This window comes from Zootoca vivipara, chromosome 10 (assembly GCF_963506605.1).
Source record: "Zootoca vivipara chromosome 10, rZooViv1.1, whole genome shotgun sequence".
Classification (NCBI taxonomy): domain Eukaryota; kingdom Metazoa; phylum Chordata; class Lepidosauria; order Squamata; family Lacertidae; genus Zootoca; species Zootoca vivipara.
In genome coordinates this window covers 59,926,163-60,068,973 of record NC_083285.1, presented here as the reverse complement: position 1 = coordinate 60,068,973, position 142,811 = coordinate 59,926,163, and the positions used below count along the sequence as shown (strand labels likewise).

Genomic DNA, 142,811 nt, shown 5'->3' with positions numbered 1-142,811 from the left:
GTGTCTATTGCTTACACTAGCACCTCTACCAGAAGACAGGTTTCTACTCTAGAGCAAAAAATCACAGTAGAAAAATCAAAAACGGTTTGTGTTCACACTCCCTGTCACGTGGAAATAATCACCCTCCCAGCCCAGGGACAAAGTGATAAACACACAGACTACTCTACACGGAGCTACGGTAAAACTGGTCATCGCTCAGGTGGTACTTCAGCCTGCCTTGTGGTGTGGACCGAAGGTCTGGGCCTTCACCGCTCTTCTCCGCTCACGACACGACGACCGCCCACTCGCTGTCTTCCCTTCCGTACTGAAACAGAAGCAAGGAGAGTTATGAGGATCAGCACGGCCCACAAGGGTTAAGTAGAGAGGGTCTCCAAACAGCAGGAAAACCACAGCCAATGGGACATATCAATAGTGTTAACAGGCAACGAAGGTAATTAATACAACATGATGGAACAATGGCATGTAAGGACACGTGAAATAGACTCATGCTATTAAGCACGCAGAACAGACTCACAGTGTGGCCAAGCTCCTAACCACCACCACCACGACTAAATAGACTGAAAATGCAAAATAAAATAAAATTTGTGGAACTGAATAGAAGAATAACGTATGGTGGAGTTGTTGAGGAGATCTCTGGATTGTATCTCGTTTCGTTGCTTCACGGGATAAACAACAACGTGGAAATGATGGTTGGTTGTTGATCGTAACCCTCTGGGCTGCTTACGTGCTTCTTTTAAAAAACAACAACAACACACATACGTTGTGTGATGCGAATGGTCAAGAGGAACTTAACCAGCAGGACTTGTCCAAATGGAGTTTGTTCTTCCACAGAAGCTCTTGACATAGAAGTCAAAGTTAAGACGCAGAATGGGGATGCTGCTCGTATAGCCCGGTTCAAATGCCCACCAGTGCGTGGCTTGTATCCTGGAAACTGGCATTAGGGGCTCTTAAAACTCTAGGCACCGGTGGGTGTTGAAGGCGTATGGGGTGACAGCGATTGTAGAAGCTCTCTGCCAGCCAGCTTGTTGCCTGGTTGAGCTCAGGGACGAAAACACCACCCCTCCAAAGAAAAAAATTGTGTTGGCAAGCACCAGGCGCTTAGAACACTGTTTGGGTTTTTGCTTGCGTGTTCACTATCATGTTTAAATATGGCCCTAATCTTGAAGCAGAGACAAGGAACCTGTCGCCTCCCCAGAGGTTGTTAAGACTCCAGCTCTGAACAGCCCCAGCGAACATGGATAGTGATCGCAGCAGGAAGTGACCTCTCCAGAACACGGAGCGACTCTTCTTTTCTTATCTATTTTTCGGCTGTGATCTCCTGGGTGATGCAGATGCCATTAGGCAGTTGAATGTGCATGCGTACTCAGTCTGTTTCCCTCCCAGCGACCCACCCCTTCTGCACAGCCCCGGGCACTGACAACCCACGCTACATCACTGACCTCAAAAGACCATACTCTTTCAGAAAGGGTGTGTGTGTGTGTGTGTGTGGTGTGTGTGTGTGGAGGAGGGAGAGGAGAGAACGCTTTGTTTGAAGGAATATTTATATCAAAATCTTTCTGCACATGGAGAACTGTCACTCCCCGTGCAAGGAAAGCGATCACGTCAGGAAAGAGACCTCCTGCCATGCCATCTCTCTCACACGTTAGTTTTCCACGTGCAGATGATGAATGAGCCCTTAAAATGAAGAATCTTCCCAGATACACATTCTGAGATGGTGTATTTGTGCAAGAAGACAGCACCACGTTGCAAACAGCATAGCTGAATCTGCTCCATGGATATTGCCGCACCTAACGTCCGCATTTTGCGACTGGGATGTTAGACATGAAAGGAACTACTCAGCCATCCCCCCCTTGCATTGTTAACGTAGAAAATAAACAGGACTCTTACTTGGATATCACTCAGCTGGTTCAAGAAACGCGAAGCTAGTTGAGGTCCGTTTTCCATGGTTGGAATGTGCAAATTCTACGGGGGAAAGAGAGACTTGTGAGTAGACGCTGGCCGATGTATGCACGTGATCTGTCCTCTCCTGCTGATATAGGGGGGAGGGTGTAGCTAGGGGAGGCAGAGAGAGGCTCAACGTATGACTGACAGCAGTTGACTTTGAAGGCAGGAGGACTCAGCAGGAGTGTACCAAACACACAAACCATCCCTGAAGAGGGAACTGATTGCAAGGCACGTGGGGAATTTATTGGCAAGAGGCGGGAAGTTAATTCCATAAACAAGAGGAAGGTGACTTGAAGGTGCATTTCCTACCTTTGGACACCAGGTGGAACCACAGCCCACGCAAAGGGCCATACTCAAGGGAGAATTTTTCGGATAGCAAGAGACTTATTTATTTATACGTCTATCGCATTTATATGCCACCTTTCTCCCAAGGTGCCCAAGGAGGTTTGTGTTAGGAGTAGGACCTTGGCAAAGACACATGCCTGACTGGCATGTTCTCTCCCTCCTGGTCGATCATTCGGGAGCTTCAAAAGCTGTCTTCAGCTCAAACATCACAGCGACTGACGCCAAGAAACATCAGCACACTCAGGGATCTGCAGAGTTTTTGCAGTTGCATAACAGAACTCAGTAGCACAGCATTTTGGCTAATCTATGTTTATTTACATATAATATACTCGGAGCACTGCAACATGGCTCCCTCTCTCTCTAGCATCAGACAGCAAAAAGTCACAAGAACAAAGGACAATAGTCCCACTTCACGGAACACAGTCACTTCCCACTCTGTGGAATATAAACATATACAGTGGACACTCAGGTTGTGAACGTGATCCGTGCGGGAGGCACGTTCACAACTTGCAGTATTTGCAACCCACAGCGCTGCGTCTGCACACGCGCGGGTCGCAATTCAGCACTTCTGCGCATGCACAAAGCGTGATTTTAGTGATCCTGTGCATGCGCGAGCTGCTGAAACCCAGAAGTAACATGTTCCTTTACAGATCTCCTTGGGAAATCTCTGACGCATGGTTAACAATCCCGCTTTGCGAATTGGAAAAAGAGAACGCTCGCCCTCACCTCGCCAAGGTATAATATTGTAGAAATGGGGCACACCACGCAAGCCGTCCCAGCACCAAACATCTCCTTCACTCGATTTTCCTTCAAAGCAGCTATCAGATCGCTCATGGTGACGTATCGCTCTGACACCTTGAATTCTCCCTGTGGCAAGGTAGAAAGGGGAGGAGCCAAAGAAAGCATTATTAAATTATGAAGATCCATTTCCTTTGCTTAAAAAGCGAATAGCTTACGTTTAGAAACACAGCACAGTGCTTCCAAATGGAAGCTTAATAAGGGTTATTTATAGAGAAGGGCTCCAAGATGCACCTGTTGGAAATTCCACAGGTACCCCTAATTAATTCCTTATCAAGGTGAGAAAACGCCCATGAAATCTTACAGGCCAGCTTGATAGGGATTGTGCTGTTGTAGTGTTTGGTTGCTCACTGGAGGCAAGAGTGTGATGCAGTCTCCCTTCTGCTCACCAAACGGATCACAGCTTATAGCTTGAGCAGCAGCTCTGAAGATATTCCCTGAGTTTGCAGAATGGCTCATAAGAGAGGTCACCACATTTGCAAACTGGGAAAAAGTGTTGTAGGTACCATGGACACGCTGAAATTGCACACACATGCACACACACTGATTCCCCTCCTTCCCTCTGGCATCCAGACTTTGGAGGGGGGAGTCTTTTTTGCTCCCACCCACCCACCCGCCTAATGCAAGGGGTGATCTTCCTGGAAATCATAGCTGGGGAGGCAGGATTCCCAAGCGTGATTTCAGCTTGGGGGAATGGGGCCCTGGCTTAAGAGACTGAAAGCTACTACTAGATAGATGTCAAAACCTGGAAGCAAAAGACACAGCAGACACCTACCCACTTGCTCGCCAAGTCCAAAATGCTCTGTCTTGTCACGCCAGGAAGAATTATGCCGTCTAGGGGTGGGGTCGCCAGCTCCTCTTCTGCCAATACAAAACATGGTAGATCAGCACTGAAACAAAAAAAAAGACTGCCCAAACATGACTGGATAGCTGAGTTAGTCAGAGCGTGGTGCTAATAATGGCAAGGTTGCAGGTTTGATCCCTGTCTTCCTGCGTTGCAGAGGGCTGGACTAGATGATCCTCAGGGTCCCTTCCAACTCTATGCTGAGGGGTGTGTGTGGTGTTGTTTTAAAGACAATGGGAAAAGACATTGGGAAGGGGAAAACATTTTGACTTCTGGTATGGATGAGTGATACCATGAGATGACTCCAAACCAGTTCAGATCCATCGGCTGATTCCTTACAGCAAAACATAAATGACCATCTTACATACACTTGGCTCAGTCCCCTTTAAGCCCACCCCCCTTTGCCCAAGAGAGCATGTAGCAGCGGGGGAGAACCTCAGGCCCAGGGCCCAAATATGCCCCCCCCCCGCTTCTCTGTCCGGCCCTTGAGACTCTCTGTCCGGCCCTTGAGACTCTCCCCAGGCCTCGCCCCTCAGTGGCCTGGCTTCACTTAACTTCTTTGGCGTTTTCACCTGGCTGGAATTGTTCCCTGGACTGTGATGTTATCTGCTTGTCTGGATGGAGTACAGAGGGAGGTCATATGCATATGTGTAGAAACGAAGGACTCAGCTACATTAGTAAAGAAACAGAGATTTGAATGTGCTATAAACATGCAACACCAGACAGCGCCAGAGAGCAGGAAATTTGAAAATGTGATTTCCCAGAGATGTTTTTTCGTTTGTAATAACAATCTGATTTTTGACATATATAGCGTCCGTCCCCCCGTGTTTAGATCCACCCCAGAATGCTGTACAGAGATAGCATTCTCACCCATTGCTTAGCCCAATTCTGCCTAAGGCCCTGCTTGTTAGGATCTCTTACTCGCAAGTAGGACCCTGGCAGAGACACATGCCCGACTGGCATGTTCTCTCCCTCCTGGTCGATCGTTCGGGAGCTTCAAAAGCTTTCTCCAACTCGAACATCACAGCGACTGATGCCTTGGAGACATCAGCACACTTAGGGATCCGCAGTTTGCATGACAGACCTGAGCAACTCAGCATTTTGGCTAATCTACGTTTATTTACATATAATACACTCGGAGCACTGCAACATGGCTCCCTCTCCCTCTAGCATCAGACAGAAAAGAGAATGAACAAAGGACAATAGTCCCACTCCAGGAAACACAGTAACACAAACATCCTGTTTCCGTCACGTCCCACTCTGTGGAATGAAAAACATATACAGTCATGTGATAAACAACAATCCCATGAATGCAAACACGGGGAATGAATCTCCAACACTGCTGACCACTGCTACGTGGCCCCCAGAAGGCTGCCTCGAAGGCAATGCGGTCCTCTGTCTGAAAGAGGTGAACAAGTTGGAACCATGTGGTTGAGGGTGGTCACGAGGTCACTGAAATGAGTGAAGACACCGATTCCTTAGCTGCTGCGACGGACTAATACAAATGCCAGTTTCTGTCAGTGGTGCCTTCAAGTCACAAGCCCCTGAGTGCTCCCGCAGCCTGGAGGGGTGAGAAGCTTCTCACGTTGATGACTCTAGCAATTTTGCCAACCCCAAGAGAGGTTGGGAGATTGTTGTCGTTGGCATCCGTCTGTCTCGGGAGACAATGGAGGAGTGTGCCTTTGGGGGTGAAGTCAAACTGTTGGAAGGTTACAGCACCTGCTCTGGCTGTAGAGATCGATACGGGAGAGACATGTTTTGTTGCAGCTGGGGCAGCGGAAGGTGTCTGGGTGTGCTGCTGCAGATGCACCATGGCGTTACTTCTCTCTGCACTCCTCCCAGCGGCCATTCCTCCTCTGCTCACTGCTATGGATACAGGACCTGTCTGTCTGTCTCCAGGCACTGTGGTCATCTGAAAGGGATTCCTTGATGTTGCTGGCCTTCATGTCACTTTTCCAGACATCTTTGAAACGCAGAGTTGGTCTGCCAACGGGCCGGGTGCCTGAAGCCAGCTCCCCATAGAGCATGTCCTTGGGGATCTTGCCACCTTCCATTCTGTCGACATGACCAAGCCAGCGTAGATGCCGCTATTAAGTTAAGTTTGATAAGACTTGTTCCACCTCTTTTCTTGGCCAAGGAAGATTTGCTAGGTAGGGACCTTGTTTCCACCCTGTGATTCCCAGATCAAAAGCTTCCACGAACTTCCTTTATCATGCAATTTGTTCAGACAATCATGCGGAGAATCAAGACAACGAAGTGACTTGAAAGCCTTGGCTAAATAAGAAGCTCACTTATCTTTCATTAAAGGAGAGATCACTGGTGTCAGATTAAAGAGGAATAACATTAAAGTGCAGAGTCTTATTTTATCGCTTACGAAGTTGAAAACGTCTTTCTTTTTCCTTGTAAGCGAAGCTGTGGGCTGCGTTTTCACCTTGTCCTGATTAAAATTCATCATTGCGCAGATAAGCACTGCTCTGGAGGGGACAGTGCAGAAATCAGGTGGCCTAAAACAGCGGTGGAAAATATACATTTTCTGCAAGAGGGACGCATTCGCTTTATGAACAACTTGGGGGAGGGGGGCGCAAGCCAGCAGGTGGGGCCAGGTGTATAAATGGGCAGAGCAATGGATGTGACTCTTGCTTCTGTTGTTGTTTAGTCATTTTGTCGTGTCCGACTCTTCATGACCCCATGGACCAGAGCACGCCAGGCACTCCTGTCTTCCACTGCCTCCCGCAGTTTGGTCAAACTCATGTTCGTAGCTTCGAGAACACTGTCCAACCATCTCGTCCTCTGTCATTCCCTTCTCCTTGTGCCCTCCATCTTTCCCAGCATCAGGGTCTTTTCCAGGGAGTCTTCTCTTCTCATGAGGTGGCCAAAGTATTGGAGCCTCAACTTCAGGATCTGTCCTTCCAGTGAGCCCGCAGGGCTGATTTCCTTAAGAATTAGGTTTAGGTTAGGTTTGAACTTTTTGCAGTCCATGGGACTCTGAAGAGTCTTGCTACACCTGTGCAAAAGGCAGGTTTCTGCATAACAACATAATAAAAGCCTGCTGGATCAGGCAATGGAGTGTGAGCACAAGAGGCCTCTCTCCCAGAGGTGTCACAAGGTGGGTGCAGTCTCCCCTGGGTGCCACCTCCAAGGGGAGTGACAAAATGCTGTGATATATATGTGAGAGATATCACCTTGATTCTCAAACTTAATTCATTCCGGGAATCCGCTCGACTCCCGAAGCCGTTCGAAAACCAAGGGGCAGCTTCTGATTGACTGCAGGACCTTCCTGCACTCAGGCGGAAGCCATGGACGTTCGGCTTCTGAAAAATGTTTGCAAACCAGAACACTCACTTCCGGGTTTGCGGCATTCGGGAGCCGATTTGTTCAAGAGCCAAGCCGTTTGAGTACCAAGGTACTACTGTATATCATTTGAATCACCTCCACAATAGCTTTGTGGTTATAAATTATATTTTGTATTTCTTTTCCACACTTTTGATATCTTCCTTCTGTTTACTGCCATTGCTATCCTCGGGCTTGAAAACAATTTTTTTAAATGCACATGCATCTCTCCATACTCTATCCAAACAAGCAATCTTAAGATTTTTTTTTACTTGTCCATCACCAGCAAGTCCCAGGGAAGGTTACAGCAATTTAAAATTGAGAATAAAGGTAAAGGTACCCCTGACCGTTAGGTCCAGTCACGGACGACTTTGGGGTTGCGGCGCTCATCTCGCTCTATAGGCTGAGGGAGCCGTCGTTTGTCCGCAGACAGCTTCCGGATTATGTGGCCAGCATGACAAAGCTGCTTCTGGCGAACCAGAGCAGCGCACGGAAATTGAGAATAAAAATGGTTAAAAACACACTACAATCAAATGAATAGGGTGGGTCCTGAAAAGACAGACATCACACGTCAAAATCCAGGTTAAATTATCACCCTAAATCCTGACCTTAACCCTCAGGACATACTCCAGTTGAGGATGGAATGGAGCAGAGATATGGAGGGGTGTGTCCTGGGGAAATGAGTGTGGCCAGGGAAGGGGTGTGGCCTAGGAAGAATTCCAATAGCCAGGCAGAGAGGTCTGGAAAGCCCCATTGGGTCCTGGTCCTTCAGTTCCCAAACTGTTGCCTATGCGCTGTGAAAGTGATCTAGAAAGGGTGTGCGATGGAAATGGAAACACCTTGCAGAAAGTACTTAAAATCTCATAATAACATTTCTACAACAGATGCAGCCGCCGCCTGCGGAACACACACAGGGAGTCTCAAGCTCATTTGCTGCTTCCTTCCCCTCTCCTCCTCTGGTGTGGCTGCTTTCGCTTCCGATTTCCATTAACCGCTTTTAAGTGCTGCCCGAGCCTCAAACCAAATATCAACTATGGGTTGTTTGAAGAAGCACAAACCATAGTTAAGGTCAGGCGCTGCAATTAATGGAACTTAGGCACACGGAAAGTAATTCCTCACCGTGCTATGGTTTAGTGCTATGTCCAAACCGGGCCTTAGTGTACTCCAGGGGTAGGAAACTGTGGCCTTCCAGGTGATGCTGGACTCCCAGCTCCCATCAGCCCCAGCCAGCATGGCCAATGGTCATGAACGTTGGGAGTTGTAGTCCAAGAATACCTCAAAGACTATAGGTTTCCAATCTGTGGTGCATCCTCTCTCTTGAGAAAAAGAGGGCCTGGTTATCTTGCCTCCGTTGCTTGATGCCCACACCGAGATCCCCTGCTTTGCCATGCAGCCAAAGCTGCAAACGAGCTTTCAAGGGGCTTGTGCTATTTCGATGCCTCGCCAGGCCAGCTGCCAGAAAGCGGGGAGCCCGTGAACCGTTTAAAACCCCCTATGATAGGCAAATTCTCACTGACTGAGCAAACTATGCCCACCAGCCTAGCTCTGACTGGAGCAACATCTGCTTCCTTTGGTGCGTTGGCTGGTGAGCCAAATAGCACTCAGTTTCCCTGTGATCTGCAGCCAAGCCCTTCCCCATATGGCTTCGTTTGCTTGTTGCTGCTAAAATGTGGGCAGCAGCCCTTCACACCCCACATGTGCTTTGGGGAGCCAAAGGCGTTTGGTTCCACTTTTGCCAGTACAAACAACTCTGCACGGAAGCCCCCGGAAACCTATACAAAGAAAAGTGGCACAGGAGAGAATTCAGAATTTTTAACTTATTGTGCTTGCTGCGGCTGGTGAGCACTAATAGTTCAAAGTGTCAGGAGGCCAACAGGATAGGGAAGGCTGACCTATACTAAAACTGCTGCCCTCCTAAAACATTCGTGAAACTGCTCTGCTTTAGAGGAAACTTCATGGACCAAACAGGCAGATGACACGGCACTTGAGGCTCAAGCACCAGGCGGCCATTTTATTTGCCACAACTATGCCTGTCAGGGCTGAGGGAAAACATATGGTGTTGGTTAAACATGGCTGGCCACTGTACCTCCATCTTCATTTCGCCAGTACAGGAAGAGATTCATGGTCCCGACTTCCGTAATCTGATGGTCGTCTCCGTACAGCCAGAGAACCTGCTGGCAGCCTAATTCCATGGCTTCCCGCTGGGCATAGATAGAGGAGCCGTAGTTCCTTTTGGAAACAAGAGGGAAACGGGCAGGATAGGGTCAGGGTCTGAGGTGGGCACCAGTGCCATTATAAGAGAAAAGGAGAGGCCTTCATGCCTCAGCAGTTAAGATTAGGTTTGTTAAAGTTGCATATCGCTTCCCACTAAAAAGTTCCGAAGTGATTTGCAAGTAAAGAAATACAGAATTACAAAAACTGGTTTGACAATTTAATATACGGTAATCCTACAATTTACGAGGGGGTTACGGTCCGGGAATAGCAGCCAAAATAACGTATACTCAAAAGCCACTGGGTTCAACGACAGGTGTGACTGCTCAAGTCATTTTACCCAGGACCCCATCCCCTTTTAAATTTTAAACATTTTTTTTTGGCCATGTTCATAAAGCTGAATGTGCACAAGTTAAATGTGCTTACTGTACTATCATTGCTGCTGCCCCAAATCCCAACAAAATAAACATGTCTTTGCCAGTGCTGAAACAATGACTAGGTTGAGGTCCTTGGTCCCAGAGTAAAAAGGTAAAGGGTAAAGGGACCCCTGACCATTAGGTCCAGTCACGGATGACTCTGGGGTTTCACGCTCACCTCGCTCTATAGGCTGTGGGAGCCAGCGTTTGTCCGCAGACAGCTTCCGGGTCATGTGGCCAGCATGACTAAGCCGCTTCTGGCGAACCAGAGCAGCGCAGTTTACCTTCCCGCCGGAGTGGTACCTATTTATCTGCTTGCACTTTGACATGCTTTCGAACTGCTAGGAGCTGGGACCGAGCAACGGGGGCTCACTCCGTCGCAGGGAATCGAACTGCTGACCTTCTGATTGGCAAGCCCTAGGCTCTGTGGATTAACCCACAGCGCCACTCGTGTTCCAGAGTAGTTTAAGATTAAATCCGTCTTCCCATACTCAGCCCAGATATTGACAACCTTGTAACTGGAGAGGAACCTGGGACCTCTTGCATGCAATGATATGCTCTGCTATTGTCCCTCTTCTCCCACCCAAACTTAAGAAAATGGAATCTAGGACTTGCATGAATCACTTCCTCGTATCAGATTCACCGTCGCGAATTTCAGGAATGGCCAAGCCACCTTTCCCAGGACAAAAACTTCCTGTGTGCTCTAACAAGCAAGCTGTGCTGGCTAAATCAACAGCTGTGCCATCCTATAGCCCAGTTCTTCTGGCTGGAGCAACAGGCCGCTGTCAGGCATACTGCCAGCCGTGCCTCTGAAGCTATAAAACGCATTCCCGAAATGCCTGCATTTTGCTAGACGGCCACAGATGCCTTTGCCCTGAGCCAAGGAAGAGAGAGAGAGAGAGAGCATTTGCAGCCAGGCTTGTCCCCTCAACTTGGCAGCAGCTTGCCCATTCCGATGAAAGCAAAGTGTGTCGTTCCAGGGATGTCGCCAGCTTCCGGGGAACAATGCCGCCAAGCCATTACATGGCTGCTTCTCAGAGTCCCCGTACCCTGGGACGGGCCACACAAAGGACGCCTGCCAGAACCAGCTGCAAGATCAGCTTGTGATTAAATGTTAACTGAGAAAATAGGCGGCCCGCTTTGAGCCTAGGTCCTACCTGACAAGGACAGAGTTCCCAATTATGGCCCGGCACACAAACAGACCCTGAACAAACCAGTCCCATTGTGACATGACACAGATTTGGAGACTCTGTCCTGAATCCCCACCCAACTTTGACTCATAGGTTCAGGCTGGCTAGAACAGGTGTTGGGGGAGCCACACTAATGAGCTCATTGTGAAATTAATAATAAAAATGCACTTATGTTTTCATTTAGCGTGTGCAAAACACTTCACTTCCCAGTAATTCTTACAATGAAAGACGATGTTGTGGTCCTTTTGTTTATAGTTAGGAAATCTTTTATCTGCCAAAAGAAATGGCCAATATAGGGGATACTAGTGGGATCTTTGTTGTGGGGGTGTGTGGAAGATTAATACATAAGCCAAGGTGTGACTTGTCTCATAAGTAGGGAGAAGCCTGTGAACTGCTGTCAAATGCAATGTTTTCAGAGCAGTTAGGGAAGCCTGCAAGACACAATGACTATGGAAGAAGAAGCCATAGTTCACCGGTATAACCCATGTTTTGCATGCAAAAGGTGCTCGCTTATCTCTAGGGGATCAGATAGCAACTGATGCGGAGGAGCTCTTCCCAAGCCCTAGGAGAGCCACTGCCCATCAGAGCTAGCCACTGCCCATCAGACACTTCAGAGCTAGATGGATGGAACAATAATCTATTCCTTGGAAAATGCATGCAGCTTGGAGATCAAAAACTGGTTTTGGCCAACGGCAGTATACTGTGTCCCAGAGGATTCTGGGACATGTGTTTGATGCACTCTCAGATAAACAGCATGCTCATCACGTGATTTCCAGCCTAGTTCGCAATGTCCTCCTAGTCTAGCAATGTCCTCCTAGACTAGCAATGTCCTCCTAGTCCCAACGCTAACATCTCCTCCAACTGTCTGGTGACGACAGCTGGGAAATATCCCTGCCCAAGAAATGCAGAGAGCTGCAACCAGCCAGAATGGACAATGCAGGGCTAGGTGGACCAATGGCATGAACCCAAATGATCCACCCGCCATTTTGAAAATGAGAATCCAATGCTCTCATCCCTACAAGGAAGAAGTCAGGAATGCTAAGCATTAACGTCACATGAGTGTTACTACATCAGGATGATCTTACCCTCCCAGCTTGCAGTCCCCGGTTCCTCCTTTCCAGGCTCGGACATATTTTGGATCTGCCCATAAGGCTATGGGGTTGAAGCTGCCGCTCGAAAAGTACGGGCCTACAGGACTCAGTATGACATAGAGGAGGGCTTTCGACGGCTTCTTGACTCCAAGGGATGGCTGAATAGTGGAAAGAAAGGCAACGTTAAGAGCAGAAGATCAGACCAGAAGCCTTGTCTCTTCTCAGCAGTGAAACAGAGGATTATGGGAAACCCGCCAGCAAAGAGCAACAGGATTCTCCTGCATGGGATTCCTGAAACCGTTTTTCAGAGGCAAATACTGGAGGTAATACTGTACAACCGTCACGACTATAGCAGCCACTGATACCCTTTACTTTCATGAATGTCTCCAACTCCCTTTTTAAAATGACCCCCGTGCAAAATTTGGTTCTTTGGTGCCAACTTGGTTCAAAAGTGGGTTCATTTCTAGTTCATGCCATAATTTTTTTTAAAAAAAACAAAAGGTTCTGAGATAGCTCCGTTGGCAGAGCATGAGACTCTCAATTTCAGGGTAGGGGGTTTGAGCCCCACGTAGGGCAAAATATTCCTGCATTGCAGGGGGTTGGACTAGATGGCACTTGGGGTCCCTTCCAACTCTATGATTCTAGAGAGCCTGATAGGAATGAAAAGACTCGACGGGGCCAAAAACAAAGTAGGATGAGACCGAAACAATCCCAGATTGAATAATCTCAGGGGTCCTGGATGGCAGGCATGGCTCCCTTAGCTTAAGGTTCTGGACGGTGAAGGTTCCTTGCAGCCGACTTCCAAAGCCATCCATTTCCAATAGCAGTTTGATCTGCAGCAATGAGCAAATGACAATCTAAACTTAGCTCTTTGTCACTGAAGAGGAAGCCACTATTAAAGGAGGAAGAAGCAGGTCAGGCTTGGGGAAGGGGGAGCACCAGTTTATAATTGCCTCTGGTTTACATACTACTGTTACATGTTCCATATATTGATATAAAATCGGCTCACCTTCCATACTGATATAAAATCATATTGATCGTGGAAGGAGGGGATTTATTGGTTTGCTTTTGTTCTTATTTTTATTAAGCATTTTGCATTTTTTATAGTGAAATTGTATGTTGCAAACCACCCCGAGATCTGCAGATGCAAGGCGATATACGAATGTAGTAATATAAACAAACAAACAAACAAACAAATAAAAGAGCACTTCCTTTGCAACACAAGGGGGCATATATTCTCCGATGCCACACCTGAGCATGCACAACCAAACAGAAGGGAACCTGTGGCTCCTTCTGGAGAATATGCATGTTCAAATGAAAAAGAATGGACAAGTTGAAGCTATGCAATGAAATGAGAAAACACTTCCACTAGGTGGCACTATGGTTAAGGCTGCAACTTTACAAAAGAGAACATCACACTTGGTCTCTCCTCCTCTGAGCCGCACACAATGATTTTCCTACAAGAGTGCCATTTCGGCTACAGGAAAGAGTATGCATAGCTGCCAAGTTTTCGCTTTTCTCGCGAGGAAGCCTATTCAGCATAAGGGAAAATCCCTGTAAAAAAGGGATAACTTGGCAGCTATGAAGAGTATGTACGCTTCATTCTGTTTTTAGTGTTCTGTTGGGAGCCGCCCAGAGTGGCTAGGGGTTTTACTAGCGCCTCTTCCTTTTGGAGAGATCCATGAAAGCGCTTTTGCATGAAGTAGGACGTCTTCATTCACATAGTTAGGATTTCTCTGCCGGCAACTGAAAGTTGCAAGGTTAAAAGCAGAACCCTGCTCTTGCACAGAAATCCTCTGTGCTCAAGGAAAGTGCAGACATTACGCCTTCCCGGGACAAAAGAAAACACCAGCGCATGTCGGATGCTCTTTAGGCCATACAAAGGATCTGTGCATGTGAGCTTGGAGCTGTTAACTTCCGTTCGAACACACAACACCTAGGTGCATCAAGTGAGGACTGGGCTACAAATGCAACAGCAACGAGGAGGCAGAATTCTGGAGGTGACGAAATACACTGTCTCAGAATGCAGGAGGGGGTAGGAATAAATGAATCTTTGCAGGGTTTTCCTTTTTTTTTAATGACACAGCAAAAAATAGGCTGGATTGAATATTTCTCTTTGATGTGCTCCCCCCCTTTTTAAAAAAAACCCCCGCACAGAGTTATTTTCACAAGAGGGGAAATTCTGAAAACCACTCCCCAACCCTGCAGTTTTAATGTGGTACAACTCATTCTGCCGCCTCTAGATTATAATAATATAATAACAATAATTTATTATGTATACCCTGCCATGCTCAGATCAGGCCTCAGTTAGCATCCTGCCCAGTGCAAAAATGAAGAAAAACAAAGAACAAGGTTAGCTTTTCCCCATACCTCTGTCCCTATTAAAGTAGGGCGAATATACAAGCTAGCGGAGGTCGAGTACGGCACCCACTCCTTTTCGACTTCCACGAGTTTCCGGATGCACTCCAAAAGCTCTTCTTTGTCAAATCCCTGAAAGCAAAAGCAGAAGGCGGCAACACTTAAGAGTAACCTTAACTTGGTTGTGAGCACACTTCAGTGGTAATGTTTAATTAGCCTATTAAGCCAGAGGCCGTGACGTTCCAACTGCCGTTAGTGAATGAGATGCCAGGGGAAGTCATATGATTCTAAACACCCAACAAACAAAACAGTTTAATTGATTTCATAGCAATTGTGCAACACATTTCTAAAGCACGAGTTTAGGCTGGACATTTTAAATGCCTGCAGGGTTTTTTGGGAGGCGGGGGTATGGGGAAGGTTCTTTGATTCTCATATTTCTCCTTTTTCACGGATTTCCCCCTTCCCAACCAAGAGATGTATTAAAGCAGGCATCCCCAAACTCCAGCTGTTTTGGGACTACAACTCCTATCATCCCTAGCTAACAGGACAAGTGGTCCTGAAGTGTTGCCATTTTAGAGCCCCAGACTCTTAATCTCAGGTTTGTGGGTTTGAGCCCCGCACTGGGCAAAAGATTCCTGAATTGAATGGGGTTGGACTAGATCAGGCATGTCCAAAGTCCGTTTTGGGGGCCTAAATCCGGCCCCCCGGCTGGTCTAATCCGGTCCCTGTGGCAGTTTATTTCTTGGGATCAAATCCTAAAAAAAACCCTCAACAACTTGGGTCGGCCTTCACATATGTTCACTTCATCAAATCTGGCCCTCTTTGAAAAAAGTTTGGGCACCCCTCGACTAGATGATTCTCATAGTCCCTTCCAGCTCTACAATTATATGGTATTATAATGGTCACGTAGGAGCTCGTTCGACATTTTGTGAATACGGATAAACAGCTCCGTGTAACACAGGATCTTCCATCTCTGAGGAATCTCCTTGGCAGAAACGCTGCTTTTGATCTTGGAAAGGGTTTACCCATCGGCATGAAAACACTGTCCGAAGTCACAGCGGGGGAAAGAACAGGGGGAAGAAAAGTAAACGCTTGTATTACACACTGGCAAAGTCGCCCGCAGAGCTGACCGTAGCATCCTGTCCATGTTGAGTCCCGGACGGAACAAGCGGATTTTGCCATCCACCCCTCGGTACGCCTTCATGCCTTCGAAGAGCTAAAGGAACCAAGAAGGGAGGAATCGGAGAAGTTGAGCGGAAACGGCAGTCAGAGGTGACTATCGCACACACACGAACATGCACACACACAGGTAAAATAAAATACTGTAATAATAAACGCATGTACATTCAAAATGAGATTATTGATAGCTTTACACGTTCAGAATGTTAACATTAAATAATAACTGAGCAACTTCTGCATCATTCCACACATGAGGTTTGCTGCCTCTTATACCCACCTCTCACATTAGAAAAGAATTATCTAACGCATTATTAAAGGGCTGCAAAAATGTACCCAACTTTGGGGGGGGGCAGACTTTCCAGTACTGGCACCCTGATTGGTATTCTGTTCCCTCTAGGGCTGTGAGCTTCAACTGGTTGATCAGTTACGGCAGTCACATGGTTAACCTGCCAATTTTCAATCAGTGCCTGCCGATTTTTAAACAGCGGGGCTGCTAAGTTTTCTCTTTTTTTAAAAAAAAGCCTTGTCCTGCACCCTCCTCAAGTGCTTTTGCCTTGCTGGAATTTGCCTAGCTGAATTGTGACAGTACCTCCTGCCTTGCTGGAAGGAGAGAGGAGGGAATGTGTAAGAACCTCTGCTTTTTTGAGAAGCTGGAATGTAGTCCAAGGTAAAATTCACATCCACTGCTCCCCTCAGTTTTGCCTTTGTCCACCCCTACGTTTGCTCCTGCAACCTCTCTGGAGTGTCACCCTCAAGGGAATGTGTGCCCCCACCCCGCTGTTGAAAAGGTTTCCCTGCCTCATGCCACCTCAAAATTAAATCGGGATTTCAAACTATGGATAGTGCAAGCAGTTTTGCCATGGGAAAAGTAAGCCAGGAAAGAAAATGGGAGAATGCGAGGGCAGGAGAGGGGCTGCTGTTTGTACACACATTTATGTTATGACCGAACTAAATATTGTGGTTTTATCCTGTGAACCGCCCTGAGGCCTGCGGGTATAGGGTGGCATTCAAATTTTAATAATAATAATAATAATAATAATAATAATAATAATAATTCTAGTTTGGTTCTGGTATGTTTGTGATATGGGAATAAAACAGCAAATATAGACTCATTTTTAGCAGCGAATGGCAGGTTTTCAGAGCGATCCTAGGTGCGTTTACTGAGAAGTAAGTCCCCACTGTGTTACAGGGACTTAACGCCTAATGTATTATATGTTTAGAAGTGCAGCTTTTGCTTATTGGAGTAGCAAATTCTCGTAATCCTTTTCATATCTCAGCTTCAAAACGCCAACGTATCTTCGCCCTTTTTTAAAACCTCCAGAGTTTCATATCTATCCTCGCAATCTACAGGGAGATAAGCTAAACTTTCAAGTGGAGAGCAGTCTGTACTACCCTGTTTCTCCGAAAATAAGATGTAGCCATAAAATAAGACCATAGCTGCCAAGTTATCCCTTTTTTTTAAGGGATTTTCCCTTATGCTGAATAGGCTTCCTCGCAAGAAAAGGGAAAACTTGGCAGCTATGAATAAGACGTAGCAGGATTTTTAAGCATTCAAGGAATATAAGCCATACCCCCAAAATAAGACATAGTGATTGGCACAGCAGCAATGCCGGCCGCGGCAGGAGGAGGAGGAGGAAAAAATAAGACATCCCCTGAAAATAAGCCATAGTGTGTTTTTTGGAGGAAAAATAAATATAAGACGGTGTCTTATTTTCGGAGAAACATGGTAGGACTGCTTTGGTGTCCCTGGTCTGAAACACTGCCTGCCTAGATTCTCACACAGACCCATAGAGCAGAACAGCTATTTTATTTTATTTTTTACCCTAGATGCACTGTTATGGAAGATGCCCCAGACTGCCCATTATTATTCTTAGTAGTAGTAGCTTTTGCTAAAATATTTCGCAGAGTTTGGAGGCAAACCAAGAATGAAATCATTGCACAAGGACAAAAAGGCCTTGCCAATGCCTTTTTTTGTCTGATCCTGGAAGGGCGGCAAACATCTCGAAAATCCTGCAGCGCCAAAGTCAGCCTTTTCAGTAGCTAAGGGGGAAAACCAGTGGGGAGTTCCGGGCAGAATGACTAAACTGGAAACAGCTGAGAGGGTTTTTTTTCCACCGCAACAAAATCAGAGCTGGGCATGGGAGCTGGTGTAGTGTCCTGGCCAGGTCATAGAAGTCCCACAGACAAATCAGAGAGGAACAGCTTGAACCTTTCCCTAGATTACGAGTTGTACATGTGAAAAGGATCTAGGGGTCTTAGTGGACCACATGCTCAACATGAGTCCACAGTGCGATGCGGTAGCGGAAAACCCCAGCTAATGCTATTCTAAGCTGCATCAACGGAAGTATATTGCCCAGGTCAAGGGAAGTAATAGAACCACTCTGTTCTGCCTTGGTCAGAACACACCTGTAGTACTGTGTCCGGTTCCGGCCACCACAATTTAAGAAGGATGCTGACAAGCTGCAATGTGTGCAGATGAGGGCAACCGAGATGATTAAGGCTTTGGAAACCAAGCTTTTTGAGGAACAGTTGAGTGGGGTATGTTTAGCCTGGAAAAGAGGAGACTGAGAGGAGATATGATAACCATCTTCAGAGATCTAAAGGGCTGTCACATGGGGGGGGGGATGGAGCAAACTCCTTTTCTCCTGCTCCAGGGGCTAGGACTTCCATTTGAAGGCACCTTCTATTGAAGGGCTGCCTGGTCCACCTCCAGTTTAAGGCAAAGAACTATAAGATGGAACACCAGCATGGGCCCTTGAGGTTGTCCATCAACAAGTAATAATAATAATAATTACAATAAGAGTTATTGGCCAGCTGATTGAGGAGCCACACAGTCAGCTGAGCACAGCTTTCCACAACTATGGTAAAATGTACTGTGTTTCTGGTTTGGTTTTGTTTTTCTCTAGGAGACTGAGAGGAGATATAGCTGAAGGACTGTCACATGGAAGATGGAGAAAGCTTTCTTCCTGTTGCTGCAGAGCAGGCACCCCCAAACTGCGGCCCTCCAGATGTTTTGGCCTACAATTCCCATGATCCCTAGCTAACAGGACCAGTGGTCAGGGATGATGGGAATTGTAGTCCAAAACATCTGGAGGGCCGAAGTTTGGGGGTGCCTGCTCCAGAGCGTAGGACCCAAACCAATGGTTTCAAGTTACAAGAAAGGAGATTCCCACTAAACATCAGGAAGAACTTTCTGACAGTAAGAGCTGTTCGACAGTGGAACAGACTCCCTTGGAAGGTGGTGGACTCTACCTTCATTGGAGATTTTAAGGAGAGGTAGGATGACCACCTGCCAGGGATTCCTGTATTATTATTATTATTATTATTATTATTATTATTATTATTATTATTAACATTTTTATACAGCCCTTCTTCATCTGGGGATTACAGGGTGGTTTATAGTACACAAACACAACAATACATAACATAGTAATGAACAAAAACACCCCCCCAAAAAAAAATGTTTAGAAGGGCACAGATTGTTTAATTAGTCAAAGGCTTGGGAGAAATGTTTTTGTCTGGCACATAAGCAAGGAAGGCATCAGGTGAGTCTCCCGGGGGAAAGCATTCCACCAATGAGGAGCTGCTCTCATGTTGCCACCCTCTGGGCCTCTCATTTGGAGGAGGGACGTGAAGAAGGGCCTCAGGTGATGATTACAAGGCCCAGGTCAGTTCATATGGGTGGAGGCCTTGCAGGGGTTGGGCTAGATGACCCCCCGGGGCATCTTCTGACTCTACAATTCTATGCATCTATTTCAAGCAGAGTAACTATTTCTAAATTATCATCATTATTAGATTTCTTCACCACCACAAAAGTCCCAGGCTGGATTACAACTTGTATTGTGAAAATTCTTAACAAAATCTTTTCTTAAAAGGGAGGGGTTACAACAATTTAAAAAATACAATATAAGTTAAAATGGGTTAGCATCAAAATAATAAGATGCATCCTCAAAATCTCTCTCTCTCTCTCTCTCTCTCTCTCTGAGGTGTCAAAGGCCAGGTTACAGAAGGGCGTCCCTGATCTTGATACCTGAGAGGGTCCGCAAGTGCAGATTCTCTTTTCCTCCATTTTGGAAATCTGCAAGCACCCTGCCTACCTGCAAGCAACCCATTCCATCTTTTTTTGGGGGGAGATTACAAAAAGAAATCCCCAAGGAAAGCTGTAGTTTTGTTATCAGACAAACCAGTTTGTGCAGACCCTGCTCCTGTGTAAACTAAGCAAGTGACCTTCTTAGCATACCTGCCAAGTTCCGGCCTGAGAAATAAGGGACTGGACCGGAAGTAGCAGACCGGAAGTAGCGCTGCCGCCATTTTGGAACTGGGCGGAGCATGCTCAGAAGTGGCTTTTGATGCTGCTCTGCCCTGTTCCAAAATGGCCGCCACACCAGGAGTCGCGCTACAGCCATTTTGGAACTGGGCAAAGCAGCATCAAAAGTCGCTTCTGAGAATGCTCCGCCCAGTTCCAATATGGCCACCGTGCCAGAATAAACCGGGGGGAAACAAAACAAAAAACGTTTTTTCGGCTGGAAAAACGGGGGTTTCCCGGGGAATACGGGAGACTTGGCAGCTATGCCTTCTTAGCTATGAAACCTGAATCAGGCCAGCCCTGCTATTGGGCAGAGTGAGGGGCAGCCCCAAGCAACTGATTTGGGTATCATTAAAAGGGAGCAACTTGCTATTCAATATACAGTGGTACCTTGGTTTACAAACTTAATCCGTTCCGGAAGTCCATTCTTAAACCGAAACCGTTCTTAAACTGAGGTGCGCTTTCCCTAATGAGGCCTCCCGCCGCCAGTGCCCTTCCACCCTTTGGATTCTGTTCTTAGACCGAGGTAAAGTTCGCACACTGGGACACTACTTCCGGTTTTGCAGAGTTCGTAAACCGAAACGTTCTCAAACTGGACTGTTCTTAAACCGAGGTACCACTGTACAGTGATACCTCCGCAAACGTCCGCCTTGTCTAGCGTCCATTCTGGTGAAAGTCTGCGGCAAACCCGGAAGTAACAGAACGGGTTACTTCCTGGTTTGTCGCTCGCGCAGGCGCAGAAGCGCTATATCACGCTTCACGCATGTGCAGAAGCGCAAACCACTCTGTGCACGTGCGCAGACTCGGCGCTTTGCCCTGCGTCCTTTTCGGCTAGCGGCAGGGGCTCCGGAATGGATCCCAGCTGCAAAACGAGGTACGACTGTATAATGTTCCTACTGTCTGGGAAGGGCAGAGTCTCCTGTGGGATTTCTGCTTCTGCTTATTGGCAGGCCTCGGGTATTATGTACTGGTATCTTGATTTATTTGTGGGTGGGTTTTTTTTGGAGGTGGTACAATTTAGTGCTATGTCTCAGGTAGCAATATGTCTCGGGCCAGCACTGACCCCAGTTGTGGAATCATCTCTCTAGGAACACCCATCTTGCTCCTACGGTAGAGCAGTCCTCACGTTACACTGGACCTGGGGACAAGCTGCCCCCTACACATCTCGAGTGTAGCATTTGTGTGTACCCTGTTCGCACAGCTCAGCTATTGTTTTCACAGGTACACCGGATGCACAGCTACAAATACACATGATAGTATTTGTGTACAGCTCAACTATTTGTGTACACAGATACATCAGTAATGTGCGACCAACCCTACTGTTTGCTTTTAGGTTCCCAGTGAAGACCATCCTATTCTCCAGGTTTTTCATATTCTTTCGTACTGTTTATTCACTTTGTTTTTACTAGGCTAGAAACGCTTTTAAAATAAAAATACCATTAAGGAGGTAACCCTGGTGTATCTCTCAAAAGACCCCGATGGGGAGGTGTTAGTCTTTAAAGCGTTATGTTAGGCCAAAGCCTGTTACGATCCTAGCTTATAAACAGCTACTTGCATAGTTGCCTAGGCAACAGGCCAGAAAAGCTCGGAGTTATTACTTTGATTTTACACAGGGCATGCATGTTTACTGGGAAGTCCCCCACTCAGGTCCTATTCAGGCATTCGCTCCTAAGTCTGTGGACTAAAAGTGGGGAGGGGGTATGTCCCACCTCAGCATCCATGGGCATGCCATCCCCATGTTCTAAGCAAGGTTCTAATACAGTCATACCTCGGTTTAAGTACGCTTCGGTTTGAGTACTTTCAGTTTAAGTACTCCGCGGACCCGTCTGGAACGGATTAATCCACTTTCCATTACCGTACATTCCATGGGAAAGTTCGCTTCAGGTTAAGTACGGACATCCGGAAGCAATTACACTAATACTTCCGGTTAAGTACGCTTCAGGTTGAGTACTCTGCGGACCGTCTGAAACGGATTCATCCACTTTCCATTACTTTCAATGGGAAAGTTCGCTTCAGGTTAAGTATGGACATCCGGAAGCACTTACACTCATACTTCAGGTTAAGTACGCTTCAGGTTGAGTACTCTGCAGACCCGTCTGGAACGGATTAATCCACTTTCCATTACTTTCAATGGGAAAGTTCGCTTCAGGTTAAGTACGCTTCAGGTTAAGTACTCCACGGACCGTCTGGAACGGATTAATCCACTTTCCATTACTTTCAATGGGAAAGTTCGCTTCGGGTTAAGTTCGCTTCAGTTTAAGTACTCCGTGGACCGTCTGGAATGGATTCATCCACTTTCCATTACTTTCAATAGGAAAGTTCACTTCAGGTTAAGTACAGACTTCCGGAACCAATTGTGTACTTAAACCGAAGTACCACTGTACACAGAAACTGCCTTCAGACCTTTGCTTTCAATTTCTAGCCTCCCATCCCCCATTCCTTAATTTTTAGTTAGGGGGAAAAAGTGAATCAGTGGGGCATGATAAAGGTGCAATAAAAGTATGTTGTGAAGAAAGTGGATAGAGATAAGGTTTACCCCCCTCCCTCCCTCCCAATCCTTCTTGCATAATACTAGAGCCTGTGGCCACCCAATGAAGGAAAGACAGAATGAAGTATGTCTTCATGAAGTCTACAGTTAAAGCGCATGGAGTTTACACCCGCGAGGTGCAGAGACGCCCACCAACTTGGACGGCTTTAAAAAGGGATAGGACAAATTCATGGAGGCTACTAGCCATGGCCGGCTATGCTCTTGTCTCCACGGTCGGAGGCATAAATGCTTCTGAATTTCAGCCGCTGGAAGCCACAGGAGAGGAGATCTCAGATCCTGCTTGCAGGTTTGACGCTAGACCAGGCACCCCCAAACTACGGCCCTCCAGCTGTTTTGGGAGTACAACTCCCATCCTCCCAAACTAACAGGACCAGTGGTCAGGGATGATGGGAATTGTAGTCCCAAAACAACTGGAGGGCCGAGTTTGGGAATGCCTGCGCTAGACCTTTAGCCTCAGGCAGCAGGGGTCTTTTTATGGGGCACCAGCACTGTTGGGGGGGGTTGTGTCCATGCCCCAGCCCCACTTTGGGCTCATGTGCTTATAGGCAAATGCCTGAATAGGACTTTACTCATCGCATATGAGAAGCAGTCTAGTTGGGCCTGCTGGATGCTCCAAACACCTCATAAAAAATTAGCGCCTCAGCCCTTGCTTCCCCCCCCCCCAGGACTAATTGCAGTCATCAGCAGTCGTTAACAGCCATCTACAGGTTTACCACTCCCATCAGCCCATCACCCATTCCCACCCACCCCCACCAACCACCCTCTGTATATATATAAGGGTCTGACACTTCTGTTTCAAGTGCATCTGAAGAAGTGTGCATGCACACGAAAGCTCATACCAAAATAAAAACTTAGTTGGTCTTTAAGGTGCTACTGAAGGAATTTTTTTATTTTGCTAAAAAAATCAGTTGTTCACCAAGGTCTAAGTGGATGGTTGTGTGGCTTATCCTGTTCAGTTGCTGACTTTCCTTTAATACATGATGGGATTTTTTTTTACAGCATATTGATTTTGTTCTGATCTTTATTTCTATCATCTTATTGTACTGCATTGGTTTGAATAAAGGCCATCGCTAAAATGGACCCCTAAAATGCGATCTCTTAAATTATGGCTTCTTCCATCTAAAACAGCACCATTATAGGCTGCTCTCAGGTCGCCAGACGTAGGGATACAGAGTTTACTGGATTTTGGATTTTGATTTTAAATGCTTAAGTGTTTTTGCCTCCCCCCCACCCCCCAGTACCTCTTAAGCGGTACATCCATTTTTTAAATGAAGACAGTATTGGAAAGACTAGTTTAGGCTCATTCTTGATGGCCGCATCCATCCATACATTCATTCACACACACAAACAGTAATAATCTGACATCTGCTGTGCGTCTGCAACACATGAGCTAGACCACGTAGCCTGCAGAGCCAGGATTATCATGGGGGGGGGGGTTCACGGATCACAAGAAATGCAGAGACGTGGGGGGGGGTGAGATGGGGGGGAATGCTAAAAGCATCATTGTCATGTCGTGTTATACCCACTGTATATTCATTGAGCCATAGCATTTGGAGCAGTTTCGCCTCTGTCAGTCCTCTTGGCTAGAGGAAACGTGGAGCAAGAAAGGTAAAGGGGGGGGATAAATAAAAATAAAAATAAAAAATAGGGGGGGAAATATGTATATATTAAAAAGAGCATTTTGATTATTAGCAATGACTATTTAAGAGACAGCGTATTACAGCAATAACGCTACGGCGAGCCAGACAAACATCCAAGATCCCACCGTGGCTCCTTGCTCCTCATAAAAACAGGGGAGCCATTATCGACCTGGTGACCTCCAGAACTTTTGGGTTCCGACTTCCAACAGCTCCAACTGCATGGCCGACAATCAGAGGTGATGGGAGCTTTAATCCAAAACATTTCGAGGACATCAGGTTGGGGGGAAACTGCCTTACTGCATCCAGATCTCCTCAGCTTAAAAAAATTCTTCCCACCCCACTCCAAACCCCCCCCCCCCAAAATGACCCCCACAGAGTTCTTCTTAGGGAGGCAAGAGGTTAAAATTTTCAATTCAAAACAAAAATGGATTTTAAAAATAGAGAGAGCCCAGTACTGTCTTCCTGAGAGCTTAGAGGTTTTTCAGGGGGAAGGGTTTGGGGCCAGATTCTCTTCCCCACCTAAATCATGAAGAAATGTACATTTTTAAACGTGTCCAAGAGGGAGAGGACTTTACGGCCACATTTTCTCCACATGCTCCTTGGCAGCGGAAATGTGCACTTACTGAGGCTCTGACACCAATGGTGGTGGCATAACATGTTCAGTCTCGGCGGTCATAGAAATGGCAGCTTTTGGCGCCTCAACCGTTAACCACCCTGGCTTTTGGTAGTTAACAGTTCATTTTGCTGCGGGAAGCTTCAAGTTCTACAACTGTGCTACAACACTATAAGTTACTTAATTGTCCAGCAGAACGGCTGGCGTAGCTTGTCTTGCTTGCGAAGTCGAGGGGCTGATTAACAAATGCAATCAGCTGCCTTTTGCAGTATCGTATGATGAGTTGTGTGTGCAAATGAATCAGCATGGGCCAGACATCACAGCCAATACTTCCATAGTGTCTGTGTTTGAATATCACAAATAAACCACAGTTTATCATGATGCAAATGAGCCTATGCGAGCCTTCCATGCGGATGATACCCAGCTCTACCTCTCTTTCAAATAAGAACCAGTGAAGGAGGTGAAGGTCCCGTGTGAGTGTCTGGAGGCGGTTGGAGGATGGATGGTGGCTAACAGATTTGGTTGAATCCTGACAAGACAGAACTACTGTTTGTGGGAGACAGGAGGCGGGCAGGTGTGGAGGACTCCCTGGTCCTGAATGGGGTAACTGTGTCCCTGAAGAACCAGGTGCGCCGCCTGGGAGTCATTTTGGACTCACAGCTGTCCATGAAGGCGCAGGTCAATTCTGTGCCCAGGACAGCTGTTTACCAGCTCCATTTGGTACACAGGCTGAGACCCTACCTGCCTGCAGACTGTCTTGCCAGAGTAGTGCATGCTCTAGTTATCTCCCGCTTGGACTACTGCAATGCGCTCTATGTGGGGCTACCTTTGAAGGTGACCTGGAAACTACAACTAATCCAGAATGCAGCAGCTAGACTGGTGACTGGGAGCGGCTGCCAAGACCATATAACACCGGCCCTGAAAGACCTACATTGGCTCCCAGTACGTTTCCGAGCACAATTCAAAGTGTTGGTGCTGACTTATAAAGCCCTAAATGGCCTTGGTCCAGTATACCTGAAGGAGCGTCTCCACCCCCATTGTTCTGCCCGGACACTGAGGTCCAGCGCCGAGGGCCTTCTGGCAGTTCCCTTACTGTGAAAAGCCAAGTTACAAGGAACCAGGCTGAGGGCCTTCTTGGTAGTGGCACCCACCCTGTGGAATGCCCTCCCACCAGAGATCAAAGAGAACAACAATTACCAGACCTTTAGAAGGCATCTCAAGGCAGCCCTGTTCAGGGAAACTTTTAATGTTTGATGGATTTCTGTATTTTAAAATTTTGTTGGAAGCCACCCAGAGTGGCTGGGGGAACCCAGCCAGATGGGCGGGGTATAAATTATTATTATTATTATTATTATTATTATTATTATTATTATTACATGTTCCCCCTTCTCACCTGGTATGGCTCACGAGGAGACTGGAAACTTCGCTTCTGTTTCATTATTATTATTATTATTATTATTATTATTATTATTATTATTATTATTATTATTACCTAAACTGTGGATATAATCTTAATTCGGAGTAACTGAAGTTGGCCAACTTCACAAACTATGGCTTGAAGTTGGCTTGTTTCTAACAAACCATAGTTAAGCTAACCACAGATTGTTGAGTTCAGGCAACACAGCAAGCCACCGTTAATCAATCTTCTAAATTTATCATGCCCATGCTGGGGAGAAGTCTGGTGATTTGGCAATCTCATCCCTATCATAATAAACCATGGCTTATTGTGATATCAAAATGTGCAGTCATAATCTAAAGTGCACTACTTTTCGCGGCAGTCAGTTCATTCATTCAGCAGCAAGTCATTCATTTTTTAATAACTGAGTGTTGTACATACAGGTCTAGATCTCCCTTAATATGTTTGCTTATTTATTTCACAGCATGCATTCTTAAAACCCCAACGTGCAGCACGGCTAAGAATGTAACCTGGTGCATCATGTGTCTGGGAGGCACTCACCATTTTGAGTATATCTCCAGAATAAATCTTATTTTTTGCCTGCTTTATTAAAAAACAACAACAACTTAGCTCAACTGCAGGAACAGTGGGCAGGGATGATGGGAAACGCGGGCAAGGCATGGCATGGCATGGGGTGGCTATTGCTACCAAATTAGAGAAGACAAGAGCTAACCCTAGAAATGTGGGTTTGTTCCACTGCCTTACGGATGAGAAGTGTTCTCATCTGCCTGGCTATTCTTGACATGACGTCTTTTCAGCGGCAAAGAACTGGCGGCTCCCAATCCCACCAAGAAAAATGGAGGGTGGGGGGCTTGGTACTTCACAACAGCTGCTCTCCACCTGTCCCCCCCTCCCAACTTTCACTGTGGCACTACACAAATGTTTAAAAATGGCAGAGGTAAGCTGCTAAGGTCTTAAAGAGTCGTCACAAATAAATGAATGGTGCCAGTGACACATCCCCAGGCTTCTGACAGAGTAAACATGATTTTCTGAAATCCTACTGAGTCGGTGAGATCATTGGTCTTCAACGGGAGGGGTGGGACTCCCTGCAAGGTCATACCTCAATTGAGTCAGAACAGTAGAACTGCTACCATAAATATATGGAAAGATGAGGAAGTGGGTCCTCAAATGTATGTTTGGAACAAAAGGTGAGTCCCAGGTCAGTAAAGGTTGAAGGTTATTGAGCTAAAACTACATGCTCTGCGGAAGGGTACGGGTGCCTCCCCATAAGGGAATTCCTACTATTTACACTTTCTTCTTCATTATTTCATTTATGATTTTCAATTTTATAGATTTCAATAATTTTACGATCATTTCAACATTTCAAAACTTGACTTCCTTCCCTCTCTTTCTGCGGTTCCTTAACTTTATTTTTAATATTTTCTGCATATCCAAATTAACTTAATTTACTCATTTATTCATCTACTTTCAATATAGCCTCCTATAAAACTGCAGGTTATTACAATAATCCTGCCAGTGTTCTTATCCATTTGCAGTGTATTTGTAAATATTCAATAAACCATTTCCATTCTTTTATAAAAAAGTTTGTTGTCTTGATTCCACCCCACCCCACCCCACCCCACCCCACCCCGGTAAATTTTGCCATTTCTGCATATTTCATAAGTTTCTTCTTTCCATTTTTGGGCAAGTAACATACCACTGTAGTCACATACATGAATAAATTTCTATACAGTTTAGGTAGTTCTGTCCCTTAATTCCCCAAAGGAAGGCTTCTGGGTTTTTTTGGTTGTTTTTTACAAACGTTATTTTAAACAACTTTTTCAATTCATTATATATCATTTCCCATCAACACTTTCCTGAAACAGTCGAAGATATTTTTGTTCCAACAGTGGATATTTATCATGAGTGTCTACTTGTTAGGGTTTTAATCTTGTTTTAAATATATCTGTTTTGCATTTTTAACTGTTTCTAATTCTTTTACATGTAAATCACTTTGGGTGATAAATAAATCAATTGTAATAATAACAACAATAATAATATCAGTGGCCAATGTTAAAGCATTAGAAAACTAGCGAAATGATGTAATCCTGTGGACATGTCCCTGTCTTGACTAAAATGGCAGCCAATGAAATGGGCTATATGTTGCTGGAAAAATGGGGTCAGCAATGTTGCCATCTCTCCCTCTTTGCATTCCTCTCCCTCTATCCGATTATTCTAGAGCTACCCTCAGTAATAAGAAGAGGGTAGATTTTGGGCAGCTTGCGTTTTATCACTGAAAACATTTTATAAAGCACAAGAAGAAATATTTCGTTTCAAAACAAACCCACCCTCAAAACCAAAACCCATAGGGGGGGGGTGATACGTTTATTAGACCGAATATCACAAAATAGTGAGCAAAGAGTGGTTTTGTTTTTTTTAAGTTTTCCAAAAGTGTTCATCGAGCTGGATGTTAAGCAAAGCAGGGGATAGATATGAGGGAAGGAGAGAGAGAGAGAGAGAGAGAGAGGCAAGCTTGGTGTTAAAAAACCCCACCTGCATTATACATGTAAAGCAGTAGTCCTGCATGTAAACCGTCACGGCTTCCTGCAAATAATTTTAGTACACTAACACTTCCCGGGACTCTTTACGGGAAGCCATGATGGGTTAAAGTGGTATTATTCTGTTCCGCTGCTTCTCATACTGTCGCTGTACTCACTTCGACGGCATAGTGAAGAGCAGAGATGGCTGGGTGCAGCGAGAGGTTTTCCAGAGGTTTGATGTGAGGCTTCTCCCACCCGGAAGCCAGCGACCATTCGACAAAGAGCATGTTGTCGGTGAAGACAGTCCCAAACACCAGGCCATTTGGGTCTGGCTTCTCTTTGAAAGTTGCAGACGGGGTGATGATTAGATCAGCAGCCTGGGCAGACGAAAACAACAGCAGAACATGAAAACACATGTAAAGCTTTATTGAGGATGTCCAGCTGAAACTATCCCGAGACTAGATTTCAAAGATGGCGCCGCAAGAAACTAAATGCACTATGGTTTGGGGGCTCGCCCACACGGCCTGTTTATTTAGCATTTAGACAGATCTACTTGTACAAAAATTCCTCTTCTTCTTTGGCGATCACTCATAGCAATTTTAAAACAGGAGTTCACAGCCTCTCGCCATGTGAAGCCCTAAACGGCCTTGGTCCTGTATACCCTCATTGTTCAACCCGGACACTGAAGTCCAGCGCCAAGGGCCTTCTGGCGGTTCCCTCACTGCGAGAAGTGAAATTACAGGGAACCAGGCAGAGAGCCTTCTTGGTAGTGGCGCCTGCCCTGTAGAACGCCCTCCCATCAGATGTCAAGGAAATAAGCAGCTATCTTATTTTTAAAAGACATCTGAAGGCAGCCCTGTTTAGGGAAGTTTTTAATATTTAATGCTGTATTGTTTTTAACACTCAATTGGGAGCCGCCCAGAGTGGCTGGGGAAACTCAGTCAGATGGGCGGGGTATAAATAATATTATATTATTATTATTATTATTATTATTATTATTATTATCATCATCATCATCATCATCATCATTACCAGGGATTTTGATTTTTGGAAAACAAGATAACGGCACTGCAATCACATGGCACACACTGCCCTAAGTAAACGCAGGATTGCAAAGCTGAAAAAAAGAATTAACACTCATCCTGCACCAAGATACGTGCACCAAAAAAACCCCACAAGAGAACAGGATGAAAAACTGCAGGTTCATTTCCTCGATGCAAAACATCTGCATTGAGGAAACATTAACGCTGACTTGTCGGAATGTAAAATTGGCACCAAAGTCTTCTATGTAGGCAGGCGGGGAAAGCATTGCATGAAACGTTGTCCTTACAGAACTAGCAGTGGCTTCAAAAGGACAAAAGCAGCTGTGTGATTGTGCTGGCATTCAGAGCCACCCTGTGGGGACCCTGGTCTTTGTGGGGAGCCTCGGCAGGTGGCAACTTGGGAGGCTCAGAAAGCAAACACAATAAGTACATATGCAACAGTTATTTTAGTTTATCGGTGCCTGTATCTAATCTGTGGGGGGCGGGGCGGAGGGACTGGGGAAAGGCGGTAGCTCAGTGGGAGAGAATCTGCCTTGCATGCAGAGGGTTCCAGGTTCAATCCCCAGCATTTCTAGATTTGGCGGGGAGAAGCCGCTGTCTTAAATTGTGGAGAGCTACTTAAAAACATGGGGTGGTAGTCAGCGCTAAGCACAGGGATGCACTTTCCAGGTCTGTGCCCAAGTGCAATTTTTGTTGTTGTTGTTGTTGTCTACACTAGTAGACAAAATTGTGGAAACCTTTTGGAAAAAGTGTATTTTAGGTTTGATGGCTCATGACACCACATTTTTTTTAGTAATACCATAAAATTATATATCAACGGAAACATAATTTAATGAAGAATGTAATGCAACAAAGTTTGTTCAATTATCTGCATTCTATCAAAAGTTATAGCCAAATAACCAGAAAAAAAAGTACAACTTGCTTAGGTTGATATGCAATAGCTTTCCTTCATTTGAATATAGCCAGTGAGCATGATTGCTTAGAGAGCCAATCAGGTGCTATGAGCCATCAAACCTCGGAAATACACTTTCCCCAAAAGGTTTCCACAATTTTGGCTACTAGTGTATTTACCCGATCTTTACTGCTGAATCGGAGCAAACAGCAATTCAGATTTTCTACAGGAGGCTACGATTCAGTGGTGAAGAGTTTGTTTCCATGGGGAAAGCAGGGGGTGGAGGGAGAGAAAAACTGCTCGGACATAGACCTGGGAATCCCAGACCTGTGCCTAGAAATGTGGAAGAAAGGGAAGAATGGATGAGCCCTCAGACCCATTGAAAATAATGGGCATGACCAACTTGGGCCAATTAATTTCAGTGGGAGGTGTTCAATGCACTTTTTCTGCCCCTTTGCTCTCTCTTAAATCTACTCTGGGGGTTGTTCCCCTGGGGGCAGTTTTGGGAGGGCACTGGGTACGTACAGGGACAGGGGCAGGGAGTTCCATTGCACAAGCGGAAATCCTTGTGCAAACTAAACAAGTGCGTTGGCTAATGCCATCTGGGGTTTACATATCCTCGGTATGTCGAATTTCTGTGCCCAGCATAAAATTCTGCGGGTTGCATTCCACTAACATTTACTCAGAATAGTCCTACACTGAAACCAATGCACATGGCTAACTAAGACATGTTAATTTCAGTGGGTCTACCCTTGAGTAAAAGCTAAGCTGAATGTAGCCCCACCTGTACACAGTACTATCCCAGTAGCCCGCATGCACTAATAAAGAAAGTAAATGAATGGCGCGCGCACAAAACATTCTCCTGATGTTAGTCATTTGGTAACATGAGCAGGCACAGCAAAACTGAAGTACAAGGGAGCCCCTTGAGGATGACCACGAACACCTGCGGAGGCTATAATTTGTGGTTTTCCGTTTAATCCGGAACTGTAACCATTTTCTTATTCGGTACTGGCCGTCGGAAGCCGCTGCCACAATTCAGGCAATTTTCCTCTGACTGCCAGAGGAAAGAGAAGAAAGCATTGGAGGCCAGTCCGTTAGGGCATATGGAGAACAACCCCCCACCCCCGCCTTACTGTCTAAGTGATTTAAATCGTGATTTAAATCGATTTGATGTAAATCAAATCCACCCTGCCGTTCCTGCTTCTTCAAGCCCCTCCTGGTCCCTGGCCACAGGGGGGAGGGGATGCAGGGGAACAGACTCCCCCTCCTCTTGTGACGCATCCTGCACCTCCTGTCTCTGTCTGCTCCATTCCTGGCTCCTGCTTCGCAGGTGGCACAAAACCCCATAGATCGCTGACTGTTTCCCCTCTGCCCCCTTCCTGCCTCTGCTGCACACTCATCACAGCCCTGCCAGTCCCTGACAATCAGGATACGTTCCCCCCAAATGACCGTGCGCCTTAAGTAAAAAATATATATATTTTTTATAGGAAGCATGCAATCGTTGTTCTGTGTTTTTAACTGCAGATACGTTTTCAGAGCTTAGTAGGGCATTGGTGAGTGGCGGAGTGATTGGGGGAAGAGCAGCAGTCATTCCCAGACTTGGCTCTAAGCTGCGAGGAATCTTTATGCTACAACATCGCTTGGAACGACAAGCTCTCGAAGGCAGCCGCTGCACGATGAGCCAAAACGCGTCTGTAGCCGGAGTCTGCGCTCCGTCCAAGTTAAGTAACAGAACCATAAGGCATGGCACTGTTTACTGCTAAGACTTTAGTGTGACCTGCGTTTTTTTCTTTTCTTTTCTTTTTAGGGCTTGTTCCTGCAGGGCCATCTGCTCCATCTATTGGCATGCTTATCTCTCCCTCCGCCCCCCCCCCCACCCTCTAGCTCCCTTTCATTCAGGCAGATGGAAGACAGAGAGATGGGCCTTTTGAGGAACAGCTGAAGGAGTCGGATATGTTGAGCATGAAGAAGAGAGGACTGAGCAGCGGTCATATACTGGATATCTCCAAACATCTAAGGAGTCTGAAGATGGAGCAAGCTTGTTTTCTGCTGCTCCAGAGGGTAGGAACTGAAATATCCAATTCCAATTACAAGGAAGGAGATTCCATCTCGATAGAATCGTGGAATTGCAGAGTTGAAAGGGACTAAGACTTAGGAAGAATTTTTCTGCTGGTAAGAGCTGTTCCACAGTGGAAGGGACTACCTTGGAAGGTGGTTCACTCTCCTTCATTGGAGGAGGTTGGACGGGTTATCTGTCAGGGATTTTTTAGCTGTGGTTCCTGCATTGCAGGGGTCGGACTAGATTACCCTTGAAGATTACCCTTCCAACTCTACAATTCTATGATTCTATGTCCAGCAAAGAAACAGGGATTCTGGCTCCTGTAGACTACTGGCCTCGGTCCAGTATACCTGAAGGAGCGTCTCCACCTCCATCATTCTGCCCGGACACTGAGGTCCAGCACCGACGGCCTTCTGGCGGTTCCCTCGTTGCGAGAAGCCAAGTTGCAGGGAACTAGGCAGAGGGCCTTCTCGGTGGTGGCGCCTACCCTGTGGAACGCCCTCCCAACAGATGTCAAAAAGGAAAACAACTACCAGACTTTTAGAAGACATCTGAAGGCAGCCCTGTTCAGGGAGGCTTTTAATGTTTAATAGAGTATTGTGTTTTATTCTTCTGTTGGAAGCCGCCCAGAGTGGCTGGGGAGACCCGGCCAGATGGGCGGGGTATAAATAAAAATTATTATTATTATTATTATTATTATTATTATTATTATTATAGAGCATTTTAGAATGGCAATGCTCAACTTCATGGACTCAGTAGGCATAAATGAAACTATCGATATTCCACTTAAACACAGGCTTTGGTTGCAAAGAAATGCAGCCTTCCTCCATACACAACACTCCTTTATGTAAATGGTTCCAGAGTACCCTCCACATAGGGGTTTTTTGGGGGGGGGGGAGATGCAGAGGAACATCACTAACCCTCACTTATTATGGTTTGGGTCTTTGGAGCCAAGCTACAACAAATGAATAAAACAGGTAAAGAGTACGAGACTCTTAATCTCAGGGTTGTGGTTTGAGCCCCACGCTGGGCGAACGATACCCGCATTGCAGGGGGTTGCACGAGATGACCCTCTTGGTCCCTTTCTATGATTGTAGCATAGGCTACAGGGAGGTGGAACTTTGGGTCCAGAGGCCAGATGTGGCCCTCCAGGTCTCCCTGTCTGGCCCTTAGACATTTGCTGGCACTGTGTGGCACTCAACTGCTTTTGCCTGGAATGTGTCCTGGATTTCTGATAACACCTCTTCCATATTTGGATGGGGGAGAGAAATGGGTGTGTGACAGTGTGTAGACACTAGCCTACTGGAGAAAGGTAACATTTGCATCTGTTGCTCCACCCACTTTTGCCTTTGACCCCGCCCACCCTAGAAGGCTATGTAACCCTTGTCTCTCTACCCACAACCCCCCAGCAAAACTGATTAAGAGTCCTCTGTGCTACTTGATCCTGGCTCTATTTTTCCATTTCATGTTTGTTCCTGGACGAATCTAATAGGAAACAGACCACACACAGACACACAACGACCATGTGCACCGCAGTGACCTTGGATCCCTATCAAGTCCGATTCCAAGAAAACGTAAGCAGTTTCAGCAGAAACACAGTGCCCATCAAGACAACAGGAAGGGAGATTACTGTGGAAAAAACCAAGCTGCCTGTTCATATCTCTTGTGTGTCTGCGAAAACCAGCTCATTCATGGTTTTTAGAGCGAGCTTTCATAAGAACATATTAACTTGTGCCAGGGTAATTTTCCTTTCCCACCTAAGGCACTCTGAAAAGCACACATCCTTCTTCACAGTAGTATTCCTGCCATAAACATACTCCCAATTACGGTAGGGTTTTATTCCTTTCTTGCACATTTAGACCATTCGACAGCCACACTGGCTCCCCAAGCCTCTTACGACAAAATTATAACCCGTGCCTTCAGAGAAACAATTTAAAATCTGAAACAGAGCCACCAAAGCTTTTTTAAAAATCCACAGTAAGCAAGAGCGTAGATAAAATCTGCAGGGTTTAGACAAGGTTCACTGCAAGTATTAGAAAGCAGATGCTAACATGAGCCATATTCAGACTGTAGTCAGAGACTGTCCACTTTCAGACTTTTGATGAAGGCCTTTAAAAAAAATCCAGCTTTTTTATTTTTTTATTTGGGATGCTGGGTGCTTCCAGACTAAACTTTATTATGGGATTGGGCGCATGTGAGATTTTTTTGTGGCATCCACACTATGTCGTTATCGTGAGAATACCAGTCTGCATTTCCTCCCCATTTAATCCAGATTTACCCTTTCACCAGGGCAGGAGGTGGAGGAAATAAGCAACAAAGCAAAACTGAAAAAGCCCTGGTACTAAACAACCTGTTTGCGATATCTCAATAATGCATTTGCAAGTAAAGTCACCATCTGGGAGCTCCTTCTCTATTTTGTACTTAAAATTAAATTGAGGTTTGAGGAGGATGGCGGGCTTGATGCCTCTTGTCGACGGTCTGTTGTCAAAGATAATTATGTGGTGCTTAATGATAGCCAGGCCATAAGTCTTGGCTATCACATTCTCTTCTGGAAAACAGAGAGAACAGGGGTTTAACCTCCGATGCCTGGAAAAGGCTGCTTTTCACGCTGGGAGACCAATAAGTTTCGAGGGACCCAACCGGAAGATGAGTGACATAGAGCGGAGGAACCAAAATCGTGCCCAAACACCACATAATAGTCCTGACGGTCAGTCCTTAGGGCATAAGGTCAGCAAAACCACCCTGTTTAAAATTACTTTTCAGGCTGTTATTAATTACGACTGAGATGACCCATCTGTCAATTGAAATTTATATCTGGAATGTGAGCTGGCTGCCGGCTTAAGAGGAGGAGATCATTAAAAGGCTGAAAGCAAAACAAAATTTGCCAAAAGGAAATCAAAAATTGAAGCCATACACATCACAGCCTGGAAGGATACAAAGACACAGTTCAAAGGGATAATAAAGTGCAGTTTAGGACTCCTGTTTAAGGTTCCACGTCCCGTTCCAGGATCCTCCATTATAGTGGTACCTTGGTTCTCAAACTTAATCTGTTCCAGAAGTCCACTCCAAAACCAAAGCGCTCCAAAACCAAGGCACGCTTTTCCATAGAAAGTAATGCAAAATGGATTAATCCATTCCAGACTTTTAAAAACAACCCCTAAAACAGCCATTTAACATGAATTTTACTATCTAACGAGACCACTGATCCATAAAATGAAAGCAATAAACAATGTACTGCAGTCGCACAATCTATCAATCAATCAATCAGTAGCTGAACTGGGTTCCACACGGTCACACAAAAAAGAGAGCCACAAAAACACAAAACAAATAGCAAAAACAGACAGACCTAAGCGTAACACTCAAAACGGAAGTGTGGAACTCAAAACGGAAGTGTGGCACTCAAATTGGAAGCGCAACACTCAAAACAGAGCACGTTTCGACTTCCGAAAAAAGTTCGCAAACCGGAACACTTACTTCCGGGTTTGTGCAGTGTTTGGGTTCCAAGTTGTTTGAGTACCAAGGTACCACTGTATACCCGCTTCCGAGTTTTCGCTCACCAGCCCCACAACAATCTGTCAGGATTCTGAGGAAGGAACTGAAGCTGTTTTCTTCACCCCTGAAAGCTCTGAAGTTTAATTGCTCCAGGAGAAGAATTATTCACGTCACCCCCACCAAAACTGCAGTGTTCACACATGTCCACAGCGCTACAGGCTGACTCCATCTGCGTGCATCTTAAGGACAAGGCTTTGCACAGAGCAGAGAACTGCCACAGGCACTCCTGCTTCAGCAAGCGACATACCTTGAAAGATTCGATCGCATGCTTTGTGGCTGCCTCCATACATCCAGTGGCACAGTCATTTTGACAACCCTGCAAGAAACAAAAAGACAACATGGTTTTGAAGAATTTTAAGCATATGCTCTAGGGACTCAAAAATGGGGAAATGAAGTCAATTACCGCTTGGGGCAAGACTACCTGAGGGCTACAGTTTTTGCAGCTTGCCAGCGTACAAGACATCTTGGTCTGTGCCTTCGACTCTTTCTGGCTCACAAGAGGATTGGCTAAATCCTGCTTTGTGACCAGTGCTAGGGACCCTGAGACCCCGAGGAACAACAGCACAATTGTTTCAAAATTAAAACCTGAACTCGGACTTGGCAGCAGCCTGCAATTCTATCTGTTCAATCAATCATCCAAATATTTATTTATTTATCGACATTTTTTTAATGGCCCCAGCCCTCTCTCTAGGATGAAAATTCAAAACCAAATGCTAGTTGCCTTCCAAAGTGCAGCCCTGCACTCCTGGCAGCAGCCTAGAACAGCAACTCGCAACTGGGGACAGGAAAGACATTTGAGTCAGCTCGCATTTAAAGGAGAACCGACCTATTCCACACTTTCCAAAGCAATCTGCACATTTAAAACACAGCGCTTGCCTCTGAAATTCGCACTTGTGTGCAATTTTGCAATGCAGCTCTGCAGGGAAGCAGTGTACACATAAACTAGGGGAAGGTGTGCAGAAGAACACATATATTAATGGGGAGGAGATTGAACTGGACAGAAATGGCAAAGCTGACAGCAAAATTAAGAGATCCAAACGATGAAGAACGGAGGCCTTCCGTGGACTTTACATTTTTTTAAAAAATTACAGTCAAATGAAATCACGGGCAGGATTTGAGATCAAAGCGGCAGAAGAAGGAGGATAACATAATTGCAATAGAAAAAACTTTGTGCAATAGATAAAGATATAATGTCGTAGAAAATGTTTTGAGTAAACGGGGAAATGGGGGTGGGAAGTCAATTCATGAAATAATGTAACTATCTGATTCAAAGACCGTTGTGAAAATGTTTGAAAAAACTAATAAAAAAATTATACGGCAAAAGAATAAATGAATGAATCGCAAACGGATGTGTAAATCTGGAGAACTGAAGGTAAGACTGGGAAAATGAGAAACCAAGAGAGAAAAAATGGTCAGATTTACCCATTCCTACCTGCAAGAAAACTAGTGACTCTTTCTTTTCCTAAGGATGGAGTGAATGTTAATAGAACTGGCCTAGTCTCTGCATGTGTTACTAAAATCCTGTGTGCATTTACTGGCACTAACAGGATTGTCACGATTTGCATATTGCCTTTCAGGTCAACTTGAGGTCAGGATGATTCAGAGGTGAGCAACTCAGCTGAAGGATCCAGCAGTCCATCAATCTTCCTTTGATATTGCATCTATGCCATTCCTGGGTGACAACCAACCTTTCAAATGCAGCAGGAGATTAGGCAGGTTGGCAAAATGCCTGCAAGCAGAGTCCTCTGCAATGCAACAGATAGTACAGCTCTTACCCCTCTTTAAGCCCCAAAGGAAAGACAGCATCAGGGTGTGCCTGGGAATCCCACCTACCCACCCCCCTCCTTGTTTGTGCAGAAAGCAAAAAAGAAAAAGCTTCACTCAGGAGTCTTAAATATGGTTGGTGTGCTGTATCTTCTTTGGCGATCACTCGTAGCCAAGTAAGATTGTCTTCCATAAACACGATTTTAACAATGAGTCCGCAAGTGACTGTGGAGGCTAATTCTGGATCCACACGTCCTTCCACAGTGGGGACATAGGTTTCCGGGCGGGAGTTGATCACGGTCTGGATTTGCCAAGTGTGCCTTCCTCTTAGCACCTCCCTTGCGTCCTGAGATCGAATTTCTTCAAAGCCCATGACACCTTTGGTAAAGGATGTTCTCCAAGTGGAGCGCTCGCAGGCCAGTGTTTCCCAGTTGTCAGTGTTTATACTACATTTTTAAAGATTTGCCTTGAGACAGTCTTTAAACCTCTTTTGTTGACCACCAGCATTACGCTTTCCATATTTAAGTTCAGAATACAGTAGTTGCTTTGGAAGACGATCATCAGGCATCCGCACAACATGACCAGTCCAACAAAGTTGATGCTGAAGAATCATTGCTTCAACACTGGTGATCTTTGCTTCTTCCAGTACACTGGTATTAGTTTGCCTGTCTTCCCAAGTGATGTGTAAAATTTTTCGGAGACACCATTGATGGAATCTTTCGAGGAGTTGGAGATGGCGTTTATAAGTGGTCCATGTTTCACAAGCATATAGTAAGGTTGGTAGTACAATAGCTTTGTAAACAAGCATTTTGGTTTCCCTGCGAATGTCCCGGTCCTCAAACACGCTGCACTTCAATCGAGAGAAAGCCGCACTCGCAGAGCTCGGGCAATGCTGGATTTCGGCATCAGTGTTGACCCTTTTGGAAAGATAACTGCCTAGGTAGGAGAAGTGATCAACATTTTCCAACGTTACACCATTGAGTTGGATTTGTGGCGCTGCAGAGGGATTATTTTGTACTTGTTGGTGCAGCACTTTGGTTTTTCGGATGTTGAGCGACAGGCCAAGCTTTTCGTAAGCTTCTGCAAAGATATTTAGGATGGTTTAAAGCTGCCTAGGCTTGTTTCAGCCTTAGGTTTCTGGTGAAAGACCTTTGCCAGACAGCATGGCAGAATGTGCCCCATCGTGCAGGTGTGAGTTGGACACTGGTCTTTCAAAGCTCAAAGTGTTGGTGTTGACCTTTAAAGCCCTAAACACCCTTAGCCCAGTATACCTGAAGGAGCGTCTCCACCCACATCATTCTGCCCGGACACTGAAGTCCAGCGGCGAGTGCCTTCTGGCAGTTCCCTCACTGCTAGAAGCAAGGTTACAGGGAACCAGGCAGAGGGCCTTCCTGTTGGAAGCTGCACAGAGTGGCTGGGGAAACCCAGCCAGATGGACGGGGCATAAATAAATTTCTTTTTCTTCTGTGCAACAGAGAACTTTCCAACTTCCATCCATTGCTTCTAAAGCTAGAAGGCTCAGACGATGGGCAGTTCCTTTGCCAGTGAACCTAGATCACCGCTGCTAGCTAGACTAGACAAAACTGGTGTAGACCAGAGCTTGCCAGCCTTCCTGGGCCAATGAGCCCCCTTGCAGACCAGCGAAATTGTTGTGGGCACCACACACATGCACTGCAACCAAGCACACACTACAATATATTCTATTGGCTACAACAGAATGCCATGAAGCCTAATTGCAGCAAGGAGAGTGGCAGAAAAAGAACATCCAATCAGAACCAGGGAAAGTCTCCCGAGAGTGCTTGTGAGCCTATGGGTGCCATGTTGGAGAACCCTCCTATAGGTAGACAAACAATCTGACCGGGTATAAGGCACCACCAATAAAACTGCTAGCACATTTGCAAAGCTAAGCAGGGTCTGGTATGGTTTCAAATTGGATGGGGAACTGCATGTTGGATACCTGCATTGCAGGGGGTTGCAAGGGTCAGCAAAGTTTTTTCAGCAGGGGGCCGGTCCACTGTCCCTCAGACCTTATGGGGGGGCCGGGCTATATTTTTTTTCTGGGGGTGTGTGTGAAAGAATTCCTATGCCCCACAAATAACCCAGAGATGCAATTTAAATAAAAGGACACATTCTACTCATGTAAAAACACGCTGATCCCCGGACTGTCCGCAGGCCGGATTTAGAAGGCGATTGGGCCGGATCCGGCCCCCGGACCTTAGTTTGCCTACCCATAGACTAGAGGACCCTGGGGGGGGTCTATGATTCATATGTCTGCATTGCAAAATGGGAGCTCCTGGGTCAATGGCCACAGCTCAGCTATTTCTTCCCCACACAAATCAAGCACCCCACAAGCAATCCAGAAGCCCATCACCTGTGCAAACAAATGCTAATTGTGTGGACAGCACATTTAATTAAAATGCAAAATAAAAGGAAGGAGAGCTCCCATCACAATGCTTTTGCAATGTTGCCTTCAAAGCTGGAGATTTTCAAAGCAGCATTCATGCTGCCATTTGCAATGCAACATCCTTTTAAAAATTACTGCAAACAGCAAGCTGTAGGAGAGCCATTTAAATATATATATATGAAATAAAATGAATAGCTAAGGTGCTACTTCAGCCAGGAAGCGATGAAGATTACTTGAAAAGCTATAATGATACCCACTGGGGAGTTTGTGTTTTTTCTTTTCTTTTCTTAAAGAAATAAATAATCCGCTGCTATTTCATCAAGCAGAGAAAGTGATGTCGCTGAACGGCTGAGTCACTCAACTCTATTTTTAACACCAGCTGAAAAGGCTTGCAACTCCTCGTGACCTTTCTGAAAAGGGATCTGAAGAAGCCAGGACTACATCCAGGTTATTGCAAAACTAGACACAGATGAATACCCCCCCCCCAAAAAAAAATTCCATTTGACGTTGAATGAGCGCAAAAAGAAATATTCGGGGGGGGGGATCCCAAACTGTGCAGTAAACTGATGGTGTTTGCTGTGAGATGCTGATTCAAGAGGTCCATTTCCCCCTCATCTCACCCCAGGGCTTGGCTCTTGGCTGGAAAATGTCACTTTGGCTCAAACGCCTACCTCGCAGGGTTGGCGTGAGGATGATATGAGGAGGGAGGAAACTGGGTATGCCATCTTGAATAAACACAGCAAAGGTGCTTTGAAGTTGAGAGAAAAGGTGAGGAGGAGGTGACGTGATAGATGTTTATGGCAAGGGGAAAGTGGAGAGAGAGAAAAGCTTGTCTCCCTTTCTCATAATATCAGAATTTGAGGATATTCAAAGAAGCTGAATGCTGGAAGATTTGGGAAGATAAAAGAAAATCCTTCCTCATGCAGAGCAGTTAAACTATGGAACTCCCTCCCACAGGAGGCAATGATGGCCAACAACCTAGATGGCTTTAAAAGAGGATTAGGCAGATTCACAGAAGAGAGAGAGCTATCAATGGCTACCATATTAGGTGCTGGAAACCTAGTGGAGCAGCAATAAAACTGGAGTGCCTTTGCAAAGCTAAGCAGGAGCCAGTATGGTTTCAAATTGGATGAGAGACCGCTTTTAGGCTAGATGTCCCTTGCAAGCTAAAACAGTCTACGATTCTGACACAATTTCTTCCATCTCTTCCCCCCTACCTCAGCCCATTTAATTAATAACGTCAAGAATGGCTTACAGAATTATGCAAGTCCTAAATCTTTACAAGCAGTCTCAGCAGTTATTCAGCATAGCAATTAAGTTAAGCAGACGAGGTCAGCCAAGAAAGTGTTGCCTTAGAGGAAATTAATATTGTTGTGACTTGAGGGTTGTTTTTTTTAGGGGCGGGTGGGCGGTGTTTATGCTGTAAGGTTCCTGAGCCCCTTTAAATCCACTGGACTCGGCAAGGGTTAAAATCGAATGGGGGGATTCCATTGTCGCATGGCCATTGGTCTGACTAAGGAAGCTGCTCTGTGCTGGAGAGTCTCTCACCTGGCTGGGGCTAAGGAAGACAAAAGCCAGAGGGATGGGTGGGTGAGCTAGGCTAGAGGCAGGCAGAAGCCAGAGAGGGAGAGCCATGCTTGATTTCTGCTAGAATCCAAGGCTGGGGTGCTAATGCTTGTCAGCCCCTCCAGCATAGGCTCAGGTTTTTATGAATGTGCAAATAAACCATATACAGTGGTGCCTCGCAAGACGAATTTAATTCGTTCCACGAGTCAATTCGTTTTGCGAAAAATTCTTATTGCGAATCGCAGTTTCCCATAGGAATGCATTGAAATTTCTTTTTTTGCCCATAGGAACGCATTAATTAAATTTCAATGCATTCCTATGGGAAACCGCAATTCGCAAGACAAATTTTTCACAAAATGCATTCGCCTTGTGAGTCACCATCAGATCGCAAGACGCATTCGTCCTGGAGGACCCAGGAACTTAGGCCAGGGATGTTGCCTTGGCACAGAGGGACAGATGCAAAGCAGTTGCTGTTTTTACTTGGAATTCCAGCACCGTGTGGCAAAGACGTCTCCTGCTGAACGTCTCCTGCTGAAATATACCTTTTAACACTTGGGTCATGGGGCCTGTTTTCCGAAAACTTGTGCATTAGTTGTCCTCCTTTGGCATCAGCATCATTTGCTTTGGAATTGCTGGGGATAAGTCGGTGGCGGCAGCGGCAGAGAGAACGAAGTGGCCAAATGAGACATTTCCACTCTTCTGAACTGGAGAACAGAGCCTCTAAGTGTCTCTTTTGTTGACCTGCCTGTCAGACCTGGCATTAATCCATTTGCTTAACGATTGCATTGTTTGCCAGTGTGACAACAGAGGCAAAAACAGCAACTATATTAACGCTGCTCACTGCATCCTGTTGGCCTATAAATCTCACTTCCTATATGCAGATAATCCTCTCTTTGTACCACTGAGTGACAAACAAGACACGCTCCTCCTCTCTTAACAATTCAGAACAAGAAACAAAAAGGCAATAAGGACCAGGAGTCTTTTGTTTACACCAAGACTGAACTCAGGTACAGTATAAGCTGCCTCTAAACATGCACAAGCGTTTGTGCAAAAGGATGCACACTTGTTGACTTGTGAAGCTCAAGCACACAGACAGCACACTTGTTGAAACAACAACAGCCCATAGGAACATAAGGAGGTTGGGGAGAGGAAGGGAGAAGAGAGGAAACAGGATTGATGCAGAGAGGAGATGGCTGTGGATGGCTACTAGCCATGCTCTGCATCCATGGCTGGAGACAGAAATGCTTCTCAGTACCAACTGCTGGAAAGGACGCGGGTGGCGCTGTGAGTTAAACCAGAGTCTAGGGCTTGCCAATCAGAAGGTCGGCGGTTTGAATCCCCGTGACGGGGTGAGCTCCTGTTGCTCGGTCCCTGCTCCTGCCAACCTAGAAGTTCGAAAGCACGTCAAAGTGCAAGTAAATAGGTACTGCTCTGGCGGGAAGGTAAACGGCGTTTCCGTGCACTGCTCTGGTTCGCCAGAAGCGGCTTAGTCATGCTGGCCACATGACCCGGAAGCTGTACGCCGGCTCCCTCGGCCAGTAAAGCGAGATGAGCGCTGCAACCCCAGAATCGTCCGCGACTGGACCTAATGGTCAGGGGTCCCATTACCTTTACCAACTGCTGGAAGTCACAGGAGGGAAGAGTGCTCTTGCGATCAGATCCTGCTTGTGGGCTTCCATCAGCCATCGGCTAGCCGCTGTGTGAACAGGATGCTAGACTGGATGAGCAGCTGGCCTGATCCAGTGGATTTTTCTTACGTTCTTATGACTCCACCAGAACTGGTAGGGAGGAACTACTTATGCTGTGTACTTCTGCCTCCGAGCATGTTGACATGACCCTATTCGTCAGTTGCCCTGTTTGGCCAACAATTATGCCGTCACTTAATCGGCTGAGTTTGCTATTAGAAGGAAAGATACGATCGTCAATAACAACAAACGCAATGTTCGGAGCAGCTATCAGGGCAGATCTCCACCTTTCCTCCGTAAAGATTTGGATTAATATTTAAAGATAATAAAACTGTCGAAGTTGCAGGCACAGCCCTACCACCATTAAAATTCCAGGGCAGCAAAATGTCTTGTACCCTTGAGTATTGTTTGCAATACACCTGTCAGAAGCAGGTGAGGGACAGATTTATGATCATTCCAGGCTGGGCAGCTCATGCAACCAGCCAAGCACACTAATCCATGGAGCGTGAAGTCAAATAAGAATGGCTATGCAGAGATGCCGAGAGTCTGTCTGTGTTTATTCTGCTAGAATGACCCTTCCAAAAAGAGTTAAAAATTTTATTGCTGTGGGAGAGGAGGCCATAAACGAAGTGGATTGGCTGGATTTATGTCTGCAATAGCCCAACAGGAAGTTTGACTGGGTAGCTACCCCCTGCTCTGCCTAAGCACTAAAAGGGCCCCTGTTTGCAAAGGCATCTCTGCTCACAGAGGGAGCAAGTGTGTTTTGAAATAGGATAGGGCTAACTTCAGTCTCTCAAATGAACAAACCTAGAATCGTGGCGCACCAATGTGTTTTAGGAAGGCAATAAGTCCTATGCATGTTTCCTTGGGAGTTGTGTTTGGTGGGGCTTAGCTGCAGCTGAAAGCAGTGTTTGAAATTCGCCAGGCACATTTGGCACCTGGCTTTCGGCTACTTGCGACCAAGTGAAGGTGCCCGGGTGCCAGGATGGTGCCTGACATCTCCACCGTCTGGAGGTGCATGCCTGGGGACCCTTGGATCTTGACTGCTTTCACACGCAAGCAACTCATCCTGCAAAATGCTAACCGCAATATTTTATCTGCACAATCAGAATGAATTTCCGGAACCAAAACGTCGTACTGAAAAATACAGCTTTCGAGCTGTCTGGCCCCAAAATGGCAACTAGACACTCCGTTTTGGCGACTGTAACCCTGGTTTTAGGAGCCATTTGGCGCCTAGCTTATATGTCTGAGTTTCTAACACTGGTTCAGTGGGGCTTAGCTGCAGGTGACATTTCCTAAGCAACCATGTTTGCCCCATTTCCCTTTCGTAGTTAAGGGACAATTTGGTCTGTAATGCTCAGGGCCTTGGTGGATCAGACTTGAGTTCAGCAAACAAGAACAGGAGGAACCAATGGAAACTCCTTCAGCAATTTCCCCACCCCTCCACTGCCTCGCTAAGCATGACTCAGTGCTCAAGTCTGGGTGAGTTTTCTACAAGCCGCATCAATAGGGTTCACTGGAAAAATTATTCCTATGCACCTGGCTCACGTGGCGAAATGTACCCTGGGCACCAATGGAGAAGGGTACTGAATCAGGTGTGGGCAATCTGAGGCCTGTGATCCCATTTCATTTGACCTTTGACCCCATGTGGGTGGCAAGGAGGAAGAGAGTAAAGTGGGGGGAATCACGCCCGCCTCTAGCTCTGCCCCTACCCAGTTTCAGCTCCAGACCCACCTGCCATGTGGCCCTTGACAGATCATTCCAAGGCGATGTGGCCCTCGCAGAAAAAGGTCACCCTGAATCACCAGGTGCTTACTGGGGTTCCCCCCCCTCAAATATCACACACCACAGCAGAAAAAAAGACTCAGCCCTGGCAAACCAGGCAACCATCTTATACCCAAAGCACTATTTGATCTTACATTTAAATTCTGTGTACGAACAGTGAGCATCAAAGGAAGGCAACTCTGAGATTCTAGAACATAGGGCATCAAATGCAGAAAGACTCGGATGTGCTAAGATTTTTAAAATGAGGTAAGGCAAGCTAGTGGAAACCTTGTGATTATCCCCAAAATCTGTTTTCGCTGGATTGATGTGGGAAAGGAGAGGGAGAAGCATTTATATTTCAGATAAGCAAAGCCGGTTTTCATTTTCAGCTGCATGCGGCAATATTTGACAAAGTCCTTCTAATGGAGGAAAGTCAATTTAACCTCTAATAAAAATAATGGCGCCCTGCATTTTACTCCATCGCCTTGTTTCTTAATGGATACTTTTGCGAGACAAAACAATTAATTCCAAGGAAACTGAGACTCGCTGGTCCTTGTATAACTGAGACAGGATTCTTGGATTTGCAAGGGCAGAAACTCAGCTGGGGTAGTCACGTAAATAAGACAACTGCGATCATTTCTGAGTAAGCAGTCATAATAAGAGAGAGAAACTTGACTGCCATTTGACAGGCATGCTTTTAGCTTGTCATTTTTCATAATTGTGTTGTTGTTTTACATTGTCAGGAGGGTTCCAAATTTATTTCGTCAGCACCTCTGAATTTCTGGATGAGTGCAACGATGCTTAGCATTCATACAGCAGTTCTCCGATGGCTCGGAGCCCTTTGATATACACTGGATGCTTTCAGACGAAACACTAAACCATGGTTTAGTGCTATGTCAACAATTCTAGCCTCCAGCCAGATTTTCAGGCTCCTCCTCCTCCTCTTCTTAAGTGCCAAGCAAGACTTCAGAAGTTGTTGCGGTACTTTTTGCTGATGGACTAACAACAGCTAACACAGAACGACCTTCCGCATCTTGATGCTCTCCAAACGTTCTGGAGTACAACTCCCACGAATTCTAGTTGCCAACCAAAGCATCTGTGCCTTGTGTATGCAGAGGCAGCCGTGGTTTTGAGACTCACATGTCCAATGGTGGACTTTAAGGTTCAAGAACACACACGAAATGAAGTACAGTACATTCCCACAATCCTAAAATCTCCCCTTGCGTTTGTGTCCCTTGCATTTCCTTCAACCCTGCATTCATAAGGCGAAACAAGTGAAGCACAGCAATTGAGCTTGTGGACACGGATCAGGGCTGGGGGAGCCTGTGGTTCTCTAAATAGAATACTAGAATGGTAGAGTTGGAAGGGACCCTGAGCAGGAATCTTTTGCCCACTGTGGGGCTCGAACCCACAACCCTGAGATTAAGAGTCCCATGCTCTACCGACTGAACGATACCAAATGTTGTTGGACTCCAGCTCCCATCAGCCCCTATCAGCATGGTTAACGGTCAAGGGTGATGGGAGCTGGAGTCCCAACAACACAGCCTCTCCGTCCCTGATAGCTGGTAGCAGTTGGTGCCAGGGAATTAAGGTCTAGAACCCAGCATGCAGCAATACATTAAAAGCAAACTTCTCTTGGTATGATGTTCTCCCCAAAACATTCAGAGGGAGGGCATTCTACATGGGTGCTTCAAATAGCAACGGCAAAACGGGAGGTTGTTGTTGTTTAGTCGTTTAGTTGTGTCCAACTCTTCGTGACCCCATGGACCATGGCACACCAGGCACTCCTGTCTTGCACTGCCTCCCGCAGTTTGGTCAAACTGTAGCTTCGAGAACACTGTCCAACCATCTCGTCCTCTGTCGTCCCCTTCTCCTAGTGCCCTCAATCTGTCCCAACATCAGGGTCTTTCCCAAGGATTCTTCTCTTCTCATGAGGTGGCCAAAGTATTGGAGCCTCAGCTTCACGATCTGTCTTTCCAGTGAGCACTCAGGGCTGATTTCCTGAAGAACGGATAGGTTTGATCTTCTTGCAGTCCATGGGACTCTCGAGAGTCTCTTCCAGCAGCATAATTCAAAAGCATCAATTCTTCGGCGATCAGCCTTCTTTATGGTCCATAAACAGGAGGTACTTTGCAGCAAAAAATTTGGCAATTTCTCTCCCAAACACTTCCACACAGCTTTGCTATGCTTCTTATCCTGTTATCTTGTTAGCAGGACATTCCATCACAGGTAACCCAAAGTGACTTCTGTGTCGCTTAAAACTATTTCCTGGTACTGTTGGCACTGCACCCTGTTGTGACCGTACCAAAGTTGGTATTGCCACTACAAACACTAACTAATGATTCTCGCTTTCGATGACTTGCAGAGATTAAAACCTGAGCCTGTGAAGACCAGCTAGTACTGGGCATATACCTACAGCCATTGGGTTGCCGACAAGAATGATTGCACCTTGTTAACTTCCATTGTTTTCATTCAGAGCGGAATCGCAGATTATGCGCAGCCCCACGATTCTTTTGGGATAATTTTTTAAAATGTAAAAAATTTAAAAACGCAATGCAGATGCAATTTTAAGTGGAAGGATGGCGGGCCGTGTCTAAAGAAGCTGTGGCTCGCAAGGAATAACTCCCCACCCCCGGCACAGAACTTCCCATCTCTCCAAATATGTTCTAGGGGTTCTTGGGAGGGGGATGAGGAAAGCACACTGGGTGCAGACAAGGAGAAGAAGCTGCAATGCACAGCCAGAAGTCCTTTTGCTCGCACAACAACCCTGTGAGGGGAATCAATCCAACCGAGAGGAGGCGGCTAGGGGGAAACAGTTTCTTCCATCCTTCCATGCTTCCCCCCCCCCATCCTCAATCAGTTTACTAAACAATATTTCTGTCATAGCGCCTTTAATTTTTTTTTAAAAAAAAATCCAAGGCACTGTGTACAATATTAACAAAAAACCCAGAGAATAATAACTGGTCTGCAGAAAGGACTTTATGGTCTGAAAACAGAGGCGCTGTGTGTACTTTAGTAACACAAGAAAATATTTAATAAAAACTTTTTAAAAAAATAATACAAGAGAGGAAAAAAACAGCATGCAGTACAACTCCTGAGATCAATGCAAAATGTGGGTGGTGGGTGGGAATAATTGTTTAAAAGTGAGACCAACGAAAAGCTGCTTTTTGTCTCCACTAGGGAAAAGATACTGGGACTAGAATCTTTTCCTCGGGTAAATGCAATAGGAGATGGTACTGCTCGGTGGAGAAATTCAATGCAAGAGGAAAGAGTTTAGAAGCCTCCCTCTCTGTGCGAATCTTCCAAAGTGAAAAGGAATGAGGGGAGTCCTGGTGGAGCATATCAGAAAGGCTCGTGTAGCCCAGCATCCTGTTCTCACAATGGAGAACGAGATGGTTAGGGGAAGCCTGCAAGCAGGATCAGAGCACAAGATCTCCAGGGATTTCCAGCAGCTGGTTTGCAGAGGCATGCTGCCTCCCTCAACCTCCATGAATTATAGCAAAAAAACCCAAAGAATCGCATAACATGCACTTCTGCCCTCATGGGTGGATGTGGAACCTCTGAGCAGATGCTGATTAATGCTAACTTTTAAGCTCACTTTGCAAATCGATTTATTCACAAAAATGTCCCCTGCAAGGCCCAGCCACCTGCTTCACAATCTCATTTCACGCAACTGACAAAGTTGAGCTTTAGTCCACACACTGATATTTCCTCTGCAAACTGAATGATTTGTGCTTATGATAATACTTTTATTTCTCCTGCTGGTTTGCGCTGCTTTCAATGGCGCTCTTTTACTTCCTTTAGAAATGTTTAAGATCATTTTGCTGTGCTAAATCTGCATTCTGTAGTTGTGACCTCTGACATGTTTTATTTTGATAATATTTTGGTTTCCAGTTAACTATATTGCTTTGAATGCATACTTCATATTTGACTTTCAGTTGCTTTATTCTGGATTGTTTTATTCGATGTTTTAATGTAGGTGGAAAACAGGCTTTGAGATTCGTTTCCCTAAAAAAAATATATATAAAGTGGTATAGAAATGAAATAAATAAAATAAAAATATATTTATGCCAAGGGGTTCCCTATTCCTTTGACTGATAAGAGATTGATAGAACTATTCTTTGGGAACAATTTCTTCCACGACCCATTTGCAGTGGATGAGGATCCTTTAAAAATATTGGAAGACTTTTGACTTTCAGATAACAAGTTCTCATAAACGGCAAATCAGGGAGTTAAGCCTGATCTGGTCTGGACCGCTTCAGATTCAATCACATCATGACCGAATGCTCTTCAAAGCAAACAACTATTTCCAGTGCTTGTTTTTGGTAAAAAATAAAAGGATGTGCCAGCAGCGTTCATATCTTGATAAAAAGTGCCGCGGGTGCCAGCACAAAATGGATGCCAAGGGCAGCAAAAAAGAGATGTGATACTCCCCGCAAAAAAACTCCCTGCCTTTCCCCCCTGTATTTCCATGCATCTAGAAAACTATCAGTTATGCAGCCACCTCTCTGATGCACGTAGTTTTCTATGTGTATGGATATTATTGGGCTCCCCTCCCACCCACACCCCATTCCAATAAATGGCACATTCCATCATGCAAGCACCTACGGCAATCTGTAATGGTACAAGTCCAGTCCTTTGGTTAGATAGAATCATAGAGTTGGAAGAGACCACAAGGGCCATCCAGTCCAACCCCCTGCCAAGCAGGAAACACCATCAAAGCATTCTTGACATATGCCTGTCAAGCCTCTGCTTAAAGACCTCCAAAGAAGGAGACTCCACCACACTCCTTGGCAACAAATTCTACTGCCGAACAGCTCTTACTGTCAGGAAGTTCTTCCTAATGTTTAGGTGGAATCTTCTTTCTTGTAGTTTGAATCCATTGCTCCGTGTCCACTTCTCTGCAGCAGCAGAAAACAACCTTTCTCCCTCCTCTATATGACATCCTTTTATATATTTGAACATGGCTATCATATCACCCCTTAACCTTCTCTTCTCCAGGCTAAGCACCCTTGACGCATCACCTGAGCCTGATGGAAGACTGCAGGCCAGCTGAGCAGTGCCCAGAAATAGGCAACACGGTGCCCTCCAGGTGTTGCCAGGCTCCAAAGACAGCCTGGTCAATGCATAAGAGAAACCAGGGTCCAATATTTGACAGCACCAAGCTTGGTAGCAACTCCCAAGTCTCCGGGGAGCCAAGAACACTATCCAACCACCAAGGGGTGGGGGCACTGTGTTAGCAGGCCTAGGGAGCTCCTAAGCTCTGCAGAAATGGAAGCAAATTAAAGGAAGCTAAAAGAAAGGGAGACCCAAGCAACTGAAGGGAGAGTCATAGCTCAGAGCCAGAACGTTTGCTTTGCATGCAGAAGGTCCTGGGTTCAATCCCCGGCGTGGCCAAATAAACCCAGGAGAGAGACATCTGTCTGAAACCCCAGAGGGCTGCTGCCAGTCAGTGCAGGCCACTGTTCTACCAATCAACGCAGCCTGATCCAAGTTGTGCTGCAACAGGAGGACTACCGCTGTGCAAATATATGGGGAAAGAGTAAGAAATGGGTCCCCAAACACACATTTGGGTTAAAGGGTTGACGATACCTGGCGCAGACAATACTGAGCCAGGTGGGCCCATGGCCTGACTCTGTATAGGACAGGTTGCTAAGTCCTACGAACGAGGGCTGAGAATGCAGCGTGGGCACAGAATGCTAACCAACTGTGCAAGGAGTGCCAGGGTGTGTGGGTGTGTGGAATGGAATAGTCTGGAATAGGGCATGGCTGGCTGGAGCCCTGAACAGGAGTACAGTACTCCACACGGCAACATTCTGCTGCAGCTCCGATTGGTTACTTCTGCATTCCGTACTTTGCATATGTGACGCTGCATGGTTGCCAGCTTTGCCCTAGCCGTTGGCAGCAGCCTGGCAGGCTGAAATTCAACAGGCGAAGCCTTTTTTTTCTGGATCTGAGAAGTTTGGGAGGAAAAGCTTCAGCGACTTATTAATGCCTCTTGACCAGCTGTTAACGGCCCTTCAGAACAAGAAGGTGGCAACCCTGATTTTCTACCTTCTGTGACTGCAATAAGGATCCCAGAGTGAGTCTGGCACAGGAGCTAGCTTTCTGGCTGCAAGTCCCATCTTGCCAGGGGCATGACGCGCAGCTCAAAGTTGCAGTGACGTGACACTTATGTGAATACAGACGCTTTCTCTGGTCTCTTACTTGCAGGCTCCCCCCCCCCCCCTCAAACAAAAATCAAATGCTTCCTGCGGTTCAGCTGTTCACCAGGGTATAAAGTTACTGCCTCCTCTCCCCCCCACCCCAAATACCCACAAGCCACCCTGGAAGATAAGAATTTCTTCCCCTTCCCTTCAACGGAGCAGAGGAAATGTGTGAAAGGAAACAGGATCTGGAGCACATGCAGAAGAAGATTGAGTTGGGGGAGGCGGAAGAAGAGGGAAATAACTTGCAGGGCCTCACGTCTCTGGAGGTAGACAGCTCACATCTTCCCATTTACACGGAGGGTGCCCGTCAACAACCAGTGCCTCTCCCGTTCCCCGATGACCTGATTCGGAGCATGCAAATTGACTGCAGAGCTAAGATCTATAAATAAACTCCGGGGCCCTCCAAATCGCAGCATCCAACACACAAATGCATATCTATCACACAGAGAGAGACTAAATCACACATATATACAATATAGCTCTTTCCAGAATAAGCCACAAAAAATAAACCCTGGAAACTTCCAGTCCGAATTAGTCATTGCATTGCCTGTTGTTTTTCTGCTGCTGTATTTGGGGGGAAGACACTGAACGTGCAAAATGCACGAGGGGGGGGGATGAATAAATGCAATTGGGGGTTTTAACCCTTAAAGTCCCGCCACTTTTTTAAAGGAACCTTCAAAATCTTACCGAACTAATGGGAGGAAAAAAGCATTCCTATAAATAAATTGCTGATGGCTCCCCCGTTTCCCCCCATCCTATACATTTTCAGCACTGGCCCATATGGATACGACTGGGGAGCAAAGAAGCGCAATTGGAACCAGATCATCGGCCCAGAAGCTGCAATCTTTCTCTGCCTCCGGGACCCGAAACGTGTGCTCCCGTGTGTGTGTGTGTGTGTGTGTGTGTGTGTGTGTGTTTGCAAACGTGGCCGGGGCTCCTTGACGCGCATCTCCCACCCTCCCGCAAAACCAGCTGCTGCTGCTGCGCACGATCGCTTCCTCCAGATCTTACCTTCATTGCGCTGGATAAATACACCCCAATCCCCAAAATTTAAAGGTGGCCAGAGGAAAAGGCGGTCGGCTTGCAGAGACGTGGGGGGATGCTTCTTTCCCTCTGGCGTCTCCAAAAGTTGCCGCTCCCGAAGCAGAGCTTTGCAAAAAAAAAAAAAGAGCCCAGGAGAGGCGAAGCGAGCGCCGGCGGGACACGTTGCAGCTCAGGGCTCGCAAGCGAGTTTCTCCAGCAGCGGGCGGCGACGGCGGCTTTTTTTTTACCCGCGCCGATTGCATCACAGGCAGGAAACGGCGCTCCCCGCAGCCGCCGCCAGGGGGCAGAGGAAGGGGAGGAAGAGCGGCAAATCCCCGCGGCGCCGTCATCCCGGTTCTCCATCCATCCTTGGAGGCAAGTCCAGCGCTTGCAAGGGACCAGGAGGACGTCCGTCCTCGCGACCGCTTGCGCTTTCTTCTCCTCTAGGCCCTATCTATGCATCTATGCCCTAGGCAGCCTGTGGGATGTGGCAGGCTTGCTCTTGATTAAGCAAAGGGGTGCAATTGCAAATCGAAGAGGATTCTTGGTGGTGGCTCCCGCCATGATCCGTCAGGGATGCTTTAGTGGAGATTCCTGTAGTGCAGGGGGCGGGGGTTGGACTAGATGACCCTCGAGGCCCTTCCAGCTCTACAATTCTATGATTCCATAATTCTAGCATTCTATGACTATGTGTAACTCTCCTCAATATTTTTTTTTACCATTTAGGTTCCCTTAATGTAAAAATTATTTTGGGTCATCCCTTTTCTGAACCTTTTCCCAGCTGTGCAACATCCTTTTCTGGGGCGAGGCGAAACAAATATTCCCCAGGGCTGTTGCACCATCGATTTGTACAATGGCATTATTATCGATAGATTTATCTTCCGTTCCTTTCCTAATGACCCCTAACCCATAGGAATTAAATTTGCCTTCATCACAGCTGCTACACACTGAGCCAAGATCTACAGATAGACTGCCTCTAAACCTGGAGGTTCTATTTAGCCAACATGGCTAACAGCCATTAACAGGGCTATCTTCCACCATCCCATTTCTTTCTGATTCAAGTCTTCCTGTGCACAGGAGAAAAGTACCAGCAGACTCGGGGTAACCCCAAGATTTTCAGATGCAAAAAAATTAATAAACGTAATAAACTTTAGGGCAATAGTAAGGAAGCTTTGACCATCCGGTTATTGCTCCTGTCCAGCCCAGTGCCAGGGATGATGGGAATTATAGTTCATGCAACATCCAGAGGGCCAAAGGTTTCCCTCCCTAGTTTTTTGGGGGTATAAAAATGCAGCAACCAAACCACTAGCACATTTGCAAAGCTAAGCAGGGTCTGGCATGGTTTCAAATGGGATGGGAGAACCATGTGTTGAGATTCCTACATTACAGGGGGTAATATACTTTCTACCTCTACAAAGTCTCATTCCTGGTCAGTCACTACCAGTTCAGAACCATGGGCATGTATAGGAAATTTAGACACCCCTTCAACATGCATCCAATTACACTTCCTACATTGAATTCCATTTGCCAGTTTAGCACCCATTTGCTGAGTTTGGAAAGATCCTTTTGGAGTTCTTCACAGATCAGTTTTAATAATTCTGAACATTCAGCAAACTCAGCTACCTCACGGCTCCCCTTCTAACCAGTAGTAATTTATGAATACCAGTAAGTTTAAAAGCCCAGGTCCCTATACCAATCTTTTGGGGGAACCCCACTTTCTACAACCCTCCATTGGGATAACTATGAATTTATTCCTACTCGCTACTTTGTGTTTCTTAAGAAGATGTCAATCCACAAAAGCATCCCTCCTCTCATTCTGTGACAGCTAAGCTTACTCAGGAGTCTTAGGCATTGTACAGGTGAAACTCGAAAAATAAGAATATCATCGAAAAGTGCATTTATTTCAGTAATACAACTTTTTATTTTTTATTTTTACAAATGCTTTCTTTTGGAAATTCCACAATAATAAAACAAATAGTTACAATAATACAGAAATAAACAAAAATAAACATCACTATTACATTTCATTAATTACATTCCATTCATAATTGACCCGCCTAATGACAAATAATTACAATTACAACAAATAAAGGCTTGACATATCTTGCTTTGTATGTCATGAATCTATCTCATATATTGGTTTCACCTTTTAAGTTGCGTTACTGAAATAAATGCACTTTTCGACGATATTCAAATTTTCCGAGTTTCACCTGTACTTTGTCAAAAGCTTTTTGAACACCAAGGCATCATAATACGTAAGGTAAAGGTAAAGGAACCCCTGACCATTAGGTCCAGTCGTGACCGACTCTGGGGTTGTGTGCTCATCTCGCATTATTGGCCGAGGGAGCCGGCGTATAGCTTCCAGGTCATGTGGCCAGCATGACAAAGCCGCTTCTGGCAAACCAGAGCAGCACATGGAAACACCGTTTACCTTCCCGCTGTAGCGGTTCCTATTTATCTACTTGCATTTTGACATGCTTTCGAACTGCTAGGTTGGCTGGAGCTGGGACAGAGCAACAGGAGCTCACCCTGTCACAGGGATTTGAACCGCCGACCTTCTGATCGGCAAGCCCTAGGCTCAGTGGTTTAACCCACACCGCCACCTGGGTCCCTAAGGCATCATAATACCTCCTCCTTATTTCACAGTGGTGCCATCTGGGTTCTGTTGCTGTTGGTCCTCACCACCTGAGTTTGCTTTTAGAGACAGACATTTATGTATGCATGTATTATACTTTTTATTGCATTAGTATAACTTTTATTTTCCCATACGTTTTCCTTTTGTTTTCAGCTGGAAATCGTTTCAATGTTTTACCCTGATACACCTCCAGTTGCTTTTATCCTTTTTATTTTTATTGAAATTACACCGCTTCTTAAAATGATTGTATTTCTTGCTTTTTAATGCTTTGTGTATACCACTTCCAAGAGATCAGGTGAGCTGGAAGAGAGGGTTGTAGCTTTTTAAAATAAAAATGAATCCAAAACCAGGCACAGCTCCAGAATGTCTCATCTGAATTCTGGACCGCTGCTGCATTTGAACTGGTGAAAAATGCCATTTTGGCTGATCTGCACAACAGCTGCTTGCAGCTTTGAACTCATCTTCATAGCAATTCTCTCTCTCTCTCTCTCTCTCTCTCTCTCTCTCTCTCTCTCTCTCTCTCTCTCTCTCGGAAAGGGAGGGGTGACTAGGCTGTAGCCCTTACAGCACAGAAAGCCAACATGCAAGTTAAGTCTTTGCAAGATCAGAAGGTAGTGTGTGAGGGTTGCTATGGAAATGCTCAAATAATAACCCACCAGTGAATGATGATGCTAGAATCCATTTGCCAACCAGCTTTCACAAGGCTTTAAATAAAAAAACAATCAACTTGCTAGGGACATTTGATGGGGGCTCAGTTCACACCCATGTCCAGATCCTCCCCCCCCCCCCCCGTGCTAGTTCCAGGGCATCCTTTCAGGTTTTTGAGGAATACAGGTTAAATTCATTGCAAAGTTCAAAAGGTTTACCCAGAGGCACATTCATGTTTAGATGGCAAAACATCCATATATTTTAACAGAGCTTTTGGGGGTTTGTTTCTCTTGACCAAAGTAATGCCTTTGGGGAACATAAAGCTCTGTGGGATATCAGGTGCCCGATTCTAATGCAACATTTGCCAGCCAGATGCCTCCAAGAAGCCCACAAGCAAGGCTTGAAGGTAATGGTTTTTAGACAGAGATAGACTACCTCTGAACCTGGAGGTTCTATTTAGTCAACATGGTTAACAGCTGTTAAGAGGGCTATATTCCATCACCCCCTTTCTTTCTGATTCAAGTCTTCCCAGGCACAAAAGGAAAGTATCCGCAGGATAACCCCAGGACTTAATAAACATAAGAACATTTAGAGCCGCGGTGAAGAAACTATAGCCCTCCAGATATTGCTGAACTACAACTCCTGTCCACCCCAGCATCAGGGATGAGCTCATGTAGCAGCCAGAGGGACAAAGGTTCCTTGTCCCTGTCATTAGAGGGTAAAAAAATACCAAAGTAGGAAGCGCTCTCTCTCTCTCTCTCTCTCTCTCTCTCTCTCTCTCTCTCTCTCCCCCCCCCCCCAGAATGGAGCAAGGGATGCACACAGATACAAAAAGGGTGCAGACAAGTATCCAGTTGTCTGGATAGGCCATTTCCAGGTTCATACTGAGGAGGAGACATATTTAGATATCCCCAGAGACAGAAGTGAGAGCTGTCCACAGAAAGCAAAGAAATCCAGGATTTTAATGTAGCTGGGAATAGATACAAGTACATCCACACACACACACACACACCCTAAATTGGAGAAGGCACCCCACTACAAGCAGGTCATGCTCAGTGAGCACAAAATGCTAACTGTTGGGAGGAAATGGGGAGATAGATAGACTGGAGTGGCTGGAAGCCTGAACAGCAGCCCATCACTGCAACCTTTTGCTTCAGGACCCACTTATTTGTCTCAAAATCCCTCTAAAAGCTACCTAAGCCTGCAAGTAGTCACCCAGCAGAGCTGGTGGCAGCAAATCGCATAAACCAGGGCTCAGCAAACTTTTTCAGCAGGGGGCTGGTCCACTGTCCCTCAGACCTTGTGGGGGGCCGGGCTGTATTTTGGAAGAAAAAAAATGAACGAATTCCTATGCCCCACAAATAACCCAGAGATGCATTTAAATAAAAGGACACATTCTACTCATGTAAAAATACGCTGATTCCTGGCCGGATTTAGAAGGCGATTGGGCCACATCCGGCCCCCGGGCCTTAGTTTGGGGACCCGGCATAAACATTTGTGTGTTACTTCTTACAGTTACATACCACATTTTTCTTCCAGAGCTTGAGGTGGTGCACATAGTTCTCCTCCGTTTCATCCTCACAACAACCCTGTGAGGTAGGTTAGGCTGAGACAGGGTGATTGGCCCAAGGTGAGCTTCATGGCTGGGTGGGGATTCGAACTCTGGCCTCCTCCCAGGTCCTAGTCCAGCACTCTAACCATGCCAGAGGTCCTTCCTTTTTATCTGTCCTGGGTAACCCCCAAGAAGAAATGCCCACCCATCTGTAACATGTAATTTGGTGTTAAAAGACTCTTATCATGTTCCCCCTCCCACACACAAACTCACCTGTTTGCTGTTGCAGGTTAGGAAGGATTCAACTCTCTCTGCATTAAGGTACAATACATTTCGGTATGTATGATTACAGCATAGTTCTCTTTGATGTTTGTGCACGCTATTGACCTCTGCACCTATTCTCAAAGGGGTCTCACCACAAAACTTAGTAGGTATGTTTACAGCCGGGCTTCAAAATAACGAGACCCCCAGACAACCGATTCTTAAGGCAGCTGCATGCGTGCAAAAACTCTCTTTTGTCAGATACTTCAGGGATGGCCCGAAAGTCAATACGAAATGAAAAGGTACTTGGGGTTTGATTTGTTGCGCAGCAAATGCTTCCTGTCAGCCTTGCCCACCACCAGCAAATTTGCATCATTAGGAAACCTAATAAATTATCCTGAGGCAGCTGCCACAGTAGCAGGAGGGTGTCTTGCAGAGGGGACCCCCCCGAAAGCTTTACTATTAGGAAAGATAAATGGAAGAGTATGTCTGGCTGCTTTTAGATATGCTCTTTGCAGGATCATTGACCAGATTGTTGTTGTTTAGTCGTTTAGTCGTGTCTGACTCTTCGTGACCCCATGGACCATAGCACGCCAGGCACTCCTGTCTCGCACTGCCTCCCGCAGTTTGGTCAAACTCATGTTCGTAGCTTCGAGAACACTGTCCAACCATCTTGTCCTCTGTCGTCCCCTTCTCCTAGTGCCCTCAATCTTTCCCAACATCAGGGTCTTTTCCAAGGATTCTTCTCTTCTCATGAGGTGGCCAAAGTATTGGAGCCTCAGCTTCACGATCTGTCCTTCCAGGGAGCACTCAGGGCTGATTTCCTTAAGAATGGATAGGTTTGATCTTCTTGCAGTCCATGGGACTCTCAAGAGTCTCCTCCAGCACCATAATTCAAAAGCATCAATTCTTCGGCGATCAGCCTTCTTTATGGTCCAACTCTCACTTCCATACATCACTACTGGGAAAACCATAGCTTTAACTATACGGACCTTTGTCGGCAAGGTGATGTCTCTGCTTTTTAAGATGCTGTCTAGGTTTGTCATTGCTTTTCTCCCAAGAAGCAGGCGTCTTTTAATTTCGTGACTGCTGTCACCATCTGCAGTGATCAAGGAGCCCAAGAAAGTAAAATCTCTCACTGCCTCCATTTCTTCCCCTTCTATTTGCCAGGAGGTGATGGGACCAGTGGCCATGATCTTGGTTTTTTTGATGTTGAGCTTCAGGCCATATTTTGCGCTCTCCTCTTTCACCCTCATTAAAAGGTTCTTTAATTCCTCCTCGCTTTCTGCCATCAAGGTTGTGTCATCTGCATATCTGAGGTTGTTGATATTTCTTCCAGCAATCTTAATTCCGGCTTGGGATTCATCTAGTCCAGCCTTTCGCATGATGAATTCTGCATATAAGTTAAATAAGCAGGGAGACAATATACAACCTTGTCGTACTCCTTTCCCAATTTTGAACCAATCAGTTGTTCCATATCCAGTTCTAACTGTAGCTTCTTGTCCCACATAGAGATTTCTCAGGAGACAGATGAGGTGATCAGGCACTCCCATTTCTTTAAGAACTTGCCATAGTTTGCTGTGGTCGACACAGTCAAAGGCTTTTGCATAGTCAATGAAGCAAAAGTAGACGTTTTTCTGGAACTCTCTAGCTTTCTCCATAATCCAGCGCATGTTTGCTATTTGGTCTCTGGTTCCTCTGCCCCTTCGAAATCCAGCTTGCACTTCTGGGAGTTCTCGGTCCACATACTGCCTAAGCCTGCCTTGTAGAATTTTAAGCATAACCTTGCTAGCGTGTGAAATGAGCGCAATTGTGCGGTAGTTGGAGCATTCTTTGGCACTGCCCTTCTTTGGAATCGGGATGTAGACTGATCTTCTCCAATCCTCTGGCCATTGCTGAGTTTTCCAAACTTGCTGGCATATTGGGTGTAGCACCTTAACAGCATCATCTTTTAAAATTTTAAACAGTTCAGCTGGAATATCATCACTTCCACTGGCCTTGTTATTAGCAATGCTTTCTAAGGCCCATTTGACTTCACTCTCCAAGATGTCTGGCTCAAGGCCAGCAACCACACTACCTGAGGTGTACGAGACCTCCATATCTTTCTGGTATAATTCCTCTGTGTATTCTTGCCACCTCTTCTTGATGTCTTCTGCTTCTGTTAGGTCCTTACCACTTTTGTCCTTGATTATGGTAATCTTTGTACGAAATGTTCCTTTCATATCTCCAATTTTCTTGAACAGATCTCTGGTTTTCCCCATTCTATTGTTTTCCTCTATTTCTTTGCATTGCTCATTTAAGAAGACCCTCTTGTCTCTCCTTGCTGTTTTTTGGAAATCTGCATTCAGTTTCCTGTATCTTTCCCTATCTCCCTTGCATTTTGCTTGCCTCCTCTCCTCCGCTATTTGTAAGGCCTCGTTGGACAGCCATTTTGCTTTCTTGCATTTCCTTTTCCTTGGGATGGTTTTCATTGCTGCCTCCTGTATAATGTTACGAGCCTCCATCCATAGTTCTTCAGGCACTCTGTCCACCAAATCTAAATCCTTAAACCTGTTCCTCACTTCCACTGTGTATTCATAAGGGATTTGATTCAGATTGTATCTTACTGGCCCAGTGGTTTTTCCTACTTTCTTCAGTTTAAGCTGGAATTTTGCTATAAGAAGCTGATGATCTGAGTTACAGTCAGCTCCAGGTCTTGTTTTTGCTGACTGTATAGAGCTTCTCCATCTTTGGCTGCAGAGAATATAATCAATCTGATTTCGATGCTGTCCATTTGGTGATATCCATGTGTAGAGTCGTCTCTTGTGTTGTTGGAATAGAGTGTTTGTGATGACCAGCTTGTTCTCTTGACAGAACTCTATTAGCCTTTGCCCTGCTTCATTTTGAACTCCAAGGCCAAACTTGCCAGTTGTTCCTTTTATCTCTTGATTCCCTACTTTAGCATTCCAGTCCCCTGTAATGAGAAGAACATCCTTCTTTGGTGTCATTTCTAGAAGGTGTTGTAGGTCTTCATAGAATTGGTCAATTTCATTTTCTTCAGCACCGGTAGTTGGTGCATAAACTTGGATTACTGTGATGTTAAAAGGTCTGCCTTGGATTCGTATCGAGATCATTCTGTCATTTTTGAGATTGCATCCCATTACAGCTTTTGCCACTCTTTTGTTGACTATGAGGGCCACTCCATTTCTGCTACAGGATTCTTGCCCACAGTGGTAGATATGATAGTCATCCGAACTGAATTCGCCCATTCCCTTCCATTTTAGTTCACTGATGCCCAGGATGTCGATATTTATTCTTGTCATCTCATTTTTGACCACATCCAGCTTACCTCCACTCATGGTTCTTACATTCCAGGTTCCTATGCAATATTTTTCTTTACAGCATCGGACTTTCCTTTCGCTTCCAGGCATATCCGCAACTGAGCGTCCTTTCGGCTTTGGCCCAGCCGCTTCATCAGCTCTGAATCTACTTGTACTTGTCCTCCGCTCTTCCTCAGTAGCATGTTGGACGCCTTCCGACCTGAGGGGCTCATCTTCCAGCGTCATAACTTTTATATGCCTGTTGTCTTTGTCCATGGAGTTTTCTTGGCAGGGATACTGGAGTGGCTTGCCAGTTCCTTCTCCAGGTGGATCACGTTTAGTCAAAACTCTCCACTATGACCTGTCCATCTTGGGTGGCCCTGCATGGCATAGCTCATAGCTTCTCTGAGTTATTCAAGCCCCTTCGCCACGACAAGGCATTGATCCATGAAGGGGCATTGACCAGATAAATCCTGCCAATTCTAAAAACCACACCTTATTTCTAGGGCACAAGTGCCAAAATTGCTCTAGACAAACAAGTCAAAAATTGAACCTTGAAAATTTAGTGAAATGTGCTTGTGTGGTTTCTTAAATGCAGAATGTTTTTGTTTTAAGGGGGAAAGGTGTTAATGAAGCAAGCTTGCCAGGTCCTTTTGGAGACACTCCTAGAAACATATGCAACTTCCAATCCTGTCCACTCATGCACCACAGCAATGATTATTTTTCTTAGCTTCTTAAAAACTTTAGGCTTCCCTCAAAATTTCAGGATGAAATGCTAGCCTTAAGCTAGCCTTAAGCTAAGAGAGTGACTAGCCCAATGTTAATCAGCCAGTGAGATTTGTGGCTTTGTATGGATTTCAATCTGAGCCTGCCTGGTCCAATCCTGTAACACTAACCACTATATGGCACTGCCTCTCAGCTGACTAACAGGCAGCAATCAGGAGGAGACACTTCCCCATGAGTTGTCTCCATGCTGGGATATACTTCATCCAGTGCTTTTTCTGTGGGAGTATGTCCTCATTGAGGGGCATTATTTCAATATGAGTAGTAAAATGAGAGTACCCCTAAACATTTTTTTTAGAAAAAAACAATGACTTTATCTAAGAGATGGGAAACCTGTGTCCTTTCAGATGCTCTATTTTAAAAAAACATTTCAGATATATATACTGCTTAATATTCAGAATTTCTAAGCAGTGTGCATAACGTATTATATAATCATGCAAAGAACAATTAAAATGAAACATAGGAACAAAATGCCTTTGCTCCATCTAATCTCAGTTGGGAGTGAGTTCCCATCTACCATCAGCCCCAGCTGTCATGGGAGATGTTGGGAGCTGCAGTCCAATAAGAGTATTAAAAGAACTGGCAGAGGTGATTTCAGAACCACTGGCAGTAATCTTTGAGAATTCCTGGAGAACAGGCGAAGTCCCAGCAGACTGGAGGAGGGCAAATATTGTCCCTATTTTCAAAAAGGGGAAAAGAGACGACCCAAACAATTACCGCCCAGTCAGCCTGACATCAATACCAGGAAAGATTCTAGAGCAGATCATTAAGCAAACGGTCTGTGAGCACCTAGAAAGAAACTCTGTGATCACTAAAAAGTCAGCATGGGTTTCTGAAAAATAAGTCATGTCAGACTAATCTGATCTCATTTTTTTGACAGAATTACAAGCCTGGTAGATGAAGGGAACGCTGTGGATGTAGCCTATCTTGATTTCAGCAAGGCCTTTGACAAGGTGCCCCATGATATTCTTGTAAAGAAGCTGGTAAAGTGCGGGTAGACAATGCTACCATTCAGTGGATTTGTAATTGGCTGACTGACCGTACCCAAAGGGTGCTCATCAATGGCTCCTCTTCATCCTGGAGAGAAGTGACTAGTGGGGTGCCACAGGGTTCTGTCTTGGGCCCAGTCTTATTCAACATCTTTATCAATGACTTGGATGATGGGCTTGAGAGCATCCTGAGCAAGTTTGCAGATGACACCAAATTGGGAGGGGTGGCTAATACCCCCGAGAACAGGATCACACTTCAAAATGACCTTAACAGATTAGACAACTGGGCAAAAGCAAACAAGATGAATTTTAACAGGGAGAAATGTAAAGTACTACACTTGGGCAAAAAAAAATGAAAGGCACAAGAACAGGATGGGTGACACCTGGCTTGAGAGCAGTACATGTGAAAAGGATCTAGGAGTCTTGGTAGACCACAAACTTGACATAAGTCAAGTGTGATGCAGCAGCTAAAAATGCCAATGCAATTCTGGGCTGCATCAATAAGAGTATAGCATCTAGATCAAGGGAAGTAATAGTACCACTGTATTCTACTCTGGTCAGACCTCACCTGGAATACTGTGTCCAGTTCTGGGCACCACAGTTCAAGGAGGATACTGACAAGCTGGAACGTGTCCAGAGGAGGGCAACCAAAATGGTCAAAGGCCTGGAAACAATGCCTTATGAGGAACGGCTTAGGGAGCTGGGTATGTTTAGCCTGGAGAAGAGAAGGTTAAGGGCTCATATGATAGCCATGTTCAAATATATTAAAGGGTGCCATATAGAGGAGGGAGAAAGGTTGTTTTTTGCTGCTCCAGAGAAGTGGACATGGAACAATGGATTCAAACTACAAGAAAGAAGATTCCACCTAAACATTAGGAAGAACTTCCTGAAGGTAAGAGTTGTTCGACAGTGGAATCTGCTGCCAATGAGTGTGGTGGACTCTCCTTCTTTGGAGTCTTTAAGCAGAGGCTTGACAGCCATATGTCAGGGATGCTTTGATGGTGTTTCCTGCTTGGCAGGGGGTTGGACTGGATGGCCCTTGTGGTCTCTTCCAACTCTATGATTCTATGATAATCCCTTGAGGGGCAAAGGTTAGCCACCTGTGCTTTATTCTGTTTAACTTCTGAAACTTGACCCAAGAAATTCACAGCCTAACCAAAGTGACAAGAGATGTGCAACATCAGCACCTGTGATTGGCAAGCAGCACAGTGGCTCGGTAGACACATTCTTCAAGTTGTTTCTCAAAGTATCCAGGTAGCAGTGCTAATCCCACAAATTTCTCATTAATGTGATTAAAAATGGGTTATAATTTTCAATCTCAACAGAAAAACCCCCACATACCTTGGAAGAATAGAGAAACAAAACTGCTCAGGTAGGTAAAGTCTTTTTTATAACAACAAACAACAACAACAAAACAACATTTACCGTAAGTAGTAAGATTTAAAAGAGGACACCATTGCCGATTAATAGAAAAAGTACCCATTTATTCAAGGTATGACAAGTGTATTTACAGTATTTTTTCCCCCAGGACAAGATTCTCATGTGATTCTTACAGCAGCAATAAAGAATTACATTTAAATGCGATAAAATGTATTTTGTTGTTACAGATTTTTTTTCTGCGAAAGAATACAACACATGCAGCCCAATCCTATGCATGTCATACTTGAAAGTAAGCCCCACACAGTTCAGTGTGCTTACTCCCAAGTAAAAGACATAGGATAGTGGCCTTAAGGCTAAGAAGTTGTTCTGACCTCTATCATAATACCAACTTTGCACAAATTAATTTTGACCTCTATCATAATACCAACATCACAAAATATATATATTTTGTATTTGCCAAGGCGCATTACCTTGAAAATTGCAGGTCTTATGCTCTGCTCATAGCCTATCTCTGCTACCAATTACAAGTCAAAGCCTTGAGAAGCTTCAGGATGTTGCTCCAACATAGATCTTTGGAATCCCCTGAACTCAGCATATTAGTCAGAAGGGAGCCTACTTTTGAAGAACATTCCATTTTGCCAAAGGGCAGTGAGAGAGGTACTGCCCACTCTTAAAGTCCTGCAACAATTTTTGTGTGCAGAAGTAATCTGCATGCCTTTCTAATCACACAGGGCTGTGGGAAGTCAAAACAAGAATTGTACTGGGTGGTTTGTGTGTCTTGACCACTTTTGCCCATGCTGTCTTTTTAAAGAGGCGCTTAAAGATTAACGCAATGCTTGCCACAAAATGGCAGGATTTCTATCAAATTGGGCCATTTTAAGAATTCAATTGTCTTCGCTTTTACTTTCTAGAGGACTACAGTGGTACCACCATTCACTATTTAACAACATAGGTCCGTCCAACTTGCAAGGAAACCAGAGCCATGAGAACATGACATGGGCATGATTAACCTAAGGGTGCATTTAGACAGTATTTCTCTATGAGATTGTACCCAGCAGGAGCAGTTTCCTCCTGTTCCCCTAACTGCAGGAAGAGAGGAGGAAAATTTGGCATTTATCTGAACATAGGAGCTCCCTAACTTGGTAATACCTGGCTGAATCAGGAGCATAGATGGTTCTCCATTTAGTTCCTACTCCTCATAAGTGAGGGGCAAGGAAGAGAACACCGAAATCTGAGACCTGCTCCAGAACTCTTCCTAGGTAGAATCCCAAAGTCAAAGCAACACCTGAACAGGCCCCTATTACAGCTCTAGGAATGATGTATGAATTCTCAGTTGCTCCAAAGCTTAAGCGTATCCCTTGTAGCCCCAAATATGGGTTAATTGATTTCAGATACAGGAATGACTCACGAATGCACTCCTGTGCAGTTAAACCTGCATGTGAGGATTATCAAGCATATGCCAGAGGTGTTCTGCTTAAACAGTAGTGCATACACAGCACCAGGAAAAAAGTTTGAGCTGCAAAACCTTATTTCATAAGTGTGTCCCATTTGATTCAACAGGATCTGCATTCTAATTTTTTTCAGAATTGCAGCTGGAACCCCGGAACCATTTTTTTTTTTACAGGCAGCAACATCTGTCACAGTGAGATTGATATGGAGGTACACAAATGGCTTCAGGACTGAAGAAAACCAATTTCAGAGCTTTTTGGCAAAAAACCCCCCAAAATCTATTGCATTTCCTAAGAGACAGTTTTCTTTCTTCAAGAGGAAACGAGCAAAATGGGGAAGCTCATGCAAAGATTGCTCTTTCAACCAGAAGCATCAATTATTTTTTCAAAGTATTTTTTTAAAAAACTGGCTTACCACAACTAAAAATGTTTATTTAAATAATCACTCATTCGATTAAAATGGCTACTTCTGTCATTAGCAGACAAGAGTGGTTTATACCAGTGTTTCAAAATCAGTCACGCAAGTCAGTTGATAGATGTTCATCCTCATGGGGGCTTATATGCAGCTTTGCCCACAAACACCAGTTCGATCTAGATATTTGTACAAGAGCCACAATCAGACATTCCGCAGACATGGTGGGAAGCAGAAATAGCTGCGCTTCCTTTCCATTATATATCTGCATCTTCTTCGGGGCAATGGGGACAAAGCAAGTTCTGTCCCAGTATAAGTCAATTCACACTTCCCACTTCAGTGGAATGTCTGAAGTGGCCCAGAAACTCTTCAGGTGCTGAAATATGCATCCTTCCTAAATGCTGGGATAGGAAAAAAATTAAGCCACAGCAATTTTTAAAAAACGGCCTTGAGATGTGGCACTTGATCAATGCTGCTATAATACAATTCTCCAAGACTTCCTCCCAGCATACTTAATGTTTTTGTACTTAGTTTTCAGAAAAAGTTATTTACATAATAAATTAGCTTTGTAACATGCTCTCCTAAAACAAGGATAGGATGCCCAAATCTTAGTGCCTTTGTGACATAGCCAGGTGCTTTGCCAGTGTACAAAACAGGATGTTACATTAGCTGCAGACAAGAGAGCAGGAATATTCAGGAATGAAGTGTCTTTTCAGAGGTTCGGCTAGCTGAGGAGGTCTGAGTTCATAAAATGTGTTGAGCCTTAAAACTTAAACTTTCAGGAGCTAAACATGATGCACACAAAACGTATTAAGTAAGAAAGGGTTCTATCCTTTTTGTGATAAATAGATGTAACATGTATCAAGGAGAACCAGTCAAAAAGGAGTGTAAAATTGGTTCCCTGCCAAACTAAATGGATATTAAAACCATGAGTAGTTTAAGACTGAAGTTTAGTACAAAAAATAATTAGTTTTTGCATATTCCAAAAGGTAAATACACACCCAATCTGAATTTACCTTTGGCTTTAAACATTTTCCTACAAAGCAGTATTTCAGCCACACATTTACATGGTTTATATGGCATGTTCGTGCAGTGGAATCCTCTGCTATCGCACACAGTAAAGACTGCAATCAATCTTAAAACACACTGCGCATCATGCTTACGGGAACTCTTGCTTTCAGCAGAAGAAAAAATGTAGGAGGGGGTGATTTACCTTCTTTTTGAGAAAGGGGAGGAAGTTTGGCAGGAAGAAAGAGAGAAGGGTGACTCCTATTTGCTCTGCTACACCTTCAAAAGTAGGAGGTAAAAGTTACAGGCACTGTTAGTTCCATGGGGGAAGTTGCTGCATTTAGCTCATATCCCAAAAGCATTAAGTAGTCTTGAACAGTTTTAATACCATGGGTTTCCCCATGACTTTTTCTTCAGTTCAATTCACAGAATTCCTGGTGCTGAAAGTCCTGGCTGCACACTTGCTCTTTGCTAAAAATGTATTTTGCAGACTATGGTGTAAATTAAAAACTTACGTCAGGACCGTTACAAACTTTGCCTCTGTACACAAGAGAATCTTTGTGCTGATCTTTTCTTCAGAAGGACCTTATAAATAATATTATAAGTTTAGAACCAGTCTTCGTCACACTTGCCATTATACCATGCTGTTGCTTTCTCCAACTTTATCTACAAGCTGCCAGGAAAAGAGAGAAAGGGGGTGGGAGCAGAGGAGAGAGAGTAATTAAGGTGCAAACAACTTCAAACAACATGTAGGCATTGCTGAGCTTTCAAGTAGATGGCTGGGTGTGATCAGATTCAAATAGTACTCACCAAGGTCTCACGGGAGACCTTGTAATGCAATTTGCATTGCAACAGTGTTTAGGCATGGTATGTTTTTATGTTGACACAGAGCAACATGAAGATGTAACAGAATGGGGAAAAAACCCAGAAAGAAATGCAAATATAAAAAACTGTTAGCTCAATAACCCAAAGAAAAAATATAAACATCAGCCATTCATGCATTAACAGACTGAATACGATATTTTCAACTAACCATTACTGGGGACTGTCTCCTGAGCCTACGCAGGCTTTGAAGAAAACATCAACAATTAACTTTTCAATAAGGATTTAACTCCATGAAAACCGATTTATAAATGATATGCGTAAAGACCGAGAATGAGAAAGATGTAAAGCCAGATTATCAAGGGACTGAACACAACAATGGTTAAATAGATGTAACATGAGAAAAAAATTCCATCTATATTGATAAGGCTTTTGGATCAACCCTACAAATTATGGCATTGGCAAGGAAGTGTTTAGGGTGGGGATGCTGCGACTACAGCGTCAGCATAAGCTAGATGCACAAGCTGTGAAAGGGTATACTACCAGGCAGAAAAGGGACATCATGGAGCAGAGATAGAATTGCTTCTACCCCACCCTAAAACCATTGTGGCCACAATGAATTCAGAAGTCACTGTGCAATCACATACACCTAATGTTTAGCACTGTCAGTTTATAGCGAGACTGAGTTGCCTATGATCAAATTCCAGCCACTGTGCTTATGATACCACATATGTTCAAGCATGCATAATGCAAAAAAAAGCTGGCCATTACAGGCACAAACAAATACGGCAGCACCCACAAGGAGGACACCATGTTTGTTTACATGAATGGGCCTTTTAAAAAAGTATGTGCTATAACATAATGAACAGCATGGCAAAAACAGGGGCTGAGTGGCTTGTAGGAGCTGTCAGTGAGCCACAGAGTTACATATGCTGCACATTCAGGAATGTGATAGCTCATATGTTGAATACATGTCTTTGCACAAAAGAACAAGAAGGCAATGCACCTCCCACTGCCCCAGATTCTTTTAAAGAGTGTGTGCAACTTTATTTTTTTTAAAAAAAATCAAAGATGCTCTTCAGTACATAAGTAAAAATATTTTAAGATATTAGCACACTCAAAATACTAAAAAGTCAATTATTGTATCTGTGCTGCATTTCACTCCCTACAGTCTACAGATGAAGTGGGCTGGCAAACAGGACAAACAACTTAGGAACTTCAGAGCAGGGATCCCAAAGCTTATGTGAATTAGTTTTAATACTTACTGAGCTAATGCCAGGTAAATTCAAGAGATATCCAAGGACCGGCACTCTTCTAATAAAACCAACCACCACAGGGAAAAAGCCCCTTTAAATAAAGAAAGTGTCACAGGTTAGATATGGCAGCATTACAACCCAAACTGCTCATGTTTCGTACCCAAAAATGCACACTCTCTCTTACGGCATTTGCTCCCCCACCCCCTTTCAGGGTAAGTAATATACTCTTAACAAAATCCTTATACATTTCAGGCAACTTCAAATGTCAATAGACTTCCTACATGGAAACAGCTTCTTATAGGAAAATGCATGAAAGCCATATATAGATGGCATAAATCTAATTTTGCAGCAAGTATACCTGCATATACTGTACACAAAGCAGCATGGTTATGTGAGAAATAAGTTATGTGCAAGAATCCAATCCAAGGGTAACTTTCTAGGTTCTTTTCCTCTATATGGAAAAGCAATTGCTGTGTAAAGAGCATGAGAAGTAAAATATCAAATCAAGTGGAGTAAGATTAATAACCGCAGTCCTAAGCCAAACCTATGCATCTGCCATTGATACATCTCTTACAAAGAAGGATTAAGGGATTCATATGAATGCTTTTGTTCTGGTTAACCTCTGCTGGGATTCCCATACATGCTCATCATTTGATGTCTGCAGCATCAAGTGTCAGCTTGTGTGAATGAGCCATCACAGATGCAATCAAAATGCAACAACACTGATTCATATGCTTCTGTCCCTGTGTTGAGAATCCCCCCTTGCTGACCTGAGCCATACATACTACCTCTAACTAACAGTAGTTGGCATTTACCAGGCTCCTGGTTAACAAACCAGTTTCAAACCCTGTTTTGAATTCCTGCTGAAGAGGTACGGTAATTCTCGGTAGCATTTGCACTGGTGTCAATGCAAAACTGTTAAGACTGGATGGTGAATTTTGAATGATGGAATAATTTCCTCAAGTGTTCTGCTTGATGCATATCTCTCTCTCTCTCTCTCTCTCTCTCTCTCTCTCTCTCTCTCTCTCTCTCTCTCTCTCTCTCACACACACACACACACACACACACACACACACAACCTGTCATGTACAAAACTATTTTTTCATTGGCTGTCAAAAGCACTCCACATTAGAAAAAATCATTACTGCCCCAAACAAAAGCAAAGACCAGCAAAGAAATCTTACCTGAATAAGAGGAAGAAGCCATAAATTTCAAGGACCATTCCTATCAAGGGCCAGCCAATAAGAACTATAAGTACACCACCCAGAAAGAAGCCTGTGGCTTTCACTTTGTGTTTCTGGAAGAAGAATCTGAATGTCCTTTCTAAACCAATCACAAAAGCCAGGCCAGCCACGAATAAAACCTACAAAAAAAAATCATAATGAATACAGAAGTGTTTGAGCACACCTTCAGAAATTTTAAAGATGGCAATAAACTATATTTTACTAAAAGTAGATCTGTTGAAATTAATGACCCTGACTTACTCATATTCATTTCAATTTTTCAATGGGTTTATGTTGAGTAAGACTTAGCTGAATTCCACCCTGGGTATTCATAGAACATTAAAAACAAAACAAAAAACAGATGTCCAAAACCAGAATGCAGTCTCTTGTTACCACTATGACACTAATTAACTCTGGAAGGAAGCGTCAATGTGTCAAAGGGATTTTTCACAATGCTGGCACAATACAAAAGCAGACTTCATTGCAGCAAATAAATTAATTTGTAAGCACTTAATGTGAGTGGTAGTAGCATGACTTTAAGAACAATTTGTGCTGGAAAACGGACATTACATTGAAAAAAAGTTTGTGATTTAATCAAGCAGGGGAAAAAACTGATGCACCTGGACTTCATCAAAGCGTTCAGCCTAGTTCCAAACAATGGTACTGTAAGCTTACAAAACAACTACAGGGTGGTAATTAACTATGTTAAAACATGGTGGAAAGAAGTGTAACAATAAAGTACAGTGGTGCCTCGACTTACGAATTTAATCCGTTCCGAAGGCACCTTCATAGGTCGAAAAATTCGTAAGTCAAAAAGCGCCATTGGAAACGGAAAAATTCGTAAGTCGAAAAATCCCTATCTAAAACCGCTTCAACCAAGCTACAACACCTTCCTCAACTATACATCGTCAAGGTGATCTTATGATTCCCTAGTGCACTGTAGACTAGGTGTTCCTCAAGATTTAACTTCCCCGACTCAAGGTTATCCATCCCACTACACTGTATATTCAGAGAGAAGCACATTCACAATTCATGTAAATATCACTCATGCAAAATATCACTTACATTCCCAATAGCCAAAAGTGCTTTGTCAAAAAATAAGATCATTCCAAAGAAAAGGAAAAACACTCCAAAACCTGTGAGACCCATTCCAATTTCTGCAATAAAAAAGAGAGTTAGTATTATGTAGCCAAAAGCACATAATAATAAAATACACAGAACTTTCTTTTGCAACCTATGGTCACAACATTCGCCGATGTGTATTTAAAACGAGCTCTCCCCCACAACTGCACACGACAATTGCCCTCTTTCAGGCAGGAAACATGCAATGATCCAGGGAGCTGATTCATAACATAAGAGTTTTCTTGCTGGATCTAAGGGTCCATCAAGTATTTTACTCTGGGCTCATCCAGACTTCCTTTTATGCACTGTATCTAGGCATAACTCTGTGTTTTAAAGCTCTGCGTCTGAGTGCTTTTGCTTTTTTAGCCCTGGAGCTTTCCTCACGAAAATCCACTCTTTACCGCTGAATCCGTGAAAGGAAAAGTACTTGGACACTGAGCTTCAAAATAAGAACTTGTGCCTAGAAAGCGCAGGGCAAAAGGCACCGGTAAGTGTAGATGAGCAAACACATTGGGTTAGAGCTTCAGCAGTAATCATACTTTTTCCTTATGTTTTCTGCTTCAAACCCACAACACAATTAATTTATTATGTTTGGTAACTGTATTATGATCTCTTCAGGAGAGTAACCAGGATGCAGTTTATACAGGATCGAAGTAAAAACAGATCATCCAGTGGATTCTCTTTCAAAACACAATTGGCAATATCTTGTTTAAAGAAAAAGTGTCATGTCTTCTCTCCTCTTTCAAAGCCCTCCTAAATGCACAATGCAGTAAGCATGCCTTGGAAAAAGGACTGAACACCTGCTAGCCACAGGACTGTATATGTATGTACACAATTAACAGATATAATTTATCCACTTTACCTACTTGTATGACTTTCACACAAACCTATCTGATTAAAGAGGAGATAAGTAAAGTGGTGAAGTTTGAAACATTAATTTGAGAAGCTTGTTTCAAACTGCTGCTTTTTCTGGAAACAAAAAGGCTGCACTATTAGGGACATCGGCAACAAGTAGAAGGGATTTTTCCCCCCAGAGGATTAGTGTCAAGTGTATTTATGTACAGTACCTGCCCGCAGCAAAATGGAAATAGTCTTTACTGAATAAGCTGAATAACTTATAAGTATCAGTTTCACCAGAAAGCTAAATCTCCGTTTAAAAGAAATGGGATTTCATTTTCAGCCAGAGATTATTTTTGCAAGTTTTATTCAGTCCAAATATTCTACAGGATAAATTCAAAGCCTCTGCAGTCACTATCTCATCTAAAAAGCTGTACAATGGCAGTCAAGAACTAGGTTTTTTAAAATTATTAATGAATTGCTTTATGAATCACAACAAAAATGAGATGGATCATGTATTTGGTCTTGGAAAAGTTATGAACAGCTCTTAACAGAGGGTCTGGACCAATACTCTAAAAAAAAAATTAAACTATTTTGATTTTTCCAATCAAAAAATCTAAATGGGGTGGAGAGCAGCCGGGGGCATGGGTGGCGGTACTCAAATCATGGAAGAAAGGTAAGCAAGCCCCTGACGGAACCCGCAAGTCCCAACCCAAAATACCCATTTTTTTGTCAAATCACGGTTCTGCTGAAAGCTAAAAACAGTGATTAAGGGGGTAAGGGATGCAAACCTTCTCTGACCTATGTATTGGAGCAATGCAGAAATATATGTTTTTGAGGCGTAGCCCTCTGAAACACCAACATTTACATTAAAAAAAACCCCACTGTGATCACATGATGCCAAAAGGTTTTCTTTCCGCTGCCCCCATGCCTTACTTTTTTAAAAAAGCATTGTTTACTGACAGCAGCCATAAGGTCTCCTGTTCCTAAACTCTTAATGCCAAAAGTGTTTGCGTCCCCCAAATTGTGTTCATTCTAAAAATAAATAAATGACCACCCCCACTTTTACACTTCAGCTTGAGGATTAGCTGTGGGTCAGTATGGCCACTGGCACAAAAAAGGTCAGCCATCCCTGAGCTAGGCAGTGCTTTGAGGATATTATTTTTCTATGCAGCAATAGTACACACACTATTCCAACATTCTTTGCCATCCACAAATAACCAACTACAATTAAAATTAAGCTTCATCACTTTCCTCTTTGAGGATCACCCCATCCTTAGTGGCATCAACCAACTAGTGTTCTACAATAAACCTAAATTACTGCTGTACCACAAAAAGCAATCCAACGCTTATGATCTCCCCTCAGGGAAAAAGCCAACATTTAAATATAAGGAACATGGTCATGTTTTAGTGCATGACTAAATAAGAATATACAAATGCTTCTGAACACTCCTTTAGTTCTCACATGACTATGCAAGATATTTGTGCAGAAATGAAGCATACAAAGATGCCTCTATGGAAATTGTGCATAATTTTAAATCTTGGCTTTAACTGGCATAACAAAACAGATGCTAGCTTGGGCTTTCATATTTATGAAATCGCTTCTTTCAACATGCCTCAACTGTGTCATTGCATCACAAGTCTCACTTTCACATTAATAGTGCACGCCTCCTAATTATGCAACATCTATGAGTAATAATGGGATAGATTTATTTTAGAATAAAGCATCAACCAATGCAGTACTAGTTTGTTCAACTGAGAGAATCACACACTGCATAGAAAAGGTTGCTCCTCTGAAGTTTTTTAAACTGCGGGCAGTGTAAAATATATGTGTACTCAGAAACACACCCCTTTTAGTTCAGGAGGGGTTACTTCCGAGTCAGGGTGTACTGAACTACAGCCAGATAAACCTACACCAATAATTCTACTTGGGAATGGCCTTGGAGAAAATTCAGAAGTATGGTGAACAGGTGACTACAGCAGTTTCTCTGGAAACTATAATGAAATCTTCTAAAAATCTCTTCCCTAGTATGTGCCAGAGAATGTAGTGTTGGAAAGGACCCCAAGGTTCAAAGCAATTAAAAACTGTATCAGGAATATGTATATACCATTCTGAGCTGTTAGTATTTTTATAGCTTTGATGTTTTTGATTATAACACACCTGAACCTCTGCTGTCACTATACTAAAGCTTGATCACTAATTTGGGAAGACCAGGGTTATTACTGTCCTCTGGGCAAATGAATTTCCACAAACTTCACACATGAGAAATTGCCCATTCTGTTAATCTTGGCAATCCATACTGCAGTACAACTCCCAAACTGCATTTCATTTGTCAGAGTAGACTTCCAAACCACAACTATGCTCCAGGCAGACATTACTGAAACTCCCAACTTCTTACACTCCTCTGCCCCATCATTCTACCTTCCCCAAAGCATTCTATGCCAGATCCCCGACCTAATGATTTTTCTCCAAAGGCATTTAACTTCTAAATGAATGTAGCATTTGCCCACATTCTTATCATCTTAACTTTCTTTTCTCACATGGTTCAATTTTTAATTTAACATTTTCCAGCTACCTGAACATGTACAATATATTGAGATGTTGATTGTTCCAAAAATACAGCAAGAAGTTACTTTCTCAAGCTTTCTTTTTTTAAAAAAACGTTGCTGCCATTTTTGTAGGGACATCTATTGGCACCCTGTATTTAAGCACTAGCTTGGCAGTCACAGGTGACAAGGAGAACGAGAAGGCTGGCAGAGAATGGTCAGAGGACTCCGTCCATCCCAAGTGCTCAGTTTAAAAACTAAGCAGGCTGGAAACAGGAGAGAAGTATGGGCATTTCTCCCATCATGGAACCCAAGCTGGCATACATACGGCTCCCAGGCAGCCTAAGCACCGAGCAGACCCAGTTCTGCATAGCTTCAGGTCATCCCCTCAGCTTAGGGAACTTCGTGACAAGTGTGGTGCAACGGTTGCAGAGTGCTGACTAGGACCTGGGAGACCAGTGTTCAAATCCCCCACTCAGCCATGAAGATCACAGTATGTGATATTGGGCCAGTTACTCACTCTCAACCTAACCTACCGGTACCTCACAGGGCTCTTGTGAGGCTAAGGTGGGCTGAGGAACTACATGGGCTACCTTGAGCTCCTTATAGGAAAGGTGGGATATAAATGCAATTAATAACTACGGAATCCTATGATTGTAGAGTTGAAAGGGACCCCCAAGGATCTTCTAGTCTTTGCAATTAGGGTGACAGGCAACTAATAAATCTAGTAATAAAAATAAAAATAATAAACAACACGTGTATCAAACCCACGACCTCGGCCTTATCAGCACCACACTCTAACCATCTGAGCTAACTGGTGTGACCTACTATATAATAGCAGAGCAATTCAAGGCTGCTTTATTCCACAAACCCAAACACATTCCTATTGCTATCTTTAAACAGCATCCCTACTTGCAAGGCTGCTGCTCTATTCCCCAAACCTGAAAATATTAAGTTATATTTCTCTCTCTCTCGGGAACAGCAGCAATGTTTGCTCAAAGCGTGTGCTTTGGGTTTGTCGAGGAGAGAGGGGCGTCCCCCCACCCCCACCCCTGAACTCCCCCTACCAAAGTGGCCCTAATAGTACTGTATTGACACTAATGGTGGGCGACTCATTGGCTGAAGGGTTCCCCCAGCCCCTTCCTCCCCGGTCCGTGACATAACTCTGCCCCCATCCCCCTCCCCTCAAAGACAACCGTAACTCTTTCTTCCCCTCCCCTCCCCTCACGCCCCTCCACACACCCCTTCACCCACTCTGAGTGTCCGTGAGGGAAATCATGGCGACGGCAGGAGCAGCGCGGAGTGCGCGCTGACAGGACTCTTAGGGGGAAAGGCGGGAGCCGGCGGCGGAAGAGCGACCAGACGAACGAAGCCGCCTCAGTAGCGAGCAGCGGTAGCAGCAGCCGCCACGTCTTCCGGAAACACGCAGCCCCTCCTCTCCTTGCCTCGCTTCCCTCAGCTCAGGCTGCCGGATCCTCCCGGCTGCCGCCGCCGCCGCCGCCGCCGCCAACGAACCAAAGCGCCGTCCCATTGGGCAGGGCGCGCTGAGCCAATCAGCGCCCGGCTTATTCCAATCTCCCCGCCCTCAACCTCAGAGCCACCGAGATGAGGATGACGACGACGACGGAGGAGGAGGAGTACTGAGAGCGCGCGCGTGGCAGCGGCTAGGGGCGGAAAGGGGCGGAGCGGGCCGGCCTCGGGCCAATCCGGAAAGAGTGCGGCTCGCCGGCGATTGGGTTGGCTGCGCCGGAAGTGGGAGTTCGAGAAGGGAGGGAGTGGGCGGAGCGAAGGGGGGAAAGGAGAGCCCGCAGTGTCTTCAGGAGAAGGAGAGACGGAGGAGTGAGGGATGTTCGCTCGTGGGTAGGTAGGTGCGGGCGGAGGGAGTCGCTGGGAAGAGCCTCGTCCTTATGGGTGGAGTGGTCTGAGGGAAGGGCGGAGCGCCTGCTCTCCCTGTGGAATGTACAGTTCCTGAGCCTGGGAATTGTCCCCCCTCTTAAACCCCGGGGAACCTGAAGGGCCGCTTCAGAGTAAGGCAGCTTCCTGTGTTTCTAGCCTGGTGTTGTTTCTCTTCCCTTTCCATTCCGTTTCGCTTTCCATAGAACTGCAGCGTTGGAAGGGACCACAAGGGCCATTAGTCCAGGGATTTATTTATTTCCCAATGTGGTACAGGTACTTGAACTCACGACCCTGAGATTAAGAGTCTCATGCTCTAACAACTGACTGAGCTAACAGTGTGCCTCCAGTCTCTTCTATTGTGTTTTTTTTTAAAAAAACAATAATTTTTATTAGTTTTCAGTTACATACCAAGAATAGCCTCATTATAACAATACCAATTTAATCACAGTAACAATACCAAATTATTGTGTCTCTTCTGTTGTTAAGCCTGTGGACGTGAGTTAGTGAAGGACAATTGATTCACAACTGCCTGCGGGGATATGCTGGAAAACCTGGTGCTGGGAAGACTTTTGGTTTCATGAGGGGTGAGTTCTTATTAGGAAAGTATTTCACATAAAACAGGGATGGGAATCCTGTGCCTCCTCAGATGTTTTTGCACTCCCTCCCTGTTATGATATTTAAACTGAATGCTGCAGAAAGCATGCTGAGGAGACTACACATTCTGAGCACAATTAAGAGAATGCAAAGTAAATCTTTCGCTTGGTTTTAATTACAAAAACAACAGAAATTACATTAACTCTACAAAACATGACCCATCCAGTGACCCACCCACCAGGTTTCTGAGAGAGGTACACAATGCTCCTTATATACCAGGCATCCCCAAATTGCGGCCCTCCAGATGTTTTGGCCTACAACTCCCATGATCCCTAGCTAACAGGACCAGTGGTCAGGGATTATGGAAATTGTAGTCCAAAACATCTGGAGGGCCGAAGTTTGGGGTTGTCTGTTATATACTATATCCTATTGCTGACACGGCTTAATTGACACATACTTAGCAGTACCTGCTGTACTGCCCCACAGCTGCAAAATTAGGTCATGCCATTTACTTCTGGCTTTTAAAGAGATACACATCTTGTGAAACAATAATGAACCTTAAACCATTCAACACTCCCATCATCCCTAACATATTCATGTTCGGTGGGTGTGGTGGCCCCCTTAACAGTTGCCTGATGTTACCTGTCAATCGTGACATCTCTGCCCCTGCAAACTCTGCTTTTGTTTTGCCCAGGCAGCTTGAAATCAAAACACATTGAGGAGTAACAAATTTATTACGGGATAAGTTTCTCTATATAAAAATAAATAATTTATAAAATAAACAGTTCAACAGGAAGTTTTATTATGCATTCGAGGTTGTAGTAAAATAAATAGCAGTGTAACATGAATAATGTACTAAATAACAAATTTATCAGTCTCTAAGGTACAAAACGCTCCTGTTCTTTTGTGTAAGAGGACGAGTCATACATACCGTGTTTCCCCCTTTTTAAGACACCGTCTTATAACTTTTTTTCCTCAAAAAAAACCACGGTGTCTTATTTTCAGGGGATGTCTTAAGGCTTGGTGCTCTGTGCAATCACACATGACACTTTCTGGCACATGCAGATACAGATCAGCTGTAGCGCTGAAATCAGCTGTTCCTGGTTCAGGTGTAGCGCGCGCCCAGCGAAGTCAGCCCTGAGAAGGGAAAATGGCATTTAAAAATGCCATTTGAAGTGATTTTAGCCTGTCGCCCAGAACCGGCTGCTGCAGCGCGGAGCGCCCAGCAGCGCCCGGGGGGAGCGCCCAGCAACACGGACAGAGCGCTCAGCAGCACCAGGAGGAGCGTCCCACCGTGCCAGGCGGCGGGGTGGCAGGCCACCTTGGCATGGCGAGGAAGAGACGAGGCCGCTGGCTCGGGCGCTCCTGAGTCCTGACCCCAGCCGCTTCTACGCGGCAGCAGCAAAAGAGCCATGCGGCCACATGGAGAGGCTAGCGCCCGAGCGGGAGACGCGATCTCTGCAAAGCTCTGCACTCACTTCATCCGCCCGACGGGAAAGCGAAGTGGGGAAGAGAAAAAGAGAAAAAACCGAAGCGGCTCTTTTTCTCTTCCCCACTTCACTTTCCCGTCGGGCGGATGAAGTGAGTGCAGAGCTTTGCAGAGATCGCGTCTCCCGCTCGGCCACATGGAGAGGCGAGCGCCTGAGCGGGAGACGCGCTCTCTGCAAAGCTCTGCACTCACTTCATCCACCCGACGGGAAAGCGAAGTGGGGAAGAGAAAAAGAGCCGCTTCGGTTTTTTCTCTTTTTCTCTTCCCCACTTCGCTTTCCCGTCGGGCGGATGAAGTGAGTGCAGAGCTTTGCAGAGAGCGCGTCTCCCGCTCGGGCGCTCGCCTCTCCATGTGGCCGCACGTCTCTTTTGCTGCTGCCGCGTAGAAGCGGCTGGGGTCAGGACTCAGGAGCGCCCGAGCCAGCGGCCTCGTCTCTTCCTCGCCATGCCAAGGAGGCCTGCCACCCCGCCGCCTGGCACGGTGGGACGCTCCTCCTGGTGCTGCTGAGCGCTCCGTCCGTGTTGCTGGGCGCTCCGCCCGGCGCTGCTGCGCGCTGCAGCAGCCGGTTCCAGGCGGCGGGGAGGCAAGCTGAAATCACTTCAAACGGCGTTTTTAAACGCCATTTTACCTCCTGGTTCCAGGCCCCCAGTTGGCAGGCATGGGGGTATGTCTTATTTTCAGGGTATGTCTTATATTTCTCAAATGCTTAAAATTGTTGCCCTGGCTTACTTTTTGACTACGTATTAAAAAAGGGGAAACACGGTAAAACATGTCAGTTTGAGAAAAATCTCTGTGTATATTTGTGATGCCCTCTAGTGGCTAAAATATATTCCATAACGATAAGACAATTTTATATCTGTGGGCTAAGCAAATCCAAGTATAAATGGGCAAAAATAGTCGAAAGCAAAAATCTGCAAAAGGCACCTTGAAGGCTTTTTGTCCCTGAGATCAGGGCAGTATGAATTTTGCTCGTAATAAATTATGAGTGACTGGCCCTAGATCATGAGCAATACAATCCGATGCATGTTGATACTCTGAGTTTAATGGGGCTGAACTCCAACATAAGCATACATGGCATTGCAGACTCAGTGGGTGAGTGGAAATTTGAACATGAGCCTATCCTATACCTACATAAGAAAAAAATGTGACTATAGTCTATAGAAATGGGAGGTGGACAATAATGACATAATGAGTGTGGTTCCATATTGGAGTGGGATCTTAGCTTTGCTCTTTCTAGTACAGATGGAAGTGTTTTGTTCTCTGTTTAAAGGCTGCATTTTCTGTTGCATGGCTGCTGTTACATCCCAAAGAGATTTATATGGTGCTAACCCGCACAGAGTTTCTGCAATAGAAGCTATTCTGCTTGCCTGCAGGCTTTCATAAAATTAATAATATGCTTTCAAAATTACCTTTACAGAAAGAAATTATTAGAAAATTGCTTTGGTCAATATTTTACCAAGTGAGGTGCCTTTCTAACCTTGAAGATGACAACAACACTGTCAGGTAACCAGATCTTTGGCTACAGTTTATTTGTTCCATTAACAATAAACCTATGTTGTTCCTCTGATTTCCTCCCCCATCTATTTTCTGGATAAAACTTGTGTGCATGGGCCATTTTGCTTGTTGTTCTGGCTATATAACAAATTGCTTGAATAGAAAAGGCAGTGCTTGGGAGACCTGGTAGTTTGGGATAAAGAGCTGGGCATGGAAGTTTCATAAGAGCTCAGGAGTTCAGCCCCATGAAGCAGTATTCTCTTCAAAGGGAACCAGCATATAGGAAGAAGGGATGGGTGAGAGGGCCCACCAGCCAAAGAAGATGCCCTCTCCTGATTTAGAGTAAGGTTTAAAGAAGAGTTCCTAATAGGAAGAGTAAAAAGACTCTGCTAAACTCCTTTTGAGTCCTGGGGTGGGTTAATGTAGCCTAACACAAGGGAACAAACATATGTTAGAATGCATGACAATCTTTCTACCTTAGTGCTGGAAGAGGAATTGGCATCTGTTGACAGTGAACTGCAGGCTCTGGAGATCCAGGTACAAGAACTTCTTGAACATCAGCAGGAGCTAATTCAGAAAAAGACAGTGCTAAAGAAGAAAATAAAACAGTTTTCTGACACAGAGAGCGGGAGCAGCAAAGATATTGAATCAGCAGCGGAAGACTGGAACAAGGAAGGTCAGCACTTACTATTTTTAAATCCTTGGGCTGTCATGAAAACTGTTGTTGAACAGTTCAAGACATTACTGTTGCTTGCTGTTAAAATAGCATGAGATGTTACTTTGCAGCAAGGTAGTTTCTTGTAGCTTATATTCCTACACACATTTACCTGGGAGTAAGTCACATTAAACTAAGTGGGACTAACTTCTGAGTAGACATAGGCTCTTTTGTTGTTTACCACAGACCTATGTACACTCATGCAGGCAATGTTTGCAATTTAGGGGATTAAAGTTAACTTGGAAGACAATGTTCACTGTTACACCTTGGTGGTAGTGGGGCAATCCCTTAACACTTTCTGTGTTCAAATGAACTCCAGTGTTGTTTTTAAATGTACAGCTGCTATTTCATTTTCACAGATTTTCCATGGTCTGCAAAAGTCAGAGATGCGTTACAAAATAACTTTAAGCTTCGAAAATTTAGGCCTTTGCAATTGGAAACAATCAATGTTACAATGGGCGGAAGGGATGTATTCCTTGTCATGCCTACTGGAGGGGGAAAGAGTCTGTGTTACCAGCTGCCAGCAGTATGTTCTGACGGTATGTACTTGTACTTATAAGCAAAATGACATTAGTTAAAGTTGTTCAACTTGGGCCATAACTTGTTAGTTATATGGGGCTACAGGAGGAGGGGTGAATTTGCAAGAGCAAACCATGGTTAAGGCAGTTTTCCTACCTCTTTTGTCGTATCTGCTTGCCAAGGTGACTAGTCCTGCAAATGACGTCCTTTGAGGCTGAGAGCTTAGCCTTTCAAGTCAAGTTGTGGTTTTACTGTATATTTGTAACCGATAACAGATCGTCTTTAGCACTAATCGTGGCCTCAATGTGACTGAAGCTAGACATATCTGCCATTAGAGGTGTGTGTGGAGAATCCTGCTATTTGACATGTGCTGAAACAGAACTTTTCTGGTGACTTGAGACGAGGGGTTATTTTTCATTTCAGGCTTCACACTTGTGATTTGTCCTCTGATCTCACTAATGGAAGACCAGCTAATGATGTTGGAGCAGCTGGGAGTTTCTGCGACTTTACTAAACGCCTCAAGCAGCAAGGTATGGCTGGCTCCCCAGCAAAGTGGCTGGCTGCCAAACATGGGCATCAGTCTTTGGCATTTGAGAGAAATGTTGACATGCTTACCTCATATATTAAAAAGCTGCGGCCACAAGTGACTGATGTCCTTCTGTTTATTCATATGACTTGTACAAGTTGCATGTGAGAGGGCAAAAATTCTCCGAAAAAGAATATTCATGAAAACCCTCTCTAGAATGTTGATATTGAAGGGGTTCAGCTCACCTGTTCTTTTGTACACAGTCTCAGTGGGGTTGGGTTCTGTGCTTAAATTCTAGAATGGGATTTGCTGTCCTGGAAAGGTTAACTTTTGACTTAGAAGGCTACTTGCTGCCCCCAGTATGCCAGGTATATGGAGCCATGTGATAGGAACTCATTGAGATAAGAAGGGTTTTCCTATCCTTAGCAGAGGTTGTCTGTTGAGATGGGATTCTAGATTTACATATTTGTAGAATTTGTATCCCACCCTTCATTTCCAAGTGATCTCGGGGTGGGTTGCAACAATAAAGACACACCATAAAATGCACCAGTAAGCTTTAAAACCAAATAAGCAGCGTATCTCTGTACAATTCGCATTGTCTGTTCTTCCTTGGTGCAAACCAAGTGCAGGACTGATACAAGTCTTTGAGTTGCCAAGAGAAGTTATCTTATCACTTTGCAAGGAGTACTTAAGAAAGGAAACTGCTGTTTTCACTTTTCTTAAGGTCTTGTTTAAATGGAATGAGGATTTGCCATGACTGTCACTCAGTCCAATACAATGCAAGCAGCACGCAAGGGCACAAGATTCAATCAAGTTTCAATCGAGTATTATTAGTACAAAAAGAAAACAATAAGAGAACCATATACAAACGCTGACACAGAAGCCAAAACCAAACGTCAAGCAGATATCTTGACGTTTCTGTGTCAGCGTTTATATCTTATTGTTTTCTTTTTGTACTAATAATACTCGATTGAAACTTGATTTAATCTTGTGCCCTTGCGTGCTGCTTGCATTGTATTGGACTTTTGAAGAAATTGGCAGCATTAGCCCATTATTTCAGTTTTTGTTTTACCTATGGCTGTCACTCAGGCTGATTTGACCCATAAATAGCAGAGTTGTTAGGTGACCCTAAAGCTTTGTGATGAAATAATAATTTCTTTACTGCCTTTCATCCAAGGCTAACAGGGCAGTTTACAATATAAAAACACAAAAATGCATAATATAGTAACAAACAGAAACAATACCCCCACAGTTTAAATGGCCACAGATTTTTATAACTAGGCAAAGGCTTGGGAGATGAGAATAGCGGTTTGTTGGTTATTAACGCTGTGCTGTCATTTTGATGCCCCCTGGCATGTGTGCCAAGCACCCTTTTTTTTCTTCCCAAATAGGAACACGTGAAGTGGGTTCATGCTGAAATGCTGTCTCGCAGTTCGCAACTGAAACTCATTTACGTGACCCCAGAGAAGATTGCGAAAAGCAAGATGTTTATGTCAAAGCTGGAAAAAGCTTACCAAGCAGGAAGGCTTACGCGCATTGCAGTGGATGAGGTTCACTGTTGTAGCCAGTGGGGACACGACTTCAGGCCTGGTATGTCTGTCTAGAAGGAATTTCATGTTACCAGGGAGAACGTTGCCTCTTCTCCACTAGAAACTGTTAAGCCTCTTTGCTCTTCTCACTTCATTTTTTTTAGTTGCATTTATCAGTTCCCTGTGGCCCAAGTTTCTTTCTCCCTCCCTGGACCACATCTATCACTCTGCTGCAGTATCCTGTCACATGGAAATATTGGTGGTGGTGGGGAAACTGCTTTTCAGAGAAACATACAGTGGAACCTCGGTTTATGAAAACCTCGGTTTATGAATTTTCGGTTTATGAACACCGCGGACCCATCTGGAACAGATTAATTCACTTTCCATTACTTTCAATGGGAAAGTTTGCTTCAGTTTATGAACGCTTCAGTTTATGAACAGACTTCCGGAACCAATTGTGTTCATAAACCGAGGTACCACTGTATCTGCCATTACCGTTTGTTGTTTTTAAAAGGGATTTTTTAAAAAAGTGTTCTTTTTTTTTTTAAAAAAGGTGATCAATTTCTGCAGTGTCGAGATTTGCCTAGTTCATAACTGCAAAATGATTTTGTCACTTACAAGTAGCTTAAGCAGAGCTAGACAGAATATAGTGGCAGCAAATATTAGGGGTTTTATTTATATATCTTTAAAATATTCCTGCTTTTTTGTCTTCCACTTCAGATTACAAGCTGCTTGGTATCTTAAAGCGGCAATTTCCTAATGCTCCATTGATTGGGTTGACAGCAACTGCAACAAGCCACGTTCTGCAGGACGCTCAGAAAATTCTTTGCGTTCAGAAGTGCATCACTTTCACGGCATCATTTAATCGGCCCAACCTATATTATGAGGTATCCCTGTTGAGTCTGTTCTTGCCTTTGGGAAGATAGCTTTTTCTAGGAATATTTGAGAAGCTCGCTAAGAAACCAAACATGGATGTGTAGGATTTAAGCTGGTTTCATCATATTCATAGAGAGTTTTAGTTTAACTCCACCATTCTTGTACTGGAGGGAGTCATGAATTCTGGACAATTTCACACCTAATGCACTAAACTGTCTCATTTATAAACTTTCATTGTCACAGTTGCTTTTGTTGTAAGTCATGTTGGGCACATGCATGCTTTTCTACAAAACTTACCAATTCAATTTCTTAAATACTACTGTAATGTTGGGAATTAAAAGGCAGAGTCTGGAATGATTTGTTGCTTTTCAGAAGTGCATATAAATATGGATCTGGCTCCATTGTAGCAAACTAACTCAGTCCCTCCCCAAATACATGCAAATAAGCAGATTTGCTCAGATCACTTCTTTGCTTCCAGGACCAGATGAGCTTGGACTTCCGAGTTGTGACCTTCTTTCAAAAAGAAAACAAGGGGTTTGGGGCGAGATGCACTGTAGAGCATTGGTGGGGAGATGTAGCTGCCCAGATTTTGCTCCCATCATCCCAGGCCATTGGTCATGCTGGCAAGGGCTGTTGGGAGATGGGATTTGATGTTTGCAGAACACTGAGTTAAGGTGGCCTCAACCAATCATAGCAGGGAGTGTTTCTGTTCCAAGATGTACACAAGGCTAAAATCACTTGGCAGCTTTCTGAAGAGATGAAAATTTTAATTTGTATATGTGTGCTATTGAATGCCTGTTTCTCTAAAATATGCATTTAAGGTTCGACAAAAGCCACCAGCTGCTCAGAATTTCATTGAGGACATAGTTAAACTCATCAACGGAAGATACAAAGGCCTTTCAGGTGAACTTTGCAATGAAAATGAGTGCTGACTTCTTAAAGCATGGTAGCATCTGTAGGAGACCACCTCTTGTAAGGTAGCGCTCCCAAGTCTTCCCAAGCCCTGCTTAAGGACTGCATAGCTTGGAGCCCATTTGTTGATTTCAATGGTATAAAATTCTTTTGATACAGGAATTATCTACTGCTTTTCCCAGAAGGATGCCGAACAGGTTACTATGAATTTACAGAAGCTGGGGATTAAAGCAGGTGCCTACCATGCCAACATGGAACCCAAAGATAAAAGCAGAGTTCACAAGCGATGGTCTGCCAACGACATTCAGGTGAGCTGTGCGAGAACTCCATAACTTCCTTCATTCAACTTGCGTCCCTCATGTCCTGATGATCCTAATTGCCTTTGTGTTTCAGGTGGTAGTGGCCACTGTTGCCTTTGGCATGGGAATCGACAAACCAGATGTGAGGTTTGTAATACACCATTCAATGAGCAAATCCATGGAGAACTATTACCAAGAGAGCGGGCGTGCAGGTATGCTCAACAGAGATGAGATTCTAGGTAGATGTATGTTCTCTCATACATATGCTTCTGACGGGAAGAAAAGTCTGCTTCTTAATATTTCCTTCTAGGTCGGGATGACCAGAAAGCTGACTGCATCTTATATTACGGTTTTGGGGACATATTCAGAATCAGCACAATGGTGGTGATGGAAAACGTCGGGCAACAAAAATTGTATGACATGGTTTCATATTGCCACAACATGAGCAGGCAAGTGATTTTGTCTGAGGTTGTCCCCTTTTTTTGTTTTAAGCTACTTTTTTCTCTTCAGTTTACTGTAAAATACGGTGTTGGCCAGGGTGTTGAAGTTAGTATCCGAAAATACCAAGCCTCCAAATATATTATTTACTGTGAATTTTTTTAAGGAAAGCAGGGTTGTGCAGTTGGTCTTGGGGTCTCCTTTTGCCCTGTGAGGCATCCTATGCTCTTTTGCTGTCTGCCAATATATTGACATTTTTGATATATATTTTTAACTCAGCAGTCCAACAGAGTCTTAAGTGGTTGCAGAAATAACTTTTGCTATTGAATGTTTTGTGCCTCTAGACCAGGCATGTCAAACTTGCGGCCCTCCAGATGTTTTGGACTACAATTCCCATCTTCCCCAACCACTGGTCCTGCTAGCTAGGGATCATGGGAGTTGTAGGCCAAAACATCTGGAGGGCCGCAGGTTTGACATGCCTGCTCTAGACTATGCTTCTCTGGATAGGAAGAGCAGGGTATAAATTTAATAAATGTTAATCTCATCTCTGTTTTGTTTTTGTTTTAAAAAACCCAAAAGTTAAATGCCAAGCACCATGTTTTCCCAGGTCAACAAGGTCAAGCCTAGACCTATAGATACCTACTGATGAGACTGGCTCCTTATTTGCAAAAACATGGTATTCAGAGTGCCAATGCTACATTTGCATCAGAACTGCCAGTATTTTGAGAAAATCCAAACTCGATAGCAAGGAAACCTAATTTTTCCAGGGTAACAGGTTTCTTCAATTCAGAAAATATCCATCATGTTCACTTTTCATATTTTAGTAGCTGCAGAAATATCTCAGACATTTAAAAGTAACAACTACAGGCTTGTATGGGCTGTATCCATGTGTCCGTTTACACTGTTGTTTCTCTCTGTAACTCCATATTAAGGGCTGCGCGCAGAAAATTGGAATCTACCTCTCATGTGTCAAACAGTCCATCTCCTCCTCAGAAATCTATATCGGGCACCCCCAAACTGCGGCCCTCCAGATGCTTTGGCCTACAACTCCCATGATCCTTAGCTAGCAGGACCAGTGGTCGGGGATGATGGGAATTGTAGTCCAAAACATCTGGAGGGCCGCAGTTTGGGGGTGCCTGATCTATATATTTCAAGTGCACACTAAATGTCTGTAGTGAATTTAAATTGCTGAAAGGCAGTGAGTTCCAGAGAAATTAAGCTGCTATTCAAATTAATAGACTTATTTCAGTGAGACTTGTTTATCCCACATTCTTCCATCAATTCGGTTATTGAATACAGCACGTCTTACTTGCAACGTCTACTCTGCCCGTTGTCTTATAGGCTTCCAATAGGAGCACATGCATTGGGTTGCTTCCTGACCCCAGGTATTTGTATTTGCAGGTGTCGCCGAGTTCTCATAGCACATCACTTTGACGAGGCCTGGGACTCCGCCAACTGCAACAAAATGTGTGATAACTGCTGCCGAGAGGAGTGTAAGTGAAAAAGATTTCAAACCTGGAAGGGTTGAAATAAACCAGACTGGCTCCCTCTTAGTGCAGCTCACTCCCAAGTGCATTGCAAAGGATTTGTGTTCTCCTGCGCCAGCTGTGCTGAGGAAGGCAATCGCTCTCTTGAGCATAAGCTACCCATGACTGGCTGTTGTTGCAGAACAGCAAGTGCCCCTTTCTTCAGCCGCACTGGCTTGCGTCAGGCCACACCCACACGGGTGGGACTTGGTGCTCACACCAAGGAACAACTTGTACAGCTCAGTTATTACAGTTCAGTTACAACTTACCTTTAACATGCATGCCAACAATTTTTCCGAAAGGTTGGTTGGCCCAAGGAAGGCGAGTGTACCATGCTGAAGAGAGCCACATTCTTGGTACAGTCGTACCTTGGTTCTCGAATGCCTTGGTACTTGCACGTTTTGGTTCCCGAAAGCTGCAAACTTGGAAGTATGTGTTCCAGTTTGCGAACATTTTTCAGAAGCCAAACTTCAGACGCGGCTTCCGCTTGACTGCAGGAAGCTCCTGCAGCCAATTGGAAGCCGCACCTTAGTTTTCGAACTGTTTCCGGAGTCGAATGGACTCCCGGAATGGATTAAGTTCGAGAACCAAGGTACCACTGTAATGCCCACGCTTTTCGTTTCCTTTAGCTTGGCTTCACCATTCACTGAGAAAGCTTTGCTAATGGCAGTAGGTACCCGCATCCTCCAGCTATGGGTTGAGAGGTTCAAAGCTAGAGGTTTTTCATATGTGGAAGCCTGCTTGGGGTAGGTTGAATTTGATGCCTGTTTTGGTCCCTCCAATTCCTGCAGCTAACAATTTGTGTTTTTGTGTTTTTTTCCATCTCTCCTCCCACCTGGTGACGCTTAGCATTTGAGAAGATGGATGTGACAGGGCACTGCCGGGATCTTGTCAATATTTTAAAGCAAGTGGACCAAATGAGAGAAAAATTCACTCCTCTGAAGCTGATTGATGCCTGGTTAGGGAAGGGTTTGTCAAAACTGGGAGTAGATGTTGTTTCTCCCAAGCTTCCCCGTGATGCACTGGAGAGAATTGTTGCCCATTTGATACTGCAGCAGTACCTGAAGTAAGTATTGAAACAAGAAGCCCATTTACATACCTCCATGTCTTGTATAACCCCACCAGGAATTTTTTTACAGCTAACCTGTGGCCCTATAGATTTCATTGGTCTCCAACACCCACTGGTCCTAACCAACATAGCCGATTGCTAGGAATGGCAGGATTTGTAGTTCCAGCAACATCTGGTGGGGCTAGCCTGCTCTGTTCTGTTAGCTCAGTGTTAACTGTGCAAATTAAAGGAAACTATTTTATGGGGCACTAGGCTTAGCAATAGACCCCAAAATACAGTGGATGTTGCCCCATCCCATTTCCAAAGCCAAAGATCCATAAAACATGATCCTCATTTCTGCTGTGTTTCAGTCAAGTCCTTCCCCCCTTTTTAAACTGCTCTACCTCTCCGCTTCTCATACGCAAAGGCTTAATTTCTTTCAGGGAAGACTTCAGCTTCACAGCATTTGCTACAATATCCTACGTGAAGATAGGGCCCAGAGCTGATCTTCTGAGAAACAAGACTCATGTTATCACGATGCCAGTGGTAATGAGCAAAAACAGTATTGCTAAGGTATTTGTTGTTGTTGTTGTTGTTGTTGTTGTTGTTGTTGTTGTTGTTGTTCCCTTTATTTTTCTAGGTTTAATCATGTGTTAGGCATCTAATACCCTGTTTCTCATATTTTAAGACATACCCATAAAATAAGCCATAGCTGGATTTTTAAGCATTCAAGGAATATAAGCCATACCCCGAAAATAAGACATAGTGATAGGCGCAGCAGCTATGCCAGGAGGAGGAGGAAAAAAATAAGACATCCCTTGAAAATAAGCCATAGTGTGTTTTTTTGAGGAAAAAATGAATATAAGATGTGTCTTATAATATGAGAAACACAGTAACAGTAGCTTTGTCTTTACATGCTCATCCCCTTTTCTAATTTTCATGGGAACTTGTTTTGTGTGTGTTAGCAAGTGACACAAATCACAGAGAGACAATTTAGAGCTTTAAAAGCTTTCTGTCCAAAATAATTCTGAGCAGGGAGCAGAGTGTTTTTGTTGATGCTGATCCCCCTCCATGCAAGAGGGGTCAAACTATAGTTGAATGTTCCACGATAACAAAAAAAATAGGGTTTGTTGCTATGGCTGAAATTTTTCTTTCGGCAGTGACATTATGGATTATACATGGCCTGTTTTGTTGTTGTTCTTCGTTGTTGTTTTTTAATACCCACCTAGATCACTGTACTCTTTCCACTCACCCTTTGTTGGGTTTACTTGTGTGTGATTGTGTGTGGGCTCCGTGCAGATAACTTTGAGTGCACTACATGAATGAGCAGTATAGTTGCTGCGAAATTATGTGGTGTCCACACCCCGTCGTGGCACTGCTTGCAGAGCCCTGTTCTATCAAAGCTGAGCCATCAGGAGAAATAGGAGCAGCATCAGGAGACGATAGGTGGAAAACAGACTGGTAGAGCTTCATCAGTGCTAGGATGCCTGAAGACAAGATTAATAGCAGGGCTCTCAGGACCCTGGATAGGCCCCAGCAGAGCCGACAACCAAAGAGCCTGATGTAATAATAATGATGATGATAATAATAATAATAATAATAATAACTTACTATTTGTACCCCGCCCATCCGGCTGGGTTTCCCCAGCCACTCTGGGCGGCTTCCAACAAAGATTAAAATACATTAAAATGTCACGCATTAAAAACATCCCTAAACAGGGCTGCCTTAAGATGCTTTCTATATGCCAGGTAGTTGTTTATCTCTTTGACATCTGGTGGGAGGGTGTTCCACAGGGCAGGCGCCACTACTGAGAAGGCCCTCTGCCTGGTTCCCTGTAGCTTTGCTTCTCGCAGTGAGGGAACCGCTTGCCCCTTCCTCAGTTGTTCAACATTGATGAGTGGGGAGGGGCAAGAACCTGTGGCTGCTGCTGCTGCTGTGTACATCCTGTGTGGGCAAGCGTGTAAACTTGGCAACACCCACTTTTGTGCAGGCCCCCGATGTCCAAGGACATATGACCTTGCCGACCCCACCCCAAATTAGCCACTCCTGCATTTTTGCAAGTGATAATGGGGGAAAGAAGTAAAATTTCAACATCTAGTTTGAAGTCAGAGAGCATGTGTGCTAACAAAAATTGCTTTGATTGTCAGGTCAAATCTCCATTATCCAGCCTAGGAAGCTCATCCGGAAAGAAAAAGGATGTTGCACGTAAAAAAAGGGGAAGTGAACATAAACCGCCTCATTCAGAGAAACACATCCAAGCAAAAAAGTTTAAAATGGAAGAGGAAGAGGATGATGATGATGACGACTTGCTGTTCATCGATGATTCCTGAGTATTTGTATGTTGGTTTTCAACTCCCAAAATAATTTGGGACCTGCAGGAAATGCCAAGCAAGCAACAGGGCTGGAGAAGGGCAGAATTGCCCCCCCCCCCCAGGCTGCTAGGCCCTCACTCATCACATCGCCAGGCTTCTGGCATTGTACTGTTTTTCTAGGTCTCCCTTATCCTAGCCCTTGTTTTGGATTATAACGCAAGCGTGATGGCTGGCTGGGCAGGGAGGTGATGGGTAGGACTCTCGTTTTCCACCAGAAATATAAGGCAATATGACTTTGTTCTTAAAATCCATTATGTAACCTCCTTATACTGCCTTGAATATCTTGTTGTGAGTCGGGGTGTAAATAATACACAATTCATGGTATTTGTAAGGACTACTAAGATATTGCACGACTTTGCATACTCAAAAATGTTGTATATATGCTATGTATTAAAATGTTTCTTGTCCCACGAAGTTAGTCCTACCTCTCCTGCTGTGATATGTGTGGACCAGCTTGATGACTGGAGTGCCTACCTTAAAATAGTGGTTTTATAATTCACTGCCACGATGGGTGGAGAGACAAGAGAAGACTTGCCTGCATATGACATACGGTGTTTGTAAACAAAATAAAAAAATTCCTTCAGTAGCACCTTAAAGACCAACTAAGTTTTTATTTTGGTATGAGCTTTCGTGTGCATGCACACTTCGTCAGATACACTGAAACAGAATCCACCAGACCCTTATGTATATGCACACGAAATCTCATACCAAAATAAAAACTTAGTTGGTCTTTAAGGTGCTACTGAAGGAATTTTTTTATTTTGTTTCGACTCAGACCAACACGGCTACTTGTAAAGTTATGGAACCCCTCAAGCTTCACTGCACTGTTCAGCGCCAGCTAAAAACATTCTTGTTCAGGCAAGGGTACCATGATACTTAGAAAACTGAGGTAATTAGAATTGTCTTAGTATTTTAACTTTTGTATGTTTTAAAGTATGGTTGTGATTTTATTATATTTTTTTATATAATTTTTCTGAAAGGAAAATGAAGAGAGTGTGAACAAGTCCATCAGCAGCTGGAGCATGATAGTTAAATAGAAGTACATAGTAATTCAAAAGCAGGGTACTGGTACCTGCAGGGGCATAAAATGTCTCTGCCCTGCCCCGTTTGTCAATTCTAGTGCTATGTTTACGGCCACAGTGAACTGAATGGACCTTGGGCTGTTTCCAAAGGCAGCTATATTGTAAAACCTGGTGACATACTGTAACAGAGGCAAAATGCATAGTAGGAACCTAACTACTTCCAATGAAGTAGAACAGTTACTTTTTAAAGTGACCTTCATTGAGTAGCTTATTCTCCCAAGCAGTTACTTGATAAACCCAGAACACTAAACTCTAGACAGCGCAATTCAAGTTGTGGGATGTTTTTAATTTTTTCAAAATGAAAATACATTTTAAATTGTCATCCAGCATTACCTAAGTCCTGAAATTTTATTTTGAAAGCTGACGAATCAACAGGTTCTCTCACTTACCATTTACATGTCCTGGGACTCTACTGAGCAGACCCTGAGGAACCCTCCCCACAGACCCACGTTTAGTTCTGTATCATTGGCTGCAGTATTTATGCCTGCCCAGGGGGTGGGGATAAAACCCATCTGTGTGTAAGTGAAAGTGGCCTGCATCAACTCCAGCGTAGTTAGAAAAATAATTTTAAGAAAATCATGTTTGGGAGATAGTCACAATCTATCCAGAGTTTCAGCACTTCCCAAACCTTTTTTTTTGGGGGGGGGGAGCACAGCTGTTAAAGAAAAAGGCATTTCAAAATGCTTAAACTTTGGCTAAATTATGCCTATAATTTTTAAACTGCAAATAATTGAATCTTTTATTTTACATCTGTTTATGTAAGCTGCTTTGCATGATGCAAGAAAAATACAAATTATTCAATATGTAAGCCCCGCTGAACCTTATATATTACACAAGAGGTGGCTTAACCTTATCAGGTTGAACTTTACGGTGCCTCCTCTTAAGTCTGTACTAGATAATGCCAGAATACACTTCCCCACAGTTCAGTGCGCTTTACAGTGCTTGAATGTTGGTAGACCATGTTTAGCAGCAGAGCCTGACAGCACCCACAACCATGGTTTATTAGGTAATTGCAACCATCTATCCTTATGTGTGTAGTCGGCCTAGGCTGCAGGCACCCCCAAACTTTGGCCCTCCAGATGTTTTGGACTACAATTCCCATCATCCCTGACCACTGGTCCTGTTAGCTAGGGATCATGGGAGTTGTAGGCCAAAACACCTGGAGGGCCGCAATTTGGGGATGCCTGGCCTAGGGGAACCTTATCTCTTATTCTATTTTTAAAAAAGTAGTCACAGACACTTTTTTATGTTCAGTCAAAGTAATCCTCTATGTCTATCCTTGGATCCAAAAGATCTTCCCCATAGCGTGACAGATCCATTTGGTTGAGAATCAGGTTTTCAAAGGTTTCTTCTAGGTCTGTTTCTCCAATCAATACTGCTCCCAGCATGCGCCCATTCTGCATCACGACTTTGACGAACTCCTGGCCTTTAGTGCACCTCAGCATCAGTTCATGGTCTGAGCCCAACCCTTGCGCGTTGTACTTTCCCAGCAACACCACCTGGGGGAATGGGAAAATAAGGTGTAGTCTTGAGAGTGCAAGTAGTGCAGAAAAGAGCCCTCTGTCTTAATCTAGTTACTCTAGTACTGATTTGCTTTGGGTCTGCCTTAAGAATAGCCTCTGCATCTTTTACAAAGGAAGCTCCGTGTGGTGAAATTAGATTTAGCTGCATAAATGTACTCTCGAGATTTGCTATCGCGAGGAATTGAGCTGTGCATATTTCCCAAGTGAGACAGTGATATAGCACTCACAAATCATGGCCTACCTATGGAAATCTAAACCTACTGCTATTGAAGATTAGGCAATATTAGTAGGGCAATATACAATCATACCTGCAGTAATTAATTGCAATTACAGGTGAAACTTGGAAAATTAGAATATCGGCGAAAAGTGCATTTATTTCAGTAACGCAACTTAAAAGGTGAAACCAATATGTGGGATAGATGGATGACATGCAAAGCAAGATATATCAAGCCTTTATTTATTGTAATTGTAATTATTTGTCATTAGGTGGGTCAATTATAAATGGAATGTAATTAATGAAATGTAATAGCGATGTTTATTTTTGTTTATTTTTGTATTATTGTAACTTTCTTTTAATACTGTGGAATTTCCAAAAGAAAGCATTTGTAAAAATAAAAATAAAAATAAAAAATAAGTTGCATTACTGAAATAAATGCACTTTTCGACGATATTCTAATTTTCCGAGTTTCACCTGTATTTCGGAAATAGAAGAATCTGGATTACAGCATTTTGAGGCAAGCTATATGAAGACACTTCAAGGGTAATAACTGGTAGAGAGTACTCTGCATTTATGAATTCCTAAACATGGCAAGTTCAGTGCTAACCAGACACTGCTGCTTATGGATGGATTTCCTTGAGCTAAGTTGCTCATTTTGTAGGACCATATACTGTACTGACAGAAAGCAGTCTCTGGACATCTTGCAGTCCAGTATTTTACTCTGAAACAGTGTGTGCTACATGCTAGGAAAAAATGGAAGCCAGTTAGTGTGCTGCTCATCAGTGCAGAGAGAAAGCTAGGTGTGGTAGCTTTCTGCAGAATTAAAACGGAATCCCTTGCAATCAAGCCATTCCAAAAGAGTGAATCATTGCAGTCGTTTATACACAGTTCATTACCTTGTAATTGAAAAACTTTGTCACATGAGCAAAGAGTTCAAAGCAAAAGTCCATGTCTGTAGGTTCCCCTAAAGTATCAGCAGCCATACATTTTGCAGCATACCACCCCATCTGCCTAGCCTGGGTCCAAAGCCTCATCTGAAAAAAGAAGGATATGGGAATCAATGCACCAAGATTGCAAGCAAGTGTTTTAGAACAATCAGCATGTTTTCCTAGAGCCCAATCTCAAGTGCTCAGCTTATCAGAGAGCTACTATAAAAGTATGGCCCTTGCTAAAAATATGGGAAGCATTGATAGTTACCCTTATATGTGGGATCCACACAAAAAAAACATCACTGGCTGAAGTGATCCTGTTCGTCATGCCTTTCCCGGGATATTCAAATAAATAAAAATCCTATTCCTCTTCACTTCTCATTTTCCAGCCCCAAGGATACATGGAAGATGAATGAAGCTTGTAGATTGGCAGACAACAGGCGGCTGGAATAGGAGTTTCTGCAGGCGGCTGTAGAAGTCGCCTCAACAAATCGCTGCTACAGTCACCTGGAGACTTCTGGCTACTTTATTTAGGGTCCCTCTGCAAACTGGGGCAAAGTCCTTTGGCCAGCTGTGGATTTGGCCAACAATTCCACCCCCAAGTTTGATACTTAAGGCAGGTGTGCATTCCCTTCTGTTCTGTTAACTGAACTGTCACATGTACAATGTGTTTAGGACAACGTGAACAAGAAAAAAGCCCAGGCTAATTATATCCCACTGATGGGATTAAATTACCACGAAGAATTCTCATTAAACCCACACAGGGATCACCATCTACATTTTCCTTAAAGGTAAAGGGACCCCTGACCGTTAGGTCCAGCCACGGACGACTCGGGTTGCGGCGCTCATCTCGCTCTATAGGGCGAGGGAGCCGCCGTTTGTCCGCAGACAGCTTCCAGGTCATATGGCCAGCATGACTAAGCCGCTTCTGGCGAACCAGAGCAGCACACGGAAATGGCATTTACCTTCCCGCCAGAGTGGTACCTATTTATCTACTTGCACTTAGCATGCTTTTGAACTGCTAGGTGGACAGGAGCTGGGACCGAGCAACGCGAGCTCACCCTGTCGCAGGGATTCAAACCACCGAGCCTTACCTGCTGCCAAACTGGACTAGGCTCCCATGACGTAGTGCAGATATCTCCTGCCGCATAGATATCTGGTAGAGAAGTGTGCATGTATTTGTCCACTGACAGACCCCCATCTTTACCTAGAACAAACTAAACATTTAAGAGGTAAATGCAGATTTCTGCAAAAAGGTGGGTGGGTGGAAGACATAACTTTGCTGGTCTTAATAAGATCTGAGGTCGGGGGCTTGTATGTGTCTTTCAAGGGTATTGTGATGAAGCCACCCCCTTTGGCCCATCCCAATTTAGCTACCACTATCCCAGTCCTTAGAGCTGCCACGCTTGGAAAGATCTCAAGTCCCTGGCCACACATCCTCTCCCATCAAGGACTCTTGACTGCCCCAAATATTCAGACCGCAGTTTGACAAACAAGAGGCAGAGCTTACTAGCGGCCACACTGCAGGAAGGACACAGAACATCGAGTCTACAGGTGGTGCTACGAGCAAAGATTTCCCAAATGCAGACTCCCAGAATGAGGGGGTTTGTTAAGTTCCACATGCTGCCCTCTGGGTCTCATGAGACTCTTAATCTCAGGGTTGTGGCTTCAAGGTCTACATTAGGCAAAAGAGTCCTGCATTGCAGGGGGTTGGACAAGATGACCATTGGTCCCTTCCAACTCTACAAGTCTATGATCCCATGGGACTCTACTCAAGCTAGAGCCCTCACCATCCTTATTTCTTAAGAACACTTCTTGAGTGTTCTGGCCTGGCTGGAATGTGTTCTTCAACTCTGATAATGCCTCTAGCTTACCAGAATGGAGCCTACAAATGGGGGGGTGGTGCAAGTGTGTAGAGAATCTAACCTATGATACAGAGGTAAAAAGTTATATCTGTTGCTCAACCTACTTCTGGCATGTGGCCCTCGAATGACTGTCCAGAAGGGAATGTGGCCCTTGAGTATGGAAAGTTTCCCCCCCTCTGTTACACTGATGTTATGTACTAGGAAATGGGTGCTATTGATGGAGCAAAAATGAACAGACAGCAAGTCAAATAATACAAGATATGGGGACCCTCTTATGTTGCATAACATTTTGTTCATTCGGTTCAAATTAAGGTACCCATAAACGGCATACTGCACAGCTCAATCCCTCAAGGGACTTACGCACCCCAAATTTCATATTAGTAGTACTTTAAAAAGCTAGCCAATTCATATTCTCAATGTTAATCCTTACATTATTACCGTCAAGGAATGGCTGGACATTTGGAATGACTCCGGTTGCACTGACAATGAAGTCGCAGCCATATATCTTCCCACTGGTCAACTCAACATACACCGGCCACCTCTCTGGAAGAATGAAAGTTCAGGCATGTGAATACTCAGTTTCCAGGTTATGTGGATTAGGCACAGAATCAGAAGTTTCCAGGTGTTAAGACTCATTTGCTCCTCCACTAGGATTGCCCTGGAGTACCGGGGGGGGGGGAGCCTAAACCACTCAGTCTCTTGGACTTGCGGATCAGAAGGTCGGCGGTTCAAATCCCCGCAACGGGGTGAGCTCTTGTTGCTCTGTCCCACCTCCTGCCAACCTGGCAGTTCAAAAGCACAGCAGTGCAAGTAGATAAACAGGTAGGAAGGTAAACGGCGTTTCCGTGCGCTCTGGTTTCTGTCGCGGTGTTCCATTGCGCCAGAAGTGGTTTAGTCATGTTGGCCACACGACCTAGAAAGCTGTCTGTGGACAAAGGCCAGCTCCCTTGGCCTAAAAGCAAGATGAGCGCTGCAACCCCATAGTCGCCTCTGACTGGACTTAACAGCCCAGGGGTCTTTTGCCTTTTTTTTTTTAAAAAAAAAAAAACCCTTCAAAGTTAATACACATGGGAGAGCAACAGATGGACACCAGGGATGAGGAACCTCTTTCACCCTGAGGGCAACACTCTATTCTGTGCAACCTTCTGGGGCCCACCTGCCAGGTGGGGTCAGGCACAAATGGGAGAGGAGTTTGTAAGCCATGCTTTTATCTGCAAATAAGACCCTGAGGTGCCCTGCACTCTTCTTGACAGACTTTACCTTCATCCATTTCTGCATTCCTCTCGTCCAGCTGAACTCTGGGGAAAGCCAGAGACACCTTCTCTGACTGCTGGAACTCTTCCTGGAGATAGATCTTCTTCACCTCGCACAGGCTTTCAATGTGAACTTTGTGGGACAGCTGAAAGATAACAAATAATTGCATTTGATAACGCCTTTCCTACTTAGTTATGTGCAACCCCTACAGTGTGAGCCTTAAACTCATTTGTTTCGTGCCAAATTTTATTAACGTTCCTGATGCTGTGCTTTCCGGTCAATTTAGCTGTGCTTTCCAGTCAATTTCAATTGATTTTTTATGGTGTGATCTGGTACGGTATTAGCTACATGCTGCTATTCTGAAAACTTTCTTGGCATATTGGATTTAAAAGTTGTATTCTTAATGTTGGTTATTAACCACTATGTAGGAAAACTGCCTCATGAGGGCTATGCCCTAAAAGTAACTCTGAAAATCCCTAAGTAAGTACTAAATAAGTAAGGTCTAGATAAACTCTGCGGCTCCTGTCCAAAAATGTATCTCCATTGAGTCATGGCTGATCATGCCTCTAAATCTGGCACCCTCAAACTCAGCCCTCCAGATGTTTTGGGACTACAACTCCCATCATCCCTAGCTAACAGGTCCAGTGGTCAGGGATGATGGGAGCTGTAGTCCCAAAACATCTGGAGGGCCAAGTTTGGGGGTGCCTGTTCTAAATCAAGGAGGGAGCCTAGGGATGTAGAGCAGACTCCCCTCTTCAGACAGTATTGCCCAAGGTATAGAAAGGTATAGAAAGGCAGCAGGGATGCAGTGGTAGGGCCAGGGTCTCACTACCCCCCAGTCACGATTGTTTTTTTAAAAAAATATAGTTTTATTAATTTCCAATATATAACAATTACAAAAAAGAGAGAGAGAGAAAATACAAAAACAAAATCTCGTTAAGCTTGCCAAAGTCCAATCTGTGATTTCGGTAGTTGTCATTCTTCAGAGTTATCAGTAAAGTATTTTATTTCGTCTTTATAACAAAGGTCAGATTGCCCTTCTTTAAAAACGGTTAAGAAGCCCATACTTGGGGTACATTCTGCATGTTGACTTGTAATGTAGCTTATTTCTGTAAACACCCTCTGCCAGAAGGGCTTTATATAAAGCTCCTGATTGTTAATGGGGCACAGGGGAACACCCAAAGGGTTTAGGATAAGCAGCCATACCTCTTTTGCTCCCTTAAAACATAAGCCTTCGTGCCAGTCAGGGCCTAAGGCGCTGCCGATTTCCCCTGGGTTTGCTGCAGCACTTTGTTCTATCTTACTTCCTGGGGGACAAGGAGGAGAGAGATAAGAACATATGCTATAGAGCAAGTACGGGCAGCCTATATATTTTCTGGGTTCAAAGACAATACAGGCTCTCTTCAGCCGGGCAGGGTTGATGATGATGATGATGATAATTTTATGTATATGCCACCCATCTGCCTGGGTTGCCCCTGATGAGGTCTTTACAAGGTCCTTCTGTACTTCTTATTTAGTCATGCTGGCCACATGATCCGGAAAGCTGTCTGTGGACAAACCCGGCTCCCTTGGCCTGAAAGCGAGATGAGTGCTGCAACCCCATAGTTGCCTCTGACTGGACTTAACCGTCCAGGGGTCCTTTACCTTCACTTATTACGAGTGCAACCCAACTTCCCACCCTGGGTCTTGTAGCAGCTATTCCCACTCCACAAACTCAGCCACAACGCTACCTCATCTCTTACAGTTTGCAAATATTTGAAGTGTGCAACGGCTTTCATACAATATAAGCCAATATACATGCAAGATCGACTTTATAATGCCCAAGATGCTCTACAGTACCGGGTACTCCACCTGCCGCCGTATATTTTGTTCTTTTACAAGCGATCCGAGGCTCCGGTTTCACGGCACTCAGCTTTGGGATTAGGAATTCAGCTGCTCCTGCATCAAAGAAGGTATTCCCAATCGCTTTGTCTTTGATGGCCCAGATGACTTCGCAACCTTCGATTTCGTACCTGAAAAGAGTTTTGTTATTATTTTTAAGCTATTTTGTTTCTGATGTGTTACTGTAATTAAGGCATTTGAGGGTTTTTTTTTAAGAAAAGAAAAAAGATTAAAAAACAACCAGGTTTACACGTCACTATTTTTAACATGAGCAAGCAGTGGCTAGTGCTTGCTTCTGAAATCACAAGGTACTTTGCTCCTCCTCCACTGCTGGGAATCATGGCCTGACTTGGTGTGTCATTCAAAGCTGGCCTCCAAGTTTGTTTCTCTCCAAACAAACTATAAAATTCTAAGCCAAGTTAGAAACCCTGGCTTCCACTCGTGGTTTGTTTTGGAGAGGGACAAGCTATGAAGCCTGTGTTTGGACAATTTAAAAAACCACCCCAAAGACCATGGTTTGTTTCCTTGCAGGAACAGGGATGGAGCAAAGTGGCCATGATTTCAGCACGGCTACTTCACATTAAATCATAGTTCATTTTAACTACAGTTTCATGTGACGTGCAAACCTGGCAAATTTTTTTAAAAAAATTGTTAAGTTCTCACACTGCATTCAGTGTTCCAAAAAGGCACGGATGTACAATAGCAGCACAAATTAGATCTATAGCTGAGATAGTAGCAGTAATAGTAGTAATAGGAATCATCATCATCATCTATTATTTATACCCTGCCCATCTGGCTCTGTTTCCCCAGCCACTCTGGGTGGCTCCCAGAATAATAATAATAATAATAATAATAATAATAATAATAATAATAATACAGTGGTACCTCTACTTACAAATTTAATGCGTTCCGAACGCACATTCGTAAGTCGAAAAAAATTGTAAGTCGAATCCCATAGGAATGCATTGAGAGAAAAAATTCGTAAGTAGAAAAAATCCTATCTAAACTGCATCCAAGATGGCGGACGGAGCTCCATTCGTAAGTAGAAACATTCGTAAGTAGAGTTATTCGTAAGTAGAGGTACCACTGTAAAGCTCTTAGCTTCACTTATTTTTCAAAAGAAGGAAGATTTACATACACTAATTCCAGGGCAATGCCGCCATTTCCCACAATGGTTATTCTTTTCGCTCTTGCCAGATGTTTCTGAAATTCCTGCACTTGACACAGAGACAGACAGATAGATCATTATAGAAACCTAAGAAGCTGTCTTCTAATGAGTGATGCAATAGGCCCGTCAAGCTTAGGATCATCAGCCTTGACTGGCAGTGACTCTCCAGGGTTATGAACAACAGTCTCTCCCGGTCCCACTGGAGTCGCCAGGATTTGAACCCAGGACATACTATGTACAAAGTAGATGCTCTACCATTGAACTGCGGCCCTTCCTCTGTTATCGCAACAGAGCTGACCCCATTTGACCCCCAAACAAACCAAATTTAATCACCAGCTAAAACAAAGAGGGAGGGGGACTACTCGGCTCCCTATTTGGGGGCAATAAAACTCTCTGCTGTTAAAGCCTGAGCTCCCTTCCGCTCCCGTGCAAGACTATATAGCTGAATAAAAGCAGTGCTATCTATCTGGGCTACAAGTATGTGCAAAATCCTCTTTTCTCTCTCTTGTGGTTGTCTTTCTTTCCACATTTTACATTTCTTTCCAATATTTCTGTTCCATTAAGCCATGCTGCAGAACTCTCCTGCTTAGAAACACTCCCTTTTGACTTTAAGCTAGTAAAAACCCTCTCTCTTTTTCTGTGTTCTGGGAGAATGACCATGGCACACTCTTTGTGTTGCATGGTTATTTCTGGCTTAGACCTCACCAAATTTATACATCTATGTCTGTGTCAGAGACTGCTGAAAACACACAAACAGCATTACCGCTGCGCTGTCTGTATCGCGGATTCCCAACACGAAGGGGTTTCCTTCAGTAATCAGCTTTGGCCTTGCTCCAGCACACAGACAAAGTTTTTCGTAGATGTACTCCTGACCGGCTTCTGTGATTATTTTCTGCAACCACATTATAAAATGGAAAAGAAAGAAGAGAAGGATATCTTTGAAGGGTCCAGAACAGCACATCACTGATATGGCTAGAAATCCTTTTTTTAAAAAAACCATAGACTCATAGAATTGTACAGTTGGAAGGACCCAAGTTTCCCCATCCTCACTCTACATTAATCTCAGAGTCATGGGTTCAAGCCCCACGTTGAGCAAAAGATTCCCACATTGCAGGAGGTTGGAATAGAGGACCCTTGTGCTCCCTTCCAACTCTACAGTTCTATGATGGGGTGGTTTCACATTGAAACAAGGAAGAATTGCCATTGTCCTGTGCAGATCGGCTTCAATGCTTTTTGAGCTTAAGCAACAGAAGCATTTGTGCACAGGAGAATGGAACGAGAGAAGCTAGGAAAAAAGAACCCGAAGCAAATTTTCCACATGTTCTCCAAAGAGCTCCAGAAAGAACAGCAAGAACTTCCTGCCTGCGATACCTTGCACCATTCCCCCTCTTGAAGTTCACCAACAATCCCTCCAAAGCTACTTCTTCAGTAGCAAGTCTGCAAGCTAGCCAGCTTCCAATGCAGCTGGATGAGCAAACACTTAAGATCCAGGCTGTCAATTCATCACAGAGGAACACAAATAGGAAAACCTTTCCTCTGGGTGGCAGTGTGGGACGTTCTGCAAATGTTCTCCAAAGCACTCGACTATGCTCCTGGCTCGTAAGAGCTGGTTTGATGCAATAAAATGGATCTCCTTGGGTATTGAAATTCAACAACCGCTGTCTGGCGTATCAACTGCTTCGCCAATATCTGCTCCCAACGACAGCAGCTTCTCACACCGCATCAAAGACCTACTCTGGAAACCCCAACCTCAACTTCCTGGTCTAGCCGGGGGGGGGGGGGTGCCCCTGTGTGCATGTATCAGTTTCTGCCACAACCTGCTTAATGTCTGCATGAAAGTCAGCTCCCGTCTCATCTTTATCCACTGTAAACCAGTTCACATGTGTAAGTCCCACTGACAGGGCTATATCCTAATAGATCTGACTCCACTGGTGCAGGAATATCTGGAGGTGACAGAGTCTACAACATGAGACTTGATTTGTCATATCAAGACATCTCCGCTCTCATCCTGGAAAGGGAAAGCCATTTCTCATTCCAGATAAAAAAGACAAAAGGATGAAGGGTCCTCTTACATGTTCTTCACTCTTCAGCTGTTTTACTCCAGACTGAATAACCTTAATGTTAGGGTAGCGTTTTTCTAAGATGTTGCTTGCTTGTTCTTCAACGTCAAATTCTTCTAAAGTCCTGGAAACCTGTCAAATACAAAAACAAAACAAAACAATTTGTCAGCTGCAAGTCAACCTCCTAACCAAAATATACTGATGCACAAATGCACCAAAGAACCTCTCGGGTTCTTGTCAACCCTGAAGGCAACCTTCATAGATGCCACTCCCTTAGGTCTGGTTCGAAAACACACACCCCTACCCAATAGCTGGACCGACAGCTGCAACTGCAGTGGGATGCTGCTACTGATTACATGTTAACTGGTGAAATTCAGGCTTTCCCAGTCCTAGATATTTGCAGGGACCTGCAAACAGCAACAATGGCTGCAATGGAGAACACACACAAAAAAACCCCATCCTTAAGGCCAATTTCATCCAGCACCCTGTTATCCCAGGGACAAACTAGCTCTAAATTGGAAGTATGCAAGCAGGACAAAGTGCAACAATGCTCTCCTCACGTGTTGTTCCCAACAACCGTTATTCAGAAGCATATTGCCTCCAACAATGGAAAGAGAACATTGCCATCATGGCTAGTGGTCAATGTTCTCTGTGGATTTGCCTTTGAAAGTTGCCCAAGTTGGTGGCCACTGGAACATCCAATGGGAGCAAATTTCCTACAGCTCATCTATGTGCCATGCAAAGAAGTACTTTCTTTGAATGGCCCTAAGTTCTAGTATTAAAAGTGGGCACTACTACAGGAAAACTGGGCCTGCAGTGGCCCTTGAAACAGGGTTACAACAGATTACTTCACCTGATCCCCAAATCCCCAAGAAGCAGTTATTAGTTCTGTTCTCACCTGCTTGAAGTTCGTTACTGCTTTTATAAGAGGAGATGATGTGACTAATAAAATATCATCAGAAGGAAACTCTGTAGCCAGCTGTTCAAAAGGGTAGAAAATATTAGAAGTTATTTTTAAAACGAGCAACTCACACCTACATTTTTCCAAACAGACAATTATTTAAATTAATCTACCCCTTCCTACCTCTGAAACAAGTGATCCTATTTAGACACAGTGGAAAGTTTTTAGCTTTCTTACTGTTCTAGGAAAAAGCCTATGTTAAATCATGCTGTGTCATTAACTGGAACATGACAGATCTTGTCCGAGGGACGAGGAATGGGTAGACTGCTGCTTAATCAAAGTTACACTAAAATGCTTGATTTCTGCGTTGTTGCTTTTAATGGGGAACCCGAAACATGCCGTGGAAAGCACCTTCTCATTATCTGAAGAAGGAATTTTTTTTATTTTGTTCCCTCTTCTCATTATACATCTATGAAACAAGCAGGAAGTGTCCGTAGGAAAAGGGCGTTGAAGGGAAACGGCCAGAGGGCGCATGCGCAAAGACGCAAGGACGGTACTTCAGCCGCTCAGCAAACGTCACGCCAGAGGCCGCATGCGCAGAGACCGCGTATGTGATTTCTGAGGCGCAGGGAGAGTACTTTACCCGCTCGGCGCACGTCACTCCGGCGATCCCACCTCCCACCACAACGAAGCGGCTCCGCGGGGCAGCGAGCTGGGGCGACTGAGCTGCCATAGCCGCGTCTCGGGCCTGCGAGGCTCCGGCCTCCTCCTTGTCTGGGCAGGTCTTCACCCGCTGCTTTGGTGTTGCTGGGAATCAGCCTGGCTACGAGTCGCCGCGAGGCTCTTAAAACTTCCGTTTGGCGTTTCCCACTTGAGGAGGCGTGACGCGAAGAACAGATACGAGTCTCTGCTGCCCCCAATGGTCATGCGTTTATATTACAACTAAAAGAGCGCAGAAGATTTATGGCTTTAAAGCAAAGGGAGATTAAAGCACTGGATTTATATTCATTGACTTTGGAAGCCGAGCTTTGCATTGGATAGATGATACGAAAATTGTCGCCAAGGGGAAGGGTGATTCTGAGCATAGGCTGAGTGCTGCAGATTTTATTTTTATTTTGCAATATACAGTATTTCTCACCTTTTTTCCTTCCAAGGAGCTCAAAGTGGTGCTGGTGGTTCTCATTTAACCCCCCCCCAACCCCTGGGTTAGGCTGAGAGGCAGTGATTGTCCCAATGTCACTCAATGAGTTTCATGGCTGAATGGGGATGGGAACCCTGGTCTCCCAAGGTCCTAGTCCGGCACTTTTAACCACTACGCTACGCTGGCATAGATGGCTTTGAAGGGGTGTCAGATGAATTCAGGGGTCGTCAGTTGCATGATGGCAAAATGTGCTAGAATCCTAAAGTGCGGGATGTGTTTGCATTCCCTTCTGCTGATCAGGCATCTGATTAGATAAACCTTAGCAAATGCAGCCCAGAGTTCCTACCCCCACATTGCAGAGAAATGGATGTTGGAAAGGCAGTGGCTTACTCCAACCCTGCATTGTACAGTATATCAGTTTGTTTTTTATCTTCTCGTTGCAGTTTCAGGGGGTAGATGGTCACATCCTATACTGTATTCATGATTTCCACATATCAAGAGGCAGGTTGAGATGGACAGCACTGCTTGCCTTGCATTCTCTCGCAAGTGGGAAAGCAGTACAAATTATCAGGATTCAAAGGTGACTCTTCCTAAATCAGATACTGCTAACCTGACACTCTAACCCAGGCATCCCCAAACTTCGGCCCTCCAGATGTTTTGGACTACAATTCCCATCTTCCCCAACCACTGGTCCTGTTAGCTAGGAATCATGGGAGTTGTAGGCCAAAACATCTGGAGGGCCGCAGTTTGGGGATGCCTGCTCTAACCATTATGCAATTGGGCCAAAAGCTGCATGGAAGGCAGAAGTTTGTCAGGGACAGCGTCTCTCCATTTCAGTTGACAGGAGAAGCTGCACTTTGATGAACAGTCCCATTCACGTATCTTTTGGCAAGAAGACGCCTCTGAGCAGTGGCAAAGCTGCATGCTCCACTACTGGGGGTGGAGAGCAGAAGGGGGCATGGCTGGCGCCCCTGGGGACCTGGCACGCCACCCCTGGGGGCCTGGCACACGTCCCGGGGCGTGGCGCGCTACCCGCAGGGGCATGGCGCGCGTTCTGTGGGGGGCACTGCGATGGCACCCTACCGGAATAGTGGTGCCATTGGTGGTCTGCTCCCTCTGCTCTCCCGTTCCTCCTTCAGTGCCTCTGAGTAAAATATTTAGATATGTACAATGGCGTTTATTGTTGGTTGGGAAAGAAAAATAGGTAAGTAAAAAAGATAATTCCCTGGATACCAAGATCCAGGATTGGCACAAATACTGCTTGGTGAGAGAACCCCCATAAAGATTTAAAACAACAAAACATGCATTATTGCAAACCGACCACAAGTCTCCAGTGTTCTTTTTTCTCCAAAGAAAACTTGCCCCAGTAGAGGCAGAAGTTTTTACTTTTCAGAGGTGGGCGAGTGGAAAACAATATCAGGAAATGAATTATGGCCCGGGAAGCGACAGCTGTTAGTCATAAATGGCTTTTCTTTTGTTTTCTATTATTTAAAGAGCAGGTTTGCTTTCCAGGGCTGAATGTAATTTCCCAGTCCAAGAAATTGCTAGACAGTTCAGCCATAAACTAAACATTACTCTTCTACACCTGCAGCCCTTGCTGCCAACACAAACGACCTGACCTGAATAATACAAGACATTGGACAGGCATGCATTGTAAGAGATGAAATATATCTCTGAAGTTTTTCTCATCAACATAGGACAGTTAAAAGAAATTTCATTCAAGGGCAAATTGATGCATTTCGGTCCTGCATAGTAACCTCTATCATAGTGAGTTGTTTGCGGTTCTATCAAGTTTGGGCAAATAGAGTCAGACCTACTTGGAGAAAGCTGTACAAGGTGGGCTTCACTGAAAAGGGACCCTTCAGACTTTTGCAAGGGCTGAATCTGGTCTGCAAATATGAAAGCCAAATGCACCTTTGTGCATAGACAGGCAGACAAAAGACAGCAGCAATCGGCCAAGTTTTTCCTCTCTTGTATTTTTCTGTTTCACCATGTTTCAACAGTAGCTCTCTTCCATAGCAAACACACAAGTTCCAGATCCACAGGGGGTCTTCTTTGCCTCACCTCTCCCCACACCGCATGAAAACTGCTGCATAGGGGAGGTTTGCTGTGCCAATGGAACAGCAGTATTGATAATGGCCCATAGCCATCATACCTGAAGGAGCATCTCCACCCCCATCGTTCAGCCCAGACACTGAGGTCCAGCTCTGAGGACCTTCTGGCAGTTCCCTCACTGTGAGAAGTGAGGTTACAGGGAACCAAGCAGAGGGCCTTCTCGGTAGTGGCGCCTGCCCTGTGAAATGCCCTCCCATCAGATGTCAAAGAAATAAACAACTATCCGACTTTTAAAAGACATCTGAAAGCAGCCCTGTTTAGGGGATTTTTTAATGTTTGATCTTTTATCATGTTTTTAATGTTCTGTTGGGAGCCTCCCAGAGCGACTGGGGAAACCCAGTCAGAGGGCGGGATATTATTATTATTAATTAGTCTTCCAGCTCTGGGCTTCTCAGGACAGGCCATGTAAGTATTCCTAATGCAGTTCCTCTCCCCCGCCCATTGATTCAGATACCAACAATGGGCTTGCTCACAAATAGCCCTCTTTTCTCAGAAGGAAAGCAATGCCCAACCAGGTGAAAACAGAATAAATGAGGGAGGGAGGGAGGGGGGGAGGGAGGGAACTGCAGCCCAGTATGGGAAAAGAGGTGGTATGGGAACACCTAGCTACTTTAAATAAATTCAGAGCTGCATCCAAAGGTACTAATCTGAGCTTGCAGGTGTAATCTCAGAGCCTCTGTCTATAACCTTTGAGAATTGTTGGAGAACAGGTGAGGTCCCTGCAGACTGGAGACTACCAACTGTTGTCCCTCCCCCCCCCCCCCCGGTGGGGAGGAAGAAGACCCATGCAACTACCAACTAGTCAGCTTGACATCAATACCAGGAAAGGTCCTAGAACAGATTATTCATCGGTCGGTCTGTGAGCACTTAGAAAAGGATGCTGTGAATACTAAGACCCAGCATGGGTTTCTCAAAAACAAGTCATGCCAGACAAATTTTCTTTCTTTCTTTCTTTCTTTCTTTCTTTCTTTCTTTCTTTCTTTCTTTCTTTCTTTCTTTCTTTCTTTTTGATAGAGTTACAAGCTTGGTGGATCAGGGGGATGCTGTGGACATAGTGTATCTTGATTTCAGTAAGGCTTTTGACTAAGTCCCCCATTATATTCTTGTAGAGAAGCTGGTAAAATGTTGGTTGAACGAGGTAACTGTTAGGTGAATTTGTAACTGGTTGAATGGCCGAACCATTAGTACTCAATAATGGTTCCTCATCATGTGACTTGGACAAAGCAATTGAGGGGATGTTCATCAAATTTGCAGATGACACCAAACTGGGAGGGTTAGCTAATGTTGCAGAACACAGAACTGGGTTTCGAAATAACTGTAACAGATTAGAGAACTGGGCGCAAACTAAGAATAAACCTTCAGTTATAAATTTAGGTATGTATTATCAAGTTTGGGCAAACCCAACTCGCTTTCTTTTTGAATGCATGTAGTACAAAATTTAAAAGGTGTCTCACTGCAAGAAAATGCAATTCAGTCTTGCGTTTGTAGGATGGATACAATTCATATTCCCAAAATGAATAAACAAAGCGGGGCAGTGAATGTTGTTCCCTCCAGGTGTTGCTGGACTCCAGTGCCCATGAGTCACAGCCAGCATGGCCAATAATCAGGTGTGATGGGAGTTGTATTCCACATCAACTACCAAAGGGATTGCCCACCTGTATGTTTCTTTTTTTGTTTCTTTCTTGCCTGTCGCTGAAGAAGTAGCGCTTTTGTTGTTGTGGCGGCTGCCGGTCTTCTCTCCAGTTCCTTAATTAATTCCCTGCCTGCTTCTGTGCAATCTTGAAACTGTCAGTGTTCAAAGGGAATCTCCCCCTGATATTTTTAAGCACGAAATCCCTGGCACCCTGGAGCGCCTTTGCCATTCTTGTTTGTAATTTCCTTTTTGTTTTTATCTGCCCCGTCACTGCCACCAATTCTCGGCCCTTTCATCGGAGACATTCCGAAGCAGAGATGACATCATCTATCATGTTGTGAGGAGGCGGCTCTTGACAGTTCTATTTTGCTCTTTGTTATCAAACTGCACCAATGTCACTTGGCATTACTTGTTTTTGTCTGGGGAAACTCAAATTGATTCTGCCAGCAAAATTTTGCAATACATGGACTCGGACATAGCTCTTCCCCGGGTGCTCATCTCCAGTTCCCAAGTGGATGCTGTAGGTTGACCAACACTGCTATCTTATGGTATGCCTACTCAGAAGTAAGCAGCACTAGTTCATTCAGACTTGCTGTCTAGGATCGTGGCCTAAGCTGCAACAGATCAAAAGTAAAGAACCTGCGGTACAAATACACCAACTTGTAGTTTCTGCCTTGAAAAATGTTTCAAGGCAGAAACTACATGTTGAAAAACCCTTTTATTTATTCTATTGTTGATAGCCATTAAATTGGATCTGGACTTATTTCCACTTATTTTTGCATAGAAGTGAATGGGCATTAAATCATGACTAACTTCTCCCACTGATTTCAGTGTAATGTAAGTTCAACTAAGGTTGCCATTCTAAGGACACATACAGTGGTACCTCGGTTTACAAACACAATTGGTTCCGGAGGTCTGTACTTAACCTGAAGCGAACTTTCCCATTGAAAGTAATAGAAAGTGGATTAATCCGTTCCAGACAGGTCCGCAGAGTACTTAAACTGAAAATACGCAAACCGAGGCGTACTTAAACCGAGGTATGACTGTATTTGGGAGACAATGTCATAGGAACATAGAAAGTTGCCTTATATGTTCGGACTACTGCAATATGCTCGGACTACTGCAATGCGTTCTACCTTTGAAGATGACTCGGAAAGTACAACTAATCCAGAATGCAGCAGCTAGACTGGTGGCTGAGAGCAGCCACCGGGACCAATAAAACACCAGTCCTAAAGGATCTACATTGGCTCCCAGTATGTTTCTGGGCACAATTCAAAGTGTTGGTGCTGACCAATTCAGAGTAAGGTAAAGGTAAAGGGACCCCTGACCATTAGGTCCAGTCGTGACAGACTCTCGGGTTGCGGCGCTCATCTCGCGTTATTGGCCAAGGGAGCCGGCGTGCAGCTTCCAGGTCATGTGGCCAGCATGACAAAGCCGCTTCTGGCGAACCAGAGCAGCGCATGGAAACGCCATTTACCTTCCCGTTTGGAGCGGTACCTATTTATCTACTTGCAGTTTTGACGTGCTTTCGAACTGATAGGTTGGCAGGAGCTGGGACCGAGCAATGGGAGCTCACCCCATCGCAGGGATTCGAACCACCAACCTTCTGATCAGCAAACTCTAGGCTCTGTGGTTTAACCCACAGCGCCACCTGCGTTCAGAGTAGGCCCACTGAAATCAATAAACCTAGGTTAATACAGTCATACCTCGGTTTAGGTATGCCTCAGTTTGAGTATTTTCAGTTTAAGTACTCTGCGGACCTGTCTGGAATGGATTAATCCACTTTCCATTACTTTCAATGGGAAAGTTCGCTTCAGGTTAAGTACGCTTCAGTTTAAGTACTCCACGGACCGTCTGGAACGGAATAATCCACTTTCCATTACTCTCAATGGGAAAGTTCGCTTCAGGTTAAGTACGCTTCACGTTAAGTACAGACTTCCGAAACCAATTGTGTTTGTAAACCGAAGTACCACTGTAGTCAGGGGCAGCCCATTTTGCCACCTGAGGGGAAACACCAAACTCCGTGATGGAGGGAGCGTTCCTCATAGCCTTGGTGCTTGTCTTCTCTGCCCCAGGAGTGGGGAAGACAAGCAGCAATGTATTGCACTGGAATGCCTTTCTTTTGCTGAACTCGGTGAGGGGGGGCTGCATCTGCAAGGCCTTGGCGATCGTCTTCACCCCAGGGGCAGAGAAGATGAGCAGCAACACCACACACCATGCCACAACACCTTCCTCTCACTGAGAGCGGGGTGTTCTAGCCACGGTGGAAACAGTGGGGGTGATGGGGCACTGTCTCTTGTGTTTCCACCGCCCGAGGAAGCTGCTTCACCCTGCCCAGTGGCATATTTACGTATAAGCTAAACAAGCTATAGCTTAGGGCCCCACTCTCTTGGGCCCCCCAAAAAATTAAAGGAAAAAAACCTGGATGTGCATTTCCAAAATACAAGATAAAAAACAAATAAAATACACATTTTGTTATGTGCAAATGGCTTTAGATACCTATTAGATCCATAAATGACCATATAGCATATATTCAACACAAAAAACAGCGACAATTTGTTGTTGACAAAGGACAGCTGGACATATAAAGGGCCCCATTGCCTTCAGTAGCTTAGGACCTCATCAAACCTAAATCCGGCCCTGACCCTGCCTCGTGGGGGGGGGCCTGCTCTTTTGGTCATAGTCTACTCTGCTGAGGACTAGCACGAGATACAACCCTAAGAAAGAAAACTTCTGTAAAACTTAGGTGGTGATTTCTGGTTTCCAATTTTATGGGGTGTTGTGTTTTTTAGTGTATATATGGTATATATATATACTTGTAAATTGCTTTGATCTTTTTTAAAAAATAAAGCTGTGCTTATAAGTATTTTTTTTTTAAAAAAAGAAATAAATCATACCGTACCCAGTTGACATGCATCCTCAAGACAACAAGACCCTTCCCTTTAACTCGGCAGCAGTTTGGTTCCTAGGAAAGTAAGTGGCCATCCCATTTGGGTACACCGGGGGGGGGGGGGAGAGAGAGAGAGAAAGAGCCTTGCTGGGAAACTCATTGGCATCACCTGCAAATTATCCTCTCCATTCCTAGCACTGTTTTAGGCTACTTTGTGCCTTAAGGGGCAAGGTTAACTATTTGCACTCGCAAACACCCCCCCCCCAATCCCTGACTTCCAACTTTCTAAAGCAGAAGTCTTGTAGAAAAATATAAAAGTGAAGTAGTACCATCAATTTCTACGGCACAGCAAAAACTAATCTGTATAAATCTGTGTCCTTCAAAGGTCAGCACTGGGCCCCTCTAAGGTCTGAGCCGTAGGCAGCTGCCTAGCTGGCTTGACTGTTTCCATCAGTAGCTATTCCATTTGGCTGCATCCAAGGGAAAGGTGAGACGATGACCCACCCTGTTGGCTTAGCTGCTATCTACTGTCATATAGCTTCTCTCAGAACTGTCTGTCCATGTCATGGCCATTCAACCCAGTTGCATCAGAGGAAGCCCAGGAAGTTAGAAAGCTGGGATGGGGCCACATCCTTAGCTTGGCTGGACCAACTCTCCCCCTCCCAGAACTGTCTCATGCAGTGAACGTTCCAACTGGTCACTATAACCGTTATGGGACAGTGCAAAGGAGTCCGAATCCACCTCTCCTTGCCCTCTCTCTTCCTTCTCCCTTTTGCATCAGGTCTCGTGAGCCATTATTTTAAAATGTAAACCATCTTTTAGTGCTTTGCTGGAAAGTTGGAATGTATGTTGTGAATAAGTAACTAATCGTTCAACTTGGAAAAGGCTCTACAAGGAGCAGAGTCAATAACTCAAATGAACTACGATCTGTGGTGGAGTTATGGTCCACTGTGTTCTGTGCCCAGTCATTTTGGCAAGCCATCAAATTGTTGAATCTGTAGTTGTGGGTGGAAGGGAGGCCAGTTGGTGGTGTGGGGTTTTTTCGCTGTGCTGTTGTATTGTGAGGGGAATAGTGTTTGTATGAGGTACGTTTTTTCTTTACATTGCAATGTAGTCGAAGCAAAATTCCAAGTGTGGTTGATACTTGGCCAATAAATAATTCTATTCTATTCTATTCTATTCTATTCTATTCTATTCTTTGTTGTTGTTGTTGTTGTTTAGTCGTGTCTGACTCTTTGTGACCCCATGAACCAGAGCACGCCAGGCACTCCTGTCTTCCATTGCCTCCAGCAGTTTGGTCAAACTCATGTCTGTAGCTTCAAGAACACTGTCCAACCATCTCGTCCTCTGTCGCCCCCTTCTCCTAGTGCCCTCAATATTTCCCAACATCAGGGTCTTTTCCAGGGAGTCTTCTCTTCTCATGAGGTGGCCAAAGTATTGGAGCCTCAGCTTCAGGATCTGTCCTTCCAGTGAGCACTCAGGGCTGATTTCCTTCAGAATTCTATTCTATTCACCTAAATAAACATGCAAGGGGAATCTGCTGGTTCCCCTTGCCCACACTGTGTTAAGGATCACGTTAGGAGAATCTGTTTACTCAGACTGCATTAAGAATGTTTCAAGAATATTTGTGCTGGAAAAGCTCAGCCTTGAGCTAGCCTGATAGAAAGTTGGCACCCTGTTTTTCTTGCTGAATCTGGCATCCAGCTCTGATAATGCAGGCATGCTTTTCCTTGGAGAATGTGACTTAACTTCAATGTGTGTGTAAAGCTAAGCCAAGGGAATACCTCTGTATCCACCTGCGTACCCTAAATTAAAGTTCTGTGGACTCCACTTTTGTGAATTCCTCAGTGGCTGCTTTTCTGACTAGGTAAAACCACCTCAAACATCACAATGGTGTGTTTATTGAAGAAATCACTATGTCTGAAAATTTGGGTTGTCATACAAAAAGTGAAAATCCAGACACAAAAGTTGAGCTGGGGGGGGGCAAAGTTAAACTTTTTATTTGGGGGGGGGCAAAGCTTTGTTGTTGTTATTGTTGTTGTTGTTGTTTAGTCGTTTAGTCGTGTCCGACTCTTATTGACCCAATGGACCAGAGCATGGCAGGCATTCCTGTCTTCCACTGCCTCCCGCAGTTTGGTCAGACTCATGTTTGTAGCTTCGAGAACACTGTCCAACCATCTCGTCCTCTGCTGAGCTCATTGAATGAGCTTGAGAAATAGTAGAATGTATGTAATTTTGAATTCTTAAGGGTGTTGAGCAATCATTTGATAAAAAATGTCTTTATGTTTAGAAGTGTGACCCCCAAACCACCAGTAATTAGCTTGCAAGGTGTGGTGGGAAACTGATAATAAAGGAGAATTAGGCTACAAAGCAACATCATTGATGGAAGGAACCTCTTTAAAAATTATGCTGTTTTCAGTTATGACTGAGGTATATTTTGCATCAGACTTAGTTGTATTTTCTACATCTCCTTTACCCTTAAAACTAACTGAATGAGTTACATCACTTGCATGAAGTTGAGGGTCCAGTCTTTCCCTTCGTCTTTGACTTTCACTAGTTGTAGCCTCTGCAGCATCTGTTTCTTCCAGTGTCTCTGACACTTCACAAACCTAATGAATAGGTTTTTTAAAAGACAAAGAAGCTATCTTTCTGTTTTTCTTCATGCTTTTGTATTGCTCTCTTTTTCCACTTTCCACTTCCTACTTCCTGATGATAATGATGTGTACTGATATGCATGAAATCACTTTTGGGACCAACGCACAAATAACAGTCAAAATAAACTGCACTCTACGTCACAAAACAAAGAAATAAGTATGACTAGATGGAAGCCTATTCAACTGCAGTTCTGGCTCAACTCTCATCTTCCTATTTAACCTGGTCTGATTTCATGCTTGCTGAAATATCCTTGGTAATTTCTCTCTGCTTGTCCAGACACCACAAGCAAGTTCTGGCAAGCTTGGGAAAAGAATACACCAGTGTTGTAAAGCACATTGTCTTGCAATATGATGTCACAGATGTCATCAAGGAGTAGGAGAAATGAAGTGTGTAAACAATACAGCAAGCTAAAATACTAGAATTCAACAGTTGCAATAGATGATCATCATGTTTCAAAGGTATCTTCTCGGTTGACGATATATACTAATAACTCAGAGGAGCATCAACCACACATAGGCCTCTACTTCTTCACATACAGTACCTGTAAATCCACCACTGGCTACCATCCGTCTCAAATTGTCTACCTGTGTAGTACTTCTGCCTTGGGTTGGGTATCTAATCATGCTTCTAGTTTAGGGCTAGGGAACCTAACTTGGACTCTCTAACTCCTATCAGTCCCCAGCCAGTATGGTTCAGTGGTCAGGGGTGATGGGAGCTAGAGTCCAATAACCTTTGGAGACCCACTGGTTCACTGGTCTAGATGATGAATTTGGACATTCTGATATACCCTTTGCCTCTCCGGTTGAGTCACTCATGCCTAATCTCCACTGCTCTCTGACATCAAGGGCAGCAGAATTGCAACATGGTGCCAAGCTTCTGAGGCATTTGTGAACATCTGCTTAATAGTGTGGAACTATCAGAAGCAGTTTCCTGACATGCTGCTTGCGTTACATGAAAAGGTCAGCTTGCTGTTAACCTTGTGGGGAAATTTGCAAAAATAAACCCATACAAGTCCTCAGCATTTCAAATTGAGATTTCATTTGGCAGGATGTGACAGCAAGCTTAACATTTCCATACTTCTGCATTTTGTTGTTGTAATATACCCTTATAGAAATTCCACATTTGTTCTCTCAACTCGATGGGGCCCTTCAACATCTTTTAAAAAGCACACAACCAATTTCAGTTTAAATATTTGAATTAAGTTTTTTTGTTTTTTTTAGCTATCTCACCATTTATGCCCAACCCTTTCAAATTAAAAATTTGCCAAAATGGCTTACATAACAAAACTATAAAACCATTTAAAAATTATAATTCTAAAGAGGGAGAATATATAAAAAGCACAGCAGCGTAACAACATATACAAGAGCCATCAGGACATTTTGGGGGGTATTTTTTTAACTCTTGTTTTAAAAAATACAATGTGAAATAAAAATTACTTAAAAACAGGCTGGGAGGTGTGTGTGTGTGATTGGCACATCACTTTTGGAAAGAGTTCAACAGTTAAAAACATAGGAAGGGGAGTGCTGGATCAGACCAAAAACCCATCTTGTCCAGCATCCTGTTCTCCCCGTGGCCAACAAGTTGCCCATCAGAAGCCTACAACCAAGAACTGAATTCAACAATGTTATCCAGAGGTGACTTAGGCTCCCTTGTGCCTTGGCAGGGAGCTGTATTGGTGCCAACCATCCCTTGTACCCCTGGCAAGGTGATGTATTGTTGCCACCTGCCCCTTGAGCCCTTGCCAGAAGAGCCTGTGTGCCTCACTTGACCTCCCCGGAGCAGCAAAGGAATGGCCCAGGGAGTACATGAATGGGCAGGTGGTCTCCTAACCACTTTCAGCCACAGTGAAAAGACATAATTTTTGTGCCTCCCCCCCCACCCCCGCTGCCTGGGTCCTTGGTGGGGGCCAGCCTGGCCAGCCCCCTAGGTACATTCCTGACATAGTCCCCACTTGTAATTCTCTGTATCTGGTATGCCCTCCCCTGAGTCTTCAACTCCCCAATCTCTTCCCCGCCATCTTGAGGAGCCAACCATCCCCTCCATGACATCGCCACAGGACTCATGACAATTACCACCAATAAGGTCTTTTCTCTGATACTCACCCACCTGGCCTTTACGCTCAACGAAATTAAATGAATTTAACATTGAATCCAGTTGGGGCTACCTGTGTTCAATTGCCAATTAAGAAATTTTAGTCACATGAAGAGGGGTGTGTGTGTTGTATCAAATGCTAGTACTACTCGGAGTACACCCATTAAATTAATGGACATGGCAAACTTAGATGCATTAATTTCAATGGGTCTAATCTTTCTCTATATATCTCTATATATCTTTCTCTATATATCAAACCATCAAAGTCCTGGGTAAGAAAACTACAGTGACAGCTGCATTCTCCCTTTGGTTGGGTCACTTTGCTGATAGGAAATAACCTCTACTGAGAGACTGGTCATATACTTTGCCAACCGGTTTTCAGGGACCCAGGTGGCGCTGTGGGTTAAACCACAGAGTCTAGAGCTTGCTGATCAGAAGGTTGGCGGTTCGAATCCCTGCAATGGGGTGAGCTCCTGTTGCTCGGTCCCAGCTCCTGCCCACCTAACAGTTCGAAAGCACATCAAAGTGCAAGTAGATAAATAGGGACTGCTCCGGCGGGAAGGTAAACAGCATTTCCGTGCGCTGCTATGGTTCGCCAGAAGCGGCTTTGTCATGCTGGCCACATGATCCGGAAGCTGTCTGCGGACAAACGCTGGCTCCCTCAGCCTATAGAGCGAGATGAGCGCCGCAACCCCAGAGTCGGACACGACTGGACCTGATGGTCAGGGGCCCCTTTACCTTTACCTTTAACTGTTTCTCAGAGAAACTTGATTCAATGCCCATAGCTGGCCACCATCCACCCACTAATGCCATCAAATCTGATTCTTCTAGCACCCTCCAAACTCTTCTAGATTGGTTTGTCCTTCCTTTGGCAAAGATGCAAGGCCAATTAATTTTTGTCCATTCACTTTACTGGCTCAGTATGTTCTCCGATCAAATATACCATGAATACTGAAGTTCAAAGGTCATGTACCAAGATCATTGTTTCATTCCCCTCCCCCGCTTTCCTTAAGAAATACCATAGTAACCTGATGTCGTATTAGGTTTGTCGATGGCAATTTCCCCTCAAATAATTGGTCACAGTGACCATAGCCCATTATTCTTTTCCATCACTGATGACTTAGTTGGTACATTAAAAAATCGCCACCTCTAGCAAATGGAGTACAAGCCCAGTGCTTCCCAGGGATGTGTGAAGTTCAGCTCATTTGAAAGATGGGGAGCTGCATTAAGCCTTCCGGATGAAGGGGCTTAAGGGGAAGGAGAAAATCTCATTAATGAGTAATGGGATATATCATGTAATGAGTGGGTGCATAAGCCATGAGCAAGCCAAATTGTTTAATTCACGATGTTGAAGTTTCTTGCTTTACAAAGTAAATAACTATGCAGTTTTCGATGATGACTAATTGAATAAAACAAAATGAGACCAATACCTTTAGGCTCATTTCTGATTCAGACATAATTTGTAGTGATTTATGACAGCAATCTTCTTACCCATATTTAAGTACATCATACCCTGCCACGATAGGTCTGCATCTCTAGGAGCATATTGGCAATGGCGCAATCTCTCAAGAGAGGCTCCAATTTTATTATTAAACTGGAACGTCCTGGCTGCTTAGAGAAGCATTTGTCAGGGAGCTGTGATCTTATTCCCTTCCACTCAGCATCATCCAACACAGAGGAGAGATGCTTTAAATTAATTCACATCTGGTACCTGACTCCTCACACCAGACCCTTAGCAGTTTTCCAGGTAATGACATTAGCATTAAATGAGTGAACATATGCCATCAGCCAAACAGGATTCTAACTTAAAGTGCTTTTGTGTTGAGCTGTCTCTTTCTCCAGCTTTTTATTGTTCTGTCTTCTTGAAGACCACCAGAATGGTGTGCTCCCATGGTCTCCCATGCAATGCCAAATGTGATGCCGGATGCACACTTGGCATCGGCCTGTGTGTGTCATCAAAGCTTGCACCAAGGCACTGTTTTAGGCTGCCATAGCCTTTTGTGCCTGAGAGGAGAAGTTGGGCAGCTAGTCAGCAGTTGGTAAGGAGAAGGTGAGGTCCCAGAAAAGCAACAATCTCCACCCACACCTTCCCAAACACACTCCCAGCCAGGTAGTAACAACCCGTTGTGATGGAAGGGGTGTGGAGAGTTGGGTATCATTTCTCACATGTGGTGTTCCTGTGCAAAAAATAATAATGGGGTATTTTGTGGCACCTGTAGTAGTGTCAGTTCCACAGATTGATGTGGTTGTGTGGGCATATATGGGGTGAGGTGTTCTCCTAGGTGAGCTCTGCAGGTAAAAATAGCTGCTGCCTCTATATCTGCAATAGAATAAGGTCCTGTGGTAAGAATTGGAAAGAATTGCTTTCCAGCAAAAGAAGATGTTGGACTTTATGGAACTCGGCAAAATGACTGGGAGACTACGTGACCAAAAGGAAGAGACGGTGGAAGAAGATTGGGAAAATTTTTAAATATATTTGAAAAAATATTGCAAGATTTAGAAAAATATTTCCTTTGTGAAGATTATATAGGCTATATGCGTCAAAATAAGTTTTGAAGTAGTGTTAGCAAATGTAGAATTTAAGTGATTGGTTAATAGAGTAAGGAATAATTAAATTAAGATTTGGTTTTTAGATGATGGAGAATAAACTGCTAAAGATGTAATACAGTGGAATTCAGAAAGAAGGGAATGAAGGAAGTCATTTGAAGATGTGAATGAAAGTAAGGTTTATATAAGAAATATTTTTATATATTTTTGTTTTTTAGTTTTATTTTTTATTAGTTTGTTTGTTGTATTTTGTTCATTTATTGTTTGTTAGAAATGTTATTTGTTTGTTGTTGTTCTAATAAAATGAATAAATATTTTTTTTAAAAAAAGGAAAGAATTGCTTTCCCTCACGGGGGATGTAATTGGTAGAACCACTCTCCCTTTAAGCATTATATTTCCACATCAGTGCAGCACAGTTGCTAACCATGACGCCAGAGGCAGAAGATTAAATCCAAGGGCTGCATGAGATGAGAGCACTCACAGAAGAGGTGGCAAGTATGTCACTCCAAGGCACATGTAAAGGGGACCTCGGGATCCTGGAGCTGTCCAAAGTGCTGATCTGAAAAAAGTGGCCCTGAACTTCTATAGTGCTGAAGTTTCTAGTGTGACCTGGAATGAATTGAGCAGTATGTTTACACTACAGAGGAGAAAATTACAGGAAGAAGCAAATAAAGCTGCCATATACCTAGTCCAACCATTGGTCTATCTCATTATTATATGCTGTGCCACAGTGGGTCTACAGGGATTCAGACAGGAATCTTTCCTAGTCCTACCTACAGATCCCAGGGATTGAACTGGCGCCCCTTAGCTTGCAGAGTGTGCCCTCTTACCACTGTGCTATAGCCCCTACCTCTAATTATACCATCAAATCACCATGTTGGAGGAAATGTATATTCCTATGTTCTTTTATTCTTTCTCCCTCTCCTCTCCTTTTTTCCCTTTCCCTTTCCTTTTCTGCCTTTTGCTTAACATCGCAGGTGATGTTCTGAAGAATTGGAAAGCTTGTTCACCATTTTGTGAGACTTTAGTTACTCCTTATAAAGATATTATATTATTGCTACATTTGGACACCCCACCCCCGCTAAAAAAACAATATATTTCCAAAAGCAAATTAATTTCGGCAACTGTTATTAATTTCAGCAAATATTGAAGTCAAATAGTGATGGGGGAAATGAATGAAATTCTGGTTAGTCATCCAGCCTTCATCATCACAGGAAGTCCCCGTGTGATGTACCTATCTATATTGTTTCCCCTCCACCCTAAAAAATGTGAAATTCCAGTGATGAAAATGCAGGGGGAGGGCAGGGAGAGGGGAGAAGAAGGAGGTGCTGCCAGGCTTATAAAGTCCTTCAGATCTGACAAGCATTTGCTTTCACCTTCATCTTCTTAGTAATTCACAAGCATAGCATTAGTCAGAGCTATCCAATCTCATCGCCCCTGCGGCAATGAAGGGACTGCAGAAATAAATCTAGCACAATCGAGGCAGCTCTACATTTATGGGTATTCTTTTGGAACTCGTTGGAATCTCCTTGACTGACGCTGAATGCGCATGGGACCTGCACAACTCAATAGGGCCACTGCAAAATAGGAAGTTTGCTTCCTTCCATCTCAATATGGGGCTGAACATCAGGATGGGATGGGAGGTGGGGGCCGTGATTGTAGAAAGGGATTCTCCTCTTCTCCTCCAGAAGCAAACCAGGCAGACTAAGTGTCCCCTTTCAGCAAAAACCAAACCCTTTCCCCTTTTATCTCATGCATCTCATGGACTAGATGACCAACTCTATGATTCTGTTTATTCGATTCCATGATTCTCTGTGTATTAGATTGTAATAGTGAGGGCAGGGACTGTCATTGCTGACATAGTAAGCTGGTTTGGGTGCCTTTTATTTGGCTGAAAAGAAGGTTTAAAATGCTTAAAATCTGGGATGCATAACAAGGGTTATGCAAGGCACACAGGCCCCAATTCAATTTGGGGGTCCAATTTAGCAATCCTGATTGGGCCCCAAACTGAACTGGGGAACTTGCACTGTCCTATGTTTTAATTAGGGGTTTTTTGGCCATAGCTGCCAAGTTTTCCCTTTTCTCGCGAGGAAGCCTATTCAGCATAATGGAAAATCCCTTTTAAAAAGGGATAACTTGGCAGCTATGTTTTTGGCTGAATTTGGTTTGGGGTGCCAACCCCTAGTTGGACTAACCCCTAGTTCTGAGGGACTGGTCTCACCTCCCCCATAACAATTTTTTCTGGCCCCCCCCCCCCGGCGCAAGATTTTGGTGGTGAGTGGTAAAAACAACAGAAAAAATGAAAGCAGACATACACAGCTGTGAGCAGAGACCAACACACTAGTGAAGGAGCAAACCACCCCCTCCTTGGCCACCAGAGAGTTCATTTTGTGAATGGAGAGGGGGGTGTCAATCCCTTTCCTCAGCTGATCTGAAGAGAGGAGGGGAGGCTGCCTACCTGTGTGCGACCTATGTGTGTCTCCTAGGTGTATGCCTGACTAATCAGCTGCACATTATTCTGCATGTTGATTTTAATGTTGACATTGTTTAAATTGTTATACGGTGCCTCGAGATTGCGGTTGTAGGCAGTATAAAAACGGTTTAATAAAATAATAAATACAGTTATTAAAGGTTAAACCACTGGGAGTTAAAAACGCTTGCTTGTCTACTGCAAAGCATCCCAAGTTTGGCCAGTAAATCCCCAAAGTACCTTCTGTAAAGGGCATCCAAGCACAGGCGAATATATTTTCTGAATATTGTTACGCTGCTGGCCTGAGTTATTTGAAGCAAGAGAAATGAACCTCTTCTTTAAGCTTTTTGTCTTTAGCATATTCCCGATTGCAAAGGGATTCGGGCAGATGCTGGCACTTCCAGCTTGACTCGGCAGCTGAGAAAACACACAACTGAGGAGTGGGAACCAGAAGTGTTGGTAGACAGAGATGCTGAGAGCATCCCTCGAAAGTTAAAGGGTAGCATCTGGCAGCATCTGCTCCAAGTCCTGTTAATAATAATAATTTATTATTTATACCCCGCCCCTCTGGCTGGGTTTCCCCAGCCACTCTGGGCAGCTTCCAACAGAAGTATTAAAATACAATAATCTAATAAACATTAAAACTTCCCTAAACAGGGCTGCCTTCAGATGTCCTCTAAAAGCCTGGTAGTTGTTTTTCTCTTTGACATCTGGTGGGAGGGCATTCCACAGGGCGGGAGCCACTACCAAGAAGGCCCTCTGCCTGGTTCCCTGTAACTTGGTTTCTCGCAGTGAGGGAACCGCCAGAAGGCCCTCGGAGCTGGACCTCAGTGTCCGGGCAGAATGATGGGGGTGGAGACGCTTCTTCAGGTATACTGGACCGAGGCCGTTTAGGGCTTTAAAGGTCAGCACCAACACTTTGAATTGTACTCGGAAACGCACCGGGAGTCAATGTAGATCTTTCAAGACCGGTGTTATGTGGTCTCAGCAGCTGCTCCCAGTCACCAGTCTAGCTGCTGCATTCTGGATTAGTTGTAGTTTCCGGGTCATCTTCAAAGGTAGCTCCACATAGAGCGCATTGCAGTAGTCCAAGCGAGAGATAACTAGAGCATGCACCACTCTGGCGAGACAGTCTGCGGGCAGGTAGGGTCTCAGCCTGCGTACCAGATGGAACTGATAAACAGCTGCCCTGGACACAGTATTCTTCTGTCTTGTCAGGATTCAACCTCAATCTGTTAGCCGCCATCCATCCTCCAACCACCTGCAGGCACTCACACAGGACCTTCACTGCCTTCACTGGTTCTGATTTGAAAGAGAGGTAGAAGGGAAGGAGGAGAGGGAGATAAATTCACGGGGGAGAGGGCTATTGGTGGCTGCTACCTATGATGGCTATGGTCTGCCTCCACAGTTGGAGTCAGCAATGCTTCTGAATACCAGTTTCTGGAAACCACAGGAGGGGAGAATGCTCTTGTGTGCAAATCCTGCTCACTGGTTTCCCACAGGCATCTCGACTGGCCACTGTGAGAACAAGATGGGCAATTGGCCCGAACCAGCAGACTCTTCTTATGTCCATATATTTGTCTTAGGCCATGGAGGGAAAACAAGTGAGCTGAATTAGTGGATCTCTTTGGTGAGGACAACAAAGAGGGGAAACAGGAAGTACAATAGTATAGAAAGGAAAGAGGTGAAAAGACAGACAGGAGAGGACACCGTACAAGAGGAGTAAGGAGAAAAACTGTATCAGGGAAAACAAGAGAAAACATAAGAACATCAGAAGAGCTTGTGGGATCAGGCCAATGGCTCATCTAGCCAAGCACCCTGTTCTCATAGTGGCCAACCACATGTCTGTGGGAAGCTTTTCATGCCCCTTGAAAGACCCCTCTTCGCAGATGGAAAGTTAGTCCAGCCCTAGTTTAAAGAATCAACTTGGAGAGTGCTGACTCTTTCCATCTTTCCGCTGTGACCCAGGCACAGCCCGCAATTTAAAGCTCTGTGTTTGGGCACCTTTTTAAAAAAATTTGCTCCAGAGCTTTTCCCACGAAAACCCACTCTTTAATCGGAGCAAATGTCAACCCATGGAAAACCCAAATTCAGCTTTAAAGTGGATTTTCATGGGGAAAGCTTGAGGCACACACAAAAAATGCTCAGAAACAGAGTGTGTGCGTCTGTATGAAAAGAGCAGGGCAAAGTGTGGATAAGCCCTTAGTTTCTTGATTTGACTCTGTAGCCTTTATGTTATTCAACTGTATGCAAGAATTGCTAGTCTGCCAAGTGAGGCTGGCAGGCACAAGAGACAGGGCCTTTTTAGTGGCTGCCCTGTTGATGTCGATAATGATAAGAGTAACATTTGAATTTGGAAGCATTGCTGCATCTGACTGTAGGTGCAGAACATAGCCATCATGACTTATTAGTAGACATGTGTAGAATTGCACAGAGCTTTTGAGGACTCCTGGGGTCAGAGACAAAGCTGCCACTGGGGTTGCCAATGGCATCAACTGATGGTGTTATAGGAAGAGAAGAGTCCAGAGTTTGGTTCTCAGAGTGGCCAGCCAGATGCCCATGGGAAACCCACAAGCAGGACTGTGCTCTCATTCACGATTCCCAGAAGCTGGTATTCAGAGGCGCATTGCCTCCAAAGGTGGAGGTAGAACAAAGTCATGTGCTCTATGTGTCAAGTGGCTGCCAGCTCTGTACACCTCAAAGGAATCAATGTCAAAAGAAGGTAGTGAGATTCTGGTGCAGACATTTTTTGCGCGCTCTCTCTCTCTCTCTCTCCCACTAAAATATCACTCCAAATGGAAATTGAACTCTTCTCTTTAATTTGAGGATTCAAACAGGAACAGATCATGCAAAGCAGTTCAGCATTGTCCCACGATAGCAACGCAAACCTGCATGCACGATGGAGATGATAATTTTCATATATTCTATTTTTAGAGCACCTTTAGCATGACAAAGGGAGAACAAAGTTGCACAACGATTAGCATTTTAAATGGTTTATCTTGCCCCGAGATTTGACTTCAGCCTTTTGTCGGCTTTTCAGATTAGCACAGCACGTAATGACTTTCGTGAAGATGATCCTTCTGATTTGACTGGCGCACGAAATGTAATAATGCAGCGTTCCCGGGGTTGGAAGAACAGAGTTTCCATTCCCCCACAAGGAAGGGCAAAACCGATTTGCAGCTCAGAGGAATACTTTTAGCTTCAATCAGGGGTGGGGAAGTCCTTTCAGCCCAAGGGTTGCTTGCATTCCCCTTATCTTCCAGGGGCCGCTTGCCGGTAGCAGTAGGGGCCAGAAGCCAAAGGTGGGGGGAAAACAATGGGTGCAAATCTTACCTTTGTACGCTTGGCTGCGGTTCAGCAGCCATTCACAAATCAGAGGTTTTTGCATGCACACACACACCTACTGTGTCTCAATTCAAGCAAACAAGAAGTATTATCAGTTCAAGGATGCATTCCAGCCAGGTTGCAGGACTTGGAACGGTAATGAGGAAGGTCAAAGAACCATAGAACTGTAGAGTTGGAAGGGACCACAAGGGCCATCTAGTCCAACCCCCTGCAATGCATGAATCTTTTTGCCCAACATGGGGCTTGAACCCACGCCCCTGAGATAAAAAGTGTCGTGCTTTACTGACTGAGCTATTGAGGCCTGGAGAGGAGATGTAGCTGGGAAAAGACCTGTGAGCCTGTTGGAGGGCCTCATCCATCCCCTAGGCCCGAGGTTTTCCACCTCTGGCTTAGATGGAGGCCATTATTATTTGTGACAATTGATGCCGAAGGTCTAAGAGGGCTTTGAGCTAGGGCTCCGAAAGGTTTATCCTGGGATCTCTTTGCTGTGCCTGCTGGAGTAGCCAGTTCACGCATGACTTGTGTGTGTTTATTGTTATATTTGGGTGGCTTTTATTGTGAACCGTGGAATGGGCTTATTAAATAGAAATATCCTTTTTGACACAAGTGGGGCTTGCTTGCAGTGAGGGGTTGGCAGGGCAATTGGCAGGAGCAGGGCAGCAATAACTCACACGGTGCCAGTGAAGTTAACGGTTTATTCAAAGAAACAAGATGGCGCAGGAGATCAGGCCCCGGGAGCACAGCAACTATTCCGGGTAGATCTTGCCCCAGCGAGGCAGTTATGAGGACTGAAGGTTGAAGGTCAGAGACTTCCCACAGCTCTCTAAGTCTCCTCCTCCTGCAACGCCATCACAAGCAATCTGAGGCTCCTTTGCATTGCCTGTCTCTGCTCCTCTTCCTTCATACCACTTCAGGCCCTGGGGGAACAGGAAGGAGGGGAGCTGGTCGCAGCAGGAGGGGGAGACCCCCTGGCTTCTTCAGCAGCCTGCCTTTATTCTGTCTCTTGAACTCCCCCCCCCCGCTTCTTCCCTCTACTCTGTACTGCTCTCTGTCACAGCCTCTTCCTGCTCATGAAACTCTGATACCTCTTCATCTTCTGACACCTCCTCCTCCCCCCAGTCTGCTCCCTCTATTCCCTCTGGCCACTCATCCTGAGGGCCGAATAGAGATGTCTGAGGGGGGCATGTTCTGTCTCCAGACCCAGGGCTAGTGGCAGACTTAGGTACTATGGTGCCGCTTGTGAGCCCAAAGGCAGGTGAGGGGGCACTTGGCTTTAGAAAGGAAGCAGAAGGACTCCGGGACGCTGTCAGAGCCTCCCTCCTCCTTCCCAAAGTCTAGCACCTCTCGTATCTGGCTTTCAGAGAGCACCCCCTTGGCTCAGCACCCAGTGCATACACATAATCCTAAATCCCATCCTCCCCGCTGCCAGGACTCTCCATCCCTAGTATATGGAATGGCTTAAGGCACGTTCAACAGGTAGACCATGGTGTTAGGATTCTTTTCCCGTGCTGCAGTCATGGGATTGTTTTTAATCACATGACGGTGTATGTTTTCATTCCACATTGTGGGAAGTCACAGAGAAAGGATGTTTGTATTACTGTGTTTCCATTATGTAGGGCTTTTGTCCTTTGTTCTCTCTTTCTGCTGTCTGATGCCGAAGAAGGAGGAGCTGAGTTACGATGCTCCAAGTATGTATATGTAAATAAACATAGTTTAGCTGTGCTACTGAGTCTGTACGCTGACTGCCTATTCTCTGCTGATCCTGAAGTGTGCTGATGCCTCTAAGGCAGGGATGTCCAACAGGTCAATCATGATCCACTGGTCAATCCTTGCAAGGTTTTGGTCGATGGCGGTTGATCGCTGGCCCCCTTCGAGCCCCTCCATTGTTGGAGAATAGAAGATGGAGTTTACAAACCCAGGCTGTGTCCCCCGCCCCCGAGCACTCTTTTGGTGAGCTGCTGTTTCTCTTTGACCCCAAAATATTGTAAAAAAACATTGTGCCCCCCTCCCAAAGCTAAGCAACATATGCCTCCCAACCCCCCTCAAAACAGGGCTTTCCCCCTCCCCCAAAAAGCTCAACAACTTTGACCTGAACCCCTAAAAAACAGGGGTAGATCACAGCCAGTTTTTAATTTTGTGAGTAGATCGCAGTCTCTTGGAAGTTGGCCACCGCTGCTCTACGGTATCAGTCACTGTGATGTTCGGGCTGGAGAAAGATTTTGAATCTCCCGAACGAACGACCGGGAGGGAGAGAACATGCCAGTCGGGCCCGTGTCTCTGCCAGACTCCTACTCGTGTGTAGGACCTCCTGACACATGGCTGCACTCAGATGAGACTACAAGGACGTACACCTCGCATTCCGTCTTTTTAAATCGTTTTAATTTTTTAAAAAAAATGAAAGAAAGAGAAACGAGTGGCTGTCACACTTTTACATTTCAGGTTTTGTGGCATGGGCACGTGAGGTTTATTTTCTTTTGAAGGGAGGCATTTCACAACCACATGTTTCATCCTTCACACACACAGAGAGAGGCATGACGGATCCATGAAAGTCACGTACATCAGATACCACACAAAGAAAACAAGGCACTCTGAAGGATAAGACAGGTATTCAATGACCAAAAGGGAGATGTGGGCAGCCAAATCCTCAGCGGCAGCCCCATTCAAAGAGAACTTGGGTGGAGGACGTTTAAGGATCAGGTCCTCATACATTAAAAAAAAAAAAACAGAGGGAGGGAGGGGGAATCCCTAAGGAGGCCCGCGATCCTCGCCAACTTGCAACATTAAAGCTGTAGATAGGTCGGAGGCTCTCTGTCTCTCTTGCCATAGGTGTTGGACCCCACGTTGGTCGGTGAATAGATCGCACCGAAGGTGTTTCTGGACCGGACCAAGAAGTCTGCCAGGCGCTGTGTCACACACGTGGCAGTGTTGCACTTCCGTTTCTCTAAGCGGTGGCTGGGGACATTGAAAGGAAGAGACACACCACTGTGAAAACCTTGGGACAGGCACTCCTGCTACCATAGGCTGCTTCACTAGAACATAACCGCCCTGTGAACCACCCTGAGATCTTTGTAGATAAATTGTAGATAAATCTAATAAATAAATACAGTCATACCTCGGGTTGCATCCGCTGCGGTTTGTGTTTTTTCGGGCCGCGAACGCGGCAAACCTGGAAGTGTTTACTTCCAGGTTCCGCCGCGCCCACATGCACAGAAGCATTCTGCGTGCTTTCACACATGTGCGAAAGCACCGCTCGGGTTGCGGACTTTTCGAGGTGCAAACGGCACCCCAGAATGGATCGGGTCCGCAACCCAAGGTACCACTGTAAGTGCATACGAAGAGCTCTGCTGAATCAGCTAATGGTCCATCTGGTCAAGCTTCCTGTTCTCCCAGGGGCCAACCAGGGAACAGCACATGAGCTCAAGATCCCTCTCCCCTCCTGTGGTTTCCAGCAACTGGTCTTCAGAAGCATGGCTGCCCCCAACTGTGGAGGTAGGGCACATGATCATAGGTACAGCTATCAGTTAGCTGCGATGGCTCAGCTCTGCTTCCATGACCAGAGGCAGTAATGCTTCTGAATACCAGTTGCAGGAATCATAGCACCGTAGGGTTGGCAGGGACCCCAAGAGTCATTCAGTCCTACGTTCTGCAATGCAGGAATCACAGCTAGTCAGCAGAGGTCATGGCTGGGGAAAGCCCCAAGGGCCAGATAGTCTTCAAGGGTTCCCCCCATCCCCACGTTCCCTACTCCTGGTGTAGGCTATCAGCCTCCTCTTTATTTATTGAACTTTGCACATTGCGTTGTTTGACTCTGCTGTGTTGTGAAGTGACTTTGGACTTTCACACTTTCTTCATTAACCTAGAAATAGATAATCTCAGAAAGAAAGTTCTCTGAACTGTCATGAACCTTCATGGCTAGAGCACTTGTTTTTTTTTGCTGACCTGGAAGGCATGGGATAACCGACACATGATTATACAAAAATATCAAGAGATCTAACAATCAAGCAAGGTATCATCCCTCTTTCCATTGACATTTACATCTCCAGCTATTCGTACATCTAAATACTACAGAGATCCCCATCTATTAAAATCTATGTTTTATTCAATGTTTTGTCGAAGTTGCAATCCTAATGGATAAAAGGTTGCACCTTCTGTCTGATATAGAGATATATTGTTCCATGTTGAATTTGAAAAGTTAACTCATCTTGCAAACAACTATGATCCAAATCTTATGTACTAAAGTTTATTCTCTGAGTGTGGATCTTTATGTAGCTGAAATCAGGGCTGGCCCATCTATTGTATATGGACCTGTTACCAATCCGAACCAGTTAGGTATGGACTTTCTCCATATTGTGGCTTTCTCTTCTTCTTTTCTTTTCCAAAAAAGTACAATTGCCTTTTCCTTCTGTTACGATCCCACATGAAGCAATTTTTGAAGATTGCTCCTAGTGGAACAAGAACCGAAAGATTCTTCTAGCTGTCAAAGAAGCAAAATAACAATAGACCTAGTGGATTTTCATCAGTCACACAAATCCTTGCAGGACCTTTCCAGATCTTTTCTTCTTAAAGCTGGATGAGGTTAATAAACAACAAAGCTCAATGCATGAAGCCAATATCTCTGTTGCATTGAAACCATATAACAACATTGTACCCTGTTCCGTATAGAGGCTGATCTCACTGACAATCATGGATGCTTGAAAACGATTCTTCAAGCCTTCCCTTCAGGAAATAGGTTTCAGCTCAGAGATTTTCTAAGGTGGTGGGGTGGGAAGACATGATGTTTCTCAGCCTGAGGTTTGCACTCCTATTTGGGCAAATGTCTAGAGGGGGGGGGTCATATGGCAGTGATAGGCAGGGCCAAAAGCAAATGTGGACTGGGGTGGAAATTCTGGCAGGGAAACTGGAGAATCTGGCAAAATGTGGGCTGGATGAGGTTATTTTTAGTGGATTTGTTAGGTTGGCTGACCGAACCTTGTCATCCTGGAAAAAAGCGACAAGTGGGGTGCCGCAAAGTTCTGTCCTAGGTCTGTTGTTGTTCAACATCTTTATAAACAACTTAGATGAAGGAATTGAGGGGATACTCATCCAATTTGCAGATGACACCAAATGCCACAGAAGACAGAATCAGGATTCGAGATGACCTCAACAGATTGGAGAACTGGGCCCAAACTAACAAAATGAATTTCAGTAGGGTTCTTCACTTTGGCAGGAAGAAGCAGCTGGACAAATATAAGGCAGGGGACACCTGGCTTGCCAGTAGTACATGTGAAAAGGATCTAGGGGTCTTAATAACATGAGTCAACAGTGCGATGCAGCAGCAGCTAATGCTATTCTAGGCTGCATCAACAGAAGTATAATGTCCAGATCAAGGGAAGTCATAGTACCGCTCTATGCTGCCTTGGTCAGAGCACACCTGGAATACTGTGTCCAATTCTGGGCACCACAATTTAAGAAGGATGTTGACAAGCTGGAACATGTGCAGAGGAGGGCAACTAAGATAATCAAGCGTCTAGCCTTATGAGGAACGGTTGAAGGAGCTGGGTATATTTAGCCTGAGAAAGAGGAGCCTGAGAGGAGATATAATAGCCACCTTCAAATATCTAAAGGGCTATCACATGGAGGATGGAGCAAGCTTGTTTTCTCCTGCTCCAGAGGCTAGGCCTCAAACCGATGGCTTCAAGTTACAAGAAAGGAGATTCCAACTAAAGCACCAATGACAGATGACCACCCAACATCTGCTTGAAAACCTATAGAATCATACAATAATGTAGGTCAGGGTAGGGAAATTCTAGGCCTCTGGCCATCCTGGCCCACATGGACATTTTGTGATGTCATCTAATGGTCCTCCTGACATGGTTAAATCCTGTGTTGGCTACATGCACTTGTTCCCTTCTTTTGGCAGAAGATTCTGTTGAAAACTGCTTTCTGATCCAGAAGGGGTATGCATGCTAAAGCGAAGGAGGGGGAACCTTCCATTTTAGCAGCACTTCCGACCTGATGCCATTGTGATGTCAGGTGATTGACAGGTGGGTGGCCTATCAGGCCAATCCACGTAAGGATTTGGCCCATGGAGCCACAAATCACAGAGCAGATTCGATTCCAGCTTATTTTAATGTTTGATGGATTTCTGTATTTTAGAATTTCTGTTTTGTTGGAAGCCACCCAGAGTGGCTGGGGGAACCTGACCAGATGGGCGGGGTATAAATAATAAATTATTATTATTATTATTATTATTATTATTATTATTATTATTATTATAGGTGTAGCTAACACATAGGCCAGCTACAGGTAGGTAGCCGTGTTGGTCTGAGTCGAAGCAAAATAAAAAAATTCCTTCAGTAGCACCTTAAAGACCAACTAAGTTTTTATTTTGGTATGAGCTTTCGTGTGCATGCACACTTCTTCAGATACCTGAAGAATACCTGGTATCTGAAGAAGTGTGCATGCACACGAAAGCTCATACCAAAATAAAAACTTAGTTGGTCTTTAAGGTGCTACTGAAGGATTTTTTTTATTTTACATAGGCCAACAACTTCCATCTTTGTTGGTTGGACCAAAGAACAGCTGGTGACTTGGGAAGACGTTGGAGGAAAGTATTTTAGAGGGAGCAGTTGCCATTGAATGGAGCTCTTATCTTTCTTCACGAGTAGCTGATGGGAGCAAGATATTGTCATGCTAATCATTCTCATGATATCAGCAAGTTCTCTAAATAGCCTTTTAAAAGTGCGTCTGAAAGTTAACATTGAGTCATTGTTGCTGCTTAATGACTTAACTATACTATAATTATTCTTCTCTGAAGATACCATGCTGAAATCGATTGAATGACATCTAAATGGGGGGGGGTCTTTTGCGTGTAACGTACAAGGGTTATTAACATTCATACATTTACAGGGCATTTTGGAGAGGATTTATTCCCCTCCAGTTCCCCTCCTTCTACCAGGCATAAAGCAACTGCTGAATCAATGACTTTGAGGGCCAGCTAGTCCTACTCCTTTCAATGTTGGAATCTCAGCTAAAGCATCGATAGCAGATGGCCATCCCACCTCTGCTTAAAAAGCAACAATGAAAGAGAATTCCCCATCCAGGTTGTTGTTGTTGTTTAGTCGTTTAGTCGTGTCCGACTCTTCGTGACCCCATGGACCATAGCACGCCAGGCACTCCTGTCTTGCACTGCCTCCCGCAGTTTGGTCAAACTCATGTTCGTAGCTTCGAGAACACTGTCCAACCATCTTGTCCTCTGTCGTCCCCTTCTCCTAGTGCCCTCAATCTTTCCCAACATCAGGGTCTTTTCCAAGGATTCTTCTCTTCCAGGTTAAGCATGCCCAATTCCCTCAACCATTCCTCATAAGGCTTGGACACTATACTTCTGCTGAAATCCAGTGATGTCTGTCTGTTTGCACAAGAACTTACACAAGTGGAAGCATGAGAATCGATTCTGAATGAGACTGCTGTTCCATTGAGGTCAGAAGTGCCTAAACCAATTGCTGCATCTTGGATTTCAGATGAGAGCCCTCCCTGGAGATGCTGGGGAATGAACCTGGGACACAAGGCTGAGCTATGGTCCATTCCTAAGAGAGCAGTGCAATGCTTCTCACAATTCTAAGGACAGTTACAGATGATTGGTCACCCAACCTTTGACTACATTGAGCATCACGGTCCTTACTTGTAAAATCTGCATTGTGCATTCACTCCTTATGTCTGTCACATGAAGAGGGAATTGCAGCAAAGAATTTCAAGAGCACACCTGCATTCACAGCTACCTACATAGTTGTTGTTGTTGTTTTAATTAGCATCCTCTGACAGGTAACCATCTCTCTACAGAAGGCATGGTCTGAGGCTGTGCACGGTTCCCTAAATAAAATTAGGAAACTAATTTAAAATTAGCTGGGCACTTAGGAAGCCTACCAAGGCCTGCTGCCCTTTATCATATTTTCATTTGTTTATATCCAGGTTCTCTTTAAAATTGCTCGGTCCCTGCTCCTGCCAACCTAGAAGTTCGAAAGCACATCAAAGTGCAAGTAGATAAATAGGTACCGCTCTGGCGGGAAGGTAAATGGCATTTCCGTTCGCCAGAAGCGGCTTAGTCATGCTGGCCACATGACCCAGAAGCTGTATGCCGGCTCCCTCGGCCAGTAAAGTGAGATGAGCGCCGGAACCCCAGAGTCGGTCACGAATGGACCTAACGGTCAGGGGTCCCTTTACCTTTACCTTTTTTATGGTTCCTTAAATGAAAATGCTCCCGGAACTCACAAAGAGCACACAAACCCAGTAACTGTTTACATGATTGTTATTTTTTAGGTTGTAAGGAACATTCACACATTACATTCGACGAATGCAAACTCGTACAGTAATTCACAAGTAATGTTCAATTAGTGTACAGTCAACTGTGTACAAATGAACAAGGGCTTGCTTTTTCACCCCAACACTTGTACGTGTGGAGTGACAGCTTATACCTGTGTAATGTGTGAACAACCGTGTACATTTATCTGAGCAAGGAAGACTTAAAAACAAACGTCTTATTTCCATGCCGGCTAACGCTCTCTCCTGAACATCTTTTTAGAATGGGAGGAAAGAAAAATCCTATTCAACAATCCTTTGATAAATCAAAAAGCAGTAACTCCATGCAAAATGAAACCTTTGCAAAGTTTGAAAAGTATCAAAAGTTTGAGTCATGCTTCTTGGTGGCTTTTCTGATATTTAATATGCCCCCCCCAAAATGTCAAGCATTCCTCCTCTTTTTTTATTTAATTAAAATGGCCTTGGGGTCAGTTTGATTCTAATTAAAGCAAATGAAATAATGAAATACTGCATACTCAATGTATTAGGGATCTAAATAATCTTAATACTCTTAAATCTTCCCACTTGTTCGCCCCATAGCTATTTCATATGGATTAGAGTAGTTAGGATAAATTGCTGACAGCCATTCAGTATTTTTATTTTTATTTTCTACTTCCAAGAAAGTTTATGTTCAAGGAAACAGTGACCTCTAGGAAATAACTCTGGAGTTCATTAAACACCCCAGATCTATAGCTATATCCTTGCTGTATCAACAATAACACTTCATGCAATCTCATAATTAAATGAAATTGGCATCATTGTCAAGTTCACCACATAAAAAATAAATAAACCAAATTTGTGATCTATTCGATCTTACCACCTTCCTGACAGTAAGAGCTGTTCGGCAGTGGAATTTGCTACCAGGGAGTGTGGTGGAGTCTCCTTCTTTGGAGGTCTTTAAGCAGAGGCTTGACAGGCATATGTCAAGAATGCTTTGATGGTGTTTCCTCCTTGGCAGGGGGTTGGACGTGATGGCCCTTGTGGTCTCTTCCAACTCTATGATTCTATGATACTACCTGATTGGTAAAGTGCTTTTTAGAAATAAATTCAAGGAGGGTTAAAATCTTAGGCAGCTACAAGCGACTTGTTAGCAGAACTTCTATAAAACAGAAGCAATGATATCTATTCACTGCCAAATATGCTAACAGTGGAATGAGCGAAAGTGCAAATTGCATCTGAAGGTGTGGAGCTGGAGAATATTGCAAACATTGTCTGGAGATATGAATAATCCCAGGAACTTGAACAGAAACACAGTGCCTACGCGAGCCTCAAATGCACTTCACAACACACTGTCCCTCTGCATCTCTTTTGCATCTGAATCAAAAGCAAGCCAAACAAATTTGGTACCTTTTGGGCTTTATCGCTTCCTCTCCGATCAGTGCACTGTTAATTCCCAAGAAGCCGCTACTTCGGGAGACGATGGGTAAGAGCCACTCTTGTCTGTTGGGAGTGCCATCGGATAAATCATCAGCCAAGGAGAGAAGTCTTTAAACAAGGATAAAAAGCAAAATTGCTCTTTCTTTTGACGCTTCTCCTCCTTCTCCTCCCCTTCCTTTTTATCTCCTTCCCTCCCTCTGCCTTTTGCAATTGATATGGCCAAAAACAACAACAGACAAACCCCAAAATCCACATGTGCAACACTACAAAAATATATATCATTTGACTTCTTTTTAAAAAGCAGAATATGCTTAATGGTTACTGACCTGTCGACAGGCGTCGCTTCCAGGGAATTTAAAGTAATAGACAAAATGATGAAAAGGAAGGGTCCTTTGAGGCTGCACATCTCTCCTCTGGGTCTTTCTGGGAGTGGTGGGGAAAGAAATCACACAAGACAAACTTCAGCCAGAAACATTCGCTCTTCATTGACTGAGCACTACAATTGCATCCACACAGAATATTCAGTCAGAACAGAAATAATAACCCGAAGATCCTCGTTCTAATCTAAACGATTAGAAAACACATCCCCTGTTTCCCCAGATGTTTTAATAGAATTCTGCCTTAACAATTTCCCACGTCAACCCCGGCAAAATTTCCAGTTGGCGTTACTTTAGAATCTACCCCTCGTTTCTATACTTTTTAAAATTTCGGTTTCCAAATAAGAACCCAGTTACCTGTCAGTGGCTGAGGAAGGAGCCGAGGAAATCTAGCAAATGCCAGTATTAGAAGCAATCGTGCAGGGGAAAATCCCACACTTGCTTCTGACTCTGGGTTTCCTTCCCCCCCCACCTGTCTTGTTCGCAAGCGATACAAGCGCTTATATACCCTTCATAGCTTTCTCAGCTCTGACATCAGGCAGGGAGAGAGAGAGAGAGCGAAGAGAGAGAGAGAGAGAGCTTCTGTCATTAACTTTTCTCCCTATAGATAAAAAGTGCCCCAATAATGAGCAGAGGCTTATGGGTCATCCCTCCATTTACACATCGGTAAATCTTAGCCAAGTCAATTCGGGAAGCTCTTGTGAAGGGATGCTAATAACACAAGGCATCGCGACATGAGAACCAACACCAGCATTTCGAGAAGAGGTCTAATAAGATGCAGAGGGTTGCTGTCCCCTGTGGGCGTTAACTGCCGCTAAATAAGGCAACAAAACGTATATATATATATATATATATATATATATATATATATATATATATATATGAATTATGAGGCAAGGAAGAGGAAATGAACCTCAGGGCGAAGAACTAATGAAATGAACGTAGTTGGGCTTTCTGCAAGGATTTGTTTATTATTATTTAGTAAATTTGTAGAGCACCCGTCATCCGAAGATCACAGGGCACTTCAAAGCATAAAAATGCAAAATGAGAATATAAAAGGCATAATGACACAAAACAGCAAAAGGAAACCAATAACCTCCCACCCACAAACACTTTTAAAATGCCATAGATGGTTTAATTAACCAAAGGCCTGGGAGAAGAGGAATGTTTTTGCCTGGAGCCTAATGAAATGTAATGAAGGCGCCGGGTGAGTCTTAATGGGGAGAGCATTCCATAAATGGGGAGCCACCACAGAAAAGGCCTGTACTTGTGTTGCCACCCTCTGCCCTCTCTTGGGGAAAGGCACACAAAGAAGGGCCTCGGATGATAATCGCAGAGTCCAGGTTGGCTCATATGGGGAAAAGTGGTGCTTGAGGTCCTTAAGAATGGAAGAACTATCATTGTGTGTGTGTGTGTGTCATTCACCCATCGATCCATTTATCCATCTTTCCCCACTAAAACTGACTGCAGAAGCTGAGTACCCACAACTTTGCAGCCAAAACAGGGCAATTCAGAATGGGGAGGCTATCCATGTGCTTGAGAGAACCCAGAGTTTTGCAGAAAGTAGGGGGAAACGACCTTAAAGCAGGAACCCCCAAACTCGGCCCTCCAGATGTTTTGGGACTACAACTCCCATCATCCCTACCAGTAGCTATCAGGACCAGTGGTCAGGGGTGATGGGAACTGTAGTCCCAAAACATCTAGAGGGCCGAGTTTGGGGATGCCTGCCTTAAAGGATCCTTCCACTTCGGGGAGAACAAAAAATAGCCATTTAGGACTGAGCATACTCACTGGCCATGGAATGCTGAATGTCTGTTGGGCGTGGGAAACAGAAAATGGCACGCCCTGGTTGAAAGCCTGACTGCCTGGCTGGAACCTGATCAGGAGAACTCCACACAGAAATAATCTGGGGCAGATTGTGTGTGTGTGTGTGTGTGTGTGTGTGTGTGTGTGACAGACAGTATTGAAATTAATAATGAGAACTCTACAGTAAGACAGTACAGTGGTACCTCTACTTACGAATTTAATGCGTTCCGAACGCACATTCGTAAGTCAAAAAAAATTGTAAGTCGAATCCCATAGGAATGCATGGGGAGAAAAACTTTGTAAGTCAAAGCAACCCTATCTAAAAATTCATAAGTAGAAAAAATCCTATCTAAACCGCATCCAAGATGGCGGACGGAGCTCCATTCGTAAGTAGAAACACTCGTAGGTAGAGTTATTCGTAAGTAGAGGTACCACTGTATTGTTCTCCTGGCAAAGTTGACCTGCGGGATCCAAAACAAGGGAGAGACAAAGTTCCAGAGGGAATGGAGTAAATTTACTGACTATATAGAAAAGAACTGTAGAAGTCTGAAGACACTTGCGGGACTGAAATAAATCCTACGATGTGAACTTGTTAATTTCTACAAAAAGGAACTGCAAGATGAGAGGAGCAATAAAGCCGAATGGCAGGAGGGAGGGAAGTCACAAGCTCGGCAGAGCGAAAGGATCGAGAAGGGTGAATTTAAGATGAAATGTAATTTGTTTTGTTTGTTTGAAAAAAATTAATAAAAATTAATTTTTTTTAAAAAAAAGACTGTATTGTTCTCTGTGCACCTTGCAACCATGAAGTGAGATGGTTCACAGAGAGGGAAAAGTCTGAGTGTACCGTTGTGTTTGTGTGTGAACGTTTTGGATTGGGACCATGGCGCTGGGGGGGGGCTATTAACCTTTTCCCTCTGAAAACCATCCCTTTAAAAACTGACTGCTGCCCTACAGAACAAATAGCTTCAGCAAAAATCACTTAGCTTCAGCCCTCCAAATGATGTTGGACTACCACTCCCATCATCCCTGACCATGGACTACTGTTACAGGAGTGTCCTACACATGAGCAGGACCTTGGTAAAAACACATACCCGACTGGCATGTTCTCTCCCTCCTGGTTGATCGTTCGGGAGCTTCAAAAGCTTTCTCCAACAGCGACTGATGCCTTGGAGACATCAGCACACTTAGGGATCCACAGAGTCTTCGCAGTTGCGTAACAGACCTCAGCAACTCAGCATTTTGGCTAATCTACGTTTATTTATATATAATACACTCGGAGCACTGCAACACGGCTCCCTCTCTCTCTAGCATCAGACAGCAAAGAGAATGAACAAAGGACAATAGTCCCACTTCACGGAACACAGTAACACAAACACCCTGTCTCTGTCACTTCCCACTCTGTGGAATGAAAAACATACACCGTCATGTGATAGACAACAATCCCATAACTGCAGACACTGGGAATGAATCTTCAACAACCTCCCCCGATTCATGAACTGTGTTGCAGTCATCAGTGTAACTGCAACAAACATACAGATGTCATACACACAGTACAGTGGAACCTTGGTTTGTGACCGCCTCCGTTTACGACGAACTCGGAGAGCGACCGCTGCGGACCTGGAAGTATTTACATCCGGGTTCCGCGTGCGTGGATGCACAGAAGCGATCTGTGCAGTGTGTGTGTGCACAGAAGCACTCTATCGACACTTCGTGCACGCACAGAAGCATGCCTTCGGCGAGCGACGGACTCGGGGAGCAACTGGCTCCCCGGAACAGATTGTCGTCGTAAACCGAGGTACCACTGTATACACCTGTATCACCCGTTCCACCCTTGGAACTACCTGCAACTGGATTAGCCTTGGGCCTTACCATCTTGCACTTCTGACTAGTCTTGGTGTCATAGCCCTTCTGACTATCAGGAAGTCTCACACTTGGCTTTGTTGGGACTTGAACCCTAGCCTCGTTCCTCTCTGAGGAATCAGTGTTGGCACACACGGCCTTTGGACGTGGTTCTGCTTCCTTCTCTGAGGAAACAGTGTCTACCCTTACAGCCTTTGGGCGTGGCTTCCCGTCCCTTGAGGACAAACCCTGTACCCCTATTAAGACTCTGGGTTTCAAGACCTGTGTTGAGCCACTAACTACAGCTAAATCTGCAACAGCTGTGTTAGCAAACTCCTGAGCATACCTGGTGGGCATTTCACCCTTTGTAGCTCCTCCTGATCTGCTCATCTGGTGCATCTCTTCCACTGTATCGGTGAACTCACCTCAGTGTTAGCATCAGCAGCAGACTCTGTATCAGAGCCTTCCGCAGTGGGGTAGTCTTGGAAAACAACCTTATCTTCCCCCCATTCTGCACTGCACTCAACATCTTTAGTGAGTAAAACCAGCTCGGTATGAGGCCTTAGTAATCTGTACATGCCTCCATACCACAGGAAGAATCTATGCTCCCTGCCTCGTGGCTGTGCTCCCTTCCCCCTCTAAAAATGTTCAGAGCAAAACTTAGTGGGAAGAAATCTGGAGCAGAGGCTATTTGTTCCCACCCTCCTATCCTCACTTTCAACCATCTGGATTCTTTTCCAGGCTTCCTTCCTTCAACACAAGCATGCACCTCTGAAAATGGCAGGGGGGGGGGAATGAGAGAGGGGACGATAGATAACCTGCCTTTTTCATTCGGTACTCATCAGATGACGCTTGCTTGACAGTTCTGCTATGAATAGCGACACACAAACCCCGAAGTATTTGGGGAGCTGAGCCTAACCAAGAATCGAGATGTTCGTAATAGTTTTATGCAAGGTGCAAAGTTAAGCACGCGAATAAGCAAACGTGCAGCCATTCATCATGTAGGTGGGCTTACAGTGTCAAGAATGACTGACTGTAGGAAGTTCCATTTATGGGCTGAGAGGAAGTTTTTGCAGTTTGAATGTAGGAAGGCAGAGTTTGGAGTGGCTAATATGTTTTTGACCAAACTGCGGGAGGCAGTGCAAGACAGGAGTGCCTGGCGTGCTATGGTCCATGGGGTCACGAAGAGTCGGACACGACTAAACGACTAAACAACAACAACAATATGTTTTTGACTGGCATGTGCAGCTTTCTGAGATGCTGGCCTGAAAGTGGTGGACCTTTCTGCCAGCATGCTTGATTCCCACTTGCTCAACCTCTACATCTGCAAAGAAACAGTTCCAAAAAAAACCCAACCCTAAGCCCCCAGGATGCTCTAGTATTGTCTACCTCAATTTATACATTAGCAAATAACCAGCACCAGGTAAAAAGCACTTGTTCCTGTTGGCGTGCATGTCTATAGGTGCAATCGATCACACATTATGAAATCTTTAGATTTTTAGCATGCCATAAAGAGAGTAGTTTCAGTTCAATACACCAGAAAAACATATCACTGGTATACAGGGGAGTGCAATACTATATAACAGTAAAAAACATAAAGCAGACTGGAGCTTAGAATGCAAGAATGATCAGTTCTACGGCAGAGTTGAAAATACTGATTAATTGTAGCCATTGTTACAGGATGAAAAAATAGTTGGTTAGGCAAACAATTAAAATCAGATTGGCAGTTTAGTTACAGCTAGGGATGCGGGGTGGGGGATGGGGTGGGGTGTCAATTCAGTTTGCATTTAAAGGCAAACTTGCATCGTTCCAAAACAACACTAGGACTGAAACACTGCCAACCCTTTGGAATTCAAAGTCAACCAAATTTGGCAATGCAGATCTCCAGCCAAATAATTTCTACAAGAAGAAGAAGAAGCATATACTAGGGTAACGTGGGCATAAAAACTGAGACATTACTGAAACTAACATACTAACATGCATTATATTAGTGGAAATTGCTTGCAAAAATGTGAGTGTTAGGCCAAAATGCCATAAAATGTGTATAAATTAGGAGTGTATAAATTGTGTATAAATTAGGAGTGATTTGCGCTGATGAGTTTTCCTGTGGGGTTTTTTTTTTGTTTGTTTGTTTGCATTGCAAGCTCATGTTTAAATGTAGTGATCTAAACTTAAGAGACGTTTTCCAGAAAAACGTCTACTTCTGCTTCATTGACTATGCAAAAGCCTTTGACTGTGTCGACCACAGCAAACTATGGCAAGTTCTTAAAGAAATGGGAGTGCCTGATCACCTCATCTGTCTCCTGAGAAATCTCTATGTGGGACAAGAAGCTACAGTTAGAACTGGATATGGAACAACTGATTGGTTCAAAATTGGGAAAGGAGTACGACAAGGTTGTATATTGTCTCCCTGCTTATTTAACTTATATGCAGAATTCATCATGCGAAAGGCTGAACTAGATGAATCCCAAGCAGGAATTAAGATTGCCGGAAGAAATATCAACAACCTCAGATATGCAGATGACACAACCTTGATGGCAGAAAGTGAGGAGGAATTAAAGAACCTTTTAATGAGGGTGAAAGAGGAGAGCGCAAAATATGGTCTGAAGCTCAACATCAAAAAAACCAAGATCATGGCCACTGGTCCCATCACCTCCTGGCAAATAGAAGGGGAAGAAATTGAGGCAGTGAGAGATTTTACTTTCTTGGGCTCCTTGATCACTGCAGATGGTGACAGCAGTCACGAAATTAAAAGACGCCTGCTTCTTGGGAGAAAAGCAATGACAAACCTAGACAGCATCTTAAAAAGCAGAGACATCACCTTGCCGACAAAGGTCCGTATAGTTAAAGCTATGGTTTTCCCAGTAGTGATGTATGGAAGTGAGAGCTGGACCATAAAGAAGGCTGATCGCCGAAGAATTGATGCTTTTGAATTATGGTGCTGGAGGAGACTCTTGAGAGTCCCATGGACTGCTAGAAGATCAAACCTATCAATTCTTAAGGAAATCAGCCCTGAGTGCTCCCTGGAAGGACAGATCATGAAGCTGAGGCTCCAATACTTTGGCCACCTCATGAGAAGAGAAGAATCCTTGGAAAAGACCCTGATGTTGGGAAAGATTGAGGGCACTAGGAGAAGGGGACGACAGAGGACAAGATGGTTGGACAGTGTTCTCGAAGCTACGAACATGAGTTTGACCAAACTACGGGAGGCAGTGCAAGACAGGAGTGCCTGGCGTGCTATGGTCCATGGGGTCACGAAGAGTCGGACACGACTAAACGACTAAACAACAACAAAACTTAAGAGTGGGGAAATAAGAAATGGAGAGAGACCGAAATTGACAGATCGACCTCATTGCTAGTTACAGCTTGGCCCGTTTGAGGTAAGAAGAACAACCTACTAAATATGGAGAAAGTATAAAATATGTCAAGCAAATAAGAATAGAATGTTTGGCAGAAGGAAGGAAAGAAAGAATGAAAGAAAGAAAGGGCAAAGAGACCGTGTTGCCAGCAGGCATGTGGCTAAACCTAGAAACGGAAGATGCTGCCAGGATAGTGGCCATGGACACTATGTTTGTGTGCTTGCTATTTCCTGGTCACCTTCTGGTCCCACAAAATTGAGGGGTGTGTGTGTTTCTCGGTGGTCCATCCATGGTGCTCAACTAATTGCCGAAGCTTGCAGAGAGCCGTGAGTTGATAAATAATAAATAATAATAATCAAAAAACACACGAGACGTAACCGGCTGCACTCTTGCGAAATAAAGTATACTATTACCGTATCATATGGATTTCAACAGAAAGGAGTCATAAAATTCAATGGAACAAGCAGAAGACCCAGTGGATCAGTTCATACTGTAATCAATTCATGGATCAGGTCTAGACATTGGTACGTGTCTGTTCCACCTGCATCAGTTCATAAAGTCCCAGCAATAACACTTTTGGTATGTACGGTTGTTTGTGGTAATTATATTATTCTTTTTGTAAAAAAGTGTGTGACATCACAACATTGCATTTATTTGCATCACTCAGAACCTGTGCTACTGATGAAGCCCAGGACGGCGAAACAAGGTTTATATTCCGGAAATCCTTGTCTTCGGAATAGGATTCTGTGGAACTGGAACTACTTGTTATTGCTGGGACTTTATGAAC

The 142,811-nt window shown here is 44.6% G+C and overlaps 5 protein-coding genes across 12 annotated transcripts in view; 1 reads left to right on the top strand and 4 right to left on the bottom strand.

The window, feature by feature from the left end:
* The window catches only part of BCAT1 (branched chain amino acid transaminase 1), a 58,805-nt gene extending 5,860 nt beyond the window's left edge, over positions 1-52,945 (bottom strand). Inside the window, exons 1-12 of one of the 3 annotated variants that reach the window (XM_035128279.2) lie at positions 52,699-52,945; positions 36,543-36,611; positions 28,926-29,126; positions 24,087-24,143; positions 15,633-15,743; positions 14,540-14,659; positions 12,164-12,327; positions 9,348-9,490; positions 3,863-3,948; positions 3,016-3,156; positions 1,888-1,962; positions 1-304 (exon numbers count right to left, since the gene is read on the bottom strand). The exon at positions 1-304 is cut by the window's left edge and continues 5,860 nt beyond it. In XM_035128279.2, the coding sequence (XP_034984170.1) occupies positions 263-304; positions 1,888-1,962; positions 3,016-3,156; positions 3,863-3,948; positions 9,348-9,490; positions 12,164-12,327; positions 14,540-14,659; positions 15,633-15,743; positions 24,087-24,143; positions 28,926-29,126; positions 36,543-36,611; positions 52,699-52,704 (1,215 nt within the window). In that variant the 5' untranslated portion in view covers positions 52,705-52,945 and the 3' untranslated portion in view covers positions 1-262. Of the gene's footprint in view, positions 305-1,887; positions 1,963-3,015; positions 3,157-3,862; positions 3,949-9,347; positions 9,491-12,163; positions 12,328-14,539; positions 14,660-15,632; positions 15,744-24,086; positions 24,144-28,925; positions 29,127-36,542; positions 36,612-43,637; positions 46,960-52,698 lie in introns of those variants that run through there. The other 2 variants (XM_060279168.1, XM_060279169.1) reach the window with 2 other exon arrangements.
* Positions 52,946-64,340: 11,395 nt separating this feature from the next.
* GOLT1B (golgi transport 1B) lies at positions 64,341-76,428 on the bottom strand. The gene is made up of 5 exons (XM_035128163.2): positions 76,187-76,428; positions 71,492-71,583; positions 70,388-70,566; positions 69,213-69,294; positions 64,341-67,798 (listed from the first exon to the last, which is right to left on the bottom strand). The coding sequence occupies exons 1-5, from the start codon at positions 76,209-76,211 to the stop codon at positions 67,760-67,762; spliced, it is 417 nt and encodes a 138-aa protein (XP_034984054.1). The 5' UTR covers positions 76,212-76,428; the 3' UTR covers positions 64,341-67,759.
* A 299-nt stretch (positions 76,429-76,727) lies between these two features.
* On the top strand, positions 76,728-92,800 carry RECQL (RecQ like helicase). Of its 4 annotated transcripts, none has more exons than XM_035127593.2 (16): positions 76,728-76,792; positions 77,315-77,412; positions 80,329-80,414; positions 80,887-81,081; positions 81,480-81,659; positions 82,063-82,169; positions 83,557-83,755; positions 84,415-84,581; positions 85,392-85,473; positions 85,642-85,790; positions 85,876-85,993; positions 86,092-86,230; positions 87,621-87,712; positions 88,595-88,811; positions 89,237-89,366; positions 90,941-92,800. In XM_035127593.2, the coding sequence occupies exons 3-16, from the start codon at positions 80,396-80,398 to the stop codon at positions 91,121-91,123; spliced, it is 1,977 nt and encodes a 658-aa protein (XP_034983484.1). In that variant the 5' UTR covers positions 76,728-76,792; positions 77,315-77,412; positions 80,329-80,395; the 3' UTR covers positions 91,124-92,800. The 4 variants fall into 4 exon arrangements, with proteins under 4 accessions (XP_034983484.1, XP_034983485.1, XP_034983486.1 ...); XM_035127594.2 differs by having other exon boundaries at positions 76,734-76,796; XM_035127595.2 differs by lacking the exon at positions 77,315-77,412 and having other exon boundaries at positions 76,734-76,792.
* A 137-nt stretch (positions 92,801-92,937) lies between these two features.
* On the bottom strand, positions 92,938-104,897 carry PYROXD1 (pyridine nucleotide-disulphide oxidoreductase domain 1). Of its 3 annotated transcripts, none has more exons than XM_035127599.2 (12): positions 104,689-104,897; positions 104,043-104,123; positions 103,157-103,276; positions 101,848-101,976; positions 101,055-101,128; positions 99,887-100,047; positions 99,242-99,342; positions 98,042-98,180; positions 97,212-97,324; positions 96,011-96,133; positions 94,884-95,021; positions 92,938-93,746 (listed from the first exon to the last, which is right to left on the bottom strand). In XM_035127599.2, the coding sequence occupies exons 1-12, from the start codon at positions 104,776-104,778 to the stop codon at positions 93,498-93,500; spliced, it is 1,518 nt and encodes a 505-aa protein (XP_034983490.2). In that variant the 5' UTR covers positions 104,779-104,897; the 3' UTR covers positions 92,938-93,497. The 3 variants fall into 3 exon arrangements, with proteins under 3 accessions (XP_034983490.2, XP_034983489.2, XP_060135150.1); XM_035127598.2 differs by having other exon boundaries at positions 99,875-100,047; positions 104,689-104,896; XM_060279167.1 differs by lacking the exon at positions 101,848-101,976 and having other exon boundaries at positions 99,875-100,047.
* A 22,382-nt stretch (positions 104,898-127,279) lies between these two features.
* IAPP (islet amyloid polypeptide) lies at positions 127,280-135,051 on the bottom strand. Its single transcript, XM_035128209.2, has 3 exons — positions 134,970-135,051; positions 134,614-134,751; positions 127,280-127,884 (listed from the first exon to the last, which is right to left on the bottom strand). The coding sequence occupies exons 1-3, from the start codon at positions 135,047-135,049 to the stop codon at positions 127,713-127,715; spliced, it is 390 nt and encodes a 129-aa protein (XP_034984100.2). The 5' UTR covers positions 135,050-135,051; the 3' UTR covers positions 127,280-127,712.
* Between the last annotated feature and the right edge of the window lie 7,760 nt (positions 135,052-142,811).

Bases quoted from the DNA above. Each gene is read 5' to 3' on its own strand.
- GOLT1B (XM_035128163.2), bottom strand. From the start codon at position 76,211: ATGATTTCCCTCACGGACACTCAGA. The intron at 69,295-70,387 runs GTAAGATTTCTT...CTTTATTTAAAG, and splicing joins GGCTTCTTCCTCTTATTCAG to GGGCTTTTTCCCTGTGGTGG. The intron at 67,799-69,212 runs GTAAGTATTAAA...TTTTCCTGGCAG, and splicing joins ATTTACCTGGCATTAGCTCA to CTTGTAGATAAAGTTGGAGA.
- RECQL (XM_035127593.2), top strand. The intron at 81,082-81,479 runs GTCAGCACTTAC...TCATTTTCACAG, and splicing joins GGAAGACTGGAACAAGGAAG to ATTTTCCATGGTCTGCAAAA. The intron at 83,756-84,414 runs GTATGTCTGTCT...CTTCCACTTCAG, and splicing joins GGGACACGACTTCAGGCCTG to ATTACAAGCTGCTTGGTATC.
- PYROXD1 (XM_035127598.2), bottom strand. From the start codon at position 104,778: ATGGCAGCTCAGTCGCCCCAGCTCGCTGCCCCGCGGAGCCGCTTCGTT. The intron at 95,022-96,010 runs GTAAGGCTCGGT...TTCTTTTTTCAG, and splicing joins CTAGTCCAGTTTGGCAGCAG to ATGAGGCTTTGGACCCAGGC. The intron at 93,747-94,883 runs GTAATGAACTGT...CCATTCCCCCAG, and splicing joins CAAAGTTTTTCAATTACAAG to GTGGTGTTGCTGGGAAAGTA.
- IAPP (XM_035128209.2), bottom strand. From the start codon at position 135,049: ATGTGCAGCCTCAAAGGACCCTTCCTTTTCATCATTTTGTCTATTACT. The intron at 134,752-134,969 runs GTCAGTAACCAT...CCTTGTTTAAAG, and splicing joins GAAGCGACGCCTGTCGACAG to ACTTCTCTCCTTGGCTGATG. The intron at 127,885-134,613 runs GTACCAAATTTG...CAATGTCCCCAG, and splicing joins GAAGCGATAAAGCCCAAAAG to CCACCGCTTAGAGAAACGGA.